A 122,440-nucleotide genomic window follows, 5' to 3' on the forward strand; every position below is an offset into this window, starting at 1 on the left:
TAAATTATATAATTATAATATAGACTACCTGTACAAAAGTTACTATAAAATAAAATTAATTAAAAATATTTAATAATAAAAACAAATATACATTATATTGAATTATAAATCTTATAATATAAATAATGCTTTTTATATATTTCTGTTAAAATTTAATAAATTGACTTATTTTTTATATAAAGTTATCATTTAATCCAAAGCTTAGTTTTCAAATGCAATCTCTTTTATAGTTACCAAAAATTTGTAAATTAACATTATAATTTTATTATAAGTCTATATTTAATAAATTATAATTAATTTTTATGCGATTTTATTTTATTTATTATGTGTATCTCAAAATAATAAATTAATATATCATAAATTTAAATAAAATCTGCTAATAGTTTGTAATAATTTTTGTATTTTGAATAAAATGTTTCTTTTCAGAAAAAAATCCATATTTTTTTGTTTTTTTTTTGGTACTTTTAAAAATTTTTATTTATTATAAATATAAACTTTATTTTATTAATTAACTATTATATAATTAAAATTTATTTATGACTTTCAATCAATGACTTTCTTATATTAGATATTATATTTGTAATATTGATTTTTCTAATTTTATCATAAAAATATTAGTTTTTCAACAATAAATTATTTTCCTCGTTTTCCAAAATATTAGGAAAGTTTTATTCGGAAACTTTCCTTATTGAAAAAACTTTGGAAAATATTTATTTAAATAAATAATTTATATTCATTAATATTATTAATTATTAAATTGATAAATTGCTGGACAAAATAAATTTATCATATAGTATTAAAAATAATTCCATATAATTAATAAATTTTTATAATATGTAAACACATTTTATGAACTTTAAATAATTTTATGTATAGTATTACTAAATTTAAATTGATTTTAATATATATTATATACTAAAAGTTTAAATATTTGTTTTGACTAACAAATAAATAACTTTCATGCACTGGTAAAATACAATTTTAACTAAATTATATGCATTAGTACTTAAACATATGTTATTATTTTAAATTTTAATCTACAGGTGAAAGTTGTTAATTAAAACTTTTAACAAATATATCGATTAACACATCAACCATGAAATACACGGAATACACAATTGTTTTGTTTGTTGTTGTCATCACTTTTTGGATCAGTTCTGCAAACGCTGCCATCGATTGCAGGTATGAATGTATTACTGTTATAGAAGTTCACTATTTATGTATTCCCAACTCGTTTGCAGTTTTTATTATTTTCCGAGAATTTATATTAATTTATTTGTAACAATAGAAATATTGATAAATTGCTAAATAAATCAAAATAATAAATAAATATTACTAATAATTGTAATATTAATATTATATTATAAGATAATAATAATATTTTCAATATAGTATAACTTAACAATTTACTGTACATAGTTTATGTTCATCTAAATTCAAATGATATATTAAATATAATATTGTTATACTAAATATTTATACTATCATATCATAATAAGTTCAGTATTATTTGTTATTAAATTTTATCTATTTTTTGTTGTTTGCTAACATTTTTACATTTTATTCGTAATTTCATTGTAAATTTATATGATATACTAATTATTTTATAAAAATTCAAAATTCTGAAAAATATTACTAACAAATATTATAAACAAAAATAATTTGATATGAACTTTGAATAAATCAAATGTTAATTAACAAAACAAGTAAAGTGTGTGTTGATTGAAATAAATTATTATTGTGTGTTAATAGTAAAGTCTATATTATTGATTAATTTCTTAAGAAATACAGTAAAAAACTATTGAAAAAAATGAATAAATCTTTTGCTTTACTATGTATTTTGTCTTTATTTGGAAATGAAATCATAAAAGTAAAGGAAATATTGTAACAAATAAAATGACATTTATATTAAAACACAAAAGATTTACTATTATCACACAATGGATTGTTTTGGTAACTAATGTGTTTTTATCAATTAAATCAATCAATGAGGAGGCGGGAGGGGTCATGTTTTTAGGGTCATCTATTGTAAAAGTAAATGTTTTATTGGAAATACACAAATATTCAGTGATTTATTACACAACTTCTGTGAATTTTACTAAAATAAGTGCTAAATGTTAAACCAAACATTAAGTACATATATTAAGAAAAAACTATTTCTAAATAAAAGATGATATGATTGTTATAAGATTTTTTAAATTTTATTTATAATTGTTTTATATAATTAATGTAAATTTAATATAATTATAGGCGGTTTGTATTTGCGCCCCAATGCAGAGGTGTCAGTGCTAAGAGATCTCAACATTTGCCATCAAAGCGCCAAAATTATGAGACATATATGAGGTTTGTTACTATAATTGATAACAAAATGTCAATCTCTGACATTTACTTGAATAATATTGTAAATACTTTGCATTATCCTATAATAACAAATTTTGTGAGTTTTATATTAAATATTTTTGTAAATCCTATTTATAAGTGAAATGAGTGATGACTTATCAATGAAAAGACCAACTCTTGGATCACAATATAACAGACAATTAGAGTCACTGTTTGATACAAATAGACTTAGAAAACGATTCACAAGTCTATTGAGAGGACAACCGCATGAAAACTCGGTATTATAGCACTTATCTATACATCTATTATATTCATAATATTTTTAGTATTAATGACCCAAAACTAAAATATTATATAAAATGCAAATATTAATAATATTAACATAAGTGACATTTTCTTTAGCACATTAAACACATATTATTGTAATCGTAAAAATATTAAATTTATTTTAAATAATGCTAATACAGCTTATTTATAGTATAGAAATAATTAAATATAGTATAGAAAGTAGTAAAGTATATACAGTTACCGGCATATCTAAATTAAATATTTTGGGAATTTATAACTTGTAAACAAATAGTTCAATTTTGATGAATTTTGTTTTATATTAAAGTTGATATCACTAAATATCTACCATAAAATTTCCAATTAATTATTTCAAGAAATTTTTAACTTATATAAAATTAAATAAAAAATTACATTATAATAATTATAAGTAAATTAAATATTTGTCATATTTTGACAATTAAATGGATTCCATTAAACTCAACAGTGAATCAAATATGATTTCAGTTAAATCAATACAGAGACCAATGGATTACATTTGAGTGTCAATATGACAAACATTTAAGTTAATGATAGTCATTATAATGTAATTTTTATTTAATTTCATATAAGTTAAAAACTATTTGATATAATTAATTGTATCTTTTATGATAGATATTTAGGGATAACAGCTTTAATATAAAATAAATTTCATCAAAATTAAACTATTGGTTTACAAAATACAAGTTCCCAAACTTTTTAACTTACATATGCCGGTAACTGTATATAATAGTATATTTATTTAATATATTTCATGATTTATTAAAAGTTATTTAAATCATTCATGAGTTTTATGATATTTGCTGTTAAATAATATTCAAAACATTTAGTTAAACATGTTATTTATAAAAATTGCAAATATTATAACATTAGCATTAATTAATAAAAATAATAACATAGTAATCAAGTATCATATATTTGATATAATTATTATTACTGTATAAATTAATAAATATACTCAAAAATATTGTTTTATTAATAGATTATATTAGCTAAGATTAGTTATTTTAATTATACTAATTTTAATAATAGTAAAATTATTTATTTTTAGATTCACTATAATTTATTATTAAATTCATTGGACAAATATATGAAATTTCATGATTTAGAAGAATAAATTCATATTTAGTAAACCATTTCATTTATATTCAAACCATTTCATCAAAAAGTATGAAAATACAAAATTTTATTTATTTTTAGTTGATTTTTATAAATTGATTTATATAAAATTATTGTTGTTTAAAAAATAATTATTTAACAAATGTCTGTAAAAATATCAAAAATATCAAAAATTAATATAATTTTATATAATTTCTTATTTATATGTTATTTATAATTAAATGTTTAAAAACATTTTTTATTATTTATTAATTATGAATATTTAATTGATATTATTTTGTTTTACTCACAGTTATATATATATTACTACTATATTATTATATTGAAAATAAAATTACTGTATAATAAAAAAATAAATATAAAATAATATGTTCTAAAATAAGATTCACGTGACTTTATATTTGCATAAAATATAATATATTATTAATTATAATTAATATATATTATGTTATTAAATAATATTAATTATACTGTAGTTATGTTTGCAAACATATAGGTGTACCGTATATGACGGATAAAATTTAAATTTTAAATGTTATCATTAATTATTTTCATACATTTTTATAGTTTATTTAGTAAATAGAATTTAAAATAATTAATTAAGTGTTATCCGCATAAATTGTTTTCATAAGTTACTAAACTATCAGTCAGTTACTTAATAAATAATATATTTATCTACCGGTATATATAGTATTTAAAATGAAAAATTTAAAGATTTTAAGGAAAGAAATATCAATAAGTTTATCTCAAAATCTTATGAATCACTTATTTATCAATTATAGTTTTTTAAAATTATTAATATCATAAATTATTATATATATATATATTGTTTTAATTGTAATTGTTTACTAATAGATAAACAATTGACAAAATAAAACATAAATTTCATTATAATCATTAAGATTTATAATGTAATAAAATATTTTTTAGGTTTTTATTAATGAATTAAATTACATAAGCTTTATATATATATTTTTATAATTTTGTTTTCACAACATTTAAAGTCTAAAATATTCTACTATTTTAAGTGTATATACAATACATAATTATCTATTTATTTTAATTTAATTAAAAGTTAATTAAAATAATTATTATATTACTGTATTATCTGTATTTTTCTTCTTAATATTTAATGATAAATATCTGTAGATATAATTTTAATGTTTTATTTTGTTTATAACAAAAAAATAATAATAAAATTTATTAATATGTAAAAAATTATTTATTAAATTATAGTTTATACTTTTTAATTTACTTTAAGTGAAAAAATACATTTTAATTTATATTATTGTATTATTTTAAAGTTAAAAATAATTTTTATATTTAATTTGTTGTAAAAATATTGTATATTATTATAAATTATATATTTAATTAATATTAAATGTTTTGTAGTATTAAATAAATTAACTATACAGTGTATATAGTATACACATACAGTACATACAATTGCTAAATTATTATCTTTTAAATAATTTATTTATATTGTAAAAATAAAATTTAATTATTTAATTCAATTCACATAATTTTTTAAATTATTATTAAATTTAAAAATTTAATGAAATAAAAAATAAAAGTAAACATTTTGATTTATTTATATTTATATAAAACTGGACTTATAACGATGACATACAAAATATATATTCAATGTATGGTTTTTTTGTATTTATCTAATTAAATAAACTAAAATAGTGTTTATTATTTTAGTGCTATTGATATCATATTTTGCAATATTATTGTCTATCATCTAATAAAAGATAATTCAATAAATGTTTGATCACAACCTAGAGTTGCTTTACCTAATAAATATATATTGAATTGAGTTATTTATTAAATTACTCTTTATATTTGTGTTTGTATTAGTTTAAACAAACATTTGCTTTGTTATTTAAATTGTAATTATATTAAACAAAATATTGTTTTATGTATTTATAAATAACAAATAGATTAAATTAAAACAAAATAAAAAACATTGAATTGTATTAGAAACTAATACAAAAACTAATAAAACATTGAATAAACAATAACAGTATAATAATAATTAGTTTGACTGTATTGTACAAATGAGACACTTTTACAATTATTTGATAATAAAGTGATGATATGATCAATTGGTTTACACTTTTTTCAATTGAAATTTAAATTCATTTTCAAAACATGAAATACATTGTAATGAATGCAATTGTAGGCAATCCATGAAAATATTGGACACAAGTAGTCAATGGCAACCGATTCTGCATTTTTATCAAAACACTATTGTCTGAATAAAAAAAACTATTATACGGTATAACTAATATAAAATAGTTATTGTATTCAAATGATAATTGAGTTGAATTGTAATTTAACAAACAAAATATAAATAAAATGTTATAAATATTTGCATAAATTTACTGCAAATCTATGTCTAAATTCACATTTGGCTCATATAATGTTCGTCCGGCGCCTGAAAATAAGTGATAATACAGTAATTTTTTATAGCAAATGATTCAAAATAATTGTTTTGTTTTTCCAATGAAATATTGATATAGAATTCAAGCAAATGATGTGAAAAAAATTATTAAATATATATTAAATGATGAAATCAAATATAGAGAATATAATGAAACAGAGTTACCTATTTTGACAAAACATTTGACAAAAGTTATGCTTCAAAAACTTAAAGGTTTGTCCAATTTTTCACTATTAATTTTATTACTGCCTTATAATTATACTTTTATATTAGTAATGATTACCACTGAATACTTAATGGATAATGTTTTATATATAAATATAAATAGATTTAAATTTTGAAAAATATAAATTTATGGTAACTGTGTTGATCACTGAACAACGGGGTCAGGGATTAAAGTGAGTTTTAATTTGGTGTTTTGTTTTTAAATATACTGTACAAACAAATACGATAAACATATGATATGTAATTTTTTATATGTATATGATATGTATTTTTATTAATCACAGTATATTATAATTGTATGATATATTAATTAATATGAATTTTATTTAACTAATGTTTATATTGTTTTATACAGAATGTCGAGTGAATGCTATTGGGATAGCGATACTGATTGTTATGCCAATGAAACCATTGTCACTGTCAGTCATATTAACTAATTTTTAGCTTATCTTATATTTAATACATATTTATTTCCTGTATATTTTATTTTTAGGATTCATTCATATGTAATGCAAGTGTTTACGCTATATATCACTATTAAAACAAATTATATTAATTTGAAAAATATTAATAAATAAATTTTCATAAATATGCATCAGGTTAACGTACTTTATTATTTTTTAAAATAAAACAAGTAAATTTAATAAAATATAATTTTTAATAAATATTTTTTAATAGATAACTTAAATGTTTTATGTGTACTAATTTTTCATTAAATATTAAATGTCAATAAATTTTTTATATTATAGTTAATTTATTGCAAATATTTGAATAATATTAAAAAATTGATATGGTAAATAATCTTTAAAATCTATAAATAAAATTATATTTTTGGAAAATATACAAATATTTATATAATAACTGGACATTTATTAATACCAAATTAATTAGTAATAGTAGATACACTTCAGACTCGATAATTGGCTATTTTAGTAATAACAACTATTAATACAATATATAAATTATTTAATAATTTATTATATTTTTAAAATCAAAATAACTAATAGTTTGTAATTTTTAATTTATTAAAATTTGATTTTAAGTGATTTATAAATTATAATTTTACCTGTGGTTAATAATGCAAGTTTATAGTGTAATATTAGTATACTTTATAAATAAATTAATATACATTACTCTATAGTATTTACCTTATATCTAATATAAGAGTCGAGATGTAGTCAAAATTTGTAACTAAATGTAAAAGTATTAATATGAATGTTGTGATTACTAGTTGTATTAACTTAATTATGAATAACTATGAATATTATTTTGTAACACTTTTATACATTTATTGGTTTTAGTGAATAAGCAATTTTCATCAAAATTTTGATGATTCCTACAGTTTATATGCAAATTTGATAGTGATTTCATCAGTCAAATGAATTATTAGTTTAGTTGATAACTGGACATCACTTAACCAAATGAGTTGGTTTCCTCTAAACCTAAAGGAAGTGCAATGTATACTATAAAATGATAAAACATATCATGTTTAGCAAAGATTTAAACACATATAAAATTCATAAATAAATAGTGTTTAAAATAATACATATAACACATTATTTAAAACACTATACAGTATAAGAAGTTAACAATGTTAGATAAAAAAAATTTCAATTCAAAAATATAAAAATTTCAATATCTTATATTTAATGCATGACATGTAATACTCTATATTATACTGTATAGTCTATATGTCATATTATCAGTGGGCCTAACATTATAAATAAATATTTTATAAATAAAAGGATACTATAATAGAGAGTCATTGAATATAATAGTATATAATTAAAAAAATATATGATAATTATATTTAGAAAGGAAATTTAAAGCAATATTTTGTTATCATTTTTTATATAAATATACATTTTTTCTTATTTTAATTAAAATCAAATGAAAATAAGTTAAATATATTTTAAATAAAATTAAAATATATTCAAAAAATAGTATAGTATCAGTAATGGATTGTAGACCGGGATATAGGTCGTGCTATGATTTTTAGTATTACTAAAAAGCATAGATATTTTTATAAATGTTTTCATCGATAAATGAATTATTTATTTATTGAGAAGAGAGAGAGAGAGAGAGAGAGAGAGTAATTTTTAAAAGTTATTTTAAATTGTTTTGCCTATAAGAGAAAATAAATACTGTAAATTGATTATACAATATACTGTATATAGGTATTAATAGTGATTTTTTTATTCAAAATCAACATTTGATTTGATTTGATTTATTTGGGACACCAATACTTATAAGTAGACACTGAAGTGAAAACAATAAATTCTAATTAAATATTGTTTTGAAAAAATAAAGATTATATTTTTGTGTAATTTATTTTTATAGTAAAATGTAAACAAGAATTTTTATTGAAATTTTTTTTATTTATTTAAATTATTTATATAATAGTTTTTGTTAATAATATAATAAAATGTTATTTAAATAACAAAACCAAATGATATTGATGTTCAAATATATTGTGTTTGTTTTTACTCGAAAAAAGTTATGAAACTTTTATCTGTAGTGCTCTTCAAGTTGTTGATTATATCGACATTTTGTGTAATTGAAGATTGGGACCCGGATCAGTTTAGAGATGCTGTAACGTTTCAAACATTTTGTTTTTTTAACTTTTGTCTTTAAGTGATTATATTTTATATTTAAAATAAAATATTTATTGTTTTGATAAACAATTAGAAACAACTAATAATATCGCGAGGATTTGTGGCTGAAGAGCACAAAGTGGTAACACCTGATGGATATATACTAACACTTCAGCATATTATCAATCCATATGTTCCCAAAAGAAAACTTAAAAAGACACTGTTGTTAACTCACGGCATACTCGCCTCATCTACCGATTGGCTTATGAACAATCACGGAGTGCTCACCTCCGATGGCAACTTTGTTGAGGACAGTTATCCCATACCTGTCGCTTATAGACAACTCAATGGCCGAATGGTACCTATAGGTGGTTCATTAGCTTTTGTTTTGTCTCAATTTGGATATGATGTTTGGCTGGCAAACTGTAGGGGAACTACATATTCTAAAGGGCATATATATCTCGATCATAAAACAGGTATTTTTATTTAATTAAAGTTTTAAAAAATTTATTGACTACATTAATTGACTATGTTGATAATATAGATATACTATAATAATTACAAGTAAATTTTAGATCCTAGATACTGGATGTTTACATTGGATAATATAGCTTTATATGACATCCCAACAATGATTAAATATGTACTCAAATATACGTCTAGAAGTTAGTGTCATCAATTGATTATCAATTTATTGACTAACATTTAGATTAACACTAATTTTTATTATATATATATATTTTTAGAAAAGATTTCATATATATGCCACTCACAGGGCTGTACCGTAATGTTTGCACTATTATCAGCTAAGTCTAAATATTCAAAGATTCTCACAGAATTTATAGCATTAGCACCGGTAGTTTTTGACACCAATACATACGGTGCACCACTGCGACTATTATCTCCTCTACAATTTGCATTAAGGTTATTTTGATTAACAAAAAATTACATTAAAAATTTTAGCTAAATATTCTCCATCTGTGTGTTTAGAGCGGCACCGATGGGTTTATTACCACCCATTCCCATACAATTGCAATTACAAGGATTTATATGTCGTGACAAAACTCTACGCTATTTATGCGGTGTTTTACTTGGATTAGTCACTGGACTTAATGCTCAAAAAACTGCTTATGTATGGTTTACTATAATATTTTTATAATATCAATGATTAAACTTATATGTACTTGGCTATTTTTGTTGTTATTTAAATAGGAAAGGTTAGGTGCATTTGCCTCCCACTTTCCGACGGGTGTGTCCAGTTGGGTTGTCGCACATTTTCTACAGTGGAGTGCGAGCTCTAGATTTGCTAAATTTGATTACGGGTTACAACAAAATCTTATCAAATATGGACAGACATATCCACCAGAATATCCTCTTAAAAGCATAAGACTGCCAACGATATCAATATTTTACTCATTAAATGATGCCATCTCTGAGTATAGAAATGTTAAAATGATTAAGCGATACCTTACAGGTATATATAAATCATTGCAAATTATTTTATATATAAGTTGTATAATACATTTATAGCATTTGTTTAATTATTTATACAAAACTAAGTGAGTGAGTGAGTGAGTGAGTGAGTGAGTGAGTGAGTGAGTGAGTGAGTGAGTGAGTGAGTGAGTGAGTGAGTGAGTGAGTGAGTGAGTGAGTGAGTGAGTGAGTGAGTGAGTGAGTGAGTGAGTAAGTGATGATTTTATTTTAAAAATATTAACCCTATGTTTTATATATAAATATCTCATTTATCTCTAAATTACAGTGAAATAATGTGTTTTTATATAAATTTCACTATACTATAATGTTTAATGATTTAATGTCTAATTATAGAATTAATTTAATAAGTTATATATAAAAATTATATTAAAAATGAATATTAATTTAAAACAATTTGCATTTGTTTTAGTGCCACTTTATAGTGAAAACCTCATAATGGACCACAAATGGGGTCATTTTGATTATTTTGCCGCTAAAACTGTCGGCTATAATATTAATGTAAAAATCATTGATTTGTTGCAGTCAACTGAATAAATTAGAGATATTTTAATATAACTTTTACTATTAATATTTATAAATTTCTTATTATAGAAATGCAGTTAACTTTTAATAACTAAAAATATTTTAAATATTAGCTGTAAATAGTAATAAAATTTAATACTAAATTATTTAATGCTTAAAATTGCTAATATATTAAAATAAAAGATAGATTCGGGTTATACATTGTTTAAATAGGTAAATTTTATTTATAGCTAAATTGAAAATAATATTAATAAATTTAAATATCAATTGTAAATATTTTTAAATCTTTAAATTACAATAAATTTTAATAATAAAACTAAATTTTTAAAATATTTATATATTGTATATTTACTATATATTGTATGTTGCATTGTTGCAATATATTGCTTTAATATTATATACTTTATAACGTTTATATAACATTATAACTTTAATCTTGACCTAAATTTATATTTTATTTATATTTTAGAATAAATTTTTATAATTATTAATTTTACTATTTTATTAAATATTAACTATTAATAAATATGATTAATCTAAACAAAAACTTGTTTTAATGCCATCATTATTACCAAAAGTATTAGCGATTGATTTAAAGTCCAAGTGTTTGAACCTTTGATGAAAAATTAAAACATTGATTGTTTAATAATTAAAATAATAGTTAAAAATATTTTGTAGCAAAGCATTATTAATGTTGGATTATAAAGCAATTAATATATATTTAAAAAATATTATTATTGGACTAAGAATCTCAGTCTAAGATATAAATATTTTATGAAGTATTAGTAAAAATGCTATTAATTGAAGTGATATTAACCTGAAATGCTGGCCCGAGGTATGGGCTTAGTATTACTATTGAACTCTTTATTTTGACAATCAGATCCATTATCATCTTCACTACAATTGATGCTAACATTTTTTCTGTTATTATCCAACAAAATGTTGACATCAGTAATGGTGTCGATTGTATTGTTGTCATCGGATACACCACCCGAACCATCCTCAGTGGTCATACAATTAGATATATCCGAACATTCGTCTCTTTCAATACAATCTCTTGTATCCTCAAAATCAGTCAATTGGTCTCTATTTAATGCTTGAATAACTAGTGTTGTGGGCATTAAATCATTTGATAAATTATTAATGTCTGAATTCATACTGTTATCGACACTAATCAGCAACTGATTTGTAAAAATGTTTTTACAAATTTTATTATCTTCATCCAGACTTGAATTATATGTAAAGTATAGTTGATTTTCATTAGATTTGTTTTCATTAAATATTAATTGTCCTAAAAATCCTTTAATTTCCAAATAAAGTTTTTCATCAGTCGTTGTTAGGTTTACATCACAATAGTATTGATCAAACGTTTGTCGACTTAAATGCAAAGTAATTGGATGCGACTTATTAAGAGTTATAGTCTCTGATGAAAATCCACAATTGTCTTCAATATAATCTATATTTTTTTAAAATTCTAATTAAATTACAAAATAATTTTAAATTTTCATTAATATAATTACGTGGATTTAATTGCAATCCATTTATTGAATACAAAATTGAAAATATTATACTAATAATAATGAAATCCATATTTAATACTTTAAAATAACTTTTAATTTATTAAAATTACAATTAACTAATCACTTTATTAGTATTCAAATTTAGGACAATGATAACAGTGATCAATGCTATTAAAATAAGCACACATTAATAGATATCAAACTTGTAAATGTAGAAAAAATAAAATAATGTTTTATTTAGTTATCAGTAGAGATTAATATATGAATTTTTTAAATCAACATTTTTTGCCAATAATTGCTAACCAATTAAAAATGTTTCCGATTTTCTTAATACACTATTAAAACTCAACTGATATGTAAAACCAATGAAATTAACATTTTATGTTTAATAATTATGTTTATCAAAACTTCCCCTTTAATTTCATATTATTTTTATTAAACATTTTTATTAACAAAATTTTGATATACTGTACAATAATTTGTATACAATTTATGAAATTTATATATAAAAATAAATGCAATAAAAATGATAAAATCAAGATAACTAAACTACAAGTTAGACAAAATCAAATAACTTTTTTTTTAAAAAAATCATTTAATAAACAAATTTTTAGTGTTTAAAAAACATAATATCCGTTTGAATAACTAATAATAAGCTAATAAAATATAAAATATTGTTTAAAATAATTATATAAAATATCAATAAATTCAATGATAAATAGACACTTAATTTCAAATGTCAAACGTAAACATCCCTTAATATTAATTTATCGATAACTTTCAAATTCATTCAAAATATTTTATAAATACTCAGATAATTGTCATAATTATCATAAAATAAATCTTTGGTCAACTGATCTCATCAATGATTTAAGTGCAGACAATATTTGTCAGTTGAGTATTGTTAAGCCAAACCCTCTGCCAAATTGTCACCGAACAGGTCTCGACAGTCTATTGAACCATAAATTAAACAAACATTTAGTCATTTGTCTCAATCATTAACCAATCAATACATACATTAGTGTTAGTGAGGGGACAGTCCTTAAGATTATGATTATTGATACCATTCTTTGAACAGTTGGTCTCTCCGACAACAAAAGTAATGGATATCTTGCGTCCGGAGACTACCTGTTGTTTGGCGTCTTTAATGCGAATCAATTGTTTGTAATGAATAGCATTCGACCGCTTATTATACATATCGACCGCAAAATCTGTCAGATTCTTGACATCTTCGCTGTCGACTAACATCAGAGACCAACCGCCTGTCATACGGCTGGCCAAACATCCCGTGTCAATGATAATGACGAGCGACACAAATAAGGCCCCGATTGCCGTAATGGTCGTCAATAAAGTAGTTGTCATTATAGTTAATAATGTCCGACAAGTGGTCAGTATTTTCTGTCTTCACATGTAATGCGATGTCTTGTCTGACAATTGTCTCTAAAAAAACTGTAAACAATGGCTTTGAAAACACAAAAATAGTGATCTCTATGACAACCAATACTTACAAACAATTTTCAGTTACTATTAGTACGTGTTTTAATGCATTCAATGGCATTGCAATGCATTGAATCATTCAATTGAATCGCTAAACAATTTTATATTAGTTTAGAAAATGAATTTTTATTGATTTTAAGTCATATATCAAATCAATTTATATAAATAAAAAAAATATTTCAATTTACTTTATATCACTTAAAACAATCTGAAAAATAACTATATATAGTGTATTAAATTTATTATTTTTAATGCTTAATAATAATAATAAATCTAAAATAGTTTAAATTAAAAAAGTAATAATAAACATAAATATTAAACTCAGGTATATAAAAAAAAATGTTGTCAACAATACTGTATCTATCAATAAACAATATTAACTGCAATTTATATTTATTAATAATTGAGTAAACGGAGTGTCAAAAATTTAAGTTATAAATTAAATTAAAAATATAAATCCAATTGAATATAATTGAATAATGGCATTATATGATAGCCATTGATCTAAAATGTTGATCAAATTTTTTAAAACCTAGTATTAAATTAAACATTTCAACGCATTTTATATGCAAACGGCTCCTGTAGTTCAGACAATTCGCCCTTAAAGTTGACAAATATTTCGAAATCCATATCTCTCTGCAATTGAAAATAGTTTAATAAAATTAAATTAATTGCATTATTATTATAATTCAAGTCTTCAAACCTTATTCTTAGGGTTTGGAGTCATTTGAAAGCTTCCGTGAACTTCTTCGCCGCGTTTGACAGTCAAACAGTCGTCAATATAAAAGACAGTTTGTTTCCAATGAGTATAATTAGATTCAGGCGCTAAATAAATAAAAAAAAATATTATCTAAAATATATTTCAATAAAAATATCACAAATGGTATTACAAGTCGAAAATCCGGTTCGTTTGTGACATTTGGAAAATTCAATATTAAAATATGTGACAAAAGCCTGGATGTAATCATCTCTTTTCACATTCATATGAAAGTTTGTTTTGAAGGTCAGATCTTCTGGTTTGACTGTATATAAGTCTACTTCTTTGAGCAGACAATGGGTTGAAACCACTTGTTTGGCGTCGACAACATCGACCAACGGCTCGGAGATTGCAATCTTTCTGATGCAACTCATATCAAAACCATAGACATCGTCCCACCCTTTAATATAACAATTAAATTTGTGTAATTCAAAAATATTTTTATATTTTTTGCTTACAATTAATTTTGTCATCTTTGTACTGTCTGTCCTCAATGGCACAGATATAAAGAGTAGCCCTATCGGGAAACAGTAGTCCATCGGGATTCTAAATATATCAAATAAATTAATAAATAAAAAAAATAAATACCGGTAATATAAATAGATAACAATAACTTACCAGCCATTTATCTCTAGCATATATGACAGTGTCCAACATAGACTCATAGAAGAGACAATAGCCCATCCATTCAGAGATAATAATGTCTACTTTAGGATACTCTGCCGGCAAAGTAATCTCTTCAACTTTGCCCTTAATTAATGTGATTTCTATAGCAAACAAAACAATAAAATCAATTATTCAATAATAATAACATTGAATGTCTGTCCCAACACTTACTGTGCGACAAATTATTATCTTTAATCACTTGTTCGGCCAGATTTGCAATACCACTGCATTCAATCTGATGGATATATAGGACACAATCAATTGGATTTTCAATTTATGAATAATGTCTTCTATTATTCATTTTATATGATAAACTGATGGTTAGTAAAAAACATCTAAATGATGGTAAGTGTATTGCTTACCCCAATCACATGTTTAGCGCCTGTTTTTGCGGCAAACATACTGAGAATACCGGTACCGCAGCCGATGTCGAGGACAACCTTATTCTTAAACAGATGTTTATTGTGAATCATAGCGTTTCTGTAGGTAAGTGTCCGGACTTCATCCTTAAGCATTTCTTCATGAATGCCGTAATGAGCGTATGAATCAAAATAGTAGTCTTTGGACGTCATATCTTCGGTGGCGATGCCATTCAATTGGACCTCTTGTTTGCATCTGTCACACAAATTGGGACCCGATTTCGTTGACAATTGACTCGATGTGTCCGATATTGTCGATTTGTTGACCACTGAGTTGCCGTCATCTCCGTGATGGTTGACTTTGCCGAATGGCGTCACTTCTATCACATCGTCGTCCACGTGGTGGTGACCAACGCCCACATCACTGCTATCTCGACCCGACGTCTCAATCATCTGTCAAAACATTTAAAAATATATATTAATACAAATCATGTCTTCGCTAATCAAATAACAGTATCTATAATAACAATGTTTTTGTGTCGACAATAGCTATTAAAAATCAAATTCATTGCCTTTCGTGGCCAACAATACAACAAAATGCTTGACATTTGATAGCAATTGATTGACAAGTTTTTACAGTAATGACACCGAAATTGTTATAATATTACCAAACAATTGGTTACACATTTCGGTGATAACGGGAGTGATTATCGATAGACTAAATACAGACACTCTTTATAGCAATACTTACATCGATTTCATTGATTTCTGACATCTTTTGCAAAAACAAAAAGTATTTCGTTTGTTATATAAATCAATATATGAATGTCAGATGTGGTGAAGGATAATGGTTTGGATCAATCAAAGTGATGGACAAAATCAAACCAATTGATGACTTCAATGACTAAAACAAATGAATTCAAATGTAATATAATTGTAGTTCAATGGCTCTCACAATACAATTACAACACGTGTTTAATGAGCGCACAAAGCATTCAATACATTCAATGCTTTTTAATGTACTGTTATTTCAGTCATTTAGACATCAATTACGAATAATTTATATGTAAAGGGTTTTCAAACTTATTGCAACCCTTTATATAAAAAAATCTTTAAAATATTACAATAAAAGTATTTGTATTGTTTTTTCTGTATATTTAATATTAAGCATTTAATTTGTTAAGATATTTTACAGTAGTATTACTACAGTACTTATTATATAACATTAAAGTTGTTGTTTAAACATTTTTACAATGTTTAGTAAATTTAAATCCATAGTTTAGTTTTATTAAATTATTACTACAGCAAAATTATTTTGTAAATTATAAAAAAAATAGTGAAAACTTTAATTAACTAATATAATTAGTAAGATTATTTAAAATTATGTAATATACATCTATATAATGTAAATTAATGTTAATAAGTAACTTTATAACTAATAACTATTATAGTAAACAATTTTTTATTAAGTTGATATTAAAGAAATTATAAAATATTTTTTTTGATAAATATTATTAATATATTATGAAATATTTCTGAATGTTGGGTAAACTTTATTATAACTTAATTATATAAATTAGGACAAATATTACATATTTTTTCATCAAAATAACACATTAATGTTAATTGAAATGAATTAGTAAATAATAACAACTTTTAGTTTAATTCATTAAAAAAGTGTCAGAAAATGCATTTTAATTGTATTTTATGAAAGTTCGTGATCTCCTTATTCTCTTTAAATTATAATTTGTGTCTAAAAAGTTAGACTAATTATATTAAATTTATATTTTATTTATACAACAAAAAATATAATACTTTGTAAATCAGATTAATGTATAACCCATTTGTAATACAAAAAAATAATCGTGAAATTAGTTTATAACTAAACACAATAAAGTAATGACCAAAATTGTAATTATTGTTTTATTTATTTATCATAAATTAAACAAAAAATATTGTATTAGCATTCAATTGTCATCCCAAGCAAAATAAAAAACTTTTGGTGTGTAATATTTATATACAAAATTTGTACATTCAAATAAACTATATTAATATAGTGATATAAATACAATTTAAGTATATTCATATGTTAAGAATAATCTTAAAAATATTTAAATTGTTATTTTTTAAATTTAAAATAATTTCATTATTTTATATAAAAAATCATAAATCGGAAACAATTTTGTTTTTTATTGAAAATATTGAAGAAACCAATTTAAGTATATAATAATAAGTCAAGGTTTAAATTAAAGTGTAGGCGATTTGATTTGTGACATCACTTCTATTACTACTACCACTAAAATACCTCAACTAATACATTGTACTACCAGTGCTGACCTTCCAGTGCTTACCTGATAAGTGATGTTTGAATTTCTTTATAAAACAACTACCAATTCTTTCAAAACAAAACCAACACTTTTAGTGATGCGATTCACAGCAGAATTCAATGAGAATTACTATTTATGGCAAACATTTCAATGAAAGCAAATGTTTTGTAAACTAACTAATCGTCAAATTTTCGTCACGAATATCACTTATATTATATTTTTAGTCATATAATAAATATAATAAAATATATTCTTTTGTTTAAAAAGCGAACATTTTATGAAGTTTTAACAGTAATTCACTAAATAATAATTTATTGATACACTGAATATATTTTTTTTTTTGAATGAATTTAAATAATAATTTATAAATGTCATTTTTGTCTGAGTGTAAATTATTTAAATAAAATATTATATATTAATAGCCTATTAATAGTCTGAAATTGTTTTGAATGAAAATAAGTGAAGTTTAAATAAAACATAATAAGTATATAACAAGCAATATGTATGATATCATCGGCAAAATTTGCTTAAAATAGATTTACTAATTATTACGTTATGTTTTAAAACATTAATAATATATTATTTGTTACATTAATAAAAATTTTTTTTAATAACTATGAAGAATATTATGTGTTTATCATTATTACTGACAATTGTTGACATTTGTGTGTCACAAATAGCACCACCAGTTGACACAGTGTTCTCCAAAGGAGGGACCTGTCTCTACAAGATATACAAAGAATATAACGCCTGTATGAATGGTCAACAGGAAAGGTTGGACCGAGAGATCTCACAATTGTCGCCATATGTGACACTTATTGAACAACAAAATAGTGTCAATCGTATCGGTTGTTGTGCTTATTGGGAGTTCCTGTCATGTGTTGAGCGGGCGGCCGACGAAAAATGTATTAACGATAGGACTGATATGCAAAAATATACCAAACAATTGGGTTCAACTGTTCCTCTCTATATTTGCCAAAAAGACTATCCAAGAGATTCATATCTATGCAATTCAGGCATCACTTTGTTTATGTCATCTCTCCTATCATTTGTTTCTTTATTCATCTTATGGTTAATTAATTAAATTTTATTTTAAATTCATTTTTCATTTAAGTATAATATTAAAGTTGTAATAAATTGTTGCGCTTAATAAATAACAACAATTTTTATTTTGTAATATTTTAACAATATTTAATAAATTATGTAAATAAACTATGTTATAGGTGGCTAAATATCAATAATTTTTAAAAATCATATATTAAATATTAATAATTTTATTAACAACTATTTTAAAAATTTACTCAGAATAATGAGGTCTAAAAAATTTATTTCAGATTAAGTTATTTAAAATAAAATACTATTAAATAATAAATTTTTATTATTGAAATTAATAACTAATTTTATCATTATAATTGTTTATTCTTTTATTTTAATTATTTAAAAATAAATAAATTATAAAATAAAATTAATTTTTATTAAGTATAATTATATAATATTTATTATAATTACTGTATATGTGAAAAATAAACAAAATATACTATAATTTGTCAATTTTTTGTATAATGATGTCCTTGTTTTCAATCGAGTAAATAAACAAAATTAAAATCATTTTTGTCAAACTTTTTTTTAGTTCAACAATTAATTAATTGAATAATTGGTTTTAACAAATAGTTATACTATATATATAAATGACTCAATTAGATGATAAAAGTTTTTTAAAGTTGTTGTTTGGATGCTTGACGTTAACAATTTAAAAATAAGTCTATTTTTACCATGAAGTCTCATTAAGGGACACTAAATAGATAATTGAATCAATTATTTTATATTATATTTTTTCCAACATATAATACAGTACTAAATGCTAAATAAAAAAAATTATTGATACTATTTGCAGTAAGAATATTATGAAAAGTTGAAAAAATATTTTATTATAAAATTATTTAAAATTAATATTTATTTAATTATAATCATGGATTAAAATTTAATTATGTTAGTAAAAATCGATGTAATCTAATTGAACCGTAAAATTGACAGTTAAAGTGACAGAAAATGAGTGAAAATAAAGTTATTGTCTTTTTTATGTTTATTTGTTTGTATTCATTAATGTTTGTAGTCATCGATGGTTACAATCATTTGAGTTCAATCGGCTATTTGAGAGCCAAGACATGTTTGTTGAGTTCAGTCGATCACTCGAGTTGTATACAAAAGTTTTACGAAAAAATTGGCTCAAATAAAGATACGACAGCTAAGGATGAAACTAATAATAAAGTGGTTTGTTGTGCCTATTGGAAACTGATCCAGGTTAGACTATATGAGCTTTATTATTGACAATTATTTATTTATATATTATATTTTGTTGATACAGTGTCTTGAATATCGTGCCAAACAATGCAATATTAACTCAAAAGATATGGAAATTTACATATCATTATATACACCGGGATTTGTTTCGCCATTATTATGTAGAGACTACCCGCGCGGGTCCTGGAAATGCAAGATTCCTATATGGCTTATATTGCTTGCAATAATTTTGGCAATTGTTGTCATAACTATTATTATACTTTTATTTATTTGCCTAAGAAAATAATAAATAAATTGATAAAAATTGTTTATAATACTCAATATACAGTATTATTGCATTTTAATATAATACTTGAATTTTGATTTAGACATGGTCCATTTGTAATATTACCAAAATTTTTATTAAATAAAATATTTTGTAATTAACTCGTATTTTATAAATATTTAATATATAACAAACTAAGAGATAAACATTAATACTAAAGTAAAAATAATAATGTAAATAACTTATAAATATAAAAATAATATATAAAACATTTTATAATATCAGGAAAAAAGAGTTATATAAGTTTATAAATACTTTATATTCATTTATAATTAGTAACTATTATACATAATATTTTTTTAAAATTTATAATTATCGATAAGTTTATGTTTAAATAATACTTATATCTTAAATATTTATTTTAAGTGTACAAATATTTTTAGTATATTATATAATCTTGTAATTTAAATATGTGTTATTACTAATGTATATCTAAATGTGTTATCTTGTTTTAAAACTAAATACAATATTTTTATATAAAGTTTCTTATCATTAGTTAACAATTAATGTTATTTATTTAGTTGTAATCTTAATTTAACACTTAATAATTTAATTCGCTATAAAATAATTTTTGAATTATTTATATATTTCTGTTTGTTTATTTTAAATAAGTAATTTCCAAGAATTTAAACAATAATTATAAAATAATATAAAATCTAATATTAAGAAAAATATTAGACATATAAATTGTATAACAACTTAAATATCAACTCAATAATAGATTAATAAAATATTTTGAGACATCAATGGTAAGCAATGATTTAAACATCCAAGAAATGTAATATTAATATAAAGAACAATAATTATTGATTATATGTCATGATATACAACGATAAAAATTATTTTAAAAAGTGAAAGACAGACAATAAATGATTAAAATATTATACTTTATTATTACGTAACAAATAAATATTTTCAATAAACTTAATTATCTATTCAATGACTTTTTAATCAAAGTTTTGATTGAAATATTTGTTTAAAATGAATAATTATATTTTTAAGACTAAATTATTTCAATCAATTATTGAAAAGTCTTTATAATTATATAGTAAGTTAAGACTGTATTAAATATTTCATTTGTTTAGTTTTCTTGTTATTTATTTTAATCTATTCTTTACCTGAATATCATTAATAAAATATAATATTTGAATAATCTATTTGTAAAATAATTAACTTGTAAGTGATTATCACAAAACTTATCAAAAACAAATTCAATTTATTAAACATAATATTAACTATTAAAAAATCAATACAATATAATATATACAATAAATGAGAATAAAATACTCAAAAACATACTGTAATTTAGTTTATTGAAATTATTAAATTGATGATAAATTTAATACTATATTTATACAATATGTTGAACAGTATTGTATATACAGTATATATGAGTACATATAAAATACAGTATATATAAAAAATTTTAATACATAATATGTGATGCTTTATTATATTGTTTGTGAAATGTTAATAATTAATTTATATAGATGTAAATTTCAGTTATATATATATATATATATTATATATAAAATTTCAATTATATTTGTTTTATTTAATTAAATTTATATATTTGGGTTAACACTAGAGTGTAGGTTAGTATAGAAATCACTGAAACTTTGAACAGCAGTTCCTCTAAAAGCAACGTTACCGCCTCTACCAGATTCAGGTGCCGTCCAAACCAATGTTGCCGACCGTTTACCTCTAAAATATTGTCATTAAATACAATAAATAATTTGCAAAACATTATATTAATTTTGTTGAAACCTTCTGTCTGTATGAGTGACGGCAGCGCACGAGTCAATAGCTTTCAATCCTTTTCCGGCCTCAAACTTACCGATTGCTGTTTCATTGCAAACAAATTTTAATATAAGTCAAAAAATTATTTCATTGATTATCAGTTATTTAATTATGATAATTATAAACTACCGGCTCCTGTGTGCGGATCATAAGCTTGAACTATAAGTCCTCTGAATGACTGTCCCTGTGGTGCTGACAGTGTTACTAAAATCATAAAAAATTTAATTTAATTAGTTTTTTCTTTTTATAGTTATATTATTATTTATGTTTATATAAATTATTTTAATATTATATAATAAAATTAGTAAACCTTTGATACGATCTCTGGCGACATAGTCTTGATGTGATTGAACCAAATTATAGGGCGAAGACTCGGCCCCTCGCGCCTGACTTTCGCCGTGTTTTGGAGTCAATGTATTGCATACCGACTCTGAAAATACATGATTTTTATTCATGTTTGTTATAATTCAAATTAGGCATTTAATTTAAGTTTATATTAATTATTATTATTATTATTATCGGTATTTAGTAACACATGATTTGTTAATATACAATATAATTATTTTTAATAACTGTTTCCAAATAAATTAGTTTATAATAAATAAAAAGAAGAAAATTAAGTTTTAAAAAGCTATATATAACTATGAAATAATAATTAAATAATATAAGACATTTATTTTAATAGATTTTAAGTCAGATTAATTTTATTTTAATTAAATTTTCTTTTTTATTAAAAATTATAAAGGCAAAAGTAAACCATATCAAGGTCAGGCTTTTTGTATTGTTTAATATATTAATAGAGTTATTATTATTATTATTGTTATTATTATCATTAATCAATTAATTAATGTTAGTTACTATTAATAAATATTACATAAATATTATATTGTAATAAGATTTTGATAAATTGCATACCTGGGGCACCACTGGGCCACGAATTGACTACTGTTCCCAATAGAACAACCAAACAAAATTGTATAATAATTTGCATTTTAATATCTAACATAATAATAATAAACAGTATATTAGGTTTTGTATTCAAAATTTGTTTAAAAATTTAAATATAGTATATATTAAAACAAATAAAAAATCACAGTTCGTGAACATTGAGTTCAAGTATAGCAAAACATTTAGTATTAATAATAAACTTTTATTTTCCTTTATATTTTTCTCACTCTCTTTCTATGTCTGATATATTCAATATAATAAGGTTTTAGATTGGATTTAGTGTTTGAGGTCATCTGAGTTTAGATTGATTGCCGATTGTCCCCATTGTTTATCTTATAAGAGCACTATTTGACCCTAAAAACACTTTTGGCCATAAGTTTTACATTTCTATTATTATATAGATATTTCAAAATGTATATAAAAATTACAACAAAAAAACTTTTTATTATTATAAAAATAAAATTGTTTTGACCATAAATTATTAAACAATAATAAAAATGTCAACAATTTTTGACAAGTTAATATTAAGTTAAATAATTGTCATATCAATAGTTATTTATATTATTTATAACCATTTTAATTGTAAATTACTTACCTTACTTAACTGTAGTTATAATAAAAATTATAAACTAAAATAACTGTGCTTATTATTTTATTATGTATTAATTTTAAAAATAACAATTCATCAAATATTTAATTAATTAAACAAAAATGCCATAACATTATCGTAATTAGTATTTATAATAATTGATATTTATTTATTTAAGTGTTTAATATTTACGGTAATTATTTTTAAAATTAATTAATTAAATAAATTAAAATATTTTATTACATAAATAATTTTCAAGTATATAAAAATAATAATAATAGTATATATATATAAATAAAGCCAAAACTTACCCGATTTTGATGAGTCGATTAAAATTTTCAAAAAATTTTTACTCAAGATATCTAAATATCACTTCTCTATCTTAACAGCAAATGATTTGTTTCAAAGTGTTTGCACCGTTTCCTCGACTTTATTGCTTTTTCGTAACAGTCATATAATATGTAATTAATAATTATAATTTTTATTATTAATAATAATTATTAAACTAATGATTAAAAGTTATATTATTCACAGTTAAGCCTCCAATGATATTTGAGATCACTTTTTAGAGGCTGTTGTCTTGTATAATGTTTGGATCAAAACTCCGACAAAATATTTCAAAATTTTATTTTACTTTTCTTTAAATTATTAATATTAAGATTTTATTTTTTACTGCATATAATTATAATATTTTTATTTTTTTCGATAGAAATGAAGGTTAAATCACATATAAAGTGTTTGTAAGATTTTGTGCTCTAAATAGACTATAAAGAGGTTTATAATATTATAGTATAAACTTTATAAATATAAGTCCAACAAAAAAAGGTTGGCCTTCATTGGTGTGACTCAAGTGGTGGCCAACGGCTTTAAAAGACTGGTTATTAACATTAAAACATTAGTTGTAATGATAATAATAATAATAATAATATTTTATTAGTATCTAAATTACCCAGAAACCTCAAAAACCCAAATTCACTGAACCACTGATGTTTGTTACTGTTAATTGAAAGTAGTTTAGCAAAAGTTGATTAACTATGAATTTTTATTATTATTATATGATATAATATTTTGATTATAAATTTCTGTAATAAATATTAGAAGCAATCACTTTTTAAAAATCAATTACCTTTAGTTAAATATATCAGATTAGTGAAAAATTAATTTTAAATACCAAAAATGTTTTATGAATATTTTTATTGTGTCTTATTTGTGTTTTATTTTTATTGTATTTTCATATATACAGGTATTTAATTTAGCATTGCTATCATAATTATTAAAGTATTTTAAAGTATATTAAAAATATTTAAATTAAAATAAAAATATTACGACAATTACAAAAATATTTAATATAAAAACATATAAATAAAATAAAATAAAAAATTTGGCAAAAAATGGCTAAAAGCCAAATGACATAATGATAAATACATTATTCATTAACAAGTCTTATAACATGTCATTATTAAAGCTCTTTAAAAAATTAGTTAATAAATATAAACTAAAATAATTGATATCTAACTTCTTTCAACACATTTAATAGTAGATCATTTGATATGAGATTTTGTTTTACTTTTGTTAATATTATCCTCTATTAGATGCGTTCTCTTTGGTAGTAAAGTGACCTTTTAATGGACAGCCTTCCACTTCTTCAATAGATTTCTTGAATATTTGCCACACTTTAGTTGATTCGAGACATAGAGATCCGCCACCTCTTTTGAATTGTGATTTCATACGATTGATATCAGCAATACAAGTGTAGGTCTGACCACTATTATCGTCAGTAATACCCCATTTGGAGTGATCCTCAGTTGTTTGCCAATCGACGTCTTTGATCTTAATGACAGGTATTTGTATTTTGTCGATATTCTGGACTTTATATTTGTCGGTACAATCAGAATCCAATCGACCGCCGGCACCGTTACGCCAACTCTGGACTAATAAGTTTTCCTTAAAATAAGTGGCAATAAGTCCTGAGTAAATGTCTTTCTCGTATTTATTACTTTTTGCAAAACTTGTAATCGACAAACTATTTTACAATTAGATACAAATTTAAATATTAAACTAAATTATATTAAATGTCATACAAATAGTTTAATAGTTTTACCCGTTTTTACTTTTAATAGTCATTTGATTGTCTGTAATATTTTTAATCCATTTCTTATGTTTTAAGTCATACCATAGATTAGATCTGTCTGTTAGATCTGATTGTATTGTCATGTCGTAGATATTAGGCCTCATTATCAGCATTTGATACGCGATATTATCAATACTTTTAGTGTCTTTCGCATCAATACTAATACAGATTGCTGTCTGACCGTTACGTTTGGCATTATCGGGAAAACGATAATTATGGGTTAAATCAGGAAATTTTGGCATTGAGTGTGTCATCCAAAAAGCGCCGACGGAGTCAATGGCAAACAAACCTTTGGCGTGCGCTCCACCTGAAGACTTGGCTGTACCTAACAAACCATTAAAAGACATTTAACTAATTAACAGACACTTCAAAGATAGTAAACCTGGTTTCTCGTCGTTGTACGCGACAAGAGATACGTCCGACGACTTCTTCAACTTATTTAAGACCGAATCGACTGTTCGACCAAATATTGATTCAATTTGATCGACAGTTTTGGTCGAAAGTATCCAATTGGTAGTCGTCTTAATCGACTTATCTGTAATATATGTATAACCAAAACCACTCCTCAATGTATCCAATGAAGAGTCTTCAAGTTTTGGCACTTTATATACAATAAACCAATCGACAGGACTTCCAGTTTCATCCAAACATTTCAGACATAAACCACATCTCAATATTACAATCAATTCAATTAATAATATTAATTTCAATACTGTTTTGCTAAACATTTCTGTAAAAAATATTATTAATTATAATTAATAATATTATTTATATTAATTAAAATTTAAATGATTAAAAAAATTGTAAATTACATCATTTTTAATAAATATATATAAACTGTAAATATTTAAAGTTTAATCTATACCTGTATTATACAGTTTGACTGTCAATATATTGTTATTAAGTTATAAAAACTAATAGTATTATCAATTTTCATAACACTTTCCAACAGGAAATTAATATAAAAAATTGTAATAATTTGTAAAACAATTGATGTAATAGTTGTGATAATAATAATTATATGACAAACCATATAATATACCAGTAATTGTCAATTAAATGTGATGTCTATTATTGTAATAGTTTTGCTGTTTATGTTGTTGTCATTGTATTCACGTGACTAATGTTATAATAATTGTTGCAAACAATTAGGTGTACAAAGAGTACAGTAAAGTATAGTATTAATACATTTACACTACTGTATAGTAGTCAGTGTTGGCAGAGACAAAATGTTTGTATAATACAAAGCGTAATATACAGTATAATACAATGTAAAATACATGACCAATTTTGTTTACAAAAATAATATTAGCGCCACCTAGTGTTAAAAGCATTGACATAAGCAAAGTAAATAAGGTTTTATAATAAATATAGATTTAATATTATTTTTTTATTGAATTTCATTTTTTATTTTAAATTATTTGATTGTTATAACTTAGAAATAACGATTATAATAATAATGCATTTTATAGAAATTATAATTTTACTAAATATTTTAAAGTAATTTCTAATACATTTCTGTATGTATAATATACAGTATATTAGTTTTAAAATTTGTATAATATATGCAGTACATTGTATTTTACTGTATTATACAAAGTCAAAATTCAAAACCTTGTATTTTTCCAACCCTGATAGTAGTTATTCTGTACGTATAGTTTTTTACTCATTAGTTTATCTACAGGTGCTCTACAATATAATAATCAATATTAGCTAATATCATATTTAAAGTATTATACAGTAGTTAAATTACTTTTCGCTTCGTATAATATATTAATTAACCAATTAATTGAAAATTATATAATTAATATAGTCTCTAGTTATGTCATATAACTTATGTGTTAACATTTATTAATTATTGAGACCCCACTTGATTATAATATATATGTAATAATTTACGTTACCTCTACTGTAAAGTATATAAATAAACTATATTTACAATTTTTAATATGAGAATATTTTTTTTCGAAAAAATGATATTCATTTTTAATATGTTTCTTGTTTTTTAAATCAATAATAATAATTGTAAATGAATTATTTTAGTTGATACTTAAATTTATATATAATATTAATAATCTAAATAAACAAATAATATGTACTAAAATCCAGTTATAATTTAACTTTAATTATAAGACTATGAATATTATAAAGTCAGCACTTCATAGATAAGTTGTTATTAATCTTTTATAATATGTCGTACAGTATTAATATAACACTAAATAAAATCTTTGTTTATTGAACAATGCAAACAATTATATAAAAAAGTTTTATTGTTAATAATAACATTTTTATACATATTATTAATATAGACTATTAAAATATGCTGTAATTATTAATAAATAATTATTTTTAATTATTTTATCATTGTTTTGTAAGTTATACACAACATAAATACTAATACAAAAAAAGTTAGAATTAAACAATTGTACATTAGTTATAAATTATGTTAATTTTATTAAAATAGATTTATATTAAAATAATAAATTAGTAATCGTTGTGAAACGGGTAGTAAATATGATTTTTTGCTTTTTCTTCAATTGTATACCTGATATTATGATTTAGATTTTTGATTTGTTTAATATCTTCAGCACTTAGTGTAAAGTCAAAGACATTAATATTTTCTTTGATATGTTGGGGAACAACACTTTTGGGAACAACCGATAATCCTCTTTCTATTTGAAATTTTATCATTATTTGTGCCACACTTTTCTTATATTTATTAGCAATTTTAGTTAACTCAGGCGTTTGATACAATAGTCTTCCGCCTCCTAATGGACTGTAAGCGGTCGCATGTATATTGGATTTGTGGCAAAAGTCTATTAGTTTGTCCTGAACTAAGTGCGGATGACTTTCTATTTGATTGACCACTGGTTTGATTTGCGCCGATTCAAGCAATCGACTCAATTGTTCACTATTAAAGTTGGACACACCTATGGATTTAATTTTTCCTTCACTAACCAATTGTTCTAATGTTCCCCACGTTTCCAAATAGTCATACGATGAAGGAATTACATAACCTGACTGATCCAACGGTTCAGTATCAATACCTTCTTTGTATCTATATATATATATATATATATATACAGACAATAGTATAATAATTATATAATAAAACATAACTATTAATTAAAACATACCCCATCGGCCAATTAATGAGCACCAAATCTAAATAGTCTACATTTAAATTAGTTAGCGACTCACTGACCGCCTCCCGGACCCTATTGTATGAATGATATGTATTCCAGATTTTTGTTGTAATAAAAATGTCTTCTCTATTGATAGTCTTTTTGTCAATCAGTTCACTCAAAGCAATTCCGATTTCATATTCATTGTTATAAATAAAAGCCGTATCGATGTGTCGATAGCCAGAGTTAACAGCGTTTTTGATCATTTCAACCATTGATCGACTGGTTAGACCAGTGCCTCCCGTTCCGATGGCTATTGTGGGCATTTTATTGCCATCGTTTAATACAACATGTGTGCCTATATAATAAATGGCAAATAATTATTTTAGTAAATTTTTTATTTCAGTAAAAAGATATCGAAAAAACCTAATGAATTTGTTTTTCTTATCAATACAATGAATATAATGAATAAAAAACTAATGAACTGGGAATACATATTAGATTTAAATATTTAAAATGTAAAATACATCCGAATAATACAATACTGTATATCAAATTATGTTTATTAAAAAATTATTTTTTATAGTACACCTGAATATATAACCTGATTTAATCTTGAATTAAGATTCTTGATAATAGAAATTTAAAAAATAATATGAAATATAATTGCTATTAATCTATGAAACTGTGTATAGAAGAGTACACACATGTGGTAAAGTTCACAATAATAATTTAATTGATTAAATAGACGCCTGAAATTAGCATTGATTGACAATATCATTGACTATTGAATTGACTTTTATATTAAAAGCTTTCCATCCGTTAATATCTTATTTTTGCAGTCAACACATCAAAAGCACTTATGATATTAATTAGGAAATATATTACTTTAATATAAAGTATTATATTATTTGGCAGTAAATCTGAAAAATTGAATTATTTTCTTCAAAATTTATCAATTATTATTAAATGAAGGATACTTAATCAAAATGCAAAAAAATTATCTATTGTTTATGTCAAACAATTTTGAAATATTATTTTTATAATAAAATAATAATGTAAAACTATACATACTGTTTTTACTTATAGTTTTTATAAAAATATTGATATAAAATTTTTATAATGTTTACTATAAGTACATTTTAGTTATTAGTTTTCTTCAATTGTTTTTTAATCAAATATATTAATAATTATATTGTATCTTAAAATAGATTCAATCGACACTTTTCAACTCAAATTTACTATATTTTTATGACATTTCTAATTGTTATGTCAAACATGTATTGGATTTTTTTTTAATGAAATTGTATTTTTTATTATATATTTATACAGTATTATTAATCAAAATTAATTATTAAAATTAATTATTAAAATTAATTACTAATCCAAACTTTACTGTAATTTGAAAAGTTGTAAAAAAGTTTTTCAATATTCAATATAATATGATATAATTGTAAATATGATGACACACTAGATATCACTCTGGTATGAGAGCACAGGCATGTGTGTTAGCTCAGGCAAACTGGTTGGTTGTATGGTTTAAACTGATTGATCACAACATATGAGTGCAATGTCTGTCATTGAATGTCTGTAGTGATGGCAATGTATTGTTGGCAAAGAGTAGTGCCATATGTTGTGGCCGTCAGTCTGTTGGTCTGCACGTGTCTGACCCGTGCATTGGCTGAGAGCTATAGTTCAACCAATTTTGAGGATAAGTTGGGTATTGCCTATGAATTCAAGATACATATCGATGCCGGAAAAGAGGACTGTTTTTATCAATATATTCAACAATCGTCATCGTTATACGTGGCCTTTCAGGTATGACCATCACTAACATAACTATCATCTCTTTGTATTGTATCAAATGGTTACCGCGATTATCGATACACTATTTTATAACATTAATATGATATCATATATAGCCTAAACTTATGTTAAAAGATTTGTATTAAAATAATATTTATAGTATGATTTGATTAATATTAGGTTATGAGAGGTGGTGACAATCAGGCAGGGTTTGCCATTAGGGATCCAATAGGACAGTTGATTATGCCGTATCAGTGGAAACCACACGCAGAGTATGACGAGGCATCCGTCCAAACCCCCGGTATATGATATTACATGACTGACTCTTATTATTAAAAAACTAATTCATATTAATCTTTTAAAGGCTATTATTCCCTATGTATTGATAATACTGTTTCACGTTTTGCCTCAAAACTGGTCAGTCTATACGTGGCCTCATTCAAGCGGGACGAGTGGGAAAAGTATATACAAGAGTTGACTGATGCCGAGGTCACTGTCGGTAACTTTACAAATGCATTGCGAACTGTGGACAACAATATTGGTTTAATGATTAAGAGTTTGGATCACTCGAGAAGACTTAATACCGCCGATTGGTATCTCGTCGACGGAAACAATAGGTATGACTTGAAATTATATCTAAAATAATATCATTTAATTTATTTTTAAGAATTTATTAAAATTTATTAAAATTTTCTAATAATTTTTTTTACTATACATGTATTTACTGTATATATTTAATATCATTAACCTATCGGTAACTTAAGTTGAGTTGAAAATAATAATAGTAATTGAATACTTAAAAAACAAAGTACCGGTACATAAATTTATAAAATTATAGTTTATTAAAAACTATTGGTTTTTAATTACTTTTAATATTTTATTATTTAGTGATAAGAAAACTATAATGTTTATCAAGTTTGACAACACTTTACTGTGATTAATGACACTTAGACACAATTATTTCCTATTTAAATAAACTTAATTTACTTTACATCCGTAATGTTTATAAAAAATAAATGTTTTAATAAATTTACATTTATTAGAGCTATAAAATAAAATAGTTTTTAAAAAATTAAAAATATTCAATTATTAGTATTACCGTAAATGTAAATAAGATATACAAAATTATTTTATTTAAGGTATAAATATTACCCTATTATTTACTGATAAATTTGATAAAGCCATATTTTTACTAATAAATTATAGATAAATATTATTGAAAATTTGTTTTATTTAACATCTTTATATAATAACTTTTTATATAGGTAATATTATATAATAATTTTTTATATAAATAATTTAACGATAGTTAAATTAAAATACGATTACCGTATAAAGGTAAATCATTATCACTATTATTCTATATTGTTTCGGTAATAGCTTTTAGTACTAAAAACAATAATAAATGACTATAATTTAGTTACAATATTAAAATAAACTATAAATGTTATAACTATTATAGAATTGATTTTAAATGCAATTTATTTTATTTAAACAGATATGTCCGGAACTGGTCAATAGCACAATGTATTGTCGTTGTTATATCATCTGTGGTTCAGGTGGTGTTTGTCAAGAAATTGTTTGACTCTAAAGATCCTCTTAAAGGCAAACCCAGGGCTTGAAATTAATTTTACTTATTATTAAAAAAGATCTGAAATTGGATATTAAAAAAAAGTTATTTGTTTAAATGGGTTTTTATATATTGATATTAATTATGCTTTAACGTTGCATTAAATGTTAAGCAATGTTGAGTTTTGGTATTGAAAATACTTTATATTATAAATTAATTTTGATTATCAATCGCTTTACTATATATTCAAACATTCCCGTTGTGTTGTTAATCATAATTATATTATTTCCAAATGAATTATATTTTCAATTATTGTTTTATCATAAAAATGTCTACCAAATACTGAAATTATTATAAATTTTAATTTATTATATATATATATATATATTGTACAAATAAAGTTTTTAAATATACGAGTTTATTTAATAAAATATTAAAATTAAATTAAATTTTAATAAATTTGTATAACTTTTTACTAAATTATTTTATACACATATATTTACCTGTAGTACAGTGTAAGCCATTGAACGTAATTAATGTTTTCAACTATTGTTTGCATTAATAGAGTATTTAGTGTATCGTTGAGTGAAATCAATAGTCAGTGTATAAAGTAATCACATATTTATCGGTAAATATACTGTGAAAACACAGTGACTAATATCGGGTGACAATGGATATGCAACACAGACCCGGCGGTAAAACTGGCAGCGGAGGAGTGGCCTCTTGGAGTGAGACTAATCGCGACCGACGGGAACGGCTGAGACAGTTGGCCTTAGAGACGATTGATTTGGCAAAAGATCCGTATTTCATGAAAAACCATTTGGGAAGTTATGAATGCAAACTATGTCTTACATTACATAACAACGAGGGGTCATATCTGGCACACACTCAGGGAAAGAAACATCAAAGCAATTTAGCCCGAAGAGCGGCCAAAGATGCTAAAGACTCACCCGTATTACCCGCACCCGCAAAGTCACGCGTCGACATCAAAAAGTTTGTCAAAATTGGTCGCCCGGGCTATCGGGTCACCAAACAGTTGGATCCAGATTTCAACCAACAGTCGCTGTTATTTCAGGTCTTAGACATTGATTAGACAACAGATTTTGTTGTTGTTGTTGACATGAAATTGAAATGACTTTTATTTAATTATTGTCTTTGTTTTAACAGATCGATTATCCAGAGATCGGTGAGAATATTGCTCCGAGACATCGATTTATGTCGGCCTACGAACAGAAGATAGAGCCGCCCGACCGTCGCTGGCAGTACTTGTTGTTTGCTGCCGAACCTTACGAAACAATTGGCTTCAAAGTACCGTCCCGTGAAGTGGACAAAATTGAGGACAAATTTTGGACGCTTTGGAACAAAGAGGCCAAACAATTCTTTCTTCAGTTTGCATTCAAAGTGGAGCCACAAAAACCATCGCAACCACAGCAATCACCACAGAAACAGTTTACCAACACTTCTTCAACGCCGACCAATACTAACACCAATACTGAGACCACACAACAGAGTCAGACTCAGAGCTAATTGACACACATATTGACACAATTGGCCAAACACTGGATGTCATTGATTATCATTTTATAATGTATTTGTCTATAGATTTACTAAATGTCTTAAATAAATATCACATTAATTGTCAAAACAATAACTGATTTGTAGTCGTAATGTATGTTCATATCGTTGTCTTCACGTGTATTGCAATGACATGTATTGCATAATCACAACAAACGCTTGTTTTGGTTGTCAAAGAAGTGGCACTTTTGACATCAAATGCATGACTAAACTGATCACACATTTAGTGGTCAAATGATAATATGTTGTTATGTTTGTTCAGACATATGTTGAGTGGCAAACCTCGCAAAGTGGCCAACAGTGCCGTATCGGCAATGAGGCCAATGTTTGTGCGAAAAATAAGCGGTGAAAACACCGGCAAAATTGATCCGAAAGAGTCTGACGACCAACAGATTGTGGATGTGATATATGTGTCCAAAACGGGTCAACGGACTCACGTGAAGGGAAAAGTGGGCGACAATGCCATGTATTTGGCGCACAATAACAATGTGGAAATTGAAGGCGCGTGCGAGGCATCGTTGGCCTGTTGCACGTGTCACGTGTATGTATCACAACAATACTATAACCGATTGCCGCAATCACAAGAGGAAGAAGAAGATATGTTAGATATGGCGCCCTTTCTTAAGGCTAACTCAAGATTAAGTTCGTAACAAATGACCATTTTTTTGGACAAACAATTGATTTGTCGTTTCAATCATTTGTTTTTTGTCTTTCATCTCATAGGTTGTCAGATAATCCTAACCAAAGAGTTGTCGGGTATTGAGTTGACACTACCGCCGGCCACAAGAAATTTTTACGTCGACGGCAAAAAACCAACGCCTCATTAAAACCCATTAACATAATTGACATCTCATTTGGTTTGAATTGATTATCACCTGAAATCAAGTGTAGTGTGAAATGTGTTGAAATACTTTATTAGCGATCAAATGATATTTTAATATTAATTATAAATATGAATTTAAATTGATTGTAATAATCAGTGCCCACACTGTAGGATACCTATCGGTGCTTATCATAAAATCCGCGATTTATACAAAGTTTTAAACAATCATTAATTAAATAATAGTTTTATTTACAAAATAGTTTAATTGATTAATGATTTTGAAAGTGATATTTAGTGAAAATATAATAAAATTTAGTTTTCAATTAATTTCTAGTATTTAATAAATATATGCGTTTATTTAATTACCGGTAAATAACTTATTGAGATTGAAATATTTTTTTTATTTAAATTGAGTGACTCAGCAATACTAACGCCGGCCAATTCGGAATCAAATGGATACCATCTAATAAAATATGGCGGAAACGCCCACTTGTCGGGATGGCCCTCATGTCTGATATTTTTAGGTAGTTTAGTAGTCGACCACTGAAACGGCTGATGTTTCTCATATGAAGGACTGCTTACGACTAACATCTCGAAACGTCTCCACATTTCACTTGTGGTAATCTTAACATCAATAGCTCCCCAATCTCTAAAGCCTATGGCCTCTAAAGGGTAGATACCGTTGGGCTCATTGAGGTCATTGCGTGCGGAGATGGCGTACTCGGCAGTGAAAGGCGGCACACAATTACAACGACTCAACGGATCATTTTCAAAGTCATTAGATCTCATAAGACTGTAAACTGTTGTCAAATCTCTCACTTTTGACTATTAATTTAAATTGAGATTAAAATAAATAATGATTTTTAATGAAACAAAATTTACTACTAAAGACCTGATCTCTTTTGAAGATAAGAGCTCTGGCAGTGTTATTATAGGAATAGTAATCACCGTGAAGTTCAACCAATTTGTTATAACCACTTAAATTGAAAATCTCCTCAAAATAGGGAACATTATATGAGGCCCAATAGCCTTTTTGTCGGAGTATATCTACAGTTAATCACAAATTATATATTGTAATCAAAAATTTTAAGATAATATAAAAAACTGAATACCCGTCACATCAGTAGACTTGACAAATGTTGGCATTTGCTCCAAAACCCATAACAAATCATTGGACAGTTGGTCAGTTGGTAAACCCTCAATGAACTGTTTATAGTCGACAATCATAAACTGGTCATTATATGTGCCGCTATTATTTTGTTCAAATATTTCTGTCCATTGTTTGCCCGATTCTGCTAACCGGTTGGCCACTAGATTTCTTACAAATTCTAAAACAATTTTTTCAGGTTTTATATATTTCCATAGATTAGAGTTAATATTTGTTAAGGATGTCTCCTGGACTACCAGTCCCGATGATAATATGTAAAAATCATCGATTGATGTAAGAGCGCCTATAATGGATGAAAATAATACATATTTAATATAATTATATCAAATGTTACACAAATACCTGGATATGATGAGAATGCACTGACCCGTCCCGGAATAATCTCATTATCATTGGGTAGTTTGCGATAATTAAGTTCATATTTTTTGAATATCCTTAACATCATACTATACCAAACCCATGTATTATGAGCTACATATAGATCACTTCCATCGGGTAATGGTTTAACAAATGCAGAACACGAACCGTCGCGAGTCTTGTGTTTGATTGTCTTATTTAAGATTAACTCAAATTCATTTAACTCAGGAATTATAGACAATGATATCATTCCTTTAGAGTCGACATGCATTCCGGGCTTATCGGGTATATGAGACCAAAGTTTAACATTATAGCCATCTTGAAGACCCGTTAATTGTTCAAAAATAAGTCCGATTTGATGCCAATAAATACTTTCATTTCGTAATGCTTTTGCTTTTTCTTGAGTTATATTAAGATTTTTGTCTAAAAATTTAAACATACGTTTACAATATTTTTGATTGTTATCACAATAGAGATCAATTTGATTTCTCCAATGCATTGCCATTAGTTGGGCAGTCAGATAACCCTCAATGAATCCCGCGTGATATGCCTGAGCACTGTCCTCATGGACTGGATTTGTGTGAACCTCTAACTGTGCAAAACTAATGTTAAGAATATAAAATAAATACTAAAAATCTTGTCGAAAGGGGTTTCTTAATTAATTAATATTTTTAACATACAATTTTTAATTAATTGTAAATTTAAGTAATTTAATATCATCAAATTGCTTGTATGATGATATTTTTAAATAAATTATCACATGTCTAACATAACTAAACATAACAATTAATTAATGGGTATAATTGGAGGACAATCAATCAAATTGATAATTATTTAGTAATGATATATCATATTTGTTATTCGTCTTCTAGCCTTCAAAATAGTAAATCTAATAAAAAATGTGTAAAAATTGTTGCATTAAAAAAATTATTTAAAACAAAAATAAGAGATTCATTTCAAGGGTAAGTCCAGAGAAACGTCGGGGAAATCCAAGAATTAGTCTATCAATGGTAACACTAGACTATAATTTGATTATATAAAAGTTAAATATACATAAAACTGTATAATATATATGTTATTATATAAAGGGAAAATACAGTATATGTAGGCTTATATTTTATTAGGAATATTGATAATTTAATGTTTAACAAATGTTATATCAAATATAATTATTAGACGTTATGTGCAAAACTTGTATATATAATTTTAGAAAATTATTTGAATAACTAAATAATAATAATTTATTGTAGTAATAACTGAGAGAAAAATTATAGTTTAGATTTAAAATGATTTTCTTTATGAATGAAAGTAAAAGCAATTAATTTTAATGTCATTCACTATGATATATATTTTATGTACATTACTATATATTATATATATAAATTATACAGCATATACTATAATATAGTTTTAGATTTATAGAAAATTTTAGATAGTTTGCTAACCCTTACAAATATATATATAAGTGCTTAATATATTAAAATCTAATTTATTTTTATAATTGTAAAAACATTGATACTATATATCATTTAAAAAATACTAGTTTGAAATTTGAAAATCAATTACAAGTTTTAATTTATCATACAATAAAATAGTAGTGAAAAAATGATATATAAATTTTGTATTACAAACCCTGTTTTGTTGATTGTATTTGAATAGAGAGCCCACGCTATGTAATTGCTGGGTATGAGCTCTTCATCGGTGGTAAAACCCATTTGAAAACTTTTCCAATTAGTTTGTGTCAAATCATTCACATAATAAAAAATGCGATCACTTTTGCAAATCTGTCCGATATTGACCACACAATACAATAACAAACATTTGCTTATTAAAAGTTTTGAAAACATTTTTTTAATAACTATTTTTTTAGCGTCTAACTACACTGTCTAAAATTTTATTATTTATTTTACTTTTTTATTAATTAAAAAATTTATGATATGTGATATTTATAGTAAAATATTTATAGTTAAACTAGTCTGATCTTGATAAATTATGATGATAATATGAAATTTTACATTTTATAGATATTTTAACATTTAAGCTAATAATAATAATATTAAATATAGATGCTATTTAATTTATGCAAATACAAACTTGTTTTCATATGATACTGTACTGTACATAATCTACAATATATGACACAATGCTATAATAATACAATAAGATTTAATAAATAAATTAGAAAACCATTAAATGACATTGAGTTATAATTTTTTGTTATTGCTTATTTTGTTAATATATGATATTTTAAACAATATTTATAAACATTATTAGTTCACTGGCCTTCAAAGCTATTATTTTTATCAATATTGTTATTAATAACAATTGTCTTATTCAAACAAAATTACTTATATATTATATATCATAGTATTAAATATTAATTAAATAATAAATAATAAAATATGCAAACAAAGCAACTTTAACAATTTAACAAATTTTATTTGTTTAATTTATTAGATTTAAATAATACCTATATTTTTTAAATAACTAAATTTATAAAGATGTAATAATATATGATATATAAAATATAAATAATCACTAAATATCATATTAAATAAATTTTATATGAAATATTATATGATTATTAATCATGTATATGCATATATAAAAACTATGTGTGATATAAATAAAGTTAAATAATTGACATAAATTGTCATTGAATTTGATTCTTGTGATATGTGTTGTAGTGATGTCTTCATTGAAAAGTCATTTTGTTGATGATATGAACCGAGAATGTCTTCACCGGTTTCATCGCTATTATTATAAAAATATAAAAATATTTAATTATATGTTATTTGTTTGTTAAGTTATAAATAAAAAAAATAGTAAAATATAAAATTTGAATTCTACTTGTTATTTATTTCAAGTTTAAATAATAGTAATGTTATTAAAATAGTTATAATTATTGTGTAGTATTGCTATAACAAGCTATCAATATTAATAGTAATTAATAGTTTTTGACCTCTTTTTAAATTATTTATTAAACAATGAGTTAGTATTTGACTTGAAATGTCAATCTTGAATACCTGTTAACATGTTTACAGTGACATTGCGTGTGATTATCAAAACTAATGGATTCAACGCTTTTTCGGTTGCCATCAGCGGTCACTTCGATGACTAGAAAATGTAAAATTACTTTTTGGACAGTTTTTGCGGCACAGGTCTGCGTTTCATCGCTACAGCAGCCGGTACTGGCGTCGCATACATTTATAATGGTTGCAAATGGTATATACTTTTTATTATATTTGGGGTATAATTTAGATAAATAAATAACCCGTTGCATAGGATTATGGCATTTGGCTAATCTCAATATATTGGCAAAATGTTCAGCAGCTAACTGAGTGTCATTTTTAGCGGTTGACTCACAGTAACGACATATCATTAGCACAATTATCAAATACACTATTAACATACATTTTAACATATTTAAACAATTATATATTGACATTATAACTATAATTACTAATTATTTTTATTATTTCATTTTATTTCATTTAAAACAATTTCAATGTTTTATCCACAAAATGAAGTGTATTTAAGAAATGGACGCAAGATTTGAAACATTTATTACTATCACTTTAGTTGTCAGTTGTTTGCTATCAGATGTTATCCGACCCATACCTTAACCCAAGGACAGACATACTGTACAAGCGATCGGAATCAAGAATTTTAGCTAAAAAAGTTTGATTGGATTTTTAAGTTCACATAATATATGTTAATAAAATTTTCTTTATATTTAAAGAATATTTTCTTAGAAAAATTTATGATTGACTGTTAGTAACTTTTAAAAAGTAAAATCAAGTTTTGACACAAAAAACTTAAGGAAAGGTTAATATAAAACAACTTTTGTAAGTATACTACTGTTTATCAAAATATCTTTTTTTTGCGAAATATTCACTTTATTTGATGTCAATGTTTATTTCATTTGAATTTATTTTATTAATTTAAGCTATAATTATGATTTATTTACGTTAATTGAAAAGTAATATTTTTTCATATTAAAAGTAAAGTTATCTATAGTTTTCTGGACTTTTAAAAAAATATAATATTGTAAAATACAAATATTTATTGCTACTGTATTAGCAGTATTTTACTAAATTTAATTTAAATATAAAAACATGTTTTTGATAATCATTTGATAGTTTCTTTGAGTAACAAATTCAAGGTTTGATTATTTTTTAGAAGAATTTTAATATTTCAAAATCAACGATCAAAATAAGATATCAAATTTTTTATAATAATCAATTAGATATTAAATAATTTTGATTAATCTATTAGTGAAATTTATAATATTACAATAAATTATAAATAATAGCATTGTAATATTTAAGATTATATTTAATTATAATTTATTATTAGATTTTTATGTTATCAACAATTAAAGAAATTCAATACTATTTTTGCTATATATGTTGCTATGCAATGCATCTTATTATACTACACTGTAGTAACTACAGTATATTAATTTCTAAATATTATTATATTTTATATTCAAATTATAATATAGTATTCTCATTATCACAATAACTTTTGTCAAATTTTCAAATAAAACAAAATTATAAAAATATAAATAATTAAGAGTATTGTACAGTAAGTTTATAAAAAATTAGTTAACATTAGTTAATTGATCGTTAATATGTCAAAACCCAAATTTATATGTTATGCAAAATATTATTTATTTAATGAAATACTATTAACTTAATATTAATACATTTTCATTAGTATATTAATATTCTTATCAAGTTTTTGTTGAAAATATAAACTAAACCAATAGTAGTATAATAATAATAATACTGTAATTTATTAAACATTTATCCGTTTCCTTGAAACATCAGTTAACATATAATTCACCGAAATTTTTATTTTATTTTTATCGTGTAATTTTAGTTTTAAACATACTGTCAAATAGCTGTCTATTTTATAACTAATAATTTATTAATAATAATAAAGCAAACAATCATTGGAGGCCTACCATAGCTGCTAATTAAAAGCCTGAGGTGGAGATCATCTATTAATGTAAATCCATTGACATCCTTAACTCTAATATGTAGTATCAAACTGGGATACACATGAGCCTCAAGCTATCTATAGTGTACAGAGTCTATACCTACAACTGTCTAAACCATATGCAGCATATGATATGCTAGACATTAAACTTTTAAAAATATATAATTTATGGAAACATACCATACTTTGCAACTTACTATCAACTTGTCTGGGGTTCAGACCATTGAAACAAATGAAATTTGTTGACCATTAGGATTGTCAGCTCAGTATCTCATTCAATATAACTAACTTTAATAAAATTTAATAATTTATATTTTCTTCTTCTTATTATTTTTTGATTAATAACTGTTTTATATTTTTATATATCTGCATAAATTAAATTTTCACAATTATTGAAATTATTTCCAAAGAAATATTTTTCCAACAAATACCCAGAATTTATATAACAATTTATTTATTTTGCAGTAATCTTCAACTTATTTATATTTTAAGACATAATTAGTTTTAAAAATTTAATTTAATTAATTGATAACCTTCTCAAAGCAAAAAATAAGGTTAAGGTTATATCAAATGAACGTATTTATTATTTTAATGTTTATTAATTTTTTATACAACTTTCACTAATTAAAATACAATTTATTTAATAAAAATTATTTAAATTTTATTCTTTAATTAAGATATCATTAAATCTGATATAGTTTTACACTACTTCCTCATTGTTGTAAATTATTGTATACATAATTAACAAATTATCAGTTCACAAAATTTTTATTAAAAAATCAGATAAAATTACAATTACTAATTTTTTTTAATTACAGCATACCTTATACTGTATTAAGTTTTTATTGTTTATATTTTGTAAACAATTTTTTAAAATTAATAATTATAAAGTCATTAATCTATAATAGTTTATTATAATGTATATAAAAATACATACAATATTAACACATAATGATTTATAATATTAAAATCAATTAATAATTAATATAATATTTGATATGATGGACAAACTTAATGAGATGGTTGGATGACATGTAAATATGTATGTATTTATATAGAGTTTGTATTTTATGTACTTTATATACAGCATAGACTGTATTGTATAAGAGTTGGTACCCTATATACATGGGTACATAGATTATAATTATACTTATCTGGGAGTGTCATAATTGATAGGCAGGCACTGGCACTCCGTGTGGTTCTTCATATTTATGTGTTCGACACCTTTCTTTTGTTTGCCATCCGATGTCAACTCAATGACCCAAAAGTAAAGTGTGACCTCTTCTACACTTTTGGCCACACATTCTTCATTCTCCTGAAGACAACACCCGGAAAAATGGCCGCAAACGTGAAGTAGTGTACAGTGCGGTACAAACTTTTTTTTGGCCGAACGTATAAAGTCGCTGATGTGTATGACTTTGGGCACCGGTAGATGACATTTGGCTTCTTTGACTATACGACTAAAGTGTTGACTGGCCAACAATGAATCATTGCTAGATATTGAACTAATTGACAAATCAATTATTTGTAAATATATTGTAAATGTTAAACAAATCCATTTTATCGGAGACATGATTTTCATCTAAAATGATACATAAAAAATAATTAAAACAATTAATGCAATTTTATTTTATTTGTTTCCATATTTACTTGTTGTGTAAATTGAAAAAAAGTTAATTTCATTGAAACATTTTATTTAGAGATCTTGTTAACAATTTTTTAATTTTATTAAGTCATCAATCGATAAGATAATCTGTCAGAAATCAATTATAAATAATAAATTTTAAAAAATTTATTTCCAATATTTTATGAAACATTAATATATAATGTATATTTATTGCGTATAATATTTCAAAACATATAACATATAGAATTGATAATTAATCAAGCTAATTTATCTATATTAAAATCTATATAATATACATACATTACAGATTTAACAATATGTCTTTAAAATATTTTATTATTGATATCTTCAAAATTAAAAAAATATACAGACCTTTAAAAACATTTTACAAAAGTTGTAAATAAGCAAAAAAAATGATCACGTACAATTATGTTTTGAATACAACAACAATTTATTTCAATTCATTTCATCAACAATATTGATTTATTAAATATTTTTACAGAAATTTATTTCAAATAAATTAGTTATATTCAAATTCTATGGAAAACTATTTTATATATTAATATAATAAATTCAAACAAAACTGTAGAATAGCTAAGAATTATTTATACAGTACTACTACTACTAAGGTTACGATTGAATTACATTTAAAATTAATGTTAGCTATAAATGGACGCAAATATAATGACCAAAACGTACGATTTGTTTGGACATTACATCAATTTGATAATTATTACAAAAAAGTGCCAAATGAGCATTCACAATTGACAATTGACTATTTTTATATTTTAAGTTTAAAATTTGGTTAATTAATATTTTAATTAACATAGAATTATTAATAACAATATTTGTTTTTTTAAAAGTCAAACTAAACCAAAATTCAATTAATTAATAAAAAAATAAGTTCTAATTCAGAATATTTATATTAAAATATTTATTTATATTAAGTTTAAATATCAGACAATAATTGTTAAATTTCTTGTATTTATTAAATATTTGTTGGTCACTATAGCCATAAAACTAGTTTTACGTTTTGGTAAAATATTTTAATTTAATTTTATTCTATTTAAAATAATAACATAAAATATTTATAAAATTGGCTAGCTCATAAAATAATAACAAAAATTGATTGATTTTGTTGATATAAAAAAATTATTAAACAATAATATAGACAAACAATATTTACTGTAAATATTGTATAATTAGAATTATAATGAACCGGCAAATATTTACTAAAATAATAATAATAATAACTAAAAATAAAAACTCACATTATTTGTAAATACGATGTTATAAAATGTTAAAATAAAATTATATTTGTTTCAAAAACATTATATAAACCATAAATTTGTTGATTTATACATAAAAACATGTTTAAGAGTCGGCGACAAAGTTTTTAATGAAAATGAAACTTAATTTTTGTATTGCATTTTGCTATTACTATATATTTATTTTGAAAGTCAGTACTTAAAATCAAATACAAAATCTTTTTTATTATTTATACACGTCTTGATTACCATTCAAAACACGGAATTTTCGTAAAATTATTTGATGGAAATGCAAAAAAAGTGTTTTAAGACACTCATCCATACAAATAATGATAAAAAAAATTGCTGCCAGCAGTCAATGATTAGCATTTTTTTCGCTCCCAAAAAAAGTAAAATCAGTCTATTTTAATAAAAAACTTAATGCTATTTTATTTGAAAACTAATTTTAAATTTCAATAATACCCATTAATGATTGTGTTTTCAATGATTTTACAGCTAAACGCCATTCAAACGGCTCTTTTGGTACCAAAAATCCTTGAACTTGAGGCCAGACCTAACTGAAGGTCGACACATATTATATAATGTTTTATATTGAAATTGCAATTATACTATAGATTATTAAAAATTATGCTTAATTTAATTTAAATAATTTAATATTATGTTTTATTGTAATTTAATTTTAAAATAAATTACATAATTATTTATATATAATTATTAAACATAATATTTAATGTTTAATAAATTATAGGTATATTTATAAACATAAATAAATTGTCTAATATTGTAATTAACAATAGTTTAATATTACTGTACAATTGCTAATGTTTGAAATTATTATTTTTATTACTTGTTATAAATGATAAAATGTTTACTAATTATTTTTCAATACATTTGTTTATTATAAATTATATTATATTATATAAAATTACATTTATAAGTATTTTTTGTAGTATATTTGCACATAATAATAAATGATTTCATGATTTTATTAAAATTTGATTTAAGTTATTTTATTTAAATTACTAAAAATTATTTCATATAAATAGCATTATTGAAGATAATTATTATTATGTTTTATTTTTATAATTTAGTCAAATTTGCACTCTAGACTTTTATTATTTTTATTTTTATTAATATTATAATAAAATTACTATAAATTATAAATTGGATATTAATATAGACATATTTGAATATTTACTTTCAAAATTTAGCAATTATTTATCAAATAAATAAAATTAATTACAAAATATTAGACATTTTTATTAAACATTAAATTATACCTTATTTTATATAATAGGTCTACAATAAATTTGATTAAACCGTAAATCCATTAAAAAGTAAAAACATATCCGTGCTTTAAATAAATTTTTTAAGGAGTGCCTACACTCCCATTAGGTGTAAACTACAAAATAAATTTATAAAAATCCAAGACAATAGTTGGCCAAATAAATTAAATCATTGACTTTAAAATTGATAATACATGTATTATTATTAATATTATTAAAAGTTATTGAAAATAAAATTGTTGTTTGTTATATCAAAGTTTATAAAAAAAAATTATTTAAATTATATATCATATATGTTTAGACGCCTTTGGCTATCATAAGACAAGCTATAAGAAAGTTTATGATTTGATTACTTATTTTAGAAAGTAATAATTATAACTAATAAAATATAGTTTTATAAAAAAAATTATTTCAATATGTTTATAATACAATATTCGCATACATTGTTATAATACTATAAAGTTTATAGTATAAACAGTGTATACATTATTTTTAATAATTTAATGATAATCATAGTTTGTACTATTATTGACGCAATTGAATATCCAGCAAAAGTAATAAAAATCTATAATAAAATTCAAGTGATATTAACGTAAATCGATATTCAAACTAACAGTTTGCCAATTCCTTGTTAATGAACCTTACATTTTACTCTCATTTAAATTAATATAATATTAGGTATTACTGAATAAAAAAGGCTTAATTTGGAGCAAACTTTTTCAAAGTCATGTCATTAACATATATATAGAAAATAATGTCTTTGAATGCATACAAAATCGACTCATCATAGACTTAAAAATAAGGTCACAAACATATACATTAACCGACAAACCTAAACTCAATTTTCTATTATTTAAGATACAAATAGTATAAAATTTTATTTTTTCTCAACAATTTCTCAGAAAAGTTACAAAATATTTTTAAAAATTGTTTTTCTTTTATTTCCGTTATACTGTAAATTAAACTCGTAATACAATTACTAAAAAATATAATAATAATACACTGAAACCTAATGATGTTGTAATAGATTTAACTCTTTCGACTCCTTTTGTCCTTAATTTATCTCCGCTGATGACTATTATATATATTTGTGAGTAACGGTACCGGACTTTACTGTAAAAGGATATCAATGTTTAACTATCTTATAATCCATTAATCTATTTATTATGTTTTTTATTATTGGTTTTGTAATTATAATAATGATATAAACAAAAACTAAAAAGCATGACTCGCATTGATACAAATATAGAGCACACTTTACAACTATTTTTGCTATTGAACATTGAAATTATTATTAAACAACTGTTTTATCTATAAATTATTATTCACTTTAAAAGCTATTTGTGTTTAAGTCTTAAATTTTTAAAACTGAAAAATTTATGATTTATTTTTTTGAAAACATAGAAATAAAAAATATTTATTTAACAAAATAGATAAATGGCAAAAAAAAAACTCAAAAAATTCATTTTATTTAATTTATAAAAATATTATTAGAATTCTGTAAAAATATTTTTTAATTTTAAATCCAATTATATTATTATCCGACAAAGTGGCGACAACTAATAAGTGTAAATATTTATCTATAGAAAAGTTATTAATATCTAAAAATTTAATTATTATATAAAGTTTAAATTGTTTAAATTTTGTTTGGCAATGAATTTTATCTTAAAGGTATAACAATAATATAAACAATCTCAATAAAGTATATTTAATTTATTTTATTGCATTAGTTAATTATTGAATTAAATGGTAATATAGATAATAGTTTAAATAAAAGCAATTAGTTAATTTAATTATTGTTTTTATTCTTTAAAATTAAATATAATCCAGAAAACACTAAATAAAAATTTTGATAATAATTAAAATAGAATTTTATTTTATAACATAAAATCAATTGAATTTTCACAATAATATTTTTTTCACTATTTTATTCTTTATTTTTATAAAATTTATAAAATAAATATTTATAATATTAAATAAAATTTTTAAGCAAACATATCATATTTATGTATAATTTTTAATCAACATTTAATTATTAATGAAAATGTTATAAATAGTAGAATCGTTATTAACATTTTAACAATTATTATTTATAAATCAAAATATTGTGTAAAATTATTTAATTTATACTGTATTTGCTTTCACGTTAACCCTTTCACCTAAAAAATTGTTTCTATTGATATTTAGTGACATTTTGTTCATTTCTCAACTTAGACTATAATAATAATAAAAATGATTATCATTTAGATAATAATACAAACGGTTATTTTCCCATAAAAATTGTGTGAAAAAAGGATGATTCAAATAGTTTAGATGAAAAGTCGATAAAACATTTCATTTATTATTTTTATTTAATTAATATTTTCAACGGTTTGTATTGTAAGTTGAGTTCATTGTTATCTTAATTATATTCATTGCACAAAAAGTCGAAAGTCTTGCAATTATGACATACTATACATAATATTTATATTTTCTATGAAATTCATTGAATAAACATATTTTCTTTATTTATTATATTTGTTAATAATATTAGATTTGGTTTGAATTTTTGGAGAATCACTTCCTTTCTATTTTATTACTCTTTCCTGAAATTTTCATTAACAGTGTTTATAGTATATATTTTCTTGTATTTAAATGTAGACAAATAAAAAAAATTAAAATTACTTTCTCTTATAAATTATTAATTTACGAGATATTGATAAAATTAAATATTAAAAATATATAATAAATTAAAAGTTAGCCAAGCAAAATCAAATGTAAATCATTTATACAGTTAATATGAGTTTTTCATAACTATTTATTATTAATTTATAACCAAATCAACATATATATTATAATATGTTTAATAATATTATTTAAATAAAACAATGTACTGTAAATAAATAGTAAAAAATAATAAATATAATTAAAAGTAATGGTTTATAAATTTTTAAATAATAATAGAATATTTATAGATTATAATGAAACTTCAATAGAAATAAATTTACACATAAAATTTCTAGAAATTTACTTATATTTTTAACGAAATTTCTATTTCCCAATACAATTAGTAAATCTATTTATATATAAATTTGTCGTTTATTTAATAAAATATATATATTTGCAAAACTATTTTTAAAGTAGACTATTAGTCGATGCTATTTGTCTTTAAAAATATATTTTAAAATTATATATTTTCTTGTAAAGTATAAATTTATATATAAAATAAAAACAGTATAATAATATTCAACTATTTCGTGTTTAAAATTACAAATACAGTGTAACTATCAAATAATTTATGTGTTAAATTTAATTATAACTATAACTAGTTTTATGTAAGTGTTTTATAATAATTTGTACATTCAATATTAATTTTAGCTAACTTTCTATAAATATAACATATTTATCACTGTTATAAACTAAAAAACAAAATAAAAATAATTGTAATCTTAAAATTTATTTTTAAATACTATACTTTCTGTATACTAAAAAAAATTATATTAATTTTTAAAGTGTTAAATATGCTCTATTACTGTTACTTAATGAAAACAATGTAAAAACATATTGCTTAAAACAAACTATAGTATAGTATTGTATTGTATATTTTAACAGCTATTGAAAAATCTTAAAATAAATACCTGTAAAAAATTTCATATTACTGTATAAATCAAATGTGATTATTTGTATCTAAAGACAAAGCAGATCCTCTTCTCGGAAAAAGTGATTAATTTTATATTAAAGATCTTTCAAAATATTTGATAAATTGTATAATAAATTTTAGATTTGTATATAAATTTAGATAAGTTTTTAAAATATTTTTTATTGTAGTTTAAAAAAGTTTGGCATTTTTGAAACATATTTTATGCCGCATATAATTTAATGCACATCCGTACTCCTTGTGATATACATACAGTAACTGTGTGCTAAAACATGTTTTAGATATTTTTAGCAAAAATTGATCAAAAAACTATCAATTAAAAAGATTTGTTAAATGTTTAAAATATAGAAATGAAATTTATTTTTACTTTTTAAATCAAATATTAATTTATTTTTAAAGTTTAATAAATATATTTAAAACAAATATAATGATCATTTAATTGGCAATTAATTAATTTATCATAAATTAACAAATAAAGATATATTTTATATCACATAATAAATAATACACACAAATAAAGTGAGAGCTAAATAAATGATTAAATGAATAAATAAATAAAATAAATATTAAATAAAATAACCAATGAATTATGAATTAATTAATTAAAAAATGATTGAAAAAAACAAAAAAAAAATACAAATATTTTCTATTATAAAGTCTTTTATCGGGGACTGTCGTTAATGGGTTGACACATGCATTCCGTATGGTTTTGCATTGTTATCATTTCAACGCCTTTCCGCTGACCTCTTGGTGTGAGTTCAACAGTAAAGAAGTATAGGTCGACGTCTTGAACAGTCTTAGGAACGCACCGTTCGTTTTCTTGACGACAACAGCCGGTATCGTAGCCACAAAAGTGCATTAAAGTACAGTGCGGTATATATTTTTTAGTGGCCGATGGAAACAACTCTTGAATGTTGACCACACGGGGCACCGGTTGCTGACATTTGGCCTCTTTTAGGATACGAGAGAAGTGTTGAGACGCCAAAAGAGATTCATTAGGTTTGAGACAATTTATTTGTCGAATAACTATTGCGATATACAATAGTATTAAACAACCCGTCCTTATAGTTGACCAAAAATATAATTTTGTATCCATTATTATTATAATTATGTCGATTTAAACAACTCATCAATTGAAAAATATGCTAATTATATATAAATATATACTTTTAACAAAAACATTCACATTTAAAAAAAAAATATATAACAAAAATAATAATATAAATTCTTTATAAGAGTTTTCTTCAAAACTTGAGCTCAAAAAACTGAATTACAGTTAATATTGTTGACAAAAAACTTGTGATTTTATGACAACACTTATTCATTGAAGAAATCAAATGTTGATTTAATTTCAAATTTTCTCACAGAAGACGACAACGAAGAGTTAATCAGAGAGTGAACCAGATTTGGACCAAAAAACTATTGAAATAAACTTTTTTTCGTCTTCTTCTTCTTCTTTCTATTTCTTTGAGACTTTATATGATAGTGACTACGAATTGCTCCACTATTTTGCAGTCAAATATCATATCAAACACCACTTATCTCAATATGAATGAGGAGTCGAGTCTATCCCTAAACCAGTTGCCAAATGATTTGTGAGTTAAAAGATGAGATGATTTTTTTGCATCAACTCTTATATACTGATAGTTGTTTCAACATTCACTATAAAGTCGTCTCTCAGAGATTGTAAGCATTAGAAAATATAACCAAAAAACTAAAGCAATGCAGAGCTTTATATGCCTATAATAGCTCAATGACCATGAAGGACACTCCGTCAAAACCAGCACCGGCAGCCACACTGTACAACCACTACAGTGTATATTAATATTACTACACCAGTGATGCAATAATTTACTTGAATTTTTTAAAAGGAGAAAAAAATAAATAATTATTATTAGAAGAAAACATAGTTTAGTTTTTTATTGCTAATCTGTAAAACATTATATGTATATATTATTACTTTTATTTGAAATGACATCTGTTTATCGATAATTAATATTAATTTTGTCATTAATTAAGTGATACTTTTTTCTAAAGTGTTTATAATAATTATGACAATCGATAAGTCACTAAAAATCGCGTCATATTTCTTAACAAACATTGTATTTACTTAATTTTCTAATGAAATCCCTGTTTATTATAATTTATCTAATTATTAATAATACAAAGTTTTTGTTTGATATATAGTTGGATATTTAATATTTGACATTTTCTAAACTTTAAATATAAATCTAGATTGATTAAAAACAATTTTTAATAATAAAAATATAATCAATTTCATTTTAAATATAATTTTAAACAAAAAAAACCTTCAATAGTATAAATCATTTTAATGTTTGACAATTTCAGCGAAATTAAAAAAAAAATTATCACATTTAAATAAGTCATTTAAATAAACAAGTTTACAGTAAATATAAATAAAATGTATTTTATAAAATTAGTCAATACAATAATATTAAACATGCTAATTAGAATAATAATAATAATGTTTTTAATTTCAATTACTTACATAATATCGTAGGATTATTGTCGATGAGATTTTCCAATAATAATAAGAAACGTAAGTAATAGTTAAATAAAACAGTCAATAAATAAATCAATCAAATATGTTAAATGATAAAAAATGTTTGATGTAATGGCAATGAACACAATTATCAAACGGTTATCAAATGAGACACTTGTGAATAGTGGTAGTCGTGAGGATCATCTCTATGTGTTTATCGAGTGAATCCTATTCTCTCAAAACAAGTCTTATATATAGCTTTTTATAAGCTGGGAGTTACCGATAAATGGGGGCAAACTTGAAGAGAGCACCGGTATGTTATGTTATATTATGTTAAAGTATTTGATAAATTTTTCGTCACTTAAATCAATGCATATTAGTATCCAAAGGGTAATTATTATATTTACAGCCCATAATTGTAACACACAATAAAACATTTATTTTAATGTTATTATTGCACTACAGTATATAGAAATATATAAGGAATCCACAAAATATGTTAATTAAATACTATGTAATAATAATAATACTAATATTAACAGCACTTTATGACTTTTAACATTAATTTTATATACAATGTGTAACAATCGCTAATATGATCTTCAAGTGGAGCATAACTGTCGGCAATAAACAAATCCATTGATATTAGAAAAACATTAATAATGCAATGCTTTATAAAATGATTTTTTTGCTAATACATAAAAACATTATAAATTAAAAACAATTTAAATACAATTAAACTTATGAAATAATAAAGTTTCTTGAATTAATTTAATTTCATTTTTTCTTGTTTGTATTAGTAAACTATATTTAGATATTATTCTATAAACTTTTTTATTTTTTATACTTTACTGTATATCTGAAAAAAATTATAATCCGTTTAATAATAATAATAATAATAAATATCATTATTATATAAAAAATGTAATTAATTGATTTATTATGTTTATAGTCACTGTTATAATGTTTGTAAATTTTAATGTTTTTATTTTAAGTAAATATCTAATGTATGGGTGCGCACCTGTATATAAATTTATATATACTGTGTAAATTTATATTGGGATATAGGTAATTAGATAACTAATAAAATACAGATTGTTGTTAACAATATTAATGTTATGACTGGTTTAAAAAAGACAAAGTAACACATTTGTTATAAAATGTTAATTTAATTCACTAAAAAATTAAATAAGTCATTTTATATTAATGTTAATTATCTAATTTTTGTTTATAATAACTTTATTGTGCTATAAATTATATCTCAGTCGATTTTATTTTTAAAAAATATTTAAATTAATCAAAATGTGTTGAAAATATGTTGAAATAGTTTATTTTATAACTAAATTAATTTTTTTTGAAATATTTAGTTATAGAAAATGTAAACTAATGCAAAAATTTTATTTAAAAATTTTTAATTGAATTAAATATTGTTTAGCTCAAAATTACTATTAACTTAAAACAAAAATATTAGTTGGCGACATTATACAGTATTATTATTATATTGTGCTAAATTCATAAACATTTATCTCATTAATTTGATTTGACATTAAATAATGTAATTTTGAGACAGCATTATTTTCTATTAACTAATTTAAAAATAAATTTCTTAAGTAAAGCCAACAATTAATTTGACATATATTTAGCAGTAAATAAAATGTTGATTTATTAGTGTACTTAAAAATTAAAAAATTATAGCTTAATTGTTGTAATAAATTAGATAAATTTGTTCTAAATATTATAATTGTCATCAAATTTTAGGGAAAACTTTATAAAAAAATATTATTAAAAATGTCTAATTTGAAAGATAACACTGTATTAATGTTTAAGTAATAAAATGATTAATAAATAAAATTTGTATTTAAGGAATTGTATGATATAATTATAATTGTTTTAAACTTCACAAATTCACATAATATATAATTTAATATCTATTGCTTATTTAAAAATAATGAAATTCAAATAAAATACAAAATGATTCTAATATTTTCTAGTGATATACTATAGACATGTATATACACTGTATATAAAATACAATTGAAAACATTAGCATAATGTTTGATCATTTTATTACTTATTTATCATAATTTATCCAAAGTTCCAACAAATATTTATAGTTTTTAATTTAGCGCCTCCTGTATATTTTTTTTGGCATAATGTTTGATCATTTTATTACTTATTTATCATAATTTATCCAAAGTTCCAAAGAGATTCATTTGAAAAATAATAGTTAAATTGTAAAACAAATAGTCATCAATTGTTTCCTCTCTCATAATTGTTTTATTTTCTACAAAAAAGTACATTCAATTATCCCTTCAAAAAAGCGATTCACAAATCAGTTAAAATATTTGATTAATTCATACAATTTTTTCATACAAAGAGTCACATTTAGGAAGTAATGTGTAAATAACTGGTATATTAATAGTGGGAGTAATGATAAAAATATTTGTTGATATAAAATTATAGCTTTCGATGATAACAGACAAATAAAAGTAGATTTTGTTTTAATATATAGAAATAACAGTTATTGAGTGAATCAACCCTTTCAAACATGTGATAATATGAACTTTTAAATAATCATTTCGTGATATCATATATACTCTGTGTTACAGTTAGAATAGGGCTAACGTAATAATAATGGCAAATAAATATGTTAACAATTATTACATATTACTTATGCAATGTAGTAAAAATTGCATTCATTGAAAAATGTCAACTATTTTTACATTTAATACACTAAATAAAGACTTACTATAATAACATTGACCTTTTAATAACAAATAATAATGGATAGACATTAAAATATTTTTTTAAAATAAATTGTTATAAATATTTTATTATTATTTTCATAAATATTTTTAGAAAAAATTTAATGTGAATTTGCATTACTCAAAAATTTTTATACATTAAGATATTCATTTAAGTAGTTTGTGTAAAAACTAAAGTAATAATAAATAATATTTAATTAATTAATTTTCATTTTATTTTTAATATAATTTTAAATAACTAGTATTAATTAATCAAATATCTTTAGTGAAATAACTAAATTATTAGCAACTAAACAAAGCTAATTAATTATATAATAAATATTTGTTAAATAGGTTTTAAATGTATTTTAAACAACAATTATAAAAAATCATTTAAACAACTTTAACAATTATCAAAACTAAGAATTCACATATTTTATATAAGAAAAGTAAAAGCAATTTATATTTTAACTTAAAAAATTAATTAATTTTAAATTTGTTAAATTTATTTATTTCAAAATATACATTGATATAAATCTGTTCAATGATGTCATTAAACTCATTGAATTAATAGTATTGATAGTTGAAATACAAAATACTATTTGTTGTTGATTTTTCATAACATTTTTAGTTAGATACTTGTATTTTGTTGAATAAGTTTTTTGGTTATTAGCAATATATATACCGATATACTAAATGCAAATTTTTTGTTAACCAAACCCTTTAGTTAAACAAATAATTATCAGATTATAAGAAAACAAAAGTGTGACTAAAAATGATTGAATTCAAAACTGATTTGTTTTGAATAAACTTAATTCAGTTTCTGTTTTGCTTAAGTTAATGACCACTCAATCACTAATTTTAACTAATATAATGCCCAGACTTACAAAGTTAGTGAAAGTATTTATTGAATAACTACTTTGATGTAATGTTTTGATATCCTTTATTTTAAAAAAACTAAAATTTTACAAAAGTTTTGTTTTACAGTATATACTATTTGTATGTACTATAATATATATATATAATTTAATTAAAAATAATTTTTAAATTTAAAAAATCCAGTTTTTGTAATCAATAATATTAGATAAAATCAATTTACTTTTTTTTAAATGCATTGTTAATTAAAAATATGGATAATTTGTTAACTTTTAAAAGATTGATATAATTTTGTGTTGTTTTTTAAAATAACATTTTGTAGTTTAAAAATATATTTGTCTGATTAAAGTGTCATTAATTTATTTAAAATGTTATTCATATCATGTTCACAAAAACCTTCATTTACTTTAAGTTAAATAACTAATTAATGCATTTTATTACTTTTATATCACAATTTTCTTACTTTTTATGTGATAATTAGTGATATAACAAAACTTAATGTATTCTCATTTGATAAATATTTATAAGTTTATAATTTAATTACAAAATCGAAATAAATCTAAAATATAATATTATTTGTATTTTTCAATTTCATTTATTAAATTGTTAAATATAAAAATTAAATTATGATTAGCTATATAACATTTATGCAACTTTGAGCTTTTTTTGTAAATTATTATAACCTTTTCTGTTATTAGTTAACAATTATTTTTATATCATTTATCAGCATTTTTTATGTTTAGTAGATTTTGAGTCAATTGTGTTAATATTTGTTCTATAAAATGATTATCCATTTGTTTTTTTTTGCAATTTGTTTTTGAATTTCAATTAAACAAATATTCATATAAAAGAGTGAAAGTATTAAAAATAATAAATAAGTTAAATATAATATTTAAAATTTGATTTAATTATTTCTGTAAAGCATTTTAGAAATTTTTGTTATCACTAAAAATGCGGTATTCTTTCAACAATAAGCTCTGAGAAAATTATATAAATAACTAAAAAAATCTTTATTAAAGATATTTAAAAATTCTATGAATTTAATATTTGTTTTAAAAGTAATGAATTTTAGTTATTTATTCATTCTATGTTACAGTAGTTACAATGTTTAGCAATAAATATATGTGTTTAAGAGGTACCTCATTGACTAACTGAATGCCATTATTTAATCCTTTAGTTTTGTTGAAAATATTTAATAAGTTTCCCTTTAGGTAATAAAATGTTATGTTTGATTATTATTATTATTATTTTTGGTAAATAAATCTTGAAAACAGTTATGATCACAATAAATCAGTTAATATTGCTTTAAATACTTTTAAAATACAATATTTTTATGTAAATAAATACCATATTTTTATTTCATAAAAAATGCATTTTTTAAATAAATAATACTACTGTATATAATAAATGAAATGTTTTTACTTTTGTGTTCAATCATTTACTGATAGTGTATTATGTTATAGAGATTTTTTATTGAATCAAATATTTCTAATAATTAATAATAAATTATACAAATAAATCATTTATATTATCGTAGAAAAGTTATAATATACTTATGCGTCAAAACCGGTGAATATACCGTACAGTAGACGCCAATAACTGGTAAATTTGTTTTATATAATTTATATTAAAATTGTTAAAATTATTGCAAATACATCTATGAATAGGATTATCAATTATTATGGAAATGTCTGAACTTTAACTATAACATTGTTTAGGAAATACATATACTTTAAAATATTAAATATATTTGCTTTTACTGTAAATCAATTTCATTTTTACAAACCATAACTTTTTAAATTCTTAATAATATTTTTTGTGTAATATAACTGTTTTGTTAATAAAATGTAATTTTGTATTTATTTAAAAATATACTAAAAAGTTAATATGATCACTAAAATTTAAATGTTTAAAATAAACTAAAATGTATTAACAAAAATATATTCAAACTTTTTACGATTATAACGATAAGCAAATAGTTTCGATGTCATCAAATTTATTCAAATTAATAACATTATTAAATATAATATTTAGTAACATAATAGTAGATACTATATATCCGATATATTTTTTAAATGATATATCCGTTATTAACATATCATTTAATTTATTAGAAGTGTAAACACTATTTAATTATAATAACATAAAAGACATAATAAAATAATATATAATGAATTGTCGGTAATTTGTAATAGTTTTTATAATTATTGAACAATTAATTCTAAGAAAACTAATATTAAAAATTTTGATATCGATTACAATACTATACCTGTATTAATATATACCATATATTAATAGTACAATACTGTACTGTATATACAGTATATACTCAACACTACTCTACTGTTTATTGCATTGATTGATAGCAACGATATTAGTGTATAAATAGAATGTTTGGATGACTTTTGTGTTAAACAACAGTATTAATACAATTGTTATAAAAATAATCTCATGTTTTGTATTACTTATTGTTTTTATTGATTAGATTTTGTTGTAATTGACTGACAAATTAGGTAAGCATTTAGTGATGACTTTGTGGTCAAACAGACATCACATTATGGTCTCAATTGTCTTATCATCGCATGTGTTGTCATCGCACGTGTTGTCATCGCACGCGCCAAACGAGTGACAATCAAATTATGATTAATTGTAATATTATTTGATTCAAATATTATAGACAACATCTGTTATCAGTGGCCATGAATTTAAGTGATCACTGGAACCGTTACAGCGGTAATCAATTATACCGTCGTTCATATCGTACGGCACCGACCAAACTGGTTCCGGCCATCATCTCGTGCCACACATCCATGTTCTTCATATTTTTCGGTATATTTCTATTGATAGCCGGCTGTATGTTTCGGGCATTTGTCAGCGATGTCCACGAAAGAGATCAAGTTTTTGCTGAAAGACACGGACACACCAGCGATGGCTTTCTCAAAGGTCCACAAACTATAAGTAAGTTTATTGACTTAAATATTAATATATTTTTTATGAGAAATAAATTATTGAATTTATTGATAATAACTGTGTCGTCATTTGTCTTTAGGTAACGTTTTACTAATAACTGGTACCATATTATTGGTCATCTCATTGATTGGTTTCATTCTTGTGTTCATATTTTACCGAAATTACGAACGAGAGAGACGGTCAGCACTGACGGGTGACGGCATTCCCCATACGATTGCCAATCCTCAGGTAACGGGTCCGATGTGTGCTACAGATTATCCGACACAAGCCGGTTATCACTACCAACCGGGTTATCAAGCGGTGGCACAAAATCTAGTCTATAATACGACTACCGAACCGACAGTCTAGAGGCTTAATATATGGTTCATAGATAACTGAGCGCACATTTATCGTTTATGCCATCGAAGTGCCATTGATTGCTATTTATCTAATCAAATGAGATATAAGTTTAATTCATTGTTATTTTTTACCATTGAATCTCATTAATAGTACACTTGATCTGTTAAATACAGTACAATATATTGCTTTAATTAACCAAAAAAAAGTAATTTCAATCATATGTTTTTAGCTATTATATATTTTTTATTTAATTTTTAATTCACTATATTTTACACTTTGATATAACTATTTTTAGTATTATTTTATCAAATTTGTGAAACACTAAATAACAATCACTATATTTTTTATTATTATACACTATTATTATGTAAAGTAATTTATATTTTGATTACTCAATTAATAAAGTAATTTATTGCCTAATATTGCGTTATATTTAACTTTATTTAAAGTACTGTATAATAGCTAATGATATTATATATTAGAATTTTTTAATGTTTATTCTACTAACCTGTATATATGAGATACAGTATATAAAGTAATGTAGTTTTGTTTATCAATATCTAAACACATTTTATTATCACTTAAGGGTTGAATTAAAAACTGATGAATTAGTTTGTGATCATTAAGTCTCAAATGCATCTCATAATAGTCTTTAGATAAATTCAAAATAAATACTATTGAATTATTTTGAGAATTTAATTGTAATTAATAGTAATCAAATAATAACTTTATTAATTATTACGGTAGTTAAGTATTAGATTTATATGAGATATAAAAAATATCACTTACGGTAAATGATTTAAAATGATAAATCTTTGATGTGATTCCTGATAATTATTATGTTTATATATATATATATATATATTAATTCATATATATTAAAAAATTATTAATTTTAATTTGTTAAACTGTATTTTAATTCAAATTTTCTAAAAATAATGAATATTACTTAAACAAATAAGAAACTCAAACTTTATATTAATAAATAATAATTTTAAATATTAAAATAGATATTTGTATATACTCTATTGAAATTAAAAAAACATTAAATGATAGGAAAGGTTAATATTAATATCGTATATTGATTGATAATAAAATAATATAGGATTGTTAGGTTATGGTTATACGGTATTAAATTATTATCAATGTATTGATAGTAATGTAGAAAAATCATGAATTATGAATTATTATTACAATTTATAAATTGAATTTAAAAAGATAAATACTGTACCGTATATTAAAATAAAAAAAATGGAAACTTTTATAAATTTTATGGAAATAAAAGAATTTATCTCAAAATGTAAAATACAAATTAAACGGTAATTAAAAAACTGCATTATTGTATAATATAGGATCTCTATAATAGATCATGTTTAGCAAAATTACAATTTTTATAAAATTGAAAATAAATATTTTTATTAGTTTATTATGATAATTAATTAATTATTACGGATAGCATTATAACTTTAATATCTATTAACATATTTAATTTTCATATTTGTTGTTCCCATATAGAGATACTTTTTAAAACAATTTAATTGGCATTTGTTTTCATACATAAAATCAAAGCCAATGATAAAAACATTTGGTTTGAGACATAAGTTTTCAACGACAGTCACATTGATTGTTAGCATTTGATTGTTGGGATCAATGGAAATGACTAAACCGTCTAATAATGTCATTACAGATATAATTCCCATTCCCTTACATTTCATCGACAGTTTCTCTGAATTTTTATTTACTAAATGTGTTAAACCACACGTGTCTAGTGTTGTCTTACTGATCAAACTGGTGTTTGCACCGGTATCTATCAATCCATATAATTTAAACCCATTTAAGTGGCATTTAATTAAATTGAAGTAATTGTTATTCATAATCAATACAACTATACCGGTAATATTTGGAAATGTATTTATTTATATATACGATTTAATTATGATATATCGGACTATTGATATATATATTTATATATATGTGTCACGTAAATAAAAATTATCAAAATATTCTAATTTGAATTACAAACTTTTAACGATTTTAATCAAATCAATATAATTAACGACTTTTTATAAGAAATTAATGGTAAAACCTCTTCAGTTACCATTTCAAAGATAATAAAAGACAAATATTAGGTAAAATAATTGGGAATTATATATAGTAGTATAGCTCCTACTTGTTGTCAAGCGTTTATTATTTACTATATTTTTAAAATTCAAGTATTATTGTCGCGTGAGTTACAATTAATTTTTAAGCTAATTAACCAGTGTAATTTTAATTTGATATTTAATAATTCAATGTAACCCAACCCAACCCAACCCATATAGTACTGGATTAACTGAATCAGTGTTCGCATTACCTAAGCTTGTGTTGGTCTCACAAACTAACCTAATATTCAATGACAACTCAACATAATCTATATAATATAGAATTACTCTAAAAATTACTAGAAATTTATAAATTGGTTTAAAAATTCTTATTAAAATCTTTGTAATAAATTCTTATAAAATTTTTTATTATATATTTATAAATAATAAAATAAATGAATTCATACAGTCATTAGTGTTGTAGTTATTAATATTAATAATTTATATACTGTTCCAGTCATACTGTCCGTCATCATCGCATCCCTCTCTATGAAACAATTTGATGAAAATATTTTTAAGACTCGTGTAATCGGGTGTCTGTTTAAAGCGCAAACACCGGACTTTGCGGAGATATTCGGCAAACTGTTCGGGATATCCATTACACAGCGTCTCGATAGGTGTGGCTCTCTTACACTCACAAATCATTTCAAACCTATCCTTATCTGTCGGTGCTTTTAGTCCACTCCACGGCAACTTTCCCTGTTTGACAAAATACATCATTAAATAGCCGATAGATTCCAAGTCGTCCCGTCGGGATAGCTCTTTACCCAAATGACCGTTAATACTTATATAACGAGCCGTTCCCAGCAAACTGTCCTTCTTTTGCATTTCTATATGCCGTTTAGTATCGGGATTGATGTAAAACGCAGCCAAACCAAAGTCAATAATGTGAATACAGTTTTGTAGGCGAGTGCCGGGACAGCCTAACACAAAATTCTCTGGTTTGATATCCCGGTGCACAATACCAATGGTGTGTACGGTCTCTATTCGTTGCAATAGCTGTAGAAAGATGTAGACAACTGTTTTCAATGTAAACTGTTGACCGCACGCCACAAACGCTTCTCCGAGATTGCGACCCAACATCTCAAACACCAATACTTTGTATTGACGCCAATGACAGAAATAGTCGATGCGTGCGAAACCATCGGTAATCTTGAGGTTGGGATCTTTCGCACGTATCCTATCGTTAATCTCTTTATAGAATCTATACTCAGTGTCCAACTGTGAGTGTCTCTTATTTTCTAATTTAATTGCAACCAATTGGTTATTGTTATTCAAATTGAATCCCTGTCTCAATTGACCGTAAGTACCGGACCCGATGACCGAACCCAATCTAAACCTGTGACCGCTGTCCTCAATCTTTTGACCTAACAGTGTATCAGTGTTTTTATCGACTACGGAACTAATAGTTTTCCGGACGACCGGACTTTTCATAACCATAGGTTTGATGTTTAAAAATTGATAACAAAACAAACAAAACTTATAAATTTGTTTAAAATACTTGAAAATCATTAATCTCGTGATTTATTTATAAAAAAAATATTAATATGTTATTTATTACGATTACTATTATATAATATAATTTGTTTTGTATTTAAAATTGAACGCAAGAAAATAAAAATACATTATATGAATATATGAATTTAAACACATATATTGCACATACCGTAAAATATTTATACAATTAATTGTTTTATTTTTCTCAGATCAATATAATAAGTAATTTGATTTAATTGAATGATTTGAATTAAAATGGCTTTTGAATGGACAATAGATTTTGTGAACACATATAAGATTAATATAATAATTATGTCAATTATATTGATATTAATGGCAATTATCGAAGTGTTGAACGAATTTCAAAAGTTAGGCGATTCTGACTTCAAAAAGAGAGCCATTTATGAGACACATATCTTTCAGATCATTCAGAATTGTATTTTATGGGTAATCTGTTCGCTCGGCATCTATTCGGCCACAAGTGAACGGTTCCGACGGATACTGGAGTTTGGAATTTGTATTACCGCTTATCTGACCGTTGATATCATACTATTGTTTCTGAATTTTTCGATCTCCGATCTCGTGGTCGTTATGATCATTGCAGCTCTGGTTACCATAAATTGGTTGTATTTGCATCAGATATTCATCAGAAGTGCTGCACCTATAGAGTCACGCGATGAGAGAAGTAAACAAAACAAAACAATTACAATAATTTTATTTTATTTAAGTTTTATTATTAATAATTACAATCATTTTATTTTTGTATAGTTTTTGTTGATATTGATGCAAATGAATAAATTCAGTTCAAACTTCATTATCGATTGTTATACAGTATAGCTAAGTAATTAACAATTTATAATATCTTTATATTTATTTACTAATAATTTACTGTAAATTTGTAAAATATTTATTATAATATTTTACTTTATTTAATTGTCTTAATATAAAGATATCAATAAAAACATTTTTAAAAACTTATTATGCGTTTAGAGTTTATACTTTTCTTGATATTACTTCTGACTCAACTGATCCGTACAATTAATGTCATACCTATTGAGTTGATTATTGAGATTTATAATAAGTTCTATGTATTAAAGTTTGATATATTAATGTTATAATATAACGGCTAAAAATATTTTGAGTTATCATTTAGTTATAAAATTAAATACAAATATAATTGAATTTTAAAAAGTGTTTTATTTGTAAAATAAAAAACAAGAATTTTGAAAAAAATTAATTCATTGACTCTTATGAGACACACTTTCTCTTCTTTTTCTTTCTTTTCTCTTCACTAATCGTCACAATTCTATCGGTTTCTTCTTCGTCTGCAACGGTGATCACCCTTTCGTCCTCTTCTGGATCGGGGAATAGGTTCGGTATATATAATGTGTTGGTTATTGAAGTTTTAAATGCTGCTAAAATGACAATTTTATAAATCAATTAACATTTTAATAAGTTTTTTAAATAAAATAATATACGACTGAACTCCTAAATATGGGTTTCGTTTTGATATTGTTTGCAACAGTGTATTAAATACATTGATTATATTATGTTTGCGTGAATTAACTTAATTTATTTGATTTTAAGTTATATACTAATATCTATCATATTTTTAGTTTATCTACTATTCCATCCATCCCTTGCCTTATCCCTCACAAACAAAACCCACAAACACACCACTTCCTAACCTCACACCCCACCCCACCACCACCTAAACTAAACCAAACAACATTGATTTCGAGAGATAGACTCTATTGTTATATAAAAAGCAAAGTTTCGGTTGAATTCAAATCATTTCTATTTTATTTCTCTTTTCAATTACAAAATTAGCACAAAATTCGGCTAAAGTTTGTTATATCTAACGCATTGATTATTAGGCAAGTATTATAAGGCATTTATTGCAATATAAAAACGAAGCCCATATACAGGAGATGAGCCTAAGATACTAGCCCTCACCTACCGTTCCTTCCCTCCCCACACACCACTTCTAACTCTCCACATCCACCCCAACCTAACCTAATAAATAGTACTTTTATAACAGCGCGGGTGAAATGTAACAATCAATGCGTTAGATATAACAAACTTTAGCCGAATTTTGTGCTAATTTTGTAATTGAAAAGAGAAATAAAATAGAAATGATTTGAATTCAACCGAAACTTTGCTTTTTATATAACAATAGAGTCTATCTCTCGAAATCAATTCATGAGATATTTATTACAATTTTGAGAAACGAAATAAAGTATTCAATTGTAATTATTATGTATTATTTTGCAATAAAACTAATCTATACTACTATATAATTTGTTCAATGTTTGTGCCATTTTCTGTCACGCAAACAATTACTTTTGATGTGTCGCGCGATTATTAATAATTTTAATTTATTAAATAAAAAAAATTAAATAAAATATACTTTTTATAATACACTGTATATTATATATAGCACGTGAAAGCATTGTTTAGTAAAGAGATAGATTGAGAGAGAGAGAGAGGGTATTGTTGCACGTGTTAACTATTGATACACATTTTATTACATGGATCTAACTAGTCGTTAAAAAATTAGAAAGAAAAACAATGAAATCAATAACAAGTTTAGTTATAGTGATGATAATGTCTCAGACTTTTGCCGTTAAAGACAATAGCAAAGAGTTTTCAATTGAATCTAACTCTAAGTTTTGTCAAACCAAACAATTTGATGCCATATTTACTGACTATAAAAGTCAGGTGCGTTTGACTCGTAAAGACATAGTTTGGACATACAATCAAAAGGACAAAAAAGTGTTGAGTCAGTCAATATTGGATACCAAAGAAGTGTATCATTTGTTAAGTATGGCTCATATTTCGGCGATTCCTAAATGTCAGGTCAATAGTGAACCGTTTTGTGCGGATATAAATCAGGCAAAAGATATGCTGATAATGTTTTATCGATCAAAAGACAATGATTTTGACGGTTCATATCAAGTGAGACGACTTTTAGGTCAAAAAGTCACTACAATGTCTGTCTTACCATTTGGTTTGAGACACGAAGGAATCATTTATGATTTAAACGAAACCTTTTGGCCAAAAATGTTATCCGAAAACTCAACTGATTTGGACATAAAACATACGAATATAATCTACAATCCGGTCCAATACGAGCTAATAATTGTAGTCAATGGTCGGTCTAAAGGCAGCAGTTTATGCAGCAATAGATTTGACGCAAAAAGACAGTGGACTGAGGGATGGCAGTGCTCATCAATTGATCCCAAATGGAGATATACAGCACTGTTTTCAATCACCAATAATATATACGCTATGGCCGTAAGTGGCTTTACAAATGTATTGTTTACTTACAAACAGAATCAACTGATCAGCAAAGACATTGATATTCATCGATATATGGGTTGCAATGTTAGCACCAGAAGTGGTGCATACTTTGAAGCTGTCGATGACCCTCTAGTGGTCGACAAACCCAGTAATAAAAGTATGATTTGGATTTTTGTGACCATCTTTGCTATCATTTTTATTGTAACCGTATTAACATTGCTTGCATTTGTGGCCTCACGAAAACAGACGGCAAACAAGAAAAGCAATGCAATCAAAGCCAAAGATATAAAAGGCAAAGATTTAGACGATTCAAGGATTGGTGTCATCGACTCAAAGCTCAGTTGGGATATGAAGATATCGTCGATGTCTAAGGAAGGATCAGATGAGTCACTGACTATACGTAAACCAAACAAAATGCCACTCAATTAACATTATATTTTTCATTCTCAGTGTTTTATTAAATTATATTTTTATATTTCTTTAAAGATTTTTAATTAATTAATTATATAAAATTTAGTTATTATAACATTTATATTTATAATATAAAATGCAAATATTGTATCAATTTTTAAAAATAAAAGCTAAAATAATTTTTAACTCACATCTTAAAAATAAATAATATTTTAATTACTTTATGACTTTTAACTTTATTCAAATTTGCCTTTAATTTAATACATATAAATTTCCCAGAATCAATTAAATTCAAGATAATCACATAAATTATATGATTCTCACAAATATTAATCTTTATAAATAAAAGTAAATTGATAAAATACTTTGATAATATTAATAGTTTAACTATTATAGTTATATGTTAAAAATTTCAAACTTATAAAAACAGATATATAATAATAATAAAATTAGTTAAATATTGGAAAACTTCATAAAAGGATTAACATATTTGATGATAACATAGAGATTTTGGTTACAATATTTAACTCATCAAATACGTGATTAATAAACAGTAAGTTCAGTGTATTATTATTAATCAATTATATTTAACCTTTAATTTAAATCTTGCATAGGATTTACAATTAAAGATAATGACTTTTGGTCACAAATTTTCACCTATAAATACCTTTCAATAAATTGTTAATCAAAACATTTGTTTTTAAAAAGTTTTTTTTTGAATAGTAATTTGAAAAATTTTTTAATATCAATATGAAATACTTAACCATTTTGCTGGTCATTCCTGTTGTTTTTTCTCAATTTGATGAAAATATTATTTCAGATAATGGTAATGTAATGTTATTTAAAAAATCAATAGTTTATTAAAATTTTGTTTTTTTTCTTATAAACAGATATTAAAGCCATGGATGAGTTGCTAAATAATTTGGAAAAGAGTGTGGATCAGCAAAAAGGTGATGTTATTGTCAATTATCTCAACAAAAACAAAGTCGAGACTAAAACAAATAAAGTGAATGATGTCGTGAAAAGTGCTGATCAATCAGTTATCGTTGATTTGGATAATTACAGATTAAAGTCTATAAAGTAAGTACAGTACAGTACAGTACATAAATTAGTTTTTTATTATAGTTTTAATTACATTGATTTTTCATTAAATTAAATGAAATGTGTTTTTTTAGGGAATCAATAGTTGATAGACAAACAATGATTTCTGAGTTCCATAAAGTGTTTGCAGACATCAAACTACCGAAAAATTTTCAAAAAATTTTTGAATCGTTTTCCGAGTTTTTTCAAAAATCCTTAGAAGATATGACCCGTGGTTTAACCAGTGATTCTGATTCGCCATTTAATCATAAAGAGCTGATGAAAATGGAGGAAATGCACAACAATTTCAATGAATGTCGCAAAATAGCAGAACCAGTGATGACTCGTTTGGCACAACTGTCCGAAAAATACAATACTCCTGAGTTAAAGCCAAAAGTGGATACTTCGGAGTTTTGCTTTATTGCCGTAAATTTTGTTAATAAAGCCGACGATCTCAAGGCATACACCGCCAGAAAGTTTGAACTTTAAAGACATTAACTTTTAATTCAATGATTTTATTTATTTTAATTATAATTGACTTTCAGTTTTTTTTGTAAACATTTGTAAATACAGTGTATTTCTTACTGTTATTTAATTCACACATTTATGAATTTCATTAATTGATTATTATTATTATATCATTTGATTTATAAGAAAATTATTGACAATATATACTTTTGTTGTTTTAATAATTATTGCTTTTAGTGTCAATTTAAAACTTATAAAATTAATTTAAAGCTATTGATAATAACAATTATTGTTAAAATATAATTATGAAAAAATAAATCTAGTAATTACAAAATTACTCAAATTGTATCGTATTTATAACATATAAAATTATTTATATATTGATATATTATTACAATTGTTTCATCATTTCAAAGACTTGTTAACCGAAGTCAAACCATTAAACCTTTGAATCAATATATAATTGTCCAAACAATCAGACTTTAAGGCCATTAAATTTAAGCCACTGTTCAAGCGGGTCGGTTAGGGTGTGGATCAATCTTTAAATGTTTTTAATATAAATTATTTTAAATAATTAAATGTTAATAAAATGACAGTAAATATCAATACTTCTGAATACGCTGGCGGAGGGACTGCTGGAGAATAGTTGTGAACGTATGCATACATAGGCGTAAACCGTGTGTCGCCTATAATATCTCCGTCTTCGTCATCGCCGATATCCACTGAACCACTAATACACTCGGCATAAGTCGGAGGTGCTGTCAGTAGTCATATATTATTAAAATTTAATTAATTTTAATTTATAATTATTATAATTTACGTGTCGTTGATATATCCTCTTCAAACTCGAGTGCAGCAGAATAGGAGGGAACGGGCGGATAAAATGACATCCGAACTTCCGATGGTCTCATTAACTGTGAGTTAGACGACTGTGCTCTTAGTGGTACAGTTCCTACAATGATTGGTAAGTAAACCGATAGATTGTAACCAATAAGAGGTATTTGAAGTGTGATTCTGACAGCATATTCCACTTTAATAAGAGAACAGTTGATAATAGAGGGCGAAACGGCTGGTATCTTAAGCAACTGTGCGTCCCAATTGGCCGTACGGCGCGGTTGAATGGCCAGACCAGTTACTATTGTAAACTTGAAGCGCCGACATCTTGACTTACCGCCCGCCAGGAATGTCTGTGACTGGTATAGAGTGGCGTGAGGTATGACTGTCCGTCGCGAATGGTTTTCAAATTCAGCCGTTATTGATATGGACTCCCCTTTGATTGTAAAACAAATTGTCATTAAATATAATATGAACGACAAAATTAATATAAAACAATACCCGGACAATAACCAGTACGATCTGTTCGTGCGTATAAATGTATCGGTCCTGATGTGCAACATAAACAACACAATGATTTTTCAATACTATTTTCAACCGGTATCTAAAAAATTAATAAATAGTTTTTATATTTTTACACATTAATTGTAAAAATATTGCTATTATAAGTAAATATATAGTAAACAAAAATTGGTATTTTAAGATTTTTTAAAAATAATAAAAACTTTAATTAGTGTTACATAAATTTATGAAAGACTCATATACTGTATTTAAATATGGTTTAATAAATGAATAGTTAATACGATATAAAACCTTAAAATAAATAAACAATTTGTTTCACTGATATCTAAGCAGTTAGAGTCAAATCTATATAAATCAAAGTAATAGACATTTTGAAAAACATAGCTTAAAATACATACCAAATATTCTCGTCTATTAATATCAATGGGAGTGATGACAGTAAATGCTTTTTTGGTTTTATGATTGAAACCCCACGGCTTCTCCACTTCGGCTTTAAGCCAATACCTAATATTTCCATATTTACCCTCAAATGAGGTCGAGATTCCTCTATAATGGATGTCAAACAATACAATTATGAGGATTGAAATGTATAATCATTAAAATGTTTATATAATTAACAGTCAAACTAAGTGGTGATTTAACACCACTAACTAATGTAAACTTAATGTAAACATAATACACATTCCTTTTAACTAAAAGTATTTAAAAATATTTATATAACACAAACATAAGTAAAGTGAGAAATGTATTACCCGTTCGGCAATTGAAATGAAAACACGAATTCGTGGTGTCCTTCAATCAACACTTCACGACTATCATTGGATTCTTCAAATAGTTGTCAAAAATATTATATATTTATATATAAATTATATTCTAATGTTATATCAATATCTTTCTTAAATATTAATCATCTATTTTTATTTATGTCAAAATTTTTTACAATATTATAAATTAATTTCTTTTTCACTGATATTATTTATTAGAAACATTATTTATCTTATATTGCTTATTAATGTCATAATATTAATCTATTTATTGAATATTATAAATGTAAATATGTATAAAATTTTTAAAATTATAACTAAATGTTAAAGTTATTAGACTGTATATTGCAAGTGTCAAATGTATATTACAAATCAACTAAATGTATGAAATTATAAATTAAAAAATATTATTAGGATTTTTTTAGTTTTATCATGTTTAAATATTTAATTTTATATCATATATAACCAAAACTTAATAATTTATGTATATAATTGGTATTATTTTTTGTTTGTTTAATTAATCATAGACATTTGTTGATTAAATTATAATAATCTAATTTATTAATTTAATTATTATTAATAATTAATTGGTTAACTTATTAAGTATAAAATTGTAATACCAATTATGACATACCTGGGCCACAGAGTAATTGTTTTTTGAAAAAGTACTCGATTTCAGAGCTATAATGTTCAGTATAAGCACCCAATCGATTGCCTGTAGATCTGGATTCAGTCCAATGGACTTTAGCGATGCCAACCATATAAATCTTAATTGATTTCAATTTAAGTTCACTCCTCAACTCAATGGCACACTTGCCCTTCACATGCTGTCCCGGATAATACACATTTTGGTCACTTTCCAACACTATCTCAAAACTCTTTAATTTTCCCATTTTGTTGTTATTATGTAAAACAGTAAATGTTTTAAAACTAAATCATAATTTCCATTGATTTATATTACAGTTATATAGTTATAGTTTTATACATTAAATAAATAAATTATTAGTCACAAACAATATTATCACAATTACAATAATGAATAGATATTATGAACAAACAAAAATACTGTGTATGTCATCTATTTATAACTGATGGCACAAAAGTCAACCTAAAAACATAACTGATATGAGACTATATTTTTATTATATAACACTCGAATACATTTATTATTATTGAATAGATTATGTATTATTATCGATAAAATCAAATAATTCATGATTACATAAATAAACTATTATCCCATCTTATAAAATAGTTGTGTATATATAAAAATAAATGATTGGTATGACAAACAACAAACATTATATCAATAGTTGTTATTATTTTTTTGTAAAAATATATATATTAATAAAATTTAAATAACATTACGGAATAAATATAATAAATAATAAATTTAAAACAAAATTCTGTTCACAATTTGGATTTCAGTAACAAGTGATGTACTGTTATAATCAAAAGCACTTTTAAGTTCTGCTATGTGTTTATCACTGAGTAATGAAAGTGTGTATTCAATAAGTCAGTCCTATTTTATTTTTAATGATAAAATACAGGGAGAGGGAGATCAGTGAGACAGTAGTAAATGAGTGAAAAAGAGAGTGTATGAGTGGGTGAGTGAGTGAATGAGTGAGTGAGAGTCATACAATTGTACGCAACATCACATCCAATGCCAAAATTAGATTATATTACACACGACTACATAATATTGAGTTCACAAACAACAAGAATCTATGTCACAATTCTGTAATAATTTCTAAAATTTAATATTAATAGTTAAAAACATCAATATATTTTAATAATATATTAAATTGATAATAATCATTGGATTTTAAACATTTTTTGAAATAAGCACTCAAATAAATATGCTGTAAAATTAATGTTAGATATAGTATTTTAATTAAATTATAAATATTTATTATCACACAAAAACTAAAATTTTAAAATTATTTATTTAATAGATTACTAACAGAATTTGTGGTTTAGCTATGAATCAATAAAAATACTGTATATAATTGTAAATTTTGTAAATATATATATTTTCAAAATTACTAATATTTGTAATTATATATATATATATAGAAAAATATAATTAATTAAATAATAAATTAGTAATTATAATACATGTAATTAAATTCTTAATTCTTGATAATTAATAGGACATATTTCTAATTAAAAAATAAAATAATATTTTAATATATACTATATATACTATATATGACTAGTTTATGTTATTTTGTATTAAACAGTAAACATTGCTTAGAATTCATTGTCTATGAAATTCCTTTAATATTATTCATATTGTATTTTGTTTTAACTATACTTTTCAGATGAAATAAATTGCATATTTAGTAAATAAACATATATTGGATTACATTATTTCTAAATTTTAAATTTAATGGTTATTTCTATTTTACATATAATTTTTTAATGCTGTATATAATTTTTCACTTATAAACTAATATTAAATAATAATTTAGCTAAAATTAGTCAAATTTTAATAACTGGTTAAAAGCTGGTTTAGATCAAACAATGTAATAATTATTATAATGCAGTGTATATGTAATATTAATTTGACAAATATTCTGAGTTTAAACTAAATAAAACAATATGTTTGTTGATCTTAATATGCATTCAATATTTATTAATATACTGTTTTTATCATTAAAGTCTATGGCAACAAAAATTTAGTTAATATAAAAACATAAGACAATTATTATTAAATATTTATATTTTGCCAATTGTACAAACATTGCTTTTAAGATAAAAATTATTAAATAAAAAACAATTTATTTACTTTGTATATAATTTCTTTAATTAATAAATAAGATATCTAAATAAGATAAATAAAATAGATAAAATATAAAATTAATAATATATTTTATAAAAATAATAATTAAACTAAAAAACTTTTTAATTATTTTATAAACTATATAAAAATTACTTTTTATTATAATTATAAACAGTATATATATATATATAATAAATATTCAAATAGCACTATAAAAATTAGTATAAATATCGTTACATGTTTATATAACTTAGTTAATAAAATGTAATGTTTTGATAACATTGTTTGCATAGTACATGAAGTTTGTATTAATAAAAAATTCAATCTCAAAGTTGATGTTTTGGTAGAAAATCACACTTCAGTATTAAAGTGTACAAACAATACATTATTTTAATTAAAATAATAATCCGATCATAGTTTGGGTTTGACATGTTTTTAATAAAAATATTATTTTAAATTTTTACTAAAAAAAATGGTAATTTATGTTTAGAAACTGTTGACAAATTATTGAAGCTAATAAATAAAAAAATATATAAATAAAAAACATAAATAAATAATTTTACTTTTATATAATCTATTATTTTAATAATTTATTATTTAATTTAAATTAATGACATTAAATAACATAAAATATTATAATAGTATAATAATAGAAACATCAAATCAAAAACAATACTATAATAACACGTAAAATACAACTTTTAAAATTAACAATTTTATATTTAAGTCATTTAAAATCAGTTGATTGTCGACGCTTTGGTCGATCATAAATGGGTTCAGACATTATTTCTTCAATATTCTGATATTGAATTTTTTTTGCATAGTTTATAGGAATAGCTTTTGAGGAATTAGGCGGAACGTCATACAGGGGTTCAGTATTATATACATGTTGTGGCGGCAATATAAATGGCTCCCATTCCTTAATAAATGCCCGATTTGTTGGACAACTTTCCGTAAACATTGATTTGTCCCTTTGATCTCCTCTCACCTTAGCCTTTGTGACCTGTGATTTGAATTCCTTATAATCAGATTCACCTTTATTTGGGTCATTATATTGTTTTCTCTTGTATTTATTTATAACAAAATTAACCACAATTACGGCAATAATTATAAATATTACTGAAGTAACGGCTACTGTAATGTAAAAAGGCAACAGATGTCTAAATTGTGGCCTATCTTTCAAAATTGATGAAAATGTGTGATCAATATTATCATTATTTTGATAACACATTTGATAATCAATATTCCAGGTATTATTTGGCAGACAATTTCTGCTCATTATTACTGAAAAACATAATTTAATACAATTATATAATTAGTTATATAAATATTCATTTGATTTTTTTTAAAACTCACTATTTTTAGGAACACAATGATAATAAACAACAGTGCCATTGATGGCCAACCAAACTGATTGATTATAATAGTAAACATTATCTATTTTTGCAATTAAGTTATTTTTATTTTCTCTAAAAATGCTTGAATTTAGACAACTGTTACGGGGATGACATTTGGGATATTGTCCACTCCAATAGCCATTACCAATACACTGGACTAGCGTTTTGGATACTCCGGTAGTATTTGTAAAATATGGTTCATTACATTGTATGTCATATGATTGATACTCTTTGACTTCATTGGCTATCATACCATATGGCACTTGTGGTACTCCACATACCGGTTCTCTAACAGTGCCGTAAACATTTCCCACAGCAAATCGTACCAAATCTATTGTTAATGGTATTTGAGATTCAGTTTTTATGATAAACTTATCTGAAGTCAAATTGTCTGTAAAAAATAAAATTAATTTAATTCTATATAATATATATTATATTATAAATTCATTTTATATAGTTTTCAAATTACTGTAATAAATATGATATAATTTTCACGAACTCCTGAAAAGATATGTATTTGAATTCTATATGTCTGTCATAAAAAAAATTTCGAATTTTTAAATTTTGATTTAAAATTTAGATAAAGCATCAAAATGAGTTATGGGGATCAGTATTAAAATTTTAATATTCTATCAGGAACATAGAGAAAATAGCGTCCAAAAATTTTTAAAAAATTTAAATTTGATTTTTAAGTTTAGATTTATGTAAAGCATCGAATATGAATTATAAGTGATCTGCATTTAAAATTTTATCTCTTCAACAACTTTGAGTGCCATTTTGGAAATTAATTTTTTAATTTTTATTTATTTATTAATTTAAACTATTTAAGGACCAAAATGAAGATTAAATGTTTAATGTTAAAAATGAAGAATGTTGTTTTTAAATACTAATGTTAAATAAATTAAACAAAGAAACGTGAATAAAGTTGTTTAATTTGTCATGCTGAATTATTTGGTACCATAAATAACTAAGTTTGAATTTATTCAGTCACAACTTGTCATTTGAAACTGAAAATAAATTATAATTAAATATTTAATTTGGATAAGGAGTTCGTATGAAAATGCTTTCTAGCATTCTCAACTGATTTTATGCTAATTTCTATAAATATCATAATTAATTTTATATATCATTTTGTATTAGTAATAATATAATTATACCTTTATATGTATGACAATTAAAATAATAGTGATATTTATAACTATATTTAATCCATTTATTACTCCAAACATGTTTATAACGTTTTTTTGTATCCAATGGACAAATGTTAGCCATAATAGGTTTGTTAACATAAGATACCACTTCTGGTATATCTAACGCTGATTTGTTGCTACTTTCAAAAATAGTAGCAAAATCTATGCGAACAAATGAAAAATATGATGGACTGACCAAATGGATGTACCACTCATAGCACGTGTAGTTTAACACACGTATGGGATGATCGTTGTATCGATCCGTCGAAAACGAGTCTACAAACTGATCCCTATTCTTACGCATCAAAGGTATATTAAAATCACTGATTGTATAATTAGTGTTACATTTTTTGACGACAACACGTTTGATATCATTTTGAATGGCATAACCACAACGTGCTGTCTTTGCTGACCACTGACCCCTATCACAGACTCGTTGTTGTTTGTGACTTAAAAAGTCATTGCACTGATAGATGACTACATCTCCCGATTTAAAGACATGCTTATCGTTAATATTGTTTTGAGATGATATGGGCTCTCCAGGGAATCCACAAACACCTAAATATTGATTGCAATATCTTTACTGACAAATCATTTATACAATCAATAAATTATTTATTTATACCGCTTATGTTTAATTTGTCATAAATATACATTGCCTCTAATAAATGGCTAATTGTCAATATAATATAAACCATATAATATAAACATTGTATAATAAAACAATAATATGTAATAGACATTTTTAAAACATCTAAATTAATATATAACTCTTTATTTAGTAAATAATAAATAGATTATTAAAATTAAATAATTATAAGCATTGATACCATTGATGTATTTCCAGACAATTCTGCACTTCCTTCCCTTCCTTTTACATTAATATATCAAATAATATTAATATATATATATATATTATGTATACTTTATAAAATAGATTTATCTTTAACTAATATATAAAATAATATAATAGAAAATGTTATTTAAAAATGTCATATTATAAAAAATTTTATATTTGTATATTTTACTGTATATATATACAGCAATATAAAAATTGCTAATTTTAATTTGTAATTATATGCAAAATTAATTATATTAATGATTTTAATGATATAATTTAAATTACAAATTAATAAAATATTGGTATAAAGTATTTTCAGTTATAATAAATGTGATATTTAAGCAACGTATTCACATGAATGGGACTAAAATTGTTTGATTGTATAACTTTACATAATATAACTTCAGTAATAAATTATAGTTAAATCAATTAAGTTTGCGTGATTGTTATTTCAAAAACAATTAAATTATTTTTTTAAGCTTGACATGAATATAATGTAAATTTACATGAAACACAATTTATATTTGTAAATTATATAATAATCATCAATTTAAAACTTCTGCTATTAAAATATTTGACAATATATGCGTGTATATACAGTACTTTATATGTCATGCAAATATTTTAATATAAATATTTTATTTATTACATCTAAAAATTAAGAGACAGATATTTAAAATAATTTGACTTAAATTTTAAAATATATTTTAATTATTATTTAAGTGATATAGCACAAATCATATTACTTAAATGAATGCATATAAAATAATTAATTTTAAAAATTTTACTTCACATTTAAACCAGTATTTAATAATATTTATAATTTATTATATTATTTTAAAGTCAGAAGTATATTGCATATACTGTAATGTTATTAATTTAACATTTTGTTTGATAATAAAACATTTAATAATCTATTTGTCATATATACTGCAATTATAATTTAAATATACATTTGCAACAAAACATGTATGTTTGCATCTATAACTAATAAACTTAATAATTAATTAATATATTTGTAGTTTAACGTAATATAATGTAAAAACATATACAAAAATTAATTGAAGATATATAATAGTTAAATTATTTAATTGATGTGATATTTAAATAACATTATATTAATAGTATCAAAATATTTAAATAATAAAATGGCAAATATGTTTAAATATATATCTAAAGTGAGAATATTGATCTAGTATTTAGTTTATTTAAATTTATTTTTTAGAAATGTTTATTACTTAATGACATATTTTTTATATAAAATTTATATACCATATAGTAGTTGTTATTTTATTAAATAACAACATTTGAAAAATAAAATATTTCTATGATTTTGAAAAGTATGGTTAAGTACTGTACCGTTTAAAGCGATAATCTTTATAATATAAAGTTTATATCATAAGTGCAATACTTTTTTGATAAAATTATCCAAATGTTTCTAAAAATGTATTTTTTCTTAATTTTTATGATATGTTTAATTTATATACATTTCCTGTTTATATTTTGTATAAATATTAATACTAATTATAATTACTTATTAAATTACGATGAATTATAATTGTTGGTATAATATGGTTAAACTATCTGATTGATAGATGCAATAATTATTATTTAAACCAATTTATTTTACATCACAGTATATTGATTATTGCTAAGAAAAATTTTATTACAATTTATTACATATTTATTATTATTTTTATCAAAATCTATTATATTGAAGTAATTATTAACTTAAAAAAAATTGTTAACTTAAAAAATTGAAAATACATTACTTAGACTAACAGTCTACAAATCACTGCAATCAATGATTATTTGTTATTTAATGTATAAATAAATAAAAATTGTCGTTTTATAGATTATAATAAAATATAAAAATTAAGTCAATTAGATTTTCACATATACTTAGTAAAAAAAATTATTTATTGTTTAGTCAGACTAACATTTGAATGACAAACTTAAATAAAGTTATATAATACTTGTATAGTAAACATTGACAATGATTACTACATATACTGTAGTAAATTACATATGAAGTTCATTGTAATTGGCAATACATTAAACATTTAACACAAAAGTAAAATCGGATAAAAATATATTATTATAAATAATTATACTGTAGTTATAAACCATATGTTTTTATTTGCGGAATACTCTATGAGATGACAACTAAATGTTTGGCACTCTTTCCAAGTTTTATATTACAGAGTGTTATAATTATCACATGTATTATACTGTATATAACAGTGTTGGCAGAGACAAAATGTTTGTATAATACAATGTAAAATACATGACCAATTTGGTTTACAAAAAAATTAGCGCCACCTAGCGATAAAAGCATTGATATAAGCAAAGTAAATCATGTTTTATAATAAATATAGATTTAATAATATTTTTTTTATTGAATTTCTTTTTTATTTTAAATTATTTGATTATTATAACTTAGAAATAACGATTATAATAATAATGCATTTTTAGAAATTATATTTATACAAAATATTTTTAAGTAATTTTTAACATAATATACAGTATATTAGTTTTAAAATTTGTATAATACATGAATACATTGTATTTTATTGTATTATACAAAGTCAAAATTCAAAACCTTGTATTTTTTCAACCCTGGGATATACAGTATATGCGATCATAACTTTATGAGACAACACACAAGTTTAAAGACCTATTGCTTAGTCTTATAAAGTATTTGTGATAATTATCGTGTTTTCAAAGTTTGCGTTACTTTAAAATTTAAAAAAAAACATTATTAATAACTATAAAACTGTATAAAGTTTTAAGAGCTACAGGACTTTTAAGGGAAACATTTTTAAAATAATAATAATAATAAAAAATATGTTTGATGTATACTAAAAATATATGACTACTATTAAGGTGTAAATAAAAATAAATATCATAATAACAAGTGCGACAAATATCTATAATAATAATTAATTACTTTTAATCCTAACTTTTTTTTGACAATATAATAAACGATTGCATAGTTTACGTAATTATTGCATTATTGCCATTGGATTTTATAAGTTATCAATAATGCAACTTATTATTAATATTAGTGTATTATTATATGTTAGTTTAAATATACAGATATATAAATTGTATAAATACACCATGGACATTATTTAAACAATTATTTATTGTTGATTTAATGATTTGGATTAATTGATTTGTAATTAATATAGAAATAACAAAAATAAATAAATAATGATTAATAATAATAAAACAAAACTTTGACAATAAATGTGTGATAAAATAGTGACGTAATTGATGTTTAATAGTATTATGTGTTGAATGGCATTGATTTTGATAGTATTGACGCCTCTCTGCAAAGCATTACTCGTTGTATGTGTTGTGTTGTGTTGTGTCAGTCTATGAGTGATATTATAACTATTGAAACAACAGTCCAAACACTGCTTACTATTATATACAGTATATATTGATAGAGAAAATCAATAATATATATATATTTATGAGTGAATTCATCCAAATGTATGATTAGTTTGATTGCAATCAATGGATGGATTGCAACGATTAGACCATTGAATCCAATGATAATATTTGACACTTAATGTTGTGTTTGTTGTCTTAATAACTAAATATAGCTTTCAATTGATTGACTCGTTATATATGCAGATGTGATATATATTCATACCTTTTATTATTATTATTATTGTTAAGTCATTATATGATTATATCAATTGATTGATTGATTGTTTTGTGTTGACCACCAATTGATCGCTGAAAATGGTTGCCGGAAACGACGGAATGGAGGGATTGATCCCAATTGTCAACAAACTTCAGGACGCCTTCGCACAAATGGGTCCGTAACTGATCCACAATTTGTTTGGTCATCCAGTTTGGTGTCCATGATTTGGTTCAATTGATAATCATATTTGATATCATTTATATGTGAAAAACTACGTGACATTTAGTTAACTGATCCCATATTTACCAATCAATGAATTAATATGTATATTGTTTTCAATCAATTGATTTTCATATCATTGCATATGATATGAAACTTATGTTGAAAACTGATTGAAATCAATGACTAATATTTGAATCGATTGTTATTTATTTACATATATTTGATATCAGATAACATTGAATCGGATGACTGACTCATTAATTATGTCCATATTTTTTGTTAAACATGTTATCAAAAATCTTGGTTTGTCTTCAAAATAGGTGTTCCCATGTCATTGGATTTGCCACAAATTGCTGTCGTTGGCGGACAATCGGCCGGCAAGTCATCGGTCTTAGAGAACTTTGTTGGCCGCGATTTTTTGCCTCGAGGTTCGGGTATTGTCACCCGTAGGCCACTTGTACTGCAACTAATTAACTCTGCAATGGGTTAGTTTGAGTTATATTTTATATTAAATATATAATCTATTTATCATTTTTTGCATTGTTTTTTAGTCTACTTATATATAACTACTTCTAATAATTATTATTGAGTTAATGTTGAATTGATTTTTTTGCATTTGTTTAGTGTTTCAAAATTGATTCAAACTTTCATTGAATTAATAAGTTATAATTAGTTATAAATATACTATAGTATTATTGACATATATGATGACACATTAATTTATTTAGTTATACAAGTTATGCGATATTTTTGTGTTGAATTATATCACCTATTTATGACTGTTATAGTAATCGCCCCCAAATGCAGGTGTGATTCATAAAGGATAGCTAACATTGGTTTGAATTAATTATAATCAACTTTTATCTAATTTTAATTAATTTTTAATAGTTTTATAGCAAATTAGTAAATTAATTATTGTTTTTTATTTTCTTTCAGAATATGGAGAGTTTCTTCATTGTCGGGGAAAGAAATTTACAAACTTTGATGAAATACGCAAAGAGATCGAGGATGAGACCGAACGAACTACTGGTCATAATAAGGGCATATCTCCCGTACCGATCAATCTGAGAGTCTATTCACCACATGTACTCAATTTAACACTTATCGATCTTCCAGGTCTAACATGATTTTTAATTATATTGATTTGATTACCATATTTGATAATAATTTATATTATATTTACCATAATTATGCACTGTATTATAATTTTCAGTATTAATATTAATAATTTTATATCTATTTTATAGTAATCGATAGTTTTATTGTTTTCCATTGTAAGCCTTACCGGTACTAATAGACAGTATTATTAAATTTAATTTATTTGCTATTAATTATTCACAGTAATGCTTTGATGTATTAAAAATTATGAATTGGTTAAGAAATGCATTTATTTTAATATTAATGAATTTATCCAGGTGATATTAACATTTTAAAATAAACAACTTAGTATAGATAATGAGTAAAATATTATTTATTTAATTTAATTATTATAAAATATTTTTGTTTTCTTATTAAAACCGATTTATTTTATTTTAATGATTGTAAAGGTATGACCAAAGTTCCTGTCGGCGATCAACCGATAGATATTGAGCACCAGATCCGAGAGATGATATTCTCATTTATTAAACGAGACAATTGTCTAATATTAGCCGTGACCAGTGCTAATCAAGATTTGGCTACCAGTGATGCTCTTAAATTAGCCAAAGAAGTTGATCCGGAAGGTGTTCGATGTATTGGTGTTATTACTAAATTGGATTTAATGGACGAGGGAACAGACGCCAGAGAAATTTTAGAGAATAAATTATTACCACTTCGTCGCGGATATATTGGAGTTGTAAACAGATCTCAGAGGGATATTGAGGGCAAAAAAGATATTCGTGTTGCACTCGACGGTGAGCGCAAATTTTTTCTGTCACATCCATCATATCGACATATGGCCGACAAAATGGGAACACCATATTTGCAACGAGTACTCAATCAACAATTAACTAATCATATTAGAGATACATTACCGGCTTTAAGAGACAAACTACAGAAGCAGTTGTTGACTCTTGAAAAAGATGTAATGATTTTGTTTGTTTGACTTTAATTTATAGTAAACCATTAATTTAAATGTTTTTAATATTTTTCAATAGGTTGAGGAATATAAAAACTTCAGACCGGATGATCCGACCCGCAAAACCAAAGCAATGTTACAAATGATACAACAATTGCAGACTGACTTTGAGCGCAATATTGAAGGAAGTGGTTCAGCGGCTATTAATACATCTGAATTGTCAGGCGGTGCTCGTATTAATCGCTTATTTCACGAGAGGTTCCCTTTCGAGATCGTTAAGATGGAGTTCGACGAGAAAGAGTTGCGACGAGAGATAGCTTTTGCCATTCGCAACATTCATGGTATACGAGTTGGTCTCTTCACGCCTGACATGGCGTTTGAAGCCATTGTTAAGAAACAGATCGGAAAACTTCGCGAACCATCACTTAAATGTGTAGATCTTTGTATCACTGAATTGGGAAATGTTGTTCGGAGATGTACTGAAAGAATGAGTCGATATCCACGGCTTAGAGAGGAGACTGAGAGGATAATTACAACTCATGTTAGAGAACGGGAACAGAAAACCAAAGATCAGATCTTGCTTTTGGTTGAAGTGGAGTTGGCTTACATGAACACCAATCACGAAGACTTCATCGGCTTTACAAATGCTCAACAGTCAGCTGAGAGTGCACAGGGAGGTCGCAAAAAATTGGGAAATCAGGTACTATCTTATATAACGTATCCAACTTTTTAAACTCTCAATATATGTTCACTATTTTTGGCAACTTTTGTCAATTATATACTACCGGTAATTGAAATTTACATAACAGTACTATACAAATTCACATTTATATTTTGAGTGATACCTATTTTATAAAAGTAAAAAAGTAGTTAAATAATGTAAAATAGATTAACATTAGTTTAAAATGATTATTATTAAAATTGGTGAACATGTATTGAAAACAATTGTTGTACTACCTGTGCGCTGCACTTGTTTTTTAATTGATTGTCTAAATTTTTTTATTATGCGGCGATGTTTGTTCACAGACTGGGGTAAGAGTTTTGTTTTTCTATGTCTTGCGATGCTTTGTCTCAGTGGCGCTCATTTGGCGTCCAAAACATAATTTGAATTGTTTTTATTATTGTGTCGTTAATAGGTTATCCGTAAAGGCTATATGTGTATACATAATTTGGGTATTATGAAAGGCGGTTCCAGAGATTATTGGTTTGTCTTAACCTCTGAGTCTATATCATGGTTTAAAGATGAAGAGGAAAAGGATAAGAAATATATGTTGCCATTGGATGGCCTCAAGATTAAGGTTTATTCAGTAATTTTGGTGTTTAATTGCTTTGATTAGTAACTATTTGTTTGTTGTTTTAGGACATTGAGTCAGGATTTATGTCCCGAAGACACACGTTTGCACTTTTCAATCCCGATCAGAGAAATGTCTATAAAGACTACAAACAATTGGAGTTGTCGTGTGAAACATCCGAAGATGTCGACTCTTGGAAGGCGTCATTCTTGAGGGCCGGTGTTTACCCCGAAAGATCCACTTCTTCTGGAGATCAGTCATCTAATGGTGGAGAGGATGGCGCCTGTGATACAGGTGTTTCAAGTCTTGATCCACAACTTGAACGACAGGTGGAAACCATCAGAAATCTTGTCGACTCTTACATGAAGATTGTGACGAAAACTTTCCGGTAAGTTAAATGATTGCATGTTTTTATATATTTTTAAATATTTATAGCAATAATAAATTTTTTAATATAAAGAATATTTTAGATTAGTTTATGAAATTAGATATTATTTAAATACAAATGAAATTTTAAAGTTCTTAAATTTATTAATTATACAATATATATATATATATTCAACATATGTTTTAAAAAATTAAAGATTTAATAATATCTGTTGTAACAGCTTTAATACCATACAAGTGATTAGTTCATGTAATCGATTTTTGTCATAACAATTGTTTTTAATATACAGTATAATAAGTACAGTAATATTAGCCTTTATTATTTAGTGTCCTTCAATTTTATAATACACTATAGGATATAATATGGCTTATTATAGGAAATCAATTGAACAAATAGAGTATTATTTTTTTCTTTATTATACTGTATTAACTTTCCATAGATATAAAATTTCTATTATGTTTTTGTTGATTGTATAATACAGTATAAGATTGTAATTAAACTATTAAACTGTTTAGAGTAATGCAAAATCGCAATATAAGGACTCAATATAAATAAAAGAGTGATTTTAAGGTCAAAAGCAATTTGTGTTACAAACCAATCGATTTTTCATTCATTCGTTTCTTATATTATACAGAGTTTGTAATACAGATATACAGTACTATGACGTGTGTGTACTAAGTCTTGTTGTAACCGATTCTTAGTTAAATAAATATTAAAACATTAGAAATAGTTTTTAGTATTTGAATAAATAATGTTTATTTTATATTAAATTACCGGTAATTAACAAATAATAATAATAATACAAATAAGACAAATGTTAGTTTATTAAGACAGCAATTATTCTTTAAATGTACTTTAAATGAATTACAGTATTTAAAAATAACATTAAATAATAGATTTTTGGATAATCTAAAAACAAATATTTTATTGTTATTTAAACAGAGATTTAGTACCGAAAATAATAATGCATTTAATGATAAATGATGCGAAAGATTTTATTTTTGGTGAACTGCTAGCCTGTCTATATGCTGCAGGAGATCAGGTAATATATTACAATACTTATAATTTTATCATATTTTAAATGCATTTTAATATTGATTTATTACGTGATTAGACTTCAATGATGGAGGAGTCACCAGAAGAAGAGCGTAAGAGAGAAGAGATGCTTCGTATGTATCACGCGTGCAAAGATGCGCTCAAAATCATTGGAGATGTGTCGATGCAAACCAGTTATTCACCGGCACCTCCACCCGTAAAGGACGACTGGTCACTACGCAATTTAGCGCCATCTCCTACACCACCGCCCGCATCGAATCCATCACAGAATAGGCCGCCACTAAACAATCCCAATCGACCGGCGCCCCCGCCAGCTGCCAATCCATCTCGTGGCGCTCCTCCACCACCGGGCAGACCGGCTCCTAATGTCCCGGGTCGTGGAGCTCCACCACCAGGTCGCGGAGGTGTACCATTGCCACCGCCACTCATTCCAACGTAAGTATCTTATAATGTATACACATTAGTGTATACAGTATTAACATACCTATCACTTAGTAAGCTTTTTTACTAACCTTTTAAAAATGCAATTATTTAATCGTTAATTGAAAACTGCTTTCTTTGTGCTTCTGTTGAATGCTGCAGACGAGGAATGCCTTCGGTTCCGCCGCGTATACAGCAGGCCGTGACCGACACGATTCTCGATGCGTTCGGCATGCCTGTCCATAAATAATTGATATACATATATATAAACAAATATATATATATATATCTCATACACATACATACCTAATATTAACTATTATCAATTATTACATAATATATTTATCTGTTTTAACTGTTTAAGCTATTTGTTAATTATCAATAGTAACGGCGTTATCGTTAACTTTTATCTAAATAATCTATTATTGAATTTATCAATGACTACAAATCTCTATAATAAATTTAATGAAAATATTTATTTATTTAATAATAATAATAATATATAGTTTAGAGAGAGAGAGAGAGAGAGAGAGTTAAATGCAGTATTATATACAGATAATGGTAATTTAATCGCATTATCAATAATTTGATTATATTAGGCATATGTTAATTTGATCAAACATTACATAGACATTTGAAATGCCAATTTTAACATTTATATTTACCACTAATATATAGTATAATACAGTATATTGCGGTAAATTATTGATTGATTGATTGATTACTATCTGTATATAATATATCGATATACATCTTATTATAAATAGTATAAATATATTTAAAGAAAAATATGTAAATTATAGAAAATATTAAGTAAATTATTTGAAAGTAATGTAAATTATAGCAAATATTATATTATACTTTTGCAGAAATTCCATTAATTTTTACACTTATTTTTGTTATTTTTATCAATAGATTAGTCAAATTTAAGCGATTCATCTTAATTTAATTTATATTATGTGTTATTTTTTGTCTGGTTTTTATTTACTTAGTGTATATATTAATTATTTGCGAACATTTTTAAAAAAATTAATAAGTAATTAAGTATATCAATAATGATAAAACAATTTAATGAATTGTTTAGTAATATAAAACATATGATAAATTATAAATATAATTATATAAATTTACCAATATTATATATATATATATATATATATATCTTATAAATTTCTCTAAATATATACATATATTATATTTTGATGATTAATACAAATTTAGAAACGTTAACGCCGTTAATTGTTAATGTTGGTTGTTATATTTAACATATATTAATTAACATATAAGATAAAACATATTTAGATTAATGCCAATAGAGAAACAATAAAATAAATTAAGTAAATTATGTTCAAATAAATATATATATATATCTATATATATTAATGTCTATATGATAGGCGTAATGTACCGTTTATGCCGACACCGACCACAAACACGACAACCGATAGACCTCTAATCCCGCCGCGAATTCCTGACCGACCAACGAGTCTAACCAATCATCGATGACATGACTCTTGAAATGCATACATAAGACAATGAGATACAAATTGTCGTTAAATTAACTTAAATTATTTTATTTAAAGTCAAATATGTGTTTAACATTAGAGAGTTGTCTCCAAAAAGTGATTTTTTTGACAACATGTCTGTCTTTACATTCCACGGCAATTACTAACCATTGATAAAATCAATCAAATTTTAGGATTTTATTTTGTGTTTTATGTCAGCAAATATGAGATAACGCTTTATTTAATTTTATTATTTTGTATATATTAATATATATATAGTAATGTAATGTATTAATTTAAATTTTTAAAAATCAAATGAAATGCGAAACAAGTGTCTAATAAATTGTTGCGCTTCTCTATTGTCTTACATAATCACATATTAAGAGCCAAATTGTGATGATCTCTAAAACTAATGATTTACTTGTTTTGTGGTAAAAACAATATGACATCACTTGGAGTTATATTAAGCATAAGATTTATGACTGTTTTTGTTAAGTCAAAAGTATAAGAATTGTAATAATTTTTAAGTTTAATATATAATTAATGAGTTTAGCATTGATTTAAAAGCATATATGATATGAATTTGTTTTAATAAAAATCACAAATTACTTGACAACTACTCCTTGAAATATACACAATATTTTTGTCCATTAAAACATTATTTATTATTTGATTATAAGTTTATTATTTTTAAAGATTTATATGTCATTTTAAAAATTATATATTATTTTATAAATCTGTATATCAAAATCATTTTGTTATATTGATTAATTTGCATAATTGTAATTATGTTTCTATAATTTATATTACATTAATTTTTCAAATTATTTTTAAAAACAAATTATATAACACTTGTCAGAGATGCAAATAAATTATTTAGTTTATTTTTGTCTATTTTTATTAAACACAATAATATACTGTATGATTATATTATATATAATTTAAGATTTAATATATCTTAATATTGTTATATGAATAATATTATAATTATATCAATATATACTATATAAATGTAGGTAACAATTGAACAATTAATAAGAATAATAATTATATTGATTTAGTAGCGAACACAAGTAGATATGGGTTGAGACCAAACATGTGTCTTAATATCGCAGTAGACATATGTGGGACCAACTAATTTAAATCTTTGCCGACATATTAATCGACACGTTTGTCCCGGTTGTCCATTACATTCATACGGTTGGTAATCATTATTAACCCAAATACCACCTAACGGTGCCACCAAATCAATACATTTCGATGGGATGTCGTCATCGCATCTGGGCTTAGGGTTAGACCATTGGCCGCCTTTCATGCATTTAATTACTTGACTGCCATTTAATTGAGAACCGGTATCACATTTGAATGTAAGTCGACATCCGACTGCAAATTTATCACCGCATGAGTTGTCGACAAATCCTTTTTGTATTTGTTTTATTGGTTGACATTGTTGTGCATTAGAAAGACATTTACTCGGTCTTCCCGACCAATGATTATTTGGTTGACATATACGGGTTGGAGAGCCCTGTTGTTTGAAACCGTTTCGACACCATATTTGACAGATCCCACCCTTACGTTGATATCGTCGACAATTAGCTGAGAAATAAAATTATTAAACTTTTGTTAAACTTTTTTTTTATAAATACCTGAAAACAGTGAGTTTTGTGGCATAAGTAGTGGCGGACAAAGTGTTAGACAGGTTTCACACAAAATAAAAAATATAATTTTTGATAAAATTGGTGACATTTTTACTTAACACTTAGTACAGTATAATTGAAAAAAACAACAAATTAAATATTAAATATTTATTTATTTATTATTTTAGTTATAAAATAAGCCATAAAAACTTTTCGCACAACAAATATTAACTTATATTTTACAATAATGATTGTATAATAAAATATAAATTATATTTATTCAGATGAAATTCAAATCATAAGTATCATTACATTTGATGGTATTTCGTGACCATTTGACGGCTGAATATTTTACTGTAGTCTCGCTTTTCTTTAAATATCTTTTGCATATTATAATTGTCATTAATATGAACCCAATATGACTGATGTCCACAACAATATATGTATCAGTATTTTGCATGACTTAAATAAAAAATATAATTATTTTAATTACTTATCATTAATACAAGTTTCAAAATTAATATGCAATAGCTAAATATTATTTAATGTGATAAATATAAAAATAATCAAATATAATGTGCATATAGTTTATTGTTATATGTAATATATTCTAAATTCTAATAATAAAATAAAATTATATGTAATATTATATGAAAATTGCATATTATTGAAGCAATAAGATTATCTAATAATAAGTTAGTATATGAAATAATTTCACATGAATTGTATTTTGTTTTGAATGTATAATTATTGTTTTGTCAAACAGTATTACTCTCTATTGATTAAATGTAAGTGACACTCATCACAATATAAAATTTATATTACATAAATAACAATAATGATTAAACTGAATTAATACATTTATTTCACAATATCTGGAAACTTAGCAATGTTGAATTATAAATTTAACAATTGATGTGAAGTTTAATATCAATTATAATTAAATCTAAAAAATATATTCTATATAACTTAATGTTCAAATATAAATAAAATAATATTTTTATAAAACATTAGATGTCAGATTGTTTTTAATAAATAAAGTTTAAATTTATATAATATTGAAATAAATGATATGAATCTAATCAATAGTTCAAACCTAGTTTTATGTCTTAGTTATAGTTTTAGTTGTAGTTTTTTTTGGTTATTTTTAATCAATTATTTAAAATTACTTTACTTTTCAATAATAAATATTACAGAACAGGAAGTGAAATAAACTATTTTATAAGTTTACTTAAAGTGTTTAAAATTTTGAGGTTTTATTTATTACTTTTAAAAAATATTTACTTATATATTAGTATAAAAGTGGTATTACTGTATAATATAGACTATAATTTATAGTATTGTACTGTATTTTCTAAAATATTATATTATATAAACTCTATTGTAGTCTATTGAAGTCTATTGTAGACTTAAATTATGTTAATAAAATTATGGTGTTTAATATAGTTATCAAGCTTATATTGGATGTGATCAATTTACTCTTTATTCAAGTAAAACTTATTTGAATAGTTAAAGATAGATAGGTAGAGATAGATAGATAGATAGATAGATAGATAGAGAGAAGAGAGAGAGAGAGAGAGAGTTCATTTTATAGACAAAACAATAATCAATGTTAATATTTATTATTATTTTTTATTTAAATTGTTATTTCTATGTTATTTTAATTGCTATTTATAATAAGAGTTACTTTTATAAAATTATATTTTAAGAAGATTAGTATTTTTATTAATTACTTTGATAATGCATTAAAAATACAGTATATATTAATAAAATAATGTTAATCTATCACTAAATAAATATGGTTGATATTTAATGTATTAACAATTTTTTTGCATAAAAATATAAACTATTATTTAGTTTGCGCTCTAATGAACTGAAACAATACTTTTAAATTTTGTATTTTCTTTAATAATATTTACTTAAATTTTATCATAAATAGTCTTAAATATATGTATTCTTGAAAAAGTTAAATACAGTTTTCTAATTAAAATAAGTTAAGCATAAAAATATTAAAAATATTATTTTATCATTCATACGGAATATCTTTATTAAATTAGTTTAGTTTTTTGAATTTAATAATATTTATATTTACTATTCAATTAATGATTGACATTAATTGTCAACTAATACTTTAAATAAATTATTTGTATTTATTTATTTTATTTATTAAATTAACTCAATTAAGCAATATATGAATATTGTATTAAACATTGATAATTGCAATGAGCTTACGATTATTGTGATGATATGTGATAAATAAAATCGATGGCATTAATTGCAATACAGACATAAACATAAATTTCATGTCCAAAGTTAAACTCGTATAAACAGTAGTGATGTTAGACATTATTTTTTGATAAATTGTTATTATTTTGATTAAATCCGAAATGTTTTTAAAACAATCAATTTCTTGAGATAATTGAATGGCGATTATAACCGTAATAATAGTGTAACCAATACTCCAAAACAATGCAATACATTGCAGGACTCGACTCAATAGTTTAACGCATCGATTCACAACTATTGTCCGGTTTATCCTATTTTTTAAAAGATAAAAGGATTTAAATATCAATAAAATAAAAAAATTTTGTCTAAAAATTTTAATCAAAATTGGAAAAATCTATATTAATCTAAAAATATGAATGATTTATAAAAGTGAAATAATAGAGAGAGAGAGAGAGAGAGAGAGAGAGAGAGAGAGAGAGAGAGAGAGAGAGAGAGAGAGTAGACATATTGTCTTTTTATCTCATTATTGTCATCAACAACAACAAAATGTCATTCAAATGATATAATTTAAATTTTAATTGAGTTTCAAGGATTTATATCTTTTTTTAAGATATCAGTTTATAATATCTATAAAACTTTTTTTTGAAAGCATCTTTTCTTTGAAAAAATTAAAGTATTATTGAATACAAAAAATAATCAATAAATAAAAAGAGATTTGTTGTTATCTTATTTCTATTTCTATTTTTTCTTATATAAAATGATGACATTTTGACATTTGAATAAAAAATACATTTTCTTCTTCATTATATTAATTTTTATGTTTTATACCGTATATATAATAAGCAAATATTTTTTATATAATAAATAAAAGACCTGTTGTTGTTGTTGTTGTTTATAGCAGTTTTGATAACCGATTGAACAAACAGACCGTTGACCAGAAGTGTCGATAAGTCCAAGACATGAATAATGGCATAAAAATATGGGATCCAATCAACACTTAAATTATGTCTGAGAATTTCAATTTGAAAAATAGATATACGAAAGACTAGACATACAAAAGATATTTTAATGCAAAATAAATATGTTATTAAACAACAAAAAGCTTTATATTGAGCATAAATATAGTGACATAAATATAGTGACATAAATAGCAATATATTTGTATATATTTATCAAACAGTATAATAGATAAGCAATAATGAGAGAGAATATTCTTACAGCAATCGTATACATTGAATGTAATCCATGGAAAATGACACACAAATGATGCCAAATAGGGTTTCCAATCATTGAATGTATTGCCCATTAAGCTAATTATGACAAACATTTGTGATAAAAGCTTTACATGAAGTATAAGTAACACAAGAGTGTTGATGACAGTCACTGAAAAACAACGGGCAGTCTTACAACTGGTCAACAAACAGTTCATATCAGACACGATGTCATTGCAACCAATTTTGCAAATTTCATATTTTAATTCATGAGAAACAAAATACAATAAAATTTGTATTATATTAAATAGTGTGCCTATTAAAGCACAAATGTTTAATAAAAATAGCAAAATTTTGAAGATTTTTAATTTATTAATGTCCATTATGTCGACTAAATTACTAAATTTTAAGACTAATAAATATAGATACATACGTATGACTAAAATAAAACGAGCCTTGATTTCACTGTTTATATTTATATTGATTTGTTTGCAGTTTTAATAAATTTTAAACATCCGTTTTTCAAATATGTACTTAAAAATTATTTTTATAACTTTTTTGACTGACATATTAAATTAAACTAGATTGTTTTAAATTGATATATTAATTAATATAAACAAATAATACAATTGGTATCACTTATTATGTTTTATTATTCCCGTTTAAAGTTTTATTAAATTTCAAAATTTATATTTAAAAAAATTATAAAACCAGAGCGACAATAAATTTAAAAATATATACAAAAATTTATAAATTTGATAAATAAAGAAACAAAAATCAAAACATTTATATATAGTATTGTATTTTATTAACTATCAAATTGTATTAGTCAATGTTGAAGTAATAATGTACTTATTTATAAATATTTATTAGTATAATATATATTTTAAATTACAGATATAATAATTTAGATATATTTTACTACGGTCGCACTCATAAGATCTAAACTCATTTGACCCAAACTTATTTTACCCAAATCACTTGACCCAAACTTATATGACCCAAATCATTTGACCCAAACTTATATGACCCAAATCATTTGACCCAAACTTATTTGACCCAAATCACTTGACCCAAATCACTTGACACAAATCATTTGACCCAACTCATTTGACCCAAATCACTTGATCTAAATCATTTAACCCAAACTTATTTGACCCAAATATTTATTATTTTATTTTTTCAAACTATGATTATATATAAATAATATACAACTTAATAATTTTATTTAATTAATTATATAAATAAAATAATAATCTATTTAATCTATAAAATAATTTAGAACTTAATAATATTTATTTTTTTAAATAAAAAAGCCAGAAATATTCCCAATTATTAAGTTTGTATTATTTATATATAATTATATATTATGAAAAATAATATAATAAATATTTGGGTTAAATAAGTTTGGGTCAAATGAGTTGGGTCAAGTGATTTGGGTCAAGTGATTTGGGTCAAATAAGTTTGGGTCAAATGAGTTGGGTCAAATGAGTTTGGGTCAAATGAGTTGGGTCAAGTAAGCTTGGGTCAAATGATTTGGGTCATATAAGTTTGGGTCAAATGAGTTTAGATCTTATGAACTAGACCCATTTTACTATTATACTATTGTATGTCACATATAATAAATAACTATGTATTTAATAAATATTTTATGCAATTAAATAATAGCGTTCAAAATGTTTATTATTAAATACAGTATATTATAACTAGAGTTATGCATTTTCGGGAGTTTAAATGGCCAAAATCGGTCGGGAAATCGGGAGTAAAAATGGCAAAATCGGGATATAAATCGGGAAATTAAATTTTGTTTTTTCCTTATAGTACTAATAATAAATAGTTTATATGTCATAAAATCGGTTAAATTTGTCAAAAATAATTTATTTTCAGTTTTTTATAAATTAATTGATTATAAAAATGCATTTAGTTTTAGTTTATAAACTACACTTTGATTTACCCATTGTAAAAAATACATCAATTGTGTACAGTATTACAGTACATATGTTTAAAATACATACAAAACTATAATTTTTATATCAAAATATTGTTTATAGTTTTTTTCTCTAATACTTATCGTCCCATTCTTTGATATTGACTTAATATTGTATTAGATGTGCCGCTAATATTTTATTCAATATGTATTTAAGTGTTATTTCAATCAATATTTAGCGAATTTCGGGAAAAACACACTTAAATACTGATTTTCGGCATTTTTCGGGATTATCTCAAAAAACACCAAAAATCGGGAAAAACAATAGGTGTTAATTTCATTTAAAATGTTGCCATATTTCTATAAACATTAAATTCCCGACGATTTAATAAATAATAGTGTTTCGGGAATTCCCGAAGATACCTAACTCTAATTATAACATAAAATTATTTGCACATCATTTAACTGCTTTTTAGTTTAGTTATTAATATAGTATTTATATATAATATTAATTCCTTTAAGTTATGTAAGTTATAATAATCGTATTTGTTTTGTAAGAGAGAGAGAGAGACCAATCTATGTTTTTATCCCCCATTATTACATAGTATGTATTGACGGTGTTTTGAGAACTTTAAACTATGTTTATCTTTAGGTATATATTGATTAAAGCATTGCGTATATCACTCTATAACAGTCGATAGTGTAATGACAGATGAGTAACTATTGATGAACGACATGATATATTTATGGACAGGGATTCAGTACACATATATTTAGCCGATATTATTACTAGTAGTACATCTCATTATATATATTTAGCCGGTATTAAAATCTCATAAAATTTCGTGACCCGTCCCGGTTTCGATCCTGGTTCTCGTACTTAGCCTTTCGGCCACCGAGAAAGAGAGAGATTAAAATAAAACATTTAGATTATATTGCATAGTATTTGTGCGGAATCTTTAAATGAAATGCCACTAAGTTTTAGAGGACATGACTAAGCATAGCATAAGCAATAGATAGGAGTAATCGGATTAAGAAATAGTCATCAAAACATCATTTGTCGATAGGTCTGTGAAATAATAAAAAAACACTAAAAACATATATAATTATAATGAGAACCCATTTTCTCTGTTTATCTTATAGTTTGCCACAACATTTACACAAATTATATGACAAACTATAAACCAAACTATCGTACAATTTATCTATTCTTACATTTAATTTACTCAAAATTTTGTTGTATTATTCTGTCACTACATTACAATGTATTCTAAATTGAATATCTAATTAATTTTGTTGGCAATAATAAATTGCTTTTACTATTTATTTTGTTGACTTAATACTCTTTACTAATTTAGATAATAATACTGAATATATAAACAGTAAGTTAAGATATCATTGTTTAAATTAAATAGTAAAATTTGCTTACAATATCTTAAAATACTTTTATCTAAATTTATTTATAGTTGTGGATATTTAAATAAACTATCCATTAAAAAACACATGTCATATAAATAAAAATTTATTTTAATTTCCAAATATTAAATACTAATAAATACCTGTATTATATATATAGTTTATATTCAAAATGTATAATAATTAGATGCATTAAAAACGTTTTCTTGAATTATGTTACCATTACTAGCATTATAATCATTATTTAGATGAGAATGAATTAATATATATTGAGAAAAAACAATGAGACAAATATAAATAAATGCAAATAACAAAAATAATATACAAAATATTCTGTTTGTTGTTTTTCTATTATCTTTATATCGCATGATATGATTATAGGATTTATTATCCTATAATTCATGCAAAGTTAGATATGGCTTATTATGTAATATAATTATGTTATTTTGTAGATAAATATAATTATAATTAATTAATTTATATATATATTATTATATATTTTGTATCATTTATATGCATATTAATGTGATATTAACACTAATAATGTATGCTAGCATTAATATTATAATATTTTTATATGTATTTTACAACATTAGTAAACTGTCGTAATGATGCAATTTATAATATAAAATAAAATAATAAGATTTAAAATATTATTTTTTAAATAAAAATATCTTAACAATTTTAATGTTTTCAATCATTTATAATACAGTAGTATATTATAATGTACTTAGAGATGGGCAAATAGAAAGTTTCTAATAAATTTTCCTGATAAAGTTTCTAGAAAATTTCTCAAAAATAAATTTCTATAGAAATTTAACTTTATTGTTATGCTATGTGATCCCCATATCTATATGCTATAGACTATAGCTATTGGAAATACTATAAATATATTAATGAGACATAATACTGTACATATAAATTATATGTTATAAATTATATATATGATATAATATTATACAAATGAGATAGCTATACTGTATAAATAATTATAATCCCATAGTTAGAAATTTCTTTTAAAAACTTTCTATAAATTTCTCTATTATTTTATAAATTTCTCTTTTTTGCCAACACTAAAGTACTCGACTTGTTATTAAAATATATTAAATGTTGACTACTTTTTCAAACACGATGTTAGCATAATTTTTATTATAACATATATTTATAAATACAATATCACTTTTATGTCATAATTTTATAAATATCACATTAATTTATTAATATGAGCTTTAAAAATATTATTTAATGCATAATGATTTCTCGTATTATCGATTAAAATTGTTACACAAAAATTGAGTCCAGTCATTAATTTTATCGCAGTATATATTATATGAGTATAAATAAAATTCAGATGTTATGAACAACTATTAAATGTAAATAATTAAATATAGAAATAATTATATTGTTTTCAATATTTTTATCTCAGAGAAGATTATTCAGAAAGTAATTATTTAAATATAATTATCGCATACAGTCTTATTGACAATATATCAATATTTACAATATACAGTATAATACAATCACTAAATTTAAATATCATTAATATATTGTAAACAAATTCTAACATAGATTATAATTTAATATATTATATAATATAAATATATTAGTTTGTTATTATTTTTATTTTAAATTTTTTATAAAAAATTGCATTAAATAGATGCGATTAAATAGTAAAATGAATACATTTAAATATTTTTTTCATTGAATACAAGCTATAATATTAATCTTATAAGAAAAATCATTAAATTATATATAATATATGATATTATTATATTTATATATAAGTCATGCAATAATTGCATTAATAAATCATAATTTTTTAAGACATGAGTGAAAGCATCCTTTTATTAGTTTGATTTGTTGTCAACAAAAAGTGCCACAAAAATGAAAGAAAGAAAAAAATAGAAGAAATGAGACGAAAATGAGAGACTATTTTCTTTTGGTAACCGATAGTAGACTTGAATTATGAAAAGCAATAAAAATGTTGTCTAAATTGCGAGAGACAGAGACATCACTGATAAGTAAAGATCGCAAACATTAAGTCCTAAAATATATGTCTTTAGTGTTGGAATAATTAGGGCTCAGCTATGAGGCCATTGAACATACAGTTTAGTAGTTAGAGAACAGTAAGGAAAGCGAACTGTTGGGCAAACGGCCGTATAGTCGGGTAATGACAATGACTACCAAACAAATTGATTATAGAGTTTCTCAAAGTCCGGATTTTTTCACAATTACATGAATTTTTAGTATAATTAAACCTAATATTATATTAACGAACACTCAGTAACTTAAACTTTAAACTTTATAATTTATATTATTAATAAATAAAATTATGAAAAATGATGATTTAATTAATTTTATTATTTTTCAGTTATAAGATCAACTAAATGTGATAAATTAGTCAACTTTTTAGTTCATTTAAACCATAATGACAAAAATACATAAATCGTAATAAATATTTCAAAAAATTTCAATTTATCTTTTTTTGTTTTCATACAATTTAATAGAAATATTTTTAAAAAATTGTCTCTTAATAATAAAATATCCGGACTTTAGAGACAGTGCTTTAAATGTTGGTATCAATATTGGTCTCAATCTATCAACAAAATAGTTTAGTTTGTAATAAAGTGTCGCACATTTGTTCCTAGTTTTAGGTCATCTAATAGGTTGGCAGAGGTTTGTCATTGTTATTGTATGTTAGCCAGCATTTGTGCCAATCATTTATATAAAACATTTTACACAATTTATAATCATATAAGCAGTACTATAAGCAACTAAACTAAACTTTGATTACAGTATACTTTTATTTATGTTGTTATCAATTGAATGGATGGATATTTTTAATAATCTGTGATTAAACTTAAGGTTACTTTGTTGACACTTTCCGTTTCATCGGAAATTTGGTTATACAACACAATACATAAATTTTTATATATTAAAATGATATTTTATGCATATAATGATGTGATTTGTTTATATACGTAATGCTAAACTTATTTGACATTTTAATTAAGTTGTTTTTTTATTATCTAATTAACATTTTTATTGATTTTAATCTATATTATATAAAAAATATTTTATTACTAAATGGCCATTTATTACCTCTAAATTCTTATATTTAATATTTTCAACAAAACAAAACTAAACTGTATAAAAATTAAATATATGTTAATTTTATTTTTTAAATTTATTAGATTATATATTGTACTATACGTGTACCGTATAATACTAGTATATTTGACTAGGTAATTTATTAAAATTTTACAATTGTTAGTTTAACAAATTATGTGATAAAAAAAACCAATTAAATTTGTTTATTAGTAAATTAAGATAAAAAATATGAACATAAATAAGAAATAGAAAATTCAATCAAAAAATATGAATTATTATGTGTACAGTAGTGACAATCAGTTGTGTCTCTGAATACAGCATTTGAGGTCAAGTGACGATACAAACACACCAAACAAAGTCCACACATCATAGAGACGACTGTCGTGTTATGATATTATCAGATAAATAATTGACTCATTTCTTCAACACATTAATATCATATCATATGTTATATGATTTACCGAAATTTATATACAATTATTTTTATATCTGTTTTTGTTTATGTATAAACAGTATAACTTATATGATATAAATTTATATATAATCTATGTTATAGTAAATATTAATATAAGGTAATATAATAGTGTTATAATACAGTACGATGAAAATTGTTTGAATTTAGACCACTTTTTTGGGTAGAAATAAAGGTAGTTAAAAGTTTATATCTCTTTTATCTTATATTTATTTAGTCGACAATTGTATGGATCAGTCATTTTTTTCAAACTTTTTTAGCCTTTATTTATTGTGAATCCTTGTGGACACCATTGGCTACTTTGACATATTGTTCGCTCAATAGGTTTACTTCTTTGTTTACAATATCTTCATATTACGGCTAAAATTGTTATTTACAAAGAAAAATAGATAAAGCATTGAAATTGCGAATTACTGTACAGTAAAAAAAATATATCACACAATAGAGTATTCAATTCACAGTTTTGTTTTGTGATTTAATCAATAAAATAAAAAGACAAAAAAAACCTTTAGTTTAGTCTAAAAAATTTTTTTAAAGGAGACAATCGTATGAAATTGTGAAACTTGTAAATATTACATTAAGTGTATTTCAAGATTAATGCCAATACAAACCAATAAATGCCAGTTTTGCTATCAATTTGTTAAATGATATCATTTTACCAATGCTTATGGTTCACACCAAACTTATACTGTATTATAAAGTTATATATTATAAATAATGTCATGAATTGTACAGTATTTCAAAGATTTTCAAAAAAATATATTGTAATTATAAATTCAGTTCACATTTTTTTAGTCAATAATTGATTACAATTCTAGTACCATAAATGTAGTTTTTGAAAAAATTAAATAAATTAACAAAACGTAGTATTGATAGTTTTAGCAAAATAGTTCACACAATTGTATTGATTTACTTTATGAATCCTAAATTTAAATTAAGATTTACATATTTAAAAATAATATAAACATTTTTAACTTTCTTTTTTAGTAATGATATCATTACATTTAATATAATTTATTATACTATACTATTATACATACAGTAAGTACTGTGCATATATAAAAACCAACATTAGAAAATATTTCATATATTCTAAATTATTTAATTTAATTTATTGAATATAATATTTTTTGGTTATATACTAGTTATTAGTAAATAATAAATATTATTTTACTAAATTTAGATTACATACTATAATATCGTAAAACAATTATCTTTATTCTAGTTATTATTATTCAAATACTGTATTTAATAATACTATAGAAAGAATGAACGCGATATAAGATTATTGTAAATAAAGTCAAATAATAAGTTTATTATTGAATATCATTATCTATGTAAAGCTAATGTAATTTAATCTCAAATGTAAATTATTAGTTGTTCACTACTATTAAAAATAATTAACACTAAATGAATATAACAAATATAACAAATCAATTTATTAAGGGATGAATATTTTAAACATGTTTTGATGATATTATACATATTTTCTATATTTAACTACAAACTATAGCTATACAAACTATTAACTAAATATTATAGTATAAAGGGGTAATAAATAATTTATTTGCATATACAGTATATATGATTAACATTACTAAAAAAGTTAAACTTAAAAATTTATGATGATAGCATTATTGAAAAACAAGAGATCTATAATATAATACAAAATCTATATAATATAGACTATTATTAGTATATTAAAAATTAACACATTCAATAGATATGATAATGATTCAGGATTGCCTGGTATTTAAATAGATGTAAATAAAATTATTTTATTATTATAAATACAATAATAAAAACAGTAACACGTTTTATAATATAAAAATAAAAAATATTAATTTTCTTAAGAAACATCCTACTATTATATTTTTAAAAATATATTAATTAAAAATATATCATAGAAAGTAAAAAGTAAATGCAGTAAAACTTTTGGCAAATGTTTTACATATATAATTTAATAATTTAGAATATAACCTTATATTGATTCTGTTACAGTTTTATATAAAATTTATTTATAATAAACTAATTTTATCAACTAATTATGATTATTATTGTAATATATTGGATGATATTGATCTCATGGATATCTCAATTTGAAGAGATAAACAATTTTTTTTAATGGTATAGCAGTTATGAAAAAAACTATTGTAAATGTTATTGTATTTCATTTATACACTTATATATTCAACTTGCATTTGATATGAAAAAACAATAATTATGTTTTTATTTCAGATAAGTGCATGTATTATATAATAACATTTGTTAATCATATTACATGTTTTATATTAGATGCAAAATATTGGATCAGATCAACACATATATATGTAATGACAAATTTATGACAAAATATGTGGTTTGTTTTATAAGACATCCCTTTCCCGTATTCGCATATATTCGGTATTAAGTTTAGTCATCATTATTAAGATACTAATGTCGACAGTCCTATAGTCGACCAAACAAATAGTATAATATGTTGTTTGAAGGGACAGTCATTCAGTTAAAGATCGGCAAAACAAATGTTTTGAGTGCACTCAACGTTATATACTAATGATCACAAGTCTTGAGAACCATTAGAGTCATTGTTAGCCATTATGTATGATATGTTATCTTAATATAGATATGTATTAGTGTTATGTATGATATTATGCATTACTAACATAAATATATATTAGATTCTACTTTAATATAATACGAAATTCCGAATTAATATCTAATTTATTTAAAACTATTATTATGTTTAAGCAATTATATTACAACTATTACAGTATATTAATACAATTTTTTTTTATTAATTTTTTTGTTAAATCTTTCAAAATTACATTGAATATTATATTATACAAACAGATTTTATATAAAATTTAAATTCTAATCAATTTATTCAACATACTATTCATATGATAATTATGTATTTTTATATAAATATCTAAAATTAATTTTATATATATACGTAAATACAGTAATATAGATTTGTAGTTAACAGTAGCCAAAAATGTTAAGATTTGAAAAAATATTGTAAAATTTCTTAAAGACGCTGTAATTTGAAACATTATACTATTGAATAGAATACTAAATAATATTATAATAATTTATTAATATTATAATTTATAAAAAAATAGTTTATCAATTTGAGATTCAAAATCTAAAAAATACATTAAAATGTTTACACATAATTTAACTTATTTTAGAATTAAAATATTTACAATAAATATTTTAAATAACACTATAAATTTATATTAATTTGTTTATATATTATATTTAGCTATACATATTTATATTAATTTTATTTTTTAATATTACACAATCAATAAAACACATTTTTTGTTTTTATTAATATTACTTTTATTTATTTCTCACTATAGTCAACAAAATATCTGTAAACCAAAATATTGTATTTAACAAAGTATTATATATTATTATTGATATTTTATTTTTATTGTCTTATTATATGATATTATTGATATAAATATATTATAGCATTTGGCTAAAAATTATATGAAATACATACTACCGATGATGACCACTGGGTATTAACAGACAGGCCTCAGGTTATTCATTATCTTAATAACTATTTTTATATATTACTAAAAATAAAGAAAGTTTTGCTAATATTGTTATTTTTTTAATTATTATCAACAATAATAATATGATATCATATCAAGTTTTTTTTATCAAAGCAATAATGTTTGATATAATACTGTATATAATTTTTGATGAAACAAAGTTAGCCAATTCCTGGCCATCAGATCTTACAATACAATCGTTTGTACACTCTTTACGTTAACTAATCTAAACAAAACTAAAGAGTCGACTGAATTGAAAACACTAAGTTTGGGAGATATATATATATATATATAAGAAAAGTGATATCAGATTAACTGAGTCTTAGAGCCACTTCAGACTTGATATCAGATTTTATATAACATTTTATATAATTGTCGTTAAAGACATACATTTAGTCACTTGATATTAAATTTCTATTAAACTTTAAAACAATAACATATAAAAAAAAATAAAACTGACAAATGCATTAAAATTTTACAAATAGAAATTTTATTATTTAAAATGATATAAAAAGTAACTAGAACATTTTGAATTCACCAATGATCAAATATATTTAATGCATATACAGTACACATACATTACATACAAATTTTTGCTATTATTTTAAAGCATCAAATCATCAATTTTTGCATTTGAAAAGTGTTGACAAAAATATCGTTAGTATCTTTCGTCACACTTTTAGTTTTGGATATAATGATCGTCAGTATTCTTATAGTACTGTAATATCCTTTAGTTATATTCAGTTTATATATCATATATATAATAGAATTTCTTTTCACTATAAAAAAATAATAATAAAAGTAACAAAAAAATAAATTCACAATAAATTCTTTAGTGTAAAATAAAGGTTAGATAATAATAATAATAATAATAATAATAATAATAATAATAATAATAATAAAAGTTTTCTTTTACAGAGAAAAGTCTTCATTTAAATGTATTGACGACAATATGAGAGATATATTCAACAAAAGTTGTTAAACTTATTTATCAGTCGAAAGACTTGAAATAAAGAACACTAAAGAATATTCAGAACTCATTGTGATTCGTGACGACAGACAAGACATTCAATGATACATAACTATCAAGTCTTATATAATATGAATATTCTGTTATATAGAGTACTATATATATGACTATTATTTAACTTTTATGGCGTAAATAAGTCATCCGTTTCCTCTTTTGATAATAAATATAGTTGTGACGGAAATGTACTATCGGTGCGCCAGTGCTTTGACTGTATATACCCAAAGAATCTCAAATGTTTTCATCAAATAAATCTATAAATCTTCATATATTCTTCGTATATCTTCATACATAATATATAACAATATTTACAATGTATTATGTAATATAAATTTATAAAACATAAATTTTATAGCTAAACCTAAATATCATATTTTAAATTGCATTTAAATCCACAACTTGTATATACTTTATTAAATTCTATTTTTATTTTATTTTTTTTATAAAATATTGGAATAGTTTTTAAAAAAATATGGAATTGTTTATAGAATAAAATAAATTCAGTTTATTCTATTAAGTTATATACAATATATTATACAATACTCTATATTATAAATTTTGTTTCATTCATTTTTCTAATAAAATATAATGTTATAATGTTAAAAAATTGAAATTATAAATAATAGAAAAATAAACTAATTTTTTAATATTAGAAACTAAATTTTTCTAAATACAAGCAATGTGTAATAAAAAAACAAAAAATAAAATTGGCTTACTCATATCATTGTTTTTTTCAAAAGTAATTTTATTATAAAAAATAGTAGAAAATTTATGACTTAAATAATTGTTTTATAATAAGTTAGTGATCCATAAATATTCAATGGATTAAGCAATAGATTTCAACAATATATCATACGTTTTGTAATTAATGTATGATTTTGAGAAATTTTTTTTGTATTTTTAGAGAATAATATAGAGTACATTATATTTTAATTTATCAAAATTATTTGTTTAAAACAATAAGTTGAAAGATAATTGCAATAATTGAGTTTAGACTGTTATTTTTTTAACTAAAAAATGTATTTTTCTTTTAGAGTCACATAATAAGCATATAATATAAGAAATAGTTTTAACGTAAAATTTGATAACTTAATATGAGCTCTAATATAATGATGTTAATGTGTAAATAAATTTGATTTTAGCCATGACTTGGATATTATTAATATCAATAATAATATTATTATTATATTATAAAAACTTTGTACAGAAAGTCCTGTATTTTCTTAACTTAATTCTCTTTTGAAAAGCCATTGATTTCTAATTTTCCACTTTAAGTCAGCTTTAATTGTATCAAATGATTGATTACTATATTCAGTCGACTCTAACTTTCTCTTATCGTTTTTCAAACTCATTTCATTATTAAATGATTTTCTTTAGTCCTAAGAGTTATTTAGTATTTTTAGCTAAAAATTCTTTTGGGTTAATATTTTATACCTAAGAAAATACACACAAATACATTATATACAGTATATATATAATATATACTCTTAGCTACTCTTATGGTTTGATAGATTTTATAAACATTAATAATTTGATTTGTCTTAATTAGTAAATTATAAAAATTTTGTCGCAAAATTTGTTGTCATAATAAAAGCAAAATCGATTTTCAAACTACAAATCGTTTTTTTTCACATTTCATTCCCTTATTGTTATTGACTGATTGAAGTGTGTTTTTATACCAATATTTAGCTTCAATTGACAGCACACTTGAAAATACATACTTATAAAAGGAAAATAATGTATACAATAAACAGATAACTGTCCGCAAAAGTTGTATTGCCATTAGATTATTCACGTTTCATGTATTTATTATTTATAAAAAACATGTTTATATGAAATGTCAATTTTTGTAAATTGCATTTTTTATAGTGGTTTACATATTATAAAAAACATTTGCAAAAATAACAAAATAGTACAATAATTTAGAGAATATTTTATAATAGTATTGTTGTATTTAACAATTATATAAATTATAGAATAACTTATAAATATCAGGGTTAGAAAAATACAAGGTTTTCAATTTCAATTTTGTAAAATACAGTAAAATACAATGTATAGGATGTATTTTACAATATAGAAAAATTACGTTAACAATGATAAAATATTTATTTTTTTATTAAAATTATTATTATTACATAATTTCAATATCGTTATTAGAATCGTTGTTTTCTAAAACTATTAAAAATTAATATTAATTATTTTATTATATATTTCAATATCAGAATTAAATTGAATAGCTAATTTCAATTTTTTCAAAATAAAAAAATAATTATTATTACAAAACATGTGTTTGTTTGTGAATTTTAGTATTTTTGTTACTAGGTGGCGCTAAAAAATTTTGTTGTAAGCCAAAATTGTCATGTAATTTACATTGTATTATACTGTATAATACGCTTTGTATTATACATAAACTTTGTCTCTGCCAACACTGATAAATATACTATTATATATGTTTATAAAAAAATGTATATTTTATTATATTTTATTTTGGCGTCGTTCAGATAAGACGTCCATAAGTTTTAGACGTTTTTTACAAAACCCCTAAGTAAAGACATCCAATTTTCAGTACCCCCATAATTAAATATAAATAATACTATAAAAATAAAATATTTATAATATTAAACTAAATACAAATTCTAAATATAAAACAATAATTAAATAAAATATAATAATATAATAATAAAATAAGAATTAAAAAATTGTACTTTAATTTATTATAATTAAAATTTATATTTAGATATTTAAGAAAATTATATAATAATCATTATATTCAATATATAATAAAATAGCTATAATTATAAATATATAATTGTTAATTAATAACATATTTCTTTTATTTTATAATTTTTATACGTAAATTTAATTTTTTAGAAATAAAAAAAATGATTCTTACAAGTGCTATGTCCAAATTTTCATTAATTTTAAGGAAAAATTTGACCGAAAATAATATTAATAGTTCAGGGTTAAGTAAGAAGGTATGGGGGGTCAAGCAAAAATTATTTTATTTTTTTAAAATTTAGTTAAAATTTAAGCTTTTAGTAATTTTTAAAAACATTTTGAAAAATGATGGACTTTATTGGGAATATTTACCTATTTTATGGGAATTTAAGGAATTTTTATAGAATTTTCTCTTGATCACACACCCCCTGATTTTTAAAATAATTGCATTTAATAATGCAATAAAACTCTACACCCACCTCATACCACTTTAAAATTTTTGTAAGCTGACCCCCCCTAAAATCCTAAACCTTGATTAACCCTGTAATAGTTGTATTGAAATTGTTTTAACACGTGACATATTATTTTGAATCTCAATATAATGGATGTTCGTTAACATTACATCCCTCCTATATAATAGTCCGTTTACATTAACCCCCCTTCCCCTCTATCATATGGTCGTCTTATCTGAACGACGCCTTAATCACATAAATACATAAAACAGATTTAATTAAAAATATAATTAAATATTTGTAAATAAATAAATATAGTTCTTCTTCAGTGTTAAAGATTTCTGTTATTTAGAGCTAAATGTGTTTAAAATTTAAACTTTGAATGTATTGTATATTTATTTTACACTTATTGTTAAAATAAATATTTATTACAAAAATTTATAGTATATTATAGAATTGTTTTAATACTATTTGATTGGTTTATACCATAGTTTAGTAGTTTTGAAAATTTTAATACAATATTCTGATCAATCGTACATTGAATTTAAGTGATCAGTAATACAGGTAATACACTATCAAATCCAATAATATTGTAATTAGTTATTTAGAAATTAATACTACTGTATATATAATTAATCAAATAATTATTAATAAAAACTTACATTTTTATTATTTTTAACTCTGATAACAATTATCTGTTTAAGTTAAAAATGAGAAATTATTATAATATTTTATATATTTAATAGGTTAATGAGGATTGTAAAAAAATCGGAATTACAAGTCTAGTAAATATCAATGTTGTGTTGATTAATATAATAGCATTTTGACTTTGAAACACCCGATCATACCAATCAATTTTAGCGTTGAATTTTACATTGAAAAAAACTTCTTATTTTATTTATTTTTGACAAATTAGATAATATAATAATAATTTTTTAATAATGCATTTTAAATGATTTTTAAATTTTAAAATAATTTTTTCTATATTAAAACAAATTTTAAAATTGTTTACTTTATTAGAATAAATAAAACTAGATGATAATCCACGATTAAAACTACAATAGTTAATTTTTAAAAATATAAAATAATATAGTTAACAGATCATTATTAGGGTTACAAAAAATAGTTTATTGAATTTTTATAAATCTATTATTATAAATTTTTATTAATTCTAAAAGTTGAATACTTATAAAGACTCAAAAATATCATTATTTTAAGGTTTGTTATATTAAATTGAATTTTATTTTTTGATAATCTCAAAGGTATTTTCAATAGAAATATAACAAATAATTTGCAAAAAGTAGGCGCAAATAATTTTTAATAAAAATGGGTTTTAAAAAATTATATGAATAAATGTTTTATATATAGTGTTATTATACAAAAATATGAATTTAATAAAATGTTTTAAAATAAACTATGACTTAAAAATATAAAGTTATTTTTATTTCATTATATTAATCTGTTATTCCATTTTCAGATAATGTTATAATTATTTTGATATTAAAAAAATTCAATTAAAATACATGTATCCAGATTACAATTGTTGACTTTTTAAATATTTGACAAAAATGATATTTATATTAATAGTAGTTTAATAAAATTACAAAGAGTAAAATATTAAATTATTAATTTTTTTTAAATAATACACTTCAAAGTAATAGTTATTTTCGGATGTTTCACATTCAAAATACTGATATTATTATGAAATTATTGGATATATTGTGTTTTATATGTGTTAAATGATGATCATTGTAACAATAAAACCTAAATAACATATTATTATTAATGTTCACAAAAATCGCAATCTATTGTCTGTACTGATAGACATTTACTATTACTATAGTTAAACTAATAATAAATATAATGTCATTGATTACATTCAATACAACCAAAAATTCTAATTTATATTTATTACTAAAAAATAAATACAATAAATACTACAAATGGAAACAATGGTAGTAATAGTGAATATGAGAAATAATTATTGATAAAATTGAAACAATAGCTTAGATTTGTCTACATTTGTGACATTAAACGGTTATATCAGATCTGTCATCACTGAATGTAAGGATAAAACATCTCTGGTATAACCGTGCAATTGGATCCATAACTATGCCATCAGTTATTGGTTTTAGTCAACAAATTCATCGTACCTTTCAATTAGTCGATACGTTTGTTTATGCGATGATTGATTAACTAAAAATTGTAATCTGATATATAATTTTATATATGTCCAGCATTTTATTATTATGATATAAAAGTTGTCTGATTATATGGTATGACTAGTAGTGTGTATTACTAAAGTGTTTTTCTAAACTAGAGTTAAAGCAAACATAAAACTTTATATAATTAATTAATGTTCATTGAAGTTAACATTTACTGTTTATAAAAATAATAAAACCCAAACAACAATTTATATCTTTATCATAAGTAATTAAAAATTAATATAGTATAATGATTTAAACATGTAATAATATTTTAAATTATTTAATTAAAAAATAATAATTACTATAAAATATATTGTATTGTATACTATATTGTATTGTTTAAGTAATAATAATAATAATTTCTTGAATATTTTGATAGCGTTTCTATGTATAGGAAATTTGCAGTCATTTGTTTTCATTCACTTTTAAACTAATTCTTTAATTGAAATGATATAAACTTTATTCTCATATAAAACCAAACTTTATTTTTATTCATTGATAAAACAGTAATAAAGACAACAAATCTATTAAAACATCCGAAGGATTTATCAGATAATATGTTGACTTCAAAAAAGATTTAATTAATTAAATGGTCTTCACATTGATCTGACATAACAAAAGAGATCCACAAATAATTAAATTGGTGTCCAAAATATCCGTCCGTTTATCAGTTGATACTTTTGCTTTATATGGCTTTTTACTCATAAAATCAATTATTTTCATACATAAATCAATTTTTATTCAATGCTTACATTTGTTAGATTTTTAAAAAATTACAAACAATTATCATCGAAAATGATTATAATTTATTATTTATTATTATTATCATTATTATTATTAATTTTAATAATAATCAAATTGATATTAAATATATAAAAATAATAATCAAAATAATGTAAACAACAAAAAATATTAAAATTAAAAACTTTCTATAATTGCAATTTTTAAATTACACTTAATCTAAATAATGATTTCATTTCCCATTATTTAATGAATAAGATTAATGCGTTTCATAAGCAAAATGCATTGTATTGTTATAAAAATAATAATAAAAAATCATTTATATTTAGCACAAAACTAACCATTGCTTCACTAACGATAGTTTTTTTTAAAAAATTTAACTTAAAATAGTTTTATCATAAATTATTGTACTATAAATTCAATTTATAAAATAGATTAATATATTGTCAAAAATTTATTACAAAACTATTTTATTGTTAACCCAATAAACAATAAAATAAATTTACAATAATCTAAAGTTTAAAGAAATTATGTTTTGTTAGAATTCAGTTAAAAAATAAATTTCTTTAAAATCTATGTCTGTATTTGATTTTATTCAAAATTATTATATTTTGTTCTCAAATTCGGATATTTGATGAAAATGTAAAATAGGAACCAATATATTATTTCTTAAGGTATTTAAACAAAATAATCAAAAATTTTGAGACAAGTTTGTATTCAGAGCATATAATATAATTTTTTTTGTTGATAAAATAAGATAAATATAACCGTAATAACAATATAATTAATATACACACAAAAAACTATTTTTTAGATAATCTAAATTATTTAATTAAAATATAAATACACAATTTTATTATTAATTATTATTTAATAGATATTTGTTGATAAAAAAATATGAAATCAAATGAAATAACAATCAAAAGTAAAAGCATTGAGTGTTTCGGTGTTTAAGTTGTATTGGAGTGACTTATAAGCACATTAAGCGGTGCTTATGTTAGTTATATATATTGATTATGACATCTGAATGTCGGTTATAAGCAAACAATGTTAGACATTGTTAGGCAATCGTTATATTTCTGGTATAGAAATGTGATGTTGTTATTGTACTTTCATTTTATATGTTAGGCACACAAAAAATAACATTTATATTATACATAACATCCTATTTATGGTCTTAATATTACTTAAGTTGCAATGAGAAGGACAAAGAATATGCGGAAAATATGACTTTAAGTAATATAAGGTATTCATAATGTTTTGGTTCAGTCATTAACCGATTCACACAATAGTCTCTATTATTTTATAGACAGTATATATAATATACTTTCCTTTTTCTTACACTTTATGGTTTGGAAATTGTTATATATTTGTGTGAAGTTTGCACTGAATTACTATACGAAAGGAGCAAATAATTCAATCAATAATAAACATATGAAGAATAGTTGAGATATTTTGATGAAGAAATTTATTGATTTACTTATGCCTTACTTTCAAATAGTATTGTTATAGGAATGTGAATGTATTGTATGAACTATATATATATATATATATATCGCTATTTATAACATATAAACTATATAAATATAATATAAATATCTACTATATTTATTCAATTATTATATTTTTTATAGCTTTCACCTAAATCTATACAACAGTGAAATACTTTAATTTAAGATCACTTAAAATTTATTTATTGAGCCCAATCATCTACAATATTGACAGTTAATATTGTATTTTATTATAAATGGTGAGTAATTATGATATTTAAACGATATTTATTATTTTCATAATTATCAATTATTTATCTAACATTTTGAATAATAGTAAATATTAAATTGAAAACTATATTTATATTAAGAAACACTTTAAAATACAAAGATCTCATTTTTAACTTATGTTTAATTATTAATTAATCATTTATAATGCTATAAAATTCTAATGAGAATTAATCAATAAAAACATAAAAAATATTATATAAATTGAATTGTGTCTCAAACATAGTTTAGTTAAAATATTATTTATTATAATTAATAATTAATGAGAAATCGGGCGTTCATTTGAGTCAATGGTTTTTGACAACTTTGCCATAAGTATTAACTACAGAATATATGACACAACTGTCTTATGCCTGTCAGGTATACCTGAATTTAAAGTTATAGCTCTTTACATATATTTACACACAATTGCTTTGTTAAGCAATTATTTTATATCTCCTTAAAAATTGCTTATATTTATAGTCAAAAATTCTTTCTTATTATTTAATTTACAATTTGTGTGTAATTAGGATTTTATTATTAAATTTGTCTAACAATTAATAGCTAATAAATGAAGTGACAAAATTGAAACAAATAAATTAAAAACCCGATGACAATACTGGAAAGCATTTTCAGACCAACTTCTCATAAAACTTATTATAAGATTAACTTTTTATGAATTGTCAAATCAAATAACAGTATAACAAATAAATACAACTTTAGTAATGTAAGGTATCATATAATTCAATTTATCAAAATCCTATGAATTATAAACGAAAAACTTATAATAATTATCAAAATAACAACTATAGTCATATAAATTTTATGATTTATAATTAAATTCATGTAATTAGGGGTCCGTTCATCGATCCAACGGGACTTAGAAAGTTAGGTTGTGTTCGGTCGGTATGAGAACAACAACTGATGAGATATCAACCAATTCGTCAATGAATTTAATGATAATTAGATCAATTGATTATCACGAGAGATGTCAATCAAATGATAGACAGACTGTCGTAGAGATTAAAAAATCGTAAACAAGAGATCGATCCATAAGTACTCTTGAATTCTATTCCTATTCAATAGCAATCAAAACAGTAATCCAAAAGCAATATTCGGTAGTTTATAAAGTATGCGTTCACTCATTCAACACTCAATAACCCTAAATTGTTGAGGAATGAGATGACTGAGACATTCACCAAAAGAGATAGACATAGATAGGGATAGACACGAAAATCAACGGCAAAATGTGTGCTCAGCTTTGGTTACTATCTAATGAGGCAATGATTTATAGACCACAACATCACTATGTCCTCTGAATTTGCGACTTTAATATTGAAGACAATTGAAAATCAATGACAACAAGAAGTTAGTCGAAAACTTAAATTATTTCAATTTGTTGTATATCTTCAAAATCCAATCAATTTATGACTTCTCTGATCATGATATCACTCAAGTGCTCACATGTGTGATCACTGCCACAACAGAAACAACTAAATTATATAGAAATATAATATTGTCTTATATATAGATCTAAGATATATTATTAATTACATTAATAAAAAATATTAAATAAAATTAGTAATACGACTAAATAAATTAAACTTATATAAAGTTATATAAATAAAACAAACTTTGTATCAATAGTTATTTTCCCACTGATAGTAACAGTTTAATTAAATCCTAAAATATATGAATAATATTGGGTTACCGGTGAGGGTTGGGTCACATTATTAAGAGCACACCTCTGGACGATAATACGAAATAGTCATTTGATGTGTCAAACAATCTATTTCTCCTCAATAACGGTAACAATAAGATCTAAGTAGACTTGACTTAAGTTTTGTTGTTCACACATAAACTTACTTGAGTTACACTCAAACATAGTCTAAAATTACAGTATTTTTAAATTTAAAAATTACATAAATTTCAATATATTGTACTAATATTAAAATATTTAAAATATAGTTTTAATTTATAACTCATGTACCAATTGGTAGCAATCTTCGGCGTTAATAGTTATGTGTAAAGTATTGATTATTAGTTATTTAAATTGTATTAAATAGTTGTTATAATAGTTGTTAAAAAGGCCATATAGTTACTAAAATAGTTATTTATTTTTTAAAAATATTTACAAATAATTACATTAATTTTGATTAAATTAGTTGATAAGATAATATTTCAAATTACTTTTATTATAATCTTAAGCATTTATCACTTAAAATATTTTTATATTTAAATAAACTTTTCAACAGTTGTAAATAGTACCAAAAAAAGCCAAATAGTTATTGAAATAGTTATTTATTTTCTTATAAATATTTGCAACTGATATATAATTCACTTGTTTTCAACATATTTACAAAAATGATTTATACAAATAAACTTTATTTCCATTGTTAAAAAAGTAATATGAGTTAATAACAGTTTACACATTTTATATAATTTCTATAACTAATACTTTTTGTTTTTACATATCTTTGTGCAATATTTTACAATCTAATGTTATATTTATCAAAATCATTGAAATAGTTATTTATAAGCGTTTATAGTTGGCTAACCCAACAAATAGTTATTTGTTGTTATAATAAAATTTTGAAAATAGCGTCCACTGGTCAACTTCGGTAGACATACTAAGTCCCAGTTATAAGCGTTGAACCGACAAAATAATTTTTTTTAGTTGGAAATCAAGACACTAGTTATATGTCTTTAAATAATCTCAACTAAACTGTAAATACTTATTAAAATCAGTGGTCAGAAAATAAGTGTCTTATAGTGCTTATGCATAACTCCTAAGATTATTTCGCTATAAATAATACAACATTTTGTTTTTATATTAAAATTGTTAGATAATCAATAATTTTTTATATTTTAACATTTGTCATATAAAATATATGTGTGTATTGTACAGTATTTGTGAAATATTGTAGATTTTAGTGCAATATAAAAATCACGACAAATATATATAGAGTTAATATAACTTATATATAAAACAATATATTAAATAAAATATATAGCATTGGCTTTATTTAATCAAATCATATAACGAGACCAAAGAATTATAAGCCATTGAACTGAAAACTAAATGAGAATTATATGAATTGAGACGAGAATATGGTTTGAATGGTTTGAGACAAATAGCAGATGAAAGTCCACGAGTGGAAAGTCATGCGATGTTTGTCATGTCATAACCAATGTTGGCATTTAATACCAACCCATGGCTAACATATTAATGACATTCACTTTGGTTTCATATATAATCTATATCTATGTATGAATTATATGTTAGTATATCATATATATATATATATATATATATATATATATATATATATATATATATATATATATATATCATAAATGTCGATCCATTTGTATAAATGGCATAACAAATATGCAAATCAAACCATACATTTTGGTCGCTATGCCCTCACTAATCATTTGTCACTTTTATTTTTTACATAAGGTGTGTATACTAACAATAAATCAATGCATAAATTATTCATTAGTGTATTTGCTATTCATTATATCATTAATTATATTTTTTATAATTAGTCATTTATTGCATAATTTATTAATTAGATTAATTAATTTTTCTAACAACATATACAATATATATTTTTCTAATTTACTAATGATATTTCATTATTTATAGATATCTTATTTCTTTAATATTATATTTATTAATAAATGTTTAAATTATTAAGTTAAGTATAATAATTTATTTATAAAATTTATTTATTAATTTTTTCAATTCATAAAAATATTATATAATTTCTGAATTAATAAATATAAAAATTAGGTAATATTTTTTCAAATTGATGTCAATTCTGTTATAAATGTATCCAAAAAAATATTTTATTATTAAGAAATTACTTCAAAGGCTTTTTTATTTGGTAACAAATGTATGTTTCAGTCCTAAGTTTTTGTTAGAAAGTCTTCCTCCTTATCGGTGATGGAGTGGACCATCACTGATGAGACGTCCAATTGTTCACTACTAGCCAATGAATGATTGGCCCTTAAAAATAACATTTTTATCGTTAGGTTATTGCTTTGGGAAATGAGACACAATTTGCCTGAGATTTGATACTAAAAAAACAACTACAATATAGACACTAAATGTTAAATAAAAGTATTTTTTCATCAAACGTTAATATATTTTTTAAGACCCCATTTGTATAGTTTGACATACCTAATCTCTATGTGCCGATTTGATACCCTTCCTCTATACAAACCAGTATCACCAATAAGACATATATACAGTATATCTTAATTTAAACAAAATATATAATTCACTACAAATCAACCGACTATTTCACAAGAAAAAATAATTTTGCAGTTTTGATGTTTGATAGAAAATTCATTTCTACATTAAATTATAGCATTTTATACTCCCTGTGCTCTCAGTCATAGACAGTAGTATAGATAGGGAACGGATGATTTGCTTTAATATGATAACATGATACCCAATGATCTGTTCGCTCCGGGATATATACATCATATCCAAAAGTGCGGTATCGCAAGATATATATATATCAATATATATATATATATTACGGTATTGTCTAAATGTGTATTACATTACTTGTAATTTATTTCTGAAAAATTGGGATAAAGTATAACTCAAAAGACATAACTCCTGAATAAAGTTAAATATGTTTTTACAACACATAAATTACTTTTACATAATTTAAAACAATATATTTGAAGATTGCTTTCTCATAAGTTTTTCTAAGTTTTATAATATTCTTTACTAAAATAAAAATATTATATTAATATATGATATTTATATGTCTAACAAATTTTTCATTTGTTGTTTTGATTTTATAATATTTTTAGATTTTACTCAAATCTAAGTCAAAGATTGAAAACTCATTGACTTTACGTGATTTCTATTTGTTTTATAATCTCAATAGTCTTATGATTACTATTATTGTTTGAGTATTTATATTATATACTTTATTTAGTATTTTTTTTGTAGTACTATATAAATAGTCTATATTATATTTATTGGTATTAAATATAAATATTTCATTTTTACTAATCTTATAATAAATTTTGTTAATATATTACTTATTTATTCTTATATTTATAATTAAACTCTAATAAAACAAGTTTCAGGTTTTAATTATATATTATGAATAAATATAATAATAATTTATTTTAAAATTATTATTAATGATATACTGTATTTGTAAAAATTAGTAATATATTTTGTTTTAAATAATTAAACAATGCATAAATACATATAAATAATGAATTATAAATATTTATATTTTTATAATACATTCATCATTTATTACATAATTTATGTTTTGTTATAATTTTTTGTTTAAATAAAAACTTATTTATCTTTAGACTTATTATTTTTTTTGTTAAACTTAAGATTTAAAAATCAAACAAACACTTAAATTGTTAGTATTTTTCATTTTTTCAAAATTAGATTTGCTGTTCAGTACAATATTATAGTATATATTGATTTATTATATTATATAAATTATACAGTGTTTTATAATATTAGTTTATAAAACAACTTACTATTTATTTAAACTTTAGTTTGAAATTTTTAAATTCATAATAAAATTAATTAAAAAATAATGTAGTAATTTTAATATTTATTAATTACAATAATAATACTAATTTATTTGTTAATTTTGTAAAATAATTTATAATAAAAATTTTTTTAAAATACAAAATTTAATATAAAAACTAAAGTTTACTAAGCATTTTGAAAGAATTAACAATAATAATAATCAACAAAAATAAATGTTTTGTATTCATTATATAACTCTAAAAGACAAAAATGTCTCTAAAAATCACTATTTATTATACAGTAAGTTAACTCAACCCACTGTTGCAAACAAAAAATAATAATTTATAATAAAAAATATTATATAAACATATTAATAAGTTTTCTCACTTATTGTACATTGAATTATTATTAGAATTATTTATAAAAAAAAATTTTTAAATCACAGTTTTAAAAATTACTTAATATAAATATAAATTGACATTTATAATTATTTATAATTATTTATAATTATTTATAATTATTTATAATTATTTATAATTATTTATAATTATTTATAATTATTTATAATTATTTATAATTATTTATAATTATTTATAATGTATTAAATTTACAAAAAACCGTGAAATGTAAACCTGGACATTCATTTCTAGATATTTATATCTTTTTAAGTTTATATATTTTATAAATAAGAAATATATATTATATATTAAAAATCTTATAGACAACCATTGTTTTTCTAAATTAGATATTTCTATGCTAAACACATTGTAATTTATATTTAGTTTTTTATAACAATTTTTGATATTTTTTATTTTTCAAATATGTAAATTTAGTTTTATTTATTTTGAGAAATTCATTGATCGATATCTATATATCTACAGTATATATTGAACATAAATCATATGTTTATTTATATTTTGTTTACAATATAACAAAAACAACGAAGAGTTAATAAATTTTAAATTTATAGAAACATTAAATCTTAAATAAAGAAATTTAGTTTATCTAAAAATATTAATATTTACAATACAGTATTGTAAATACCAATATTTGAAAAAAACCTTTTGTTAGTTATTAGCGGCAATTAATATACTAATAGTATTTTACCGTATTATATAATGTATTGATATATACCGGTAAATACTTACTGTACAAATTGTAGTAGTTTTAGCTAATTTTTTGCTAAATGTGGTAAATAAAATTATATACTGTATATATTGTTGTATAAAAATATATCACTTATATATAATATATCAAACACATTCTTTTATATAATAAAATGATTGAAACATTTTAGTATTTTTATTACATAATTAAGGCCAAAGCCGCGACTGTGATTGACATATCCATTACATAACATTTTACAGTCCGTGCGGACAGTTAACAAAATTATGGGATGTACTTAAAAGGTCGACTCACTTGAAATCAAGTCATTTATGGGAAGTATTTTTTGGAGAAACACGAGAATATAGTTTTAGCAATCAATAAATGGCAGACAATGACAATGAGAGACAATGTTTAGCACAATCTACTTATCAGGCAATGTCTTGATTGGACTTATTTCATGTCAAATCTGTTAAGTAAAACACAATTAATTATTTGTATTTGAAATGTTTTGCTACCGTTTGATGAGCACTTCAACGCCCAACTCTGCCACTAATTTAGAGATTGACTTTAGATACCTAACGTTATTCATGATTAAAAAAAATCTATAGATTTAAAAGGGAAAGAAAGAAAGAAAGAAAGAAAGAGAGAGAGAGAGAGAGAGAGAGATAAGAGGTTGACCATTGAATAGGTTGTTGAGCACATCCATCCATCTATACATATATACATAAGAACAATGGCGTTAATTTGTAGGCTTTAACTAATCCAATGACATGAAACTGCTTTCAAAATAAAATTCAGTGAAAGTGATGCCAAAGTGATGGCAACATTTACCGATCATTTGTGCTAACATTTGCAGCAAATTTTTCTTAGTTTTTCTTTTATTTTGTTTTTCCACTCTTTTTTCAATTCACTCTCACATTTCTTTGCATTTTTTTCATTGTAAGTCATATATTGTTTTTGTTGTGAGAGTTATTTGTTATACTTATGTGAATCTTAAACAATATATCATTTGCTTTTCATAGCTCTTTCTCTCTCACAACTAAATTATTCACCGACTTCTCTCTCTCTCTCTCTCTCTCTCTCTCTCTCTCTCTCTCTCATGTCATTCAATAGTCTTTAAACAATTATTTTTAATAGTCCATATTGTCAAAGATTTTCTTTGAAATGTTTTTTTAACAGTAAAAAGAGTATCAAATTGTTATAAAATAGCCGTTTTAAGTGATTAAGTGATTGATGATGTGATACCAATATTGACATTATTATGACTGAAATTTCTGCACTCTTTTCACAATCATATTGTCTTTTCATTATGTCTTTTAGTGCTTAGAAATAAACGGTTCGCTTAAATATCAATCTTTGACAATATATCAATAGCTATGAATGTCATCACATTATTGTATATTATTCATCCAAAAATGAGGACCTATTGATGTCTACAACAAGAATGTGACCATTGATTCAATGATTTTCTTTTGCATCATTTGTTCCGACACTTAATGTCACTCATTATCTGAATTCAAGTTTTTCTTTTCTTTAGACATTTCTCTGTTTTAATTAATTTCGATTTTTTTATTTATTATTATTTTTTATATTTTATCAAAATATAGTGATTGTAAACTTTTATTTTATGAGTTATATCTATATATTGTTAATGGTTGGTCATTTTAGTAATTATATTGTTGGTATTATATTGCATAATACAGTATACGATATTACGTATGTCTGATTAAAATGATTTTAATTAATTTTTGTCGCAAAGTGTAATACAAAAAAGATGTTCAAATTACTTACATGTTTTATGAATTAATTTTAATTTATCAAATCTATTGAACTGTTTATCTGTTAGTAATATTTTTATCACAATTATTATATATTGATATTTTGCCAAACCATTAGTTTACTGTAAATATTTGTTTTAAAAGCTAATTTATTAATCATTGTTAAAAATATATTAATTACAAATATTTCTAATTTAAAAAATTTCAATAAGTAAACTATAGAATAATGATGTGATTGACATTAAATTTTAAAAATTGTCGCTTATATCCAAATATGTCAATAAGTTTATTCACTCTATAAGTATGTCCCCAATTATTTGGACGTCTTTTTCGTATAAATCACAAAACTATTAGAAACTGTTTGACAAAAACTTTTTCCGCAAATAAATTACATTTCTATCAAATATTTTTATTTATTTTGTTTTCTGTGCTTTACTTAATTAGTTTTTACTATAACTATAAAAATAAAATTTTATTTTATTTTAATTGAATTTTATTTTATTTTATTTTTAGGAACTACTGTTAATTACACAAACAATACTAAAAAACAAAATCTATTAATTTTCAATAATTTGACATAAAATTTTAAAAATAACAAAAATGTTGTAATTTAAAGTATTTAAACATTTAATAGTTTAATACTTAAGGTGTAAACATATGTAAAGTTTTTATTTTGATTAAAAGACAAATATCTAACAATAAAAATATACAAAACATTTGTTGTTTTTTTTTATTTAGTTTTTGTCGACGAGAACAGTCATTAAAAGTAATGGTAATAAAAATGTCTGTAAATCTAAACAAATAGTAAAAGTACTGTACTTTTTATAAGTTGAACGTCAGTTAACTTTTAGTTCAATTTTTTCGCATTTAATTTGGTTTAAGGTTTTGGAGAGTCCTTTGTTTGGAAAGAGAGACACAAGAAGTGCTTTCCTTTCCTTTTATTTTTATTAATGATTTTTTCGGAGATTAAGTATATATTTACTCTCATTCTTCAACACTATTATATAATTATTGATTTTTAATAGATTTATTTATTTTATTGTTGATTTAAATATACTTTAAATAATTTATATATTATTTTCTATGATTTAAATTTAACTTTAATTATTATTATGAATAAGTTAATTATATAAATATCTTAATAAGTGTTATGTTGATAGTTTTACATGAATATTGTATACACGTATAAATATCATGAAAAATTAAAATACTTGAAATAACTTATATATATAATCAAGATATTTATTTTAAGTGTATTATTGTTAATAAATTTAATAATTGTCAAAATATGAATAATTTATATTATATGATAGTTGTAACCCATATGTTATACAGTACTTTATAATACTGTATATACTGTATATACGAGACTTATGTAATACCAGAGAGGAGTAAAGCAATTCATTTTCATAAAAATACTTTAATAGACATCAATCATATTCACGACACTCACAGTTATAACATAAACATCGGATGCTTTACACATTCGGATATTAATTTAATATATATATAGTATTAGTATTTTAGATATTAAAATAATTTTTATTTAATTATTATAATTAGAAACATTTAATGTTAAATATTAAGTATTTTGTTGTGGTACTATTTAATAAAATTATCTAAAAAATCAATATATTATTTATTGCATTATAGAATTCTTACAGTATATATTATCAAAAAAATAAAACAATCTTTATTATTATTTTTGCTTCAATAAATTATAACATTTGATTAAACTGAAATTTTGTATTTGTGTTTGAATTCATATCCTAATGACTGGTAGATAATAGTATTGCTTAAAGGAAAAATACATTTGCTTTACTACTATGTATAGTATATCGTATATATATATAAAAAAGATATGATATGAACACACATATAGTATATGATTGTATTGTCTCTCCATAATTGTGATCAATAAGAGTGAGAAATAAGTATATTATATATACGATAATAATATATAGTGTTGGAGTAAATCATGCGATTCATCCCTTGTTTCTCAACAATCAAATAGTACTCTCATTACTAAACATCGATAACTTCTGTTTCACTCATTTCTCATAAAACAATTTTTTTGGCTATCATTTCACTAATATTTAGTATTAACTTTTAAATAAAATATTATTTTACTTTTTTAATCTTTCTTTTATTATTTTTTAAAATAAAAGGGGTTTTCATTAATCTCCGGCACGCGGTTTTTGCTATAATTCTTAAACGGAGTGAGATATATTAATTTTGTAAAAAGTGTTTTAAAAAGTGATTTACGCGTGATAATATAAAATTAAAAATTTTTAATTTTGATCATGTGATCATATTTATTCTTGGATGTTTGCAAACCACTATGTCAGAATCTAACCTATAAATGTTAGAATAAATTTTCAATAGCATATTTGTAAAGCTTAAATTGAAAATTTATGGGAAGAAAAAATTTTTGAAATTGGTCGGAAAATAAATTTTTTATGGCTTTTCAAACATGTGGAAAAACACATTATAAGAAAAAGTAAAAAATAATATGACATTATTTATGGACAGTAGACACTTATTAGATAAAGATTTTAATACTATTACTTATTCTAATAAAAAAAATTTTTTATGTCAAATATTTTTTTAGATAATCAAATTAAAATAAAAAACACAACATTGTAATTCGATAATATAATTTTTAATTAAATTTGATTATCTAAAAAAATATTCGACATAAAAAAATTTTGTTTTTAGAATAAGTTATAGTATTAAAATCTTTATCTAATAAGAGTCTACTG

The 122,440-nt window shown here is 23.0% G+C and overlaps 21 protein-coding genes and 1 long non-coding RNA gene across 26 annotated transcripts; 9 read left to right on the forward strand and 13 right to left on the reverse strand.

The window, feature by feature from the left end:
• The first annotated feature begins 925 nt into the window (after positions 1-925).
• LOC128952483 (uncharacterized) lies at positions 926-3,796 on the forward strand. 2 transcript variants are annotated; one of them, XM_054297887.1, is made up of 5 exons: positions 926-968; positions 1,044-1,182; positions 2,251-2,343; positions 2,480-2,618; positions 3,716-3,796. In XM_054297887.1, the coding sequence occupies exons 2-5, from the start codon at positions 1,097-1,099 to the stop codon at positions 3,779-3,781; spliced, it is 384 nt and encodes a 127-aa protein (XP_054153862.1). In that variant the 5' UTR covers positions 926-968; positions 1,044-1,096; the 3' UTR covers positions 3,782-3,796. The 2 variants fall into 2 exon arrangements, with proteins under 2 accessions (XP_054153862.1, XP_054153861.1); XM_054297886.1 differs by lacking the exon at positions 926-968 and having other exon boundaries at positions 1,026-1,182.
• A 2,787-nt stretch (positions 3,797-6,583) lies between these two features.
• LOC128966532 (gastric triacylglycerol lipase-like) lies at positions 6,584-11,076 on the forward strand. The gene is made up of 11 exons (XM_054313382.1): positions 6,584-6,627; positions 6,810-6,873; positions 6,948-6,960; positions 8,952-9,046; positions 9,143-9,327; positions 9,424-9,524; positions 9,624-9,713; positions 9,795-9,972; positions 10,039-10,180; positions 10,261-10,522; positions 10,952-11,076. The coding sequence occupies exons 1-11, from the start codon at positions 6,584-6,586 to the stop codon at positions 11,074-11,076; spliced, it is 1,299 nt and encodes a 432-aa protein (XP_054169357.1).
• A 524-nt stretch (positions 11,077-11,600) lies between these two features.
• Positions 11,601-12,605, reverse strand: LOC128966533 (uncharacterized). Its single transcript, XM_054313383.1, has 3 exons — positions 12,599-12,605; positions 11,882-12,520; positions 11,601-11,677 (listed from the first exon to the last, which is right to left on the reverse strand). Exons 1-3 carry the CDS (start codon positions 12,603-12,605, stop codon positions 11,601-11,603), a joined length of 723 nt encoding a protein of 240 aa, XP_054169358.1.
• Positions 12,606-13,251: 646 nt separating this feature from the next.
• LOC128952264 (cystatin-1-like) lies at positions 13,252-14,148 on the reverse strand. 2 transcript variants are annotated; one of them, XM_054297624.1, is made up of 3 exons: positions 14,093-14,148; positions 13,602-14,033; positions 13,252-13,535 (listed from the first exon to the last, which is right to left on the reverse strand). In XM_054297624.1, the coding sequence occupies exons 2-3, from the start codon at positions 13,944-13,946 to the stop codon at positions 13,455-13,457; spliced, it is 426 nt and encodes a 141-aa protein (XP_054153599.1). In that variant the 5' UTR covers positions 13,947-14,033; positions 14,093-14,148; the 3' UTR covers positions 13,252-13,454. The 2 variants fall into 2 exon arrangements, with proteins under 2 accessions (XP_054153599.1, XP_054153598.1); XM_054297623.1 differs by lacking the exon at positions 14,093-14,148 and having other exon boundaries at positions 13,602-14,086.
• Positions 14,149-14,407: 259 nt separating this feature from the next.
• LOC128952150 (protein arginine N-methyltransferase 1-B-like) lies at positions 14,408-16,881 on the reverse strand. The gene is made up of 8 exons (XM_054297492.1): positions 16,615-16,881; positions 15,867-16,316; positions 15,676-15,739; positions 15,457-15,605; positions 15,297-15,384; positions 14,972-15,238; positions 14,785-14,906; positions 14,408-14,717 (listed from the first exon to the last, which is right to left on the reverse strand). The coding sequence occupies exons 1-8, from the start codon at positions 16,636-16,638 to the stop codon at positions 14,634-14,636; spliced, it is 1,248 nt and encodes a 415-aa protein (XP_054153467.1). The 5' UTR covers positions 16,639-16,881; the 3' UTR covers positions 14,408-14,633.
• Positions 16,882-22,381: 5,500 nt separating this feature from the next.
• Positions 22,382-24,592, reverse strand: LOC128952366 (putative ferric-chelate reductase 1). The gene is made up of 6 exons (XM_054297750.1): positions 24,465-24,592; positions 23,532-23,615; positions 22,927-23,046; positions 22,746-22,820; positions 22,584-22,659; positions 22,382-22,520 (listed from the first exon to the last, which is right to left on the reverse strand). Exons 2-6 carry the CDS (start codon positions 23,605-23,607, stop codon positions 22,382-22,384), a joined length of 486 nt encoding a protein of 161 aa, XP_054153725.1. The 5' UTR covers positions 23,608-23,615; positions 24,465-24,592.
• Positions 24,593-25,731: 1,139 nt separating this feature from the next.
• On the reverse strand, positions 25,732-27,954 carry LOC128966535 (plancitoxin-1-like). Its single transcript, XM_054313384.1, has 4 exons — positions 27,899-27,954; positions 26,667-26,953; positions 26,255-26,609; positions 25,732-26,176 (listed from the first exon to the last, which is right to left on the reverse strand). The coding sequence occupies exons 1-4, from the start codon at positions 27,952-27,954 to the stop codon at positions 25,732-25,734; spliced, it is 1,143 nt and encodes a 380-aa protein (XP_054169359.1).
• Positions 27,955-28,730: 776 nt separating this feature from the next.
• On the reverse strand, positions 28,731-29,970 carry LOC128952081 (1,5-anhydro-D-fructose reductase-like). Its single transcript, XM_054297415.1, has 3 exons — positions 29,836-29,970; positions 29,422-29,767; positions 28,731-29,342 (listed from the first exon to the last, which is right to left on the reverse strand). The coding sequence occupies exons 1-3, from the start codon at positions 29,903-29,905 to the stop codon at positions 28,769-28,771; spliced, it is 990 nt and encodes a 329-aa protein (XP_054153390.1). The 5' UTR covers positions 29,906-29,970; the 3' UTR covers positions 28,731-28,768.
• A 929-nt stretch (positions 29,971-30,899) lies between these two features.
• LOC128952868 (transmembrane emp24 domain-containing protein 6-like) lies at positions 30,900-33,113 on the forward strand. Its single transcript, XM_054298323.1, has 4 exons — positions 30,900-31,227; positions 31,396-31,516; positions 31,580-31,832; positions 32,714-33,113. The coding sequence occupies exons 1-4, from the start codon at positions 30,994-30,996 to the stop codon at positions 32,835-32,837; spliced, it is 732 nt and encodes a 243-aa protein (XP_054154298.1). The 5' UTR covers positions 30,900-30,993; the 3' UTR covers positions 32,838-33,113.
• Positions 33,114-33,300: 187 nt separating this feature from the next.
• LOC128951797 (splicing factor 3A subunit 2-like) lies at positions 33,301-34,381 on the forward strand. Its single transcript, XM_054297070.1, has 2 exons — positions 33,301-33,860; positions 33,953-34,381. Exons 1-2 carry the CDS (start codon positions 33,456-33,458, stop codon positions 34,310-34,312), a joined length of 765 nt encoding a protein of 254 aa, XP_054153045.1. The 5' UTR covers positions 33,301-33,455; the 3' UTR covers positions 34,313-34,381.
• Positions 34,382-34,476: 95 nt separating this feature from the next.
• LOC128952019 (adrenodoxin-like protein 1, mitochondrial) lies at positions 34,477-35,375 on the forward strand. The gene is made up of 2 exons (XM_054297342.1): positions 34,477-35,002; positions 35,084-35,375. The coding sequence occupies exons 1-2, from the start codon at positions 34,603-34,605 to the stop codon at positions 35,185-35,187; spliced, it is 504 nt and encodes a 167-aa protein (XP_054153317.1). The 5' UTR covers positions 34,477-34,602; the 3' UTR covers positions 35,188-35,375.
• LOC128966536 (putative phospholipase B-like 2) lies at positions 35,194-40,090 on the reverse strand. The gene is made up of 9 exons (XM_054313385.1): positions 39,983-40,090; positions 39,735-39,940; positions 39,354-39,462; positions 38,341-38,492; positions 36,694-37,310; positions 36,296-36,634; positions 36,076-36,230; positions 35,616-36,008; positions 35,194-35,235 (listed from the first exon to the last, which is right to left on the reverse strand). Exons 1-9 carry the CDS (start codon positions 40,088-40,090, stop codon positions 35,194-35,196), a joined length of 2,121 nt encoding a protein of 706 aa, XP_054169360.1.
• Positions 40,091-42,737: 2,647 nt separating this feature from the next.
• On the reverse strand, positions 42,738-43,288 carry LOC128966537 (uncharacterized). Its single transcript, XM_054313386.1, has one exon. The coding sequence runs from the start codon at positions 43,286-43,288 to the stop codon at positions 42,866-42,868; it is 423 nt and encodes a 140-aa protein (XP_054169361.1). The 3' UTR covers positions 42,738-42,865.
• A 6,906-nt stretch (positions 43,289-50,194) lies between these two features.
• LOC128952446 (snake venom vascular endothelial growth factor toxin barietin-like) lies at positions 50,195-50,660 on the reverse strand. Its single transcript, XM_054297846.1, has one exon. The coding sequence runs from the start codon at positions 50,627-50,629 to the stop codon at positions 50,195-50,197; it is 435 nt and encodes a 144-aa protein (XP_054153821.1). The 5' UTR covers positions 50,630-50,660.
• Positions 50,661-52,171: 1,511 nt separating this feature from the next.
• LOC128952207 (uncharacterized) lies at positions 52,172-59,156 on the forward strand. Of its 2 annotated transcripts, XM_054297558.1 has the most exons (4): positions 52,172-52,349; positions 58,142-58,169; positions 58,334-58,614; positions 58,706-59,156. In XM_054297558.1, exons 3-4 carry the CDS (start codon positions 58,356-58,358, stop codon positions 58,972-58,974), a joined length of 528 nt encoding a protein of 175 aa, XP_054153533.1. In that variant the 5' UTR covers positions 52,172-52,349; positions 58,142-58,169; positions 58,334-58,355; the 3' UTR covers positions 58,975-59,156. The 2 variants fall into 2 exon arrangements, with proteins under 2 accessions (XP_054153533.1, XP_054153532.1); XM_054297557.1 differs by lacking the exon at positions 52,172-52,349 and having other exon boundaries at positions 58,027-58,169.
• A 2,391-nt stretch (positions 59,157-61,547) lies between these two features.
• Positions 61,548-62,546, reverse strand: LOC128966538 (casein kinase I-like). The gene has a single exon (XM_054313388.1). It carries the CDS (start codon positions 62,544-62,546, stop codon positions 61,548-61,550), a length of 999 nt encoding a protein of 332 aa, XP_054169363.1.
• Positions 62,547-62,936: 390 nt separating this feature from the next.
• Positions 62,937-63,434, forward strand: LOC128966539 (uncharacterized). Its single transcript, XM_054313389.1, has 2 exons — positions 62,937-63,288; positions 63,372-63,434. The coding sequence occupies exons 1-2, from the start codon at positions 62,937-62,939 to the stop codon at positions 63,398-63,400; spliced, it is 381 nt and encodes a 126-aa protein (XP_054169364.1). The 3' UTR covers positions 63,401-63,434.
• Positions 63,435-63,780: 346 nt separating this feature from the next.
• LOC128952345 (uncharacterized) lies at positions 63,781-64,409 on the reverse strand. The gene is made up of 2 exons (XR_008484437.1): positions 64,082-64,409; positions 63,781-64,018 (listed from the first exon to the last, which is right to left on the reverse strand). It is a non-coding gene; the product is annotated as an uncharacterized LOC128952345 (long non-coding RNA).
• A 2,601-nt stretch (positions 64,410-67,010) lies between these two features.
• Positions 67,011-67,996, forward strand: LOC128952300 (uncharacterized). Its single transcript, XM_054297664.1, has 3 exons — positions 67,011-67,143; positions 67,208-67,397; positions 67,493-67,996. The coding sequence occupies exons 1-3, from the start codon at positions 67,068-67,070 to the stop codon at positions 67,884-67,886; spliced, it is 660 nt and encodes a 219-aa protein (XP_054153639.1). The 5' UTR covers positions 67,011-67,067; the 3' UTR covers positions 67,887-67,996.
• Positions 67,997-68,350: 354 nt separating this feature from the next.
• Positions 68,351-70,883, reverse strand: LOC128952151 (arrestin domain-containing protein 3-like). The gene is made up of 7 exons (XM_054297493.1): positions 70,620-70,883; positions 69,974-70,046; positions 69,620-69,767; positions 69,201-69,303; positions 68,686-69,135; positions 68,475-68,623; positions 68,351-68,404 (listed from the first exon to the last, which is right to left on the reverse strand). The coding sequence occupies exons 1-7, from the start codon at positions 70,876-70,878 to the stop codon at positions 68,375-68,377; spliced, it is 1,212 nt and encodes a 403-aa protein (XP_054153468.1). The 5' UTR covers positions 70,879-70,883; the 3' UTR covers positions 68,351-68,374.
• An 8,795-nt stretch (positions 70,884-79,678) lies between these two features.
• Positions 79,679-87,069, forward strand: LOC128952512 (dynamin-like). 2 transcript variants are annotated; one of them, XM_054297920.1, is made up of 10 exons: positions 79,679-80,030; positions 80,399-80,563; positions 81,015-81,194; positions 81,626-82,140; positions 82,214-82,834; positions 83,271-83,432; positions 83,495-83,814; positions 84,757-84,856; positions 84,929-85,305; positions 86,688-87,069. In XM_054297920.1, the coding sequence occupies exons 1-10, from the start codon at positions 79,955-79,957 to the stop codon at positions 86,794-86,796; spliced, it is 2,625 nt and encodes an 874-aa protein (XP_054153895.1). In that variant the 5' UTR covers positions 79,679-79,954; the 3' UTR covers positions 86,797-87,069. The 2 variants fall into 2 exon arrangements, with proteins under 2 accessions (XP_054153895.1, XP_054153896.1); XM_054297921.1 differs by lacking the exon at positions 86,688-87,069 and adding an exon at positions 85,453-85,586.
• A 783-nt stretch (positions 87,070-87,852) lies between these two features.
• LOC128966540 (sushi, von Willebrand factor type A, EGF and pentraxin domain-containing protein 1-like) lies at positions 87,853-88,541 on the reverse strand. Its single transcript, XM_054313390.1, has 2 exons — positions 88,442-88,541; positions 87,853-88,391 (listed from the first exon to the last, which is right to left on the reverse strand). Exons 1-2 carry the CDS (start codon positions 88,539-88,541, stop codon positions 87,853-87,855), a joined length of 639 nt encoding a protein of 212 aa, XP_054169365.1.
• Between the last annotated feature and the right edge of the window lie 33,899 nt (positions 88,542-122,440).

This window comes from Oppia nitens, unplaced genomic scaffold (genome assembly GCF_028296485.1).
Source record: "Oppia nitens isolate AA-2021 unplaced genomic scaffold, nextdenovo-longstitch-racon4-pilon3 scaffold1_pilon_pilon_pilon, whole genome shotgun sequence".
Lineage (NCBI taxonomy): Eukaryota > Metazoa > Arthropoda > Arachnida > Sarcoptiformes > Oppiidae > Oppia > Oppia nitens.

What these genes read in the sequence shown, in the direction of transcription:
- LOC128966537 (XM_054313386.1), bottom strand. Translation starts at nt 43,288, where the DNA reads ATGTCTCCGATAAAATGGATTTGTTTAACATTTACAATATATTTACAA.
- LOC128952207 (XM_054297558.1), top strand. Translation starts at nt 58,356, where the DNA reads ATGAATTTAAGTGATCACTGGAACCGTTACAGCGGTAATCAATTATAC. An exon ending in CAAAGGTCCACAAACTATAA is followed by an intron (nt 58,615 to 58,705) that starts GTAAGTTTATTG and finishes ATTTGTCTTTAG; the next exon opens with GTAACGTTTTACTAATAACT.
- LOC128952446 (XM_054297846.1), bottom strand. Translation starts at nt 50,629, where the DNA reads ATGGATACAAAATTATATTTTTGGTCAACTATAAGGACGGGTTGTTTA.
- LOC128966533 (XM_054313383.1), bottom strand. An exon ending in ACCTCGGGCCAGCATTTCAG is followed by an intron (nt 11,678 to 11,881) that starts GTTAATATCACT and finishes TTTTCATCAAAG; the next exon opens with GTTCAAACACTTGGACTTTA.
- LOC128952264 (XM_054297624.1), bottom strand. Translation starts at nt 13,946, where the DNA reads ATGACAACTACTTTATTGACGACCATTACGGCAATCGGGGCCTTATTT. An exon ending in GTCCCCTCACTAACACTAAT is followed by an intron (nt 13,536 to 13,601) that starts GTATGTATTGAT and finishes ATGGTTCAATAG; the next exon opens with ACTGTCGAGACCTGTTCGGT.
- LOC128952019 (XM_054297342.1), top strand. Translation starts at nt 34,603, where the DNA reads ATGTTGTTATGTTTGTTCAGACATATGTTGAGTGGCAAACCTCGCAAA. An exon ending in TAAGGCTAACTCAAGATTAA is followed by an intron (nt 35,003 to 35,083) that starts GTTCGTAACAAA and finishes TTCATCTCATAG; the next exon opens with GTTGTCAGATAATCCTAACC.
- LOC128951797 (XM_054297070.1), top strand. Translation starts at nt 33,456, where the DNA reads ATGGATATGCAACACAGACCCGGCGGTAAAACTGGCAGCGGAGGAGTG. An exon ending in AACAGTCGCTGTTATTTCAG is followed by an intron (nt 33,861 to 33,952) that starts GTCTTAGACATT and finishes TTGTTTTAACAG; the next exon opens with ATCGATTATCCAGAGATCGG.
- LOC128966540 (XM_054313390.1), bottom strand. Translation starts at nt 88,541, where the DNA reads ATGTCACCAATTTTATCAAAAATTATATTTTTTATTTTGTGTGAAACC. An exon ending in ACAAAACTCACTGTTTTCAG is followed by an intron (nt 88,392 to 88,441) that starts GTATTTATAAAA and finishes TTTATTTCTCAG; the next exon opens with CTAATTGTCGACGATATCAA.
- LOC128966538 (XM_054313388.1), bottom strand. Translation starts at nt 62,546, where the DNA reads ATGGTTATGAAAAGTCCGGTCGTCCGGAAAACTATTAGTTCCGTAGTC.
- LOC128966532 (XM_054313382.1), top strand. Translation starts at nt 6,584, where the DNA reads ATGGTAACTGTGTTGATCACTGAACAACGGGGTCAGGGATTAAA. An exon ending in TGGCTTATGAACAATCACGG is followed by an intron (nt 9,328 to 9,423) that starts AGTGCTCACCTC and finishes TATAGGTGGTTC; the next exon opens with ATTAGCTTTTGTTTTGTCTC. An exon ending in ATGCTCAAAAAACTGCTTAT is followed by an intron (nt 10,181 to 10,260) that starts GTATGGTTTACT and finishes TTATTTAAATAG; the next exon opens with GAAAGGTTAGGTGCATTTGC.
- LOC128966535 (XM_054313384.1), bottom strand. Translation starts at nt 27,954, where the DNA reads ATGAGTAAAAAACTATACGTACAGAATAACTACTATCAGGGTTGGAAA. An exon ending in CAGGGTTGGAAAAATACAAG is followed by an intron (nt 26,954 to 27,898) that starts GTTTTGAATTTT and finishes TGTAATATTGAG; the next exon opens with ATGTGGTTTATGTCTGAAAT. An exon ending in ACTATTAAAAGTAAAAACGG is followed by an intron (nt 26,177 to 26,254) that starts GTAAAACTATTA and finishes ATTGTAAAATAG; the next exon opens with TTTGTCGATTACAAGTTTTG.
- LOC128952366 (XM_054297750.1), bottom strand. Translation starts at nt 23,607, where the DNA reads ATGCAAATTATTATACAATTTTGTTTGGTTGTTCTATTGGGAACAGTA. An exon ending in GTGGCCCAGTGGTGCCCCAG is followed by an intron (nt 23,047 to 23,531) that starts GTATGCAATTTA and finishes ATGTATTTTCAG; the next exon opens with AGTCGGTATGCAATACATTG. An exon ending in GTCACTCATACAGACAGAAG is followed by an intron (nt 22,521 to 22,583) that starts GTTTCAACAAAA and finishes ACAATATTTTAG; the next exon opens with AGGTAAACGGTCGGCAACAT.
- LOC128952868 (XM_054298323.1), top strand. Translation starts at nt 30,994, where the DNA reads ATGTCTGTAGTGATGGCAATGTATTGTTGGCAAAGAGTAGTGCCATAT. An exon ending in CGTTATACGTGGCCTTTCAG is followed by an intron (nt 31,228 to 31,395) that starts GTATGACCATCA and finishes GATTAATATTAG; the next exon opens with GTTATGAGAGGTGGTGACAA. An exon ending in CTCGTCGACGGAAACAATAG is followed by an intron (nt 31,833 to 32,713) that starts GTATGACTTGAA and finishes TTATTTAAACAG; the next exon opens with ATATGTCCGGAACTGGTCAA.
- LOC128952512 (XM_054297920.1), top strand. Translation starts at nt 79,955, where the DNA reads ATGGTTGCCGGAAACGACGGAATGGAGGGATTGATCCCAATTGTCAAC. An exon ending in ACTAATTAACTCTGCAATGG is followed by an intron (nt 80,564 to 81,014) that starts GTTAGTTTGAGT and finishes ATTTTCTTTCAG; the next exon opens with AATATGGAGAGTTTCTTCAT. An exon ending in TGGATGGCCTCAAGATTAAG is followed by an intron (nt 83,433 to 83,494) that starts GTTTATTCAGTA and finishes TTGTTGTTTTAG; the next exon opens with GACATTGAGTCAGGATTTAT.
- LOC128952150 (XM_054297492.1), bottom strand. Translation starts at nt 16,638, where the DNA reads ATGTCAGAAATCAATGAAATCGAT. An exon ending in CAGAAATCAATGAAATCGAT is followed by an intron (nt 16,317 to 16,614) that starts GTAAGTATTGCT and finishes ATGTTTTGACAG; the next exon opens with ATGATTGAGACGTCGGGTCG. An exon ending in GCGCTAAACATGTGATTGGG is followed by an intron (nt 15,740 to 15,866) that starts GTAAGCAATACA and finishes TATATCCATCAG; the next exon opens with ATTGAATGCAGTGGTATTGC.
- LOC128952483 (XM_054297887.1), top strand. Translation starts at nt 1,097, where the DNA reads ATGAAATACACGGAATACACAATTGTTTTGTTTGTTGTTGTCATCACT. An exon ending in AACGCTGCCATCGATTGCAG is followed by an intron (nt 1,183 to 2,250) that starts GTATGAATGTAT and finishes ATATAATTATAG; the next exon opens with GCGGTTTGTATTTGCGCCCC. An exon ending in AATTATGAGACATATATGAG is followed by an intron (nt 2,344 to 2,479) that starts GTTTGTTACTAT and finishes CCTATTTATAAG; the next exon opens with TGAAATGAGTGATGACTTAT.
- LOC128952300 (XM_054297664.1), top strand. Translation starts at nt 67,068, where the DNA reads ATGAAATACTTAACCATTTTGCTGGTCATTCCTGTTGTTTTTTCTCAA. An exon ending in AAATATTATTTCAGATAATG is followed by an intron (nt 67,144 to 67,207) that starts GTAATGTAATGT and finishes TCTTATAAACAG; the next exon opens with ATATTAAAGCCATGGATGAG. An exon ending in TACAGATTAAAGTCTATAAA is followed by an intron (nt 67,398 to 67,492) that starts GTAAGTACAGTA and finishes GTGTTTTTTTAG; the next exon opens with GGAATCAATAGTTGATAGAC.
- LOC128952151 (XM_054297493.1), bottom strand. Translation starts at nt 70,878, where the DNA reads ATGGGAAAATTAAAGAGTTTTGAGATAGTGTTGGAAAGTGACCAAAAT. An exon ending in TCGTACTGGTTATTGTCCGG is followed by an intron (nt 69,136 to 69,200) that starts GTATTGTTTTAT and finishes TTACAATCAAAG; the next exon opens with GGGAGTCCATATCAATAACG. An exon ending in AGAGGATATATCAACGACAC is followed by an intron (nt 68,624 to 68,685) that starts GTAAATTATAAT and finishes GACTACTGACAG; the next exon opens with CACCTCCGACTTATGCCGAG.
- LOC128952081 (XM_054297415.1), bottom strand. Translation starts at nt 29,905, where the DNA reads ATGTATTCCCAGTTCATTAGTTTTTTATTCATTATATTCATTGTATTG. An exon ending in AAGAAAAACAAATTCATTAG is followed by an intron (nt 29,768 to 29,835) that starts GTTTTTTCGATA and finishes TTTATTATATAG; the next exon opens with GCACACATGTTGTATTAAAC. An exon ending in CTCATTAATTGGCCGATGGG is followed by an intron (nt 29,343 to 29,421) that starts GTATGTTTTAAT and finishes ATATATATATAG; the next exon opens with ATACAAAGAAGGTATTGATA.
- LOC128966536 (XM_054313385.1), bottom strand. Translation starts at nt 40,090, where the DNA reads ATGATATGTCGTTACTGTGAGTCAACCGCTAAAAATGACACTCAGTTA. An exon ending in CACTGTAAACATGTTAACAG is followed by an intron (nt 39,463 to 39,734) that starts GTATTCAAGATT and finishes TTATAATAATAG; the next exon opens with CGATGAAACCGGTGAAGACA. An exon ending in TTATCTTCAAAAGAGATCAG is followed by an intron (nt 36,009 to 36,075) that starts GTCTTTAGTAGT and finishes TTAAATTAATAG; the next exon opens with TCAAAAGTGAGAGATTTGAC.
- LOC128966539 (XM_054313389.1), top strand. Translation starts at nt 62,937, where the DNA reads ATGGCAATTATCGAAGTGTTGAACGAATTTCAAAAGTTAGGCGATTCT. An exon ending in AGAGTCACGCGATGAGAGAA is followed by an intron (nt 63,289 to 63,371) that starts GTAAACAAAACA and finishes ATTTTTGTATAG; the next exon opens with TTTTTGTTGATATTGATGCA.